Source organism: Rhopalosiphum maidis, chromosome 1 (genome assembly GCF_003676215.2).
Source record: "Rhopalosiphum maidis isolate BTI-1 chromosome 1, ASM367621v3, whole genome shotgun sequence".
NCBI classification, from domain to species: Eukaryota; Metazoa; Arthropoda; class Insecta; order Hemiptera; family Aphididae; genus Rhopalosiphum; species Rhopalosiphum maidis.
In genome coordinates this window covers 27,709,017-27,841,957 of record NC_040877.1, presented here as the reverse complement: position 1 = coordinate 27,841,957, position 132,941 = coordinate 27,709,017, and the positions used below count along the sequence as shown (strand labels likewise).

Here is a 132,941-nt window from a genome sequence, read left to right as displayed (position 1 = left end):
TAAACGATCAATTTTCCGTCAACTTAACGTACATAATTTTTTTATATGACTTTTTATTTCACTTAACCCATTTTATACCAATATACATACCCTATATCTTATATATTAGCCTATGAAATAGGCACATATAAGCTTTAATATTATAATATAATTTATAAATTTTATTTCAATAATAATTGTATATGAGTACGTATGAAAACATAAAATAGGTACCTACCTAAGAAACGGGAGTAAACAATAGGTTGATCAATTTTGTGAAATCATTTTTGATTATGCATCGTTAATTTATTAATAGTCAATCATAAATCAGATTTTATAAGATTGTATTTTTAATACGCGACTGCTCAAATCTGAAATTGTGGCATTGATATTCGTATGTAAAAAAAATAATTATAATATAATACTTTCAATGTATTAGCTAGGACTATAAATCAGTTTTCTATTACGATTGGCTGTGGATTGAACTGTGAAATATTTAACTTTTTTGTAAGATATACCAATTACGTAACAAATTATTAATTTGTAAATTACGTACCTAACGTAAATACTTGAACTCATAAGTAATCGTCTTTGTATAATGTAAAAATCATCTTCAAGAATTCATTACCCGTTTGAAACATGTAAAACTGCTTAAATATTTTATAAAACGAACAAAACTAAAAAAATCTCGGATTTGTTTAAACATTCTTTCGGAAATAGTTATTCATAATCTCTGTTTCTTCAATCACTTATGTAGACTGGTATTAGTTCTATCCTTTTGAATATAGAGTATAATTTTAGGTTGGTACGCTGTTATTATTATTTTTTATAATTTATAAATGTCGTGAGCGCTTAGACTTGAGCCTTATTAAACTGCACTCTCCGCTCTCCGGTGTTTTCACTGATCCATCGGCCTGTATCCATTAAAGTCCTACGTCAAGCACTCAAGCGTGACGAGAAAAGAGTATAAAAGTATATGAGGGAAAATCATTGAAGATTATATTATTATTATTATTTTTATTATGTCGTAAGTATTGTTTTGTTTTATACAGGCTTTCGTTTACCGTATATATAAATATCCATCACCTTCTGCCATTTCTTGCAGTCTGCTGTTCGTGACAACAAATCGAATAAGAACCTTCATTTTCCAAAGTAAAAATTTAAAAGAGCATACAATTTAAGTTTTTTAAAATGAAAAACAAAATCTAAATTCAATAATTTAGAAAGTTGAGTGTATTACTATATAAAATATATGTATATTGTATGCATAGCTCAGTCTTGTGTCACGATGAGAAATTTAATTTTCTAAATATTATGTATAATATATTACCTTAAAGTCCTTCTTTATGCTAGAGAAATACAATTTCATGTTAAAATGTTATACTTTTAGCAGGTTAATTTTGTATGCACAATTTAAAATGCGAATATTACTTATCAGAGAATTCTTTAAAAAATGTATGTAATTTTAAAAAACTGTTGCCATGAAATAAAAAAAAAATATAATTATAATTATAAATAATTACAATAATAATTTATCGACTTGGGATAAGTAAATAGATGTGGAATAATAAATTGTGTTTATAAAACTAACGAAATGTTATTATTTTAATTATTATTATCGTAGTAAATAGTAATATATATTAACTGTAATAATAATTATGTTAATTTTCATTTTAAAATCGAATTAGAATTATGTTGCAGTGTTTTATTTACCTAATTTTGCTAGCTACTTAGAACAATTAAGTAAAAATCTTAAATTGTATTTTTTAAATGATACACATCAGTTGGTATTCATTATTTTTTTTTTATTAAGTATAAATGTCGGTCAATAATAATTTATGTACATTGTACGTGATATTATAACCACAAAATTTTCTTTTTTGCACTTACTCGTGTGGATATATATTAGACTCGTAAAACTGTGACCAAACTTCTGTGGTCAAATTATTTTCCTAACAGAACGTAGGTAGATATTTTTAATATTGTATTAAATATGATACGTGAAAACACTCGTTCGTGCGCAAAATGTATCACATGAAACCGGTACCTATAATAATGATATTAAATTAATAATCAATAATAATTTCGAACACAAAATGTGTTCAAAATGAGGTAAGTCATAAAAAACTAAACGAAAAACATTTTGTTAATTAATAAATAAATAATCACTTTTACCATTGTAGAGGAACTATTATTAATTATTTACTAGTTATAATATATAGACTATATAGTTTGCAATATTTGCCATCTTTAAATAACTGTTGAAAAATAATTTATAGAACAACATTAAATATTTAAAGAAATAGCATTTCATTTTATTTCTATGAAGCGTTAATAATCAATAAGTAATATAATGATCACCAATCAGTGATTTGTGTATCATACAAAATATCAAATTGTCATAACACAGTAGACTGAAACACAGCGAAGACAGCATAATTATCTTTAAACCTATCTACTTAAAAGAGATTTCAGGAAAATATAATTCGATTATTAAAACTAAACCAAATACATTGTTGAACTAAGTACGATATTAGTATAACTTAAAAAAGTCACAGTATCGACAAAGGGTTTTCGGGCAAACAAAAATAATAATGTTTCTCAAACAACAAGATTTGGGACTAATATTGTCCATCTATCTTTAGGCACTTCATAGCAATAATTGTACATAATTCTTTGGAAATCAAACGATCACAATATATCTATTCTATATCCATAGTAAAATATGTTTATCGATTCAATGATATGATTTTAATTCCGTACGCAAGAGTACATTCTTACAAATGTACGACAGTAAATTTGTGTTCAACAGTTTAAATCTAAAATACATTAAATAATAGAGTGAATTGACCTATTATCAAACTTAAAGGTAAAACATTATCTAAGTTTTGTATATTTTTTTAATTTTTAAGCAAGTTATGAGTACTTATGTACAATATTACAATTTCAAAATTTTCGTATAATTCCCTTAAAATGTATAAATCGTATATATGCCGTATAAAAATACAGATAATCCCACCTTTAAGTTTGAATTAGTCAATCCGGTTTATTATTAGGTTACTACACAAAATTGAATCAGTTAAATTCAAATTTGTTAATTATATATTTTTAAGACGTAAAAAACACATTAAGTTGATATGACGTTCTCTTTATCATAAATATTATTTTTCACGTGATACCATGATAGTGTGATATATATACGCGTTTTATATTTAGTTATATGTGATATTATTATATATTAACAAGTATAACTGTCGTATAGCGGTGGTAATTGTCCTGTAATATAGAGGCAAATATATATTTTTTTTTTACTGTAAACACATAAGTTTTTAGAGACGAACACGTCACCAAAATTTTTAGTATTGCTTCCGTGAATATGGGTCATAACAATAATATGTAATATTTCATGTACACATTTCGAATGGCGTATACTGTTCTATTATAATAAATACCATAAAACACTGTACGTTAAATATATATAATTTTTCTATGTGTAACACGTTATACACATGTACCGTATCGCGGTATCGCGTGTCTTCACTCGTCATAGAATATCATAACGACGACATCCAGCTATGTCATTTTTCACACGAGTATTTCGGGCTGATGAACAAACATAAAAAATCTAAATACTTCAATAACTGCAGGTTTTTCGCACATCGCGTAGCGAAGCTATACGTGTATAAAGGAACACATTATGAATCTATTATGATCAAACATACCTACTGGTTTTCAGGAAACATAAAAATGGTTTAATAACGATGCTGTGAAACGTGTAAAAAACTCCTACACACCTATTATTGTATATTATGACAAATCAAAAAATGTGGCATTCTATATAATCCCTTTTACTATTTGGCAAAGTATTAAATTGTATTTTTATTTTAAATTATTATTCCTAGGGATTCTATAGTTCTATACTATTATTTAAAATGCCAATGCTATTATGTTAAGTAAAGTATAAAGATTTGAATCGTGTTTAACCCAATAAAATATTTAATTATATTACTTACATATTTATTGCAGCTAGCATACAGTTGATTCATAACATTTTTAACTGCATAAAATATTATTGTTTTCGACATTTTGTCTTGCATGTGCAATTTACAAACATTTGTCCAGTTTCCGCAAACTTTTGGGTTGCAATTGTCAGTAAAAACAAATATATTTCTTATCAATAGGTAGGAAAATTGTTACTAGATTTTCTTTGTGAATTGAGTTCTATTAAGGCTTGAATAAATAGTTTTAAAAGTCTTTCTATAGTAGGTATCTGGAAGATAATATACCCATTAACTGTTGCCTGAAATATAATATAAACCGGTCATAAATAATAAAATACGAATCACTCAATTACTATAAATGTATTATTTTATGTTTACTCCTATAACAACAGCTAAAAAATGTCGATCATCTCCGTGATTTTTCTCTAGATCGGATACTGAAAAACTCATACCGTAGCACCAACTTCTGCCATTTCAAATTTTTTATCTGACCATGTTTGTATAATGTATAATTTTATATCAATTTTATTTGAGGTTCAGCATTCTGCGGGATTCATATAATCATTATTCATTATATACCTTCGTATAACTTTCCTACTCATAAATAGTTGATGTTCTATAGAAGACCTAGGTATCTTATAAAATTCCTTTAACATATATACGAATTAATAATTATACGCAAAATCTATTAATTATTAATATGTGTCATTGGAATTGACATTAAAGAATAATCATGTATCAATATTATATAATAGTCATCCGCGGTTTTGAACGAAGCTTTGTTCTAACATTTTACACGTTATTACAATACTACTTATTTATTAGTTTTAGTCTTGTTAGTTGTTAATATTGTTAGATAAAAGAAAAAATTATTATATATAATATGTATAAATAATTATTTTTTTAGTATCATTGTACCGTAATGACTACTACAATATAATTTTTTAAATAATCAACTATACTTATAATTATTATAATGTATTGAATTAATTAATGAAGAAATCTCAAATATTTTCTTGGAAACATGAATATTTTGCTACGATTTTTTGAAATGAATTATCCATAACTTGATTATGATTGTGTAAAATATTATTTGAAGTCACTTTATCCTATAAGGATTTCCGTATGACGTTACATTATAATATATTAATAGGCAATAATATCTTTCATACATTATGCAAAATAATATATTGACTTCCATCTTTTTTTAAGTTAATATGATAATAAATTATTTAACAGTTAAAAAAATTAAATCAATTTTTAAAAATTACATATAACCTAGTTCAAACAGTGATTGTGTAAAATGTATTTGTGTAACTTGTTTATTAATGTTTTTGTATAATAATTAAATATTGTTTTAAAAATATAATTTAAACTATTTCTTCTTAATGCTTTATAGCTGTAGTGGTTCAGTCAATAACAATTTAGTTTATTAGTGTAAGATTTTTAAACATATCAAGTAATATTTATTTATTTATTTATTTAAAATCATTGTATGTACCTATATTAATATAAAAATGATAAACTGTCTAGGTAATTCATTGTAATTATAGTTACTTATAGACTATAGTTATGTATAGTTATAATCAATATAGTTTAAACTAAATATATTATTATAATGGATGGATACTTTTACTAGGAAGTTAAGTTAATAAGATTATTAGAAAATTAACTAACTATACTCAAGTCAATACGTCAAAAATATAAATAACTACAGTAAAACTTCCATATAACGAACTTCCATTTTACAAAATTTTTTGTTTAACGAAATATTTTTAAGAACTATGACCTTCATTTTTAAATAAAATGTAATTCTATTTAACGAATTACTTCATGTTTCGAATTTTTTTGTTGCTTATTCGACTTCGTTATATGGAAGTTTCACTGTATTTGATTAGTTAATGTCAACCTTTATGTGTATGATGATTATGATTACGCATACATAGAATAGGGAATTATAATCATTATAAGACCTAGAACAGCTAGAATCTACTCGTACCAATATCAAATGTTTTTCTTTTTCGAATAAAAATATTTATTTATATGTATAATATTATACATATTAAAAAAAATCACGAGTGAGAAATTTTCATGACTGATAATTCTGTATAACCATGACAAAAAGTTGTAATTTCAAAAATAATTTTGTCATAAAGAATTGATCAAGAAGCTAACAATTTTTCATTTCAAAAACTCTAAGTATTTTATCGTGAATTCCGCAAATTTGACATACTCTATTGGAGAACCACAATAACAATGTATACACCTTACAATATACCTAATAATATAACATATAGTTTGTATAATAGTATATATATATAAAATAGCCTAACGTACATCCTAATTTAAAAAAATATATTTTACGTGGAATTTTTGGAGAATGTTTATTGTCTTGAAACAATAGTTTTTACACGAGAAAGTAAAATAATATAATATAGTGAATTCGTGTACCAATATATATAAATATCTTAATATGTATAACACTATAATATATAAACGTTTATTTCGTTAACTCGATGCGTGGGAGGTGGTGAGGGTGCGAGGAGGCAAGCACGTCCCCAACGGGGCTCTGTGTCACCTACTCACCTCTCTTCCATTCGTTCGTCGAGGAAAAAATAGAACGCGTCACGCACACTTGAATTGCTATCGTAGGTATATAGTATATACTTTTTTGATATGTATTTAATATACCATCTACATGCAATATTATAAATAATGAAATTTGACCATACACGAAGACGACACCGCCATATGCCTAAGACGGTTATACGCTGTCCGCAGTAAATCTGCAAGAGACGTAGATGGTATAGAATGACGTATCATATTATTATCCGATGTTCATCAAGTCGCGTGTTTACTATATTATACGATACCGCGACGTGCTCACTGGTATAAAACACAAGTACCACGATAATGATATATATATATAATATTATAATAATAATTATTCCCCTGTCGTCCGCGGACCATTTAACCTGTCGCCTAGCGGCAACAACTAAACGCAATCGTTACAATATTATATATTATTATTTATTATTGTTATTCTATATTATTAGTCTATATATTATTGCCTGTCTAGCGTGTACAATAACGGCATAACCACCACAACTTACTGCCGTCGTTTTATATTCGTCCGGTACAATTAATTAATCGACTTGCGCGAGTGTACCATTATAATATATGAATATTAAATATATAAATGTATAGAGTTGATTGAATACATTGAACCGGAGTCGGATGAACCAGTATACGAGTATATGATATATAGTCTAAATCTCTTTTGAATGATTGATATTTTTATTTTCAGTCTTACACACCCGCGTAGTTTCTCAGTATCATCGATATTCAATGCGGAAATTAAACTTCACACAGACATAGGTACTATTTTGAATTAAAATGAAACACATGGATAATCCGTATAATCACGGTAATCCGTGACCTACTCAATGACGAGGTTTATTTGAAACCTATGAAACAGTAGAGCGAATTCTCCAATTTTCTTTCTATTTGATATTCCAATGTCATTCAAACATATCTTTTTAGATTCATGGGTACAAGTCCAACAGCAAAAAAAAAAAATTTCAAGTCCATTCAATATGGCAGCTCCACTTTAAAATTGTTTAAAAAATATAAGCTTTTGAAAATGCCAAAAAAATAAGAGGTATTTTATTATTTAATCGGTAACCTCTCGCTTATTCTATACACATATTTTTATATTAGTTTTATATAGATGATATACCAATATAATGTAATAGTGTCAACTTGATGGATATGCCGATATGCACAATAAGAGGCACGTGAAATTTGAATGTTGAAGTTATAATTTATGACAATCTAATGAATTTATTGTGGTTTAAATTTTCTCAAACATAATTTATAGTTTTGTCACGATAGTAATTATTCGACAAAATTTGTTGTTAAAACTAGAGTTAAAAAACATCAAGAAAATGAATACAAATTACAACTCATATTAAACAGAAGATGAGCTGATTTTTATCTATACATGATAAGATACATATAGTAAATAGTTAATACCATCCGAACTTGGTTGACAAAAAATGTATTGCGTTGATATGAGGAACTAAACGATAATTGTAGGTATACAATTATACAAATGGTAAATGTGACATTTTCATTGTGAATAAGCAGTTTATATACGTGAAACTATTATCTTTATCACAATGTTTGATTATGCATTATCTTTTTGTGGTCGCAGACATACTAATAACCGAGTGTTAAATATATCTTAGTAACGAATTCAACTTATACTTTTTAAAAAATGTTTTAACCTTTTAAACTTTGTTGTTGAGTACAATATAACTATTTACAAGTTCCATATTATTTATGATGTTATACACATATTATAGTTATCTATTGATATCTGTGATTTTCTAAAATACTTCTTCGACATCTTATCCATGGGCCGTGGACCACGGTATACACCTTCTTCGCAATATTAAAAACAGATCAGGTTTTATATGTATGTATAATGTATAATAATATAGCCTCTGATAGTCTGACCAATATTATATTATTTATAAATAGTTATGTAAATATATTGTCGCACGCGACTGGCTGACCGGATGGACAACGATATTTAAGTAATATATTATATGATCAAGAATTATAATCATTATATTTTATGTTATGGTCCTACAGTAGAAGACCTATCAATAAACTATATTGTTCGTTCTTTTTTTTCTGTCTCTCGTTGCGGTGGCAATGATAATGATGATGATGAAGATCAATGTTTTCAGTGAAAACTCGCCAGAGCAGCAGCAGCACGTACATCACATCATCATTATTATTATTATTGTGTGGTTAAATAGGTACATAATTTTATACTATTTTAACCTACACGAGAAGAAAGTCAGCAGAACTATATTATAAACCGCGGCGCGAGGATTATAGAACTATAGGCATTATAGGTACCTAAGTGGTTAAGTATATATATCGGCACAGACGCGTACCTATAGACTGCGTTTTCCCTCTTTAACCTCTTCTGTGACGCTATTAAAATAACATTATTACTCGAGTGCTCTAAAAAATGTATGGTATAGTTATGTGTGTATGTATTTAAGACGGGAACGACGATTTCCGTCGTTAAGCTCTCGGAACAATTGTGGCAATTTTCACGGATCACCAACACTTTTGTCAACGTCACAACACATATAAACACACACACTAGTGTGTTTATAGCATTCGGATAATATGTCGTCCACCACGTGTATTATTATAATTTATTTATAATATTATTTTATAGTAAGATGTTTACGTATGATACGCAATAGAGTGTACGCACGAAAAAAAAGTTACTTAGTAGGTTAATATATCTACATTCTACATATTAAGGCATATAAATCTATCTTACTAACTATGTGTAATATGTATAATGCGTTTATTCCTGTTATTATAACATAAATTGTGATATTAAGTTATGATTATGATTTAAAACTGTTTATTTGAAATTATTCATAAGCATATCTCAGTTAGTACTTGTATCGTTTTCTCTTCGGTTTAACGTAAATTCGATTGTATCTCGTCTATCTCATATTCTCATTTATATTCACAAAAAAATCAAAATGCATTTGAGACATTGTATATTCATATATTATTCACCTGTAAATGGTTTTAATAATTATCTTTTCGATTCGGCATGTGATATATTTATAAACTTTAAATAGAAATACATTAGATTATTTCCATTGCAGTGTATAAAGTAGAAGATTTTTGTCACTTATCGATATGGCTATACAATTTTCGAGAGTTACAATCAAAGAGTAATATTATTACGTTTCTTAAATGTGAAAACTAAGGGAAATTCTTCATTGTCGATATTTCACTAATATTATAATAAAATAAGTATAGCATTAAACATAATGCGTTTTATTATTATTATTATTATATTCTGTACGTACTCTTAGAAAAATCAAGAATAATAATATTATACTCTCTCCGTCTTTTTAAACATTACTTTAATTTGTTGGCACAGTAAAAACGAAAGACAACAATAATACATTACCTTATACTACTTTGATAATAATAATAATATACTATAAGTGCTGTCTGTGGATAATATAATATAAATACGAGTAATAATAATAATCCATATTTGTAGCGAATAGCTACTATCGATGCATGCAGTATATACTGCATCATATTATACCTGTAGAGTGTAGACTGTAATAAATCCATCAACAACATATGGATCTGTAGTCAAAATGTTTTGATACGCATTTAAAAATATGTCATATACTCATATGTATGCAAATATTTTTATATTCGTTCATCCGAGTATAGTTCAATCATAATATGTATTTTCATATTATTAATCTTGTCTTAAAGACGAGTGTGAAACCTTAAGTAAATAAATAGGCATTCCATATTATGATTTATGACAGTGTTTTTTAAATGTACCTATACATAGTTATAACATTTCTCATAAAGTGGTCATCTACCGGTGTACTTAATGTTCACGGTTGTTATTGATACTTTGGGTGAGTGTACTAATTCTTTAAAGCTTTTTTTTTAATAAGAAAAAAATAATAATCTATTTAATCTATTTATGCTGATATTTAAATTCCACTCTTTTGACAAAATCTAGTCTTGATATTTTATTATTTTGAAATTGATGTACGAGGCTTGTACACGTGTATATTGTTTTCGATATATGAAATTTTCTTGCATGTACTTCTTTTTGTTTCCTTGTTTTTTAATTGTTAATTGATTTTTTTTAATATTTTCTGGATAGTGTATAAAATAGGTACCTATCTATTCAATATAATTTGTCAATAATACTGCGGACACAACCAGGCTATGAAAAATATAAAAATTAAAAACGGGACGCACTCGGAATATTCCCGCTACCTATTTGTACTTTTTATATATAAATTGTTTCAGATTATCTGTTATCTATTTTGTACAATTCCACACCTTCAGCTTATTAGAGTAAAAATTAATTTACACATTCCAAATTTCAACTTTTGCTCTTTGCTACATGCATATTCTTTTATTGTTCCATTTGTACAGCTAAAAAATAAATCATATTTTCCAAATGATACAACAAATATTCCTGATTTATCAATATTTATATTATTTTGTATCAATATTTTATTGCTATGTATAATGTATATACTAATTTAGATTAAGTTATGTAACTAAACTATTTTTTAATTCCATAGCTTACCAATTTACTTCACTATATTAATAACTATGTACTACGTTGTATGTTCAGTGAAAATATTTTTTTTTATAAATTATCTGTTATCTTCAATCGAGAATGACTAAAATCGAAAAAATTGAATAACACAAATTGATCACCTGGAAAAAAGTGAATATCGTTATCTATTACAAAACAAGTAATAGCAAATATAGGTACATAACTAGTAACTATAAACTAATACATTTTACATTATATTTAATGAATCTAATACTTGTATTAGTAGAAATAAGAGGAAAATACAAAAATATTAGTATTGTAAATTATTATAGCACAATTATACAAACGATGTATATTATTTGAAATTTCAACATTATGTTATTATACGGAGTCAGTATGTGGTCCGATCATTTACAATCACAATCGGGGGCTATAAATAAATTGATTTATAATATATTTAAATCATTTAAAAACTATTCTAAAATATTTGAGACTTATTATTATTTATTATGAATGATTTTATCATGTCAGTACTAAAAAAAATATAAAATTGAACGATTTTGGAAATGATTAATAAAATTATAATAAGTAGATATTAGAAATCGTAATGTTTTTAAAAAGATAACTAGTGTTATAACCTTCAAAATTGCACGAATAATTATGATAATTCAAGAAGAAAGAAGATATTCAACCATACACAATAATTCTTTTAAATCTTTTTTTTAAATATCTATAATTGTATACAATAGTTAACAATTAAAAATAATTTTAAACTATTAATTAGGTAAGTAATATTATAAATTTATAAATATATTACACCTACACTAGTAAATAATTCTAAGTTGATAATCAATTCAGATGTTAATTGCATGTTCAATTTGTTGGCACCATGCATTTTCATTGCCAATAAAAGTGACTTTTTAAATTGTATATCCATATGTGTTCAGTTAGTGGAGTAAAAAGCCAAGTTCATTACGTTTTTCTAAATAAAAAATATACAAATGAGAAAACCACTTAGAAACTTATAATGAACAAATAAAAAATATTATTAAATACCTACTATAGTATTTATAATTTACTATAGACTACGTTTACTGTTAAAAATGTAATTGTTCAAAAACTATTAGTATATAAATTAATATTAATTTCCTGTTTTTATTTTTCTGAGATTAGTATAGGTGCTTAAAAATTCTCTAATATGATTCTTTAACATAATCCTTTCAATCAATATCTCCCAAAAATAACCTATGCTCCATGGTATGTTAGTAAGCTAACCCCTCAAAAATTCCATTATTGATTATTCTTGAATAAGCATCTAAAAATTACACATGATTGCATTACGAAAAAGAACAACATCTTCATTCAAAACTGTTGATACCAATCTATTCTCTCTTAAACTCACAAATATAACCAGTCATCTAAAAATACAATGGTCCAAAAACCATGTAATTTAACTATAATGATAAATAAATTATATAGATATTATAAAAATATATATATATATATTAATATATTTCATATTATAAAATTATCTTAATGCAATACATAAATAAAAATAAATTGAAATCAGATCAATTTCAAGTTATTATCATTATTATAAATTTATAATTATATAATATAATCTTAGTATTTTACTTGTACCTATAATTAATTATAATCTATTTAAAAATAGTACATATATAATCAACTATCAAGAGTAAATAATTTACCTGATTATTGTGATTTCCAAACACGAGACATGTATAATATATTTGAAAGAAAAATATTGAAATACTCCATATTTTTACCGATTGTATTGACGTTAGTAACATGCCATTAAAATAAATCTAAAAAAAAAATTAAAAATAAAGGCATACGTTATGTAAATACAATAACTTATTTAGGTTCATCAAATTACCCAAGTTATCATAAAAGAAACAAATATGATTATAAATGAAGCCATAGTTAATTGAGGAACTGGACGAACAATCTTATAAAAATCATTTATTTTCCTATTAAAAAATAGTAAGACAATTATTAAGGACATAATTATTTTAATATAAGATAAGGATAATTAGTAGTTTATTGAAATATAAAATAAAGAATTTTAAATGCCAGTCATTAAAAAGTATCAGCTATATAAAATACATAGAGATGGAGAATTTGCGTAAAAAAATATTGGTATATTTACCAATTAAGAAGACACTACTCCCGCATGTGTTGTCTCTTTCTTACACATGTAAAACATACCAAAAAAGCTGTTTTGCGCGGGATAGAACCACTCAGACTGTAGCGATAGTTAAGACTCCAAATGTAGTTAATAACATTATCTGTGAATTATCGTTTTTATTTTTTTAATATCACTTTTACGAAAAAATGTCATATTGTTTCAAAATCCATTATTTCTGAACTTGAATAACATTTTTTTTTAGTTACGATATCTAAAAAACAAAAACCGATATTTTACAGCCAAAGTTCTCCTATTTTTGGGGTAAAAATTTCGTTTCTTAGTTCTTATTATGCTATAGCCTTTACGGTTCTTATCTGCGCAAAAAAGTTTTTGCTATGTTTTACATTTGTAAGACAGCTCATACGTGTGTAGCGTCCTTTAAAGTGGTAAAAATGGTAGAACAGCTAAATCTTAGAGCCTTAGATTTTATTAGTAAATACGATTTTTTATTTCTATTTGTGTATACAAATAAAATTTAGTTTTTTCTTATAATAATAACAATAAAGAATTAAACATTTTTCTGTATTAGCACAGTTTATGAATATTTAATGTTCAATAATAAAAATAAATATTATGTTTTAAAAGGTTTTATAGTTTAACTGAATACCTATTGAATTTATATATAAATAAATCATATACTATTATAAAAATGTAATAAAAAGTTGTATAACTTTTCCATACTTTTATATTTAATAACTCCAATATAACAAAAAATACAGTGAAATAAAATAAAATAATTTGATAGATGTCAATGTCAAACAATTACATTTCATTTATATTTTATTATAGGTATTGTATTAGATTAGATTATAGTATATAATGTCTAGAAACTTTTTAACCTATAAAATCTAAATAAATCACATTAATTATTAACGGAGTATTCTGCATTCACTATTTATATTTGTTATTTCGTTAAAAATACATCAGCGGGTTTTAATAAAAAAAACCATTGATTGTAACTTAAAAATTGTAAATACAATACTACCTCATGATATAGAGCTGTACATATTACCCTGCTTTGCCTATCTACGTAGGGATTTTTATTTTTAAAAATAAATATTATTTGATTTCGAATTTCGAAATGTTTGATTTAAGAGAAGTAATAATGAAACATGATAAATAATCACATTAAGAACGACAAACACGCTATATAATCATAAACCTAATAATCTATAATATTCTTATTATATAATGATTATATTATAACATCAAATATTTACGAGTATTCTCTATTATGAATGTGAGTATATAATATTATGTACAGCAATTTAGTATTTTTATCATTTTTTTTATAGTTTTATTGGTAACGAAGAACGCAGTAGTTTCTCCGAACTACGAACTATTATTTTATGTTATAATAACGGTTTTTTTTTCAACAATAAGTGAGGTATGTTCATCTACAAAATTTAACTTGGTTATTTGAAAATAATAATTGAAAAAAAAATGAATATTTCTCCAAATAAAAAAAATTAATAACTTCATATATACTGAAAAGTAAATTGGCAAAAACATATTTTTTCATGAAATAATATATTAAAATTATACCTTTAACAACTACATGTCAAACATATTATTATTAATCATTATAAGATTTATAAATGATACATATATCAACTCTAGCAGCACTTATATCTCTTAAAATACTATACTCGACCGTCAATATCTACACTACTCAGTGTTCTGTAAATTCGATTAGCCAATAAGGTATATACTTATTTACATTCACATCTTTATTATTGTGATTATGACTTTTATATGAAATACGATTTATTAGTTTAGGAACTAAATAAACTATTTTTGGTGAGACATGGTTATTTAAGTAGTTTGGATCACCCTATAATTCTATATAAGTAAATCTAAAATATCATATAATATTTTTGAAATATATTTTCTATAATTATAATATAATATATGATTTTATTATATTAACGATCAAGTACTTTTAATTATTAGTCACTATTAAGGGTGAGAAATTATAGAAATTGCATATTATGTCTTTTATTTATAGCTAGGTAAGCTAAAACTTTGTTTTATAACCTAGTGAATTCATGTTTGTAGTTTTTTTATTGCATATTTTGATATTTTTTTCAAGAATTAACATATTGATGATTTTTCATGCATATAAATGAATTTTTAATACAATTTATCCCATGGAACAATAATTGAAGACAAAACCTGTAGTTTCATATAAAAGTGAACGATTGTTTCAATGAAACAATTGACTGCATATAATTTGAAGGTATGAAAAAAAGTAATAATTAAATCTGAATGTTATAATATTTCCACAAATAAATATACTTTTAAGATTTATAGAAGTTTTTCCCGTTGTAAAAATATGTTTTCAGACAATCGTCGTCATTTAGGCGTTGATAATGTCCAAGGTCCAATAAATGCAATTAACTGAATTTATTTACATAGATGTATTCATTTTTTGATTGTAAGATAATTTAATAAATAATAATAGTACTTAAGTAAAAATAGTAAATAATTAAAAGTATAATAATACAGAACAATCTTAATGTATATTTTTGTTTTCTTTCTGCGTGTAAATTTTATCTCCTATAACTTTATCCTGAATCATTATACTTTATCTAAAAAGCGCCAAATTCCCAGATACAAAGGTTATAAATATTATGTAGATAATTCATTGGTATTCTATATTATGATTGGGAATTAATAACAGTTTATCCATGTGCAATACATTTTTTTTTATGCACTCATCAAAAATATAATTAAAGAGTACCTTTGGCCTTTTAAAAAATGTCAGCGTCAAATGCGAAAACTTGGAACAATTTTCTACTTTAAACGTTTACAACTTTTCAATTTTTAGTTAAATTTTTAAGTATTTTTTTATTATTTTTATCTGTATCCAAAGTTGTACGTAGAATCTTACAAATATTATATCATAAATATAAACCTAGTTGAAAAAAATAAATCAACTTATATCGACATAAATCCTATACTTTAGGCGGTCACGTTCAATTCCAACAACGGCGTTGAAAAAACCTAACAATTAAAATAAAAAAAACCGCATAATAGCTAAACTGCAATAATAATAACATTATATATTATAATTAACTACACTACTGTATACTGTGAGAAAAATCCTAATATAATAACCGTTTTTCTGACGATGAAACACACAAATAAAGCTATTATAAGTCATCACACATCAACCAATGGATGCAACATTATCAAATAGGTATATATATTATGTATGAATGTCGAATTGCGGTGAAGATCTTGACAATAATATAATACAATCGTTGAGTTGGTGTACGTATAACTGTTGCACCGACCGCTACCGGTGGCTGCACGAACACAGAAACAGCCGGCGATAGACATTTAACTGTGGAAAGACCGCAAAATTACGTCGTTTGTCCCAATGTGTCGACCGTGGAAAATGTTAATTGAAAAAAACACAACACTGAAAGGCTATATGGTTTCTTGACGTTAACTAAATTGAATACAGACACACACTACACACATATATAGACACTGCAGAAGAAACTGCAATGGTAAATAATGCATAACAGGATTTTTTTTTAATTTTTTGACGATGACACAGTCATCAGACCAATGCCGACTGCAACTTCATCTAACATGTATACATTATTCTCTGTATAATAATGTTAATAACAATATAATATCGATTTGGGTGTAATGAGACAAGACCTAAACACGTTCTAAGCGAGCGATTTAACTGTAAATACGATGAAAAATAACAATGAATTTATTATGAGCACGTCCTGTCTCCAGTGCAAATAATTATTCACCAAAGTATAAATTCTTCGATTCTGTACATTAAACATATCCTGGTACTTCATTTTATTAATTATATTGTTACAAACACTTCATAGATATATGCGCATAGACTATACAGCAAACAGAGAAACACGATATTTGGTATACATACATTATAGGCAATAATAATAAATATACAATAATAGGTATGATCGGCTAAACTAATATACCTACCCAGGCCGTAACTGGGGGGAGGGTTCAGGGGTCCGGACCCCCCCCCCCCGAAATTTTTTTTCAGTTACGGCCTTGTACCTATCTACAAATATAGGTAAGTAATGTACAAGGTATATCAATAACTAATAAACAAAATTTGACCTGATGAGATTTTTAAAAAATTTTATTACGTAATCTACATGTTTAAAGTTGTACATTTTAATGAATGATGATTATATCTTTAATGTTTAACCCACAGTAATAGTGTCTGTTTAGACAAGAAAAAATATAAAAATTAATTGCAATAAATAATTATTTGAAACCTTTATAAAATCAAATAAATGCGTCAAAAACCCCATAATACACTTTTTTTCTGTAAAATATATTTATATATTCTGTTTTGTTCATTGTAAATATATTTCATAATATGCAGCAAATCAAATATTTTATATTAAGCGAAAGTGATATGTTAAATAGGTGATTATTTGGACTTACGTAAAAATTCCATTCATTAATAGAACTTTATGGCATTATGTGTGTGTATTTATTCAACTTTAAAATCATCGATCCATTTTTTATCTAATTGTCTTCCTGGATCACCTAGAATGACGAGAGTAAATAGTTCAGAGAAGAAATAATTGCAATAGTAATGGAAATTGGATTGAAGTTATCTATAGAACATTTTAGTTACATTATGTAGAATTTGAATTAAGAAGTCTTTGTGCAGAGTGTGATTCGAAACATAAAAGGGTACTTTAGCAATTTGACAAAGACATTGGGTTGAAACGTTTGGATTTTATTTATATTCGAGGGTTGGGCTGAACAACAGAGAATTATATTCCGTAAGTCTATATCGGTTCTAAAAGAAGAGTTATATTTTTCAAGATTCTAGACTTAAGACTCTTGAATACTAAATATCTATTAGAATTCGGAACTTTGGCTTATTGTAAAATAATTATTATTTAGAGATAGTATACATACATAAATAAAAATATAAGGAAATTAATTGTCTATTGTGCGTATGTATACATTATACACAAATCAATAAGTATACATTAATTAGTATTTACACCTACATAAAAAAATCACATCGTCATAAAATCACTATAGGTTCTTCTCAGAACACTGTAATTACTTATTTATCTTATCAAAATTATGTTCAACAAACGTTATTTAAAATTAAAACATTTATAAAAAAATTTTCAAATGTATACCTATATAATAACTATATATTGTAATCGGTATTCTAGTTAATCGGTGAGTCGGAAAAATGTTTTAACCACTAATACATTCTTATATACCGTGTGGGTTTTTGAATACGGCGAAATAAATTAACCGTTACTGTGAAGGCGACATTATCATCGTTTTTATTTATTTCTTTGACTAACCCGTTAGTCACTAGTATAACTATACACTAATTGCATACAAAATGTTTACAAAATTTACATGAAAATAGTGTCCCATGGTGTACTGATGTACCTACATAGACTAGGTACATATATTATGTACTGTGGATATAAGACGCACAATAAAAACATCGTATTTTGAGTGAGAACAATTTAAATGGTAACCATTTTGGTTCAAGACTATAGTTTATAATGTACACTTTTGTGTACTTTCATACATATTATGATGTTATATAGTGACATACACAAGTAGTCTCACTAGTCACTACACGCTTCTCAATATGCGTATTTTTATTTGATGTATTTAAATTAAAAATGAATATGTTTATTCTTTCGTATTAATTCATAAAATAATTTAATAGTAGCCAATTTCAGGTGAGTTACATATTTCTAAAATTAATATAATTTAAATAAATATTTTATAATAGTAAATCCTCGTATGTAGTTATAATAATTGTTATTATACACATGAATTTCAAAGTTCAAACAACATTTTATAGTAAGGTGATAAAACATGTTCTGCTGAATGCATCAAGCTTTTAAAAGTTAACGATGTGGAAATTCGCTGCTTATGCAGTATAAAATACTATTTTATCTGATGTAACCCTTTAGGAGCAGTAAAATGAATGTTTTAATCATCAACTTTGAAGTTCGTTTACTGACATTTGGGAGAGGGGGTAATTTGCGTTTGGACAAATTTATCATAGTGCGTCTGGGTGAGTAGTTGTAAAACATTGTAATGTGTTTGGAGACGTTTTTTAATATCTTATTATACGTTTGGGCAGTATTTTATCAATCTATTTTTCCTTTCATTCTGACATACTCCATATGAATGTCATGGATATAATTAAAAATGTATGTTTTTCTTGAAATAGTTATTAGTTATTTAATTAGTTTATTTTTTGCATTATTTAATATTAAGTTTTAAAAATATATTTTTTTTTATTGTTTTCTTAATATTTTACATTTTTACCCCTATTCGCTTTGTGTATTTTAAAATTTTAATTTCACCTGACATATCTGACTTGTCTCAACTTTTTTTCAAAAATTCTTATTTACCTAATTTAAAATTTCATTAAATTATGTAAATATTTTTTTTCTGGTTTTCTGACCATAGTACCAACCAAGCGTTTCATAACAGGTGGACATAGAAAGGGACAGGTCGATAAAAAAGTCATCTAAAACGCTTAAAACCATGCCACCACGACAGTCGATATATTTTTTTTGAACACGTCTCGTCTGTACTATACTCTTTCAAACACAGTATAAGGAGCTCACTAGTCACTCAAGCACATTATTTATGTATTATTTTATTAAAAAAAAAATAGTTCATCTAAACTCATTACACTCAGTTTCTGATAATACGTTGAAACCGATAAATATTTTAGTGAAGGAAAGGAGGAGGGGATACCCTCTAAAAGTAGATTTTAGTCATTTTCAAAATATTTACGAAAAACAAAATGTCTAAAACCTAAAAAAATAAGTTATAGACAATAATAATATTTATTTATTTATATTTTATTTAATGTTTATCTAATTTTATTAATACTTAATAGTATTATTATTCATCCTTCTCTTTGATTTCAATAATCTCGACTACAAATTTGAATATGACGCCAACGTATTTGCTGTAAGTATAGATTTTAAATTTATTCATTCGATCAAACTTTTAATATACCAAAGTAAAAGACAATCTTAATTTTAAATGCATTTGGACTATCGAATACTATTTGTCAATAAGATTGTGAACGCATTCAGACTATGAAAAAAGTAAAAATTAAAAACGGGACACATTCGGGATATTCTCATAAATCCAAATTCATTAAAAACATTTAGATTACAGAACATAAGGTTAATTTAACGTAATTATGAAAATAATTAAAATCAAATACACCCTTTAGTAAGAAACCAGATAGAAAGTTAGAAATATTAGACATTAGTAGGAAAAACTATAGGTACAGACAATAAATAATAAACGGCGCAAAAAAGTTGTTTTTTTATACTTCATTAATAAAATCGTTGTATTTTCATCGCGCTTATTTTAGGACTCCAATTATTTAACTAAAATTATTCACTGACCTAAATACACTGTCGAGATCATCCATCAAACGTCTATCAAACGTTTTTTGTTGTATAAGACATGGGAAAAATAAAACGTGATGGCGCTTCTGACACGCCACGCAAGCAGTATTATGGAAACCATAATATTTCTTCCTCGTGTATTATCTCCACTGGCTCCACTTCAACTTGTCGTCTACTACATTAAACTTACAACAATATAATTTATTATTGTATTTGAAGTTCGACAACTCCGTTCATAAGCGATACCTAAAATTCGTGTACGAATAAATTATTGCTGCCGATGAATACATATTAATGTATATATATATTATATGTATATGCATATTACGTATACTATACGTTTAGTTATTAAAAAAAAAAAAAAAAAAATATGATAACAAAATGAACAGTATATGTATACTTATATCTTTTTGCTTCTGAATTCAATAGGAATTCGTCACACGCATCCGTCTAAAAACGGTACACAATTTGATTAGTTAGAACCGTGCCCGTACATGTATATTAAAGCAAAAAATAAAGTAACAAGTGTAGTGGGCAGTATTGATGGACGTCCATTAAAAATGTTTACGAATTCACAGTCGTAAAATCTCTTATTCTTATTACTATTGAATGTAAAAACTTAAAACATACGTCTATCGTGAATCTATATATGCACATTGTACAGCTATAACTGTGTCTATTTTATATTTGTGTCTAGTTGAAACTATTACCAATGTGAAATGTACACATATTTTCGTAGGAGATCATCGTCCTTAAAGGATGTTTTTGTATTAAAAATATTAAAATTATATAATATTATATATTGTGTAGGTAAATATTAGTATATTACATGTTGAACAGTCTAGTAAGTTTTCTTTTATTCGGTAGGACTGTTCAAATCCAATAATACCTATTTCATTATTTCATTTAGGTATTTGTATAGATATTTTGATATTTATTAACCAATTCATTATTCTGCCATATATAATAATATACAATAATATAATTAATTATTTTCTGAAATAAATCGAAGGCTATTTTAATATATAATGAAAGTTTGAAACGTTTAAACTAAAATAGTAAAATAAATAATATTAACTATTATTATTCATGTAAAAAGTTTCAAATAGACTATAACTACATAATTTGCTTTAAATTTTATCATGGAAATATTTAATAACATATAATATTTTCTGTGTAATTGATAGTTGAGGTACGAGAGAAAAAAATAAATCAGAATTCTACTATTCGTTAAACACTAAGAATAATGCAAATCAACGAAATTATATACATTTTTAGTTACATTACTTGAAAACTGGCTTAAACTTTTTATATTCCGTTTTACTTTTCTTAGAGTAAGAACATCTTAAACGATTCATCACGAATGTATACACAATAGTTGCATGTCCATTAAATATATGTTTATTATTGTCGTCTGCGGCAATATTCGTCAGCCGTAGTATTTTGGCGCGAGTCCCATATTATAACAATCGACTCGTCCACGATCTGTGAAAATCTGATAAACGCAATCGCCGGTTAATCAATTATTATTATTTCGTTTCGGGGTGACAACCGTCCTCCGTCTGCATGATGTATGGTCGTCTAGCTATTATATTGTTTAAGATATTATATTGGCAATGCGCATCCAGGTCATGGTAAAGCCAATTCTTTTCACGCGTTACAATACAAAATTCCATCATACGTCCGTGCATAGATGACCCGGAAACTTTACATTGATTTTGTTCTCTATATTTAAACGCGTACTACAATACACTATATAAAAATATTATACGAGTAATATCGCAAACAAATGTCCGAAATCAATAATAATATAATACAAAATATTATAACGAGCTTCGTTGAAAACGCCTCTCTGTCCTCTTTACCATCAATGTAAAAAAACGGCTTCATAGAATGATTTTTTTCTATTTAATCTTTATGTAAATTATGGGTACCCCTGTAGTGGTAATAACAAAGCACGAGCCGATAAACTGAGCACTATTGCCAACAAACTGAAACTAATTATTATTACCTTTAAGGCTACAATTACAGCGAATTATTAAATGTTTCTATGTATAAACACACAATCTTTTGCGACATTGAACGCAATAACACTATTAAATAAGTACCTATATACCTACTATTGATGACTTTGATTTAATTTTTCAACTACCTTCCAAGTTAAAATAGACTTAAGTACCTATACCACTACTAAGTATAGTACGAGTACACACACTCATCACGCGCTGAATAAATTGATCTTCGTAAACGGGTAAAAGTTTGTTATTATCGAAAATAACATTTTATAATTTATATAGATATAATATACCTACTTATTTCATATTATGCGACAGCATTATTACATGCTTGTTTTTATCCACATTGTTATAAAAAAAATTATACCTATTTGAGTGATCGTAAAATTCAATAAACCACATTTAGTACCTATATACATTCAATTTATATGATGGCATTTTACTGGTTAAAAAATTAATTCAAACTATCAATAAAAAGTTAGTAGGTATATATCCACGAATTTCAAACCATTTTAACGCCAATATATAAATTTAGGTATTTGTCTACTATTTGATAACTGATTGAACAAGCTTTTTCCTTATAAATAAAAGAACAATATATAATATAATAATAGGTTTTTCTCAAGATACAATCAAATCAACTTTCAAAACAATTTAGTTATTAATTATTATTATTTATAAACGTCAATTTTTATTGTAGAATAATGTAGATGATGTATATTTAATACAAAAATTATATTTTATAATATACTGTATTAATATATATTATGTCTTAAAAAATGTATTATTTTTTAATTTTAAATGTGTAAGACTATTTGCCTCCATCCCACGTATATATATATTTTTTTTTTGAAGAAATACAACATAAATTACTATAACCTCAACCTACTAAGACTCTCAGGTGTAGTTATCCGTCTACGATTTAATAAAACGTCGAGTGGCAATGTAGTACACAAAACACCAAATATAAAATACACGACTAAAGTAAAATTGCATTTAAAATTGTTTATCTCATTTCAATATGATCCAGTCAAGCTTATTTGAACACAATAATGTTTTTTTTTTCTATAGCAATTTTATATGTTTTACATAAATCATATATAAATGGGTGCATGTATTTTCAGCTAAGCAAGGATGTATAATAACATGTATGTTAAGTTTTTGTTTAAGTTTGATTAATATGGTCTTAACTATTACTAATTTTACTATATACCAATATTATAACTGTTTAATTTTTTTAATGCTAAATAATTATTAGGAAAAAATTTCAATAAAAAGAAATAAACACTTTTAAACCATATTGCTTTAAATTTGTACACAGAACTGTAGAAGCTTATAATAAGTACTTAAAGTACTCGTATAATATAATATACTGAAGTCAATAGGTGATTGTATATCATCAACCTAATAACAATAGCATAATATTTCCAGAAATAAATCAATCAATTGTCCTAATATGTAATACAAAATCCATTTTATCTATATTCTACTTACATGGGGCTAATATTGGTAGAGCAAGATGGCATGTGCTGCAACTGCAGTGTTTTCATATACGATGCAACATATCTTTCCCCGTGACTATTCGGCACTGATGCTCGTTCAAGTTATTCGCACCAATTGTTTGTAAATCTGTATTATGAATAATTGCGATCACACACTATTGACCTATGATATTTTTTATTGTTTAATATCAATGCATAATAAACATTTAATTTTCAATTTAAATTTTGTTCGCTGATCGCAGATCAAACAGAAGAGATCGCCTTAATTATGTTTGTAATAATAATAATAATAATTAAAGGCCTAATAGCTAAATGTAGTCAATTTTCTAACACTTTGTCTCTATAGGTCATTTACCTCCGGTCCTGGTTTCCCACATAAAATATAGTTTATCGATGGTTATCTCGTTACACACGTACGAACAACGTGCCATTTCTGCCGTCGATATCCTTACATGGGTCTTGCTCGATTCGTAAATAATAGCGTGCGGGATCAGATGCGGGCGGCAGAGCGTGGACATGATTATAATATAGACGCATGTAAGGAATGAGTGTATGGTACCCTGAAGCCGGTATTTGGTTAGGTTATTTTAATGGGTTTTAAGTAGAAAAAAATATTCAACATTTAACAAACATCATTAAATTATAAAAAATTTTCCTACTAGTCGAAAAAAAATATTAGTTAAATTACCCACAAAATTTCATTATGGAGCCTTTACCAAAACTCCATTTCATAAAATTCAACTAATTGATTTTACCTTAATTATATAACCCTAAATTATTTTTGATTTTTTAAAAAGCATTATTTACAGATTTTACAAATACGTACTAAATTATAAACAAAAACAAATTAAGTTTATTTAATGAACGATCACGTGATTGGCAACAGATAATAGTAAATTGTGAAGAATGTGTAAATGTAATATTATATGTCATATATTGTTTTATGTTGGTTGCTAGTGCAAGCATTAATATAATTATTATATCATTTATATGGTATAGCGGATATATGGTGCGTACCTACAATGTATTATATATTGACGATCGAGTAAACCGCGGGAGCGAATACTAAACAGTTTTCGCGAATCGAAGAATATATTATCATACAAATATGTAGACCGAAAACAACATATTGTGGTGGCGTTCCACGAGAGTTTCGCCCGATCTTCTCATTTTCTACTATTCACCAGGACACCAGCACAACCTGCCACCGCGGTTGTGGTATATACCTACAAACAAAATAATATACATAATATATATAATAAATAATAGCGAAATCATATCGTCTAGTCGATGTTTATGTATATTGTATATAGATATATAGTTATAAACTTATAAACCTATAATATACACATCGCGCGCGTCCAATAATCCAATTAATCGCGCGCCGCGGTGACCGCTGCCGCCACCGAAAAATATTATTATCAACAGCCGGAACGGATACGCGTCATCATTTCTGAAGAATTCACATACACGCAGGAACGTGGTACGGAAACGTTGGAGGCTGGGGATCGACAAGAAATGAAAAAAAAATCAGAGAGGTAACAAAATTTGATCGATTTCAGTTTTTATATTTATATTATATGCGAAATATTATTATATTATGCGTATTACGATGTATAACATGCGTATAAAAATGCGGAGAAAGTATAACGCGCGGGTAAATCAATGTAGACCGCGATACTGCATTGTGTGCCGCGTATATATGTTTATAGTAGGTGGATGTGGGCGGTGTGGTCGCAAAGAACGTGCTAATGTGGTCCTCATGCATTTTTCATCTAAATTTTTTATTTCCTTTGTCGGTTGACCGGTTGTTTCTTTCGCGTTTAACATAATTTATTTTCGTTTTTTTTTCTCGACACCCGTCAGTATTCTTTTAATCGATGATTGTTTATTTATCAGTCTTGAGTCTTGAGAGTACACTAGAGTAGATTTAATAATAAATTAAAAAACATTGTATAAATTTAGCAAATCATTATAATTATCGTTATTATAATATTATTATATAGTAATTCTCAGTTATACTTAGACAGCGAGCTCATAATACACGCATCTCTTTTGCTACACATATGCAAATGTACTAACTACTATAACATATAAGTATTAACTCTGAAAATTCACGATATTGTGAGGTAACTTTACCTATATAACTATATATATATAGTTAAACGATATTCAAGTAAGCAAGAACAAATTATTTCACAAATATAATAATAACATTGATCTTTTTATTTTATTTAAATAAACGTATTTTTATGTTTGTGTGATAGTTTGTTTATATAGAAAAAAAATGTGTTCTGCAGTTAAAAAAAAAAAATTTAAGAGGATGTCAGCGCACTGTTTGTCTAGCCCACGCGCAACATAGACAAAACGCATTTACGCAGTTTAAGTAGAACTCACTTAATTTTGATTTTAGAGTAAATATAACTATTATAAAATTAAATTTTAATAATATTTCTGAGTACAAGACGATGGGTTTTTAAAAAAAAAATTAAAATGTTGAAAATTTAAAGGTTATAAAAAATGTTGTAATTTATAGCTATTTTTAACGACATAATTAACGTTGTTTTGGGAATAATGGAAAAAACTTATCGATTTGTACTCAGAAATTGTATCAAAATTTAATTTTATAATAGGTATATTTATTTTAGAACCAAAATTGAGCGAGTTCTACTCAGACTGCGTAAATGCGTTTTGTCTATATTGTGCGTGGGTTAGAGAGAGAAAACAAACAGTGTGTGACATCTTCTTAAGATTCTGTTCGTCTCACCTTTTGGTGTGAGAAAGACAAAATTAATGCAGTTTATTTTTATCTATTATTTTAGAGTTTTATATATTTTATTTAAGTATTATTACAATAATACAATTTAATTTTTAAGTACTTTGAAGTAAAAATTTTAACATCTAAGTAAAGAGTTTTCATTTCACCGTAGTAATTAAGTACAGGAAGTGAATTATAAGGTGTTCCGTTTTTTCGTCTTGCCCCACAATCCCCTCTTATAACCGAGTTATAAATTATAATATTATATACATATTATAACTACACGATCTACCTATACTTTCTGCAGCATGGTAAACTGCCATGGTAAGACGAGATCAAGCACTGTGATAATATATTGAACCGACTAGACGTTTCCAATTATCGCATCGACAACTCTATCGAACGACTATGTATAAGCGTTACACCTACACGCCCCTTTGGCAATTTTCAACGCGAATTTCGTCGTGTAACTGACAATAAATAACAGTCGTTAAATTTGAGCATGATATTTTGGTTGAGGTGTCGTGATTGACGACCGATATGTGCGATTATTTATTATGGTGCATGATGAGAACCAAATTTATACACTATATTTTAAATTCGAGAAAGTGTCGATTATATTGTATACAACTGTTCAACGTACCTATTTGATCCATATAAAAATATTATCAAAATAAATATTGAGCAAATATAGATAATATAACATACTTACTTAAAAGCTAAAAGCTAAAAATGTAAAAAGCAACTTAATTTTATATTTTTATCATGTAAAAATATACAAAATATGCAATTTAAATATAACGGAATGAAATGTATCAAGCAGTTGGTGTAAGTACCTATACTAAAACATTATGGATAATACTGGATATGTTCTGCTTCAGTAACTTTTTTCCACATGTATAATCTCTAAAATATAAACGATAAGACATTATTATACAAATATTTATTCTTAAATGTCTATTTGAATTTAATGATCCAATTTTAAGATGGATAATACAGAATATAATCAATAAGATACCTACATGTTGTAAAAAGTGTTAAATCGAAATAAAAAAGGAAAAATAAAACACGATATTTTGTATGGTTTATATAAAGTGAAAAATTTGCGAGTTTAAAATATTCACAATATGTTAAATTATATAAAAAATAATACTCATAAATATAATAATACATTTAATAATAATTATTTTGAAAAATTAGTTGAAAATATAGCAAACACATATAGAAAGATAGAATATCAATTAATAGAACTATTATAAATACTAATAATAATAATGACGGTGAAAACTACGACAATGGACATAAAATGTCATAAATTAGAGTATAAATATTTCTCTATGGCATTTCATCAAATTTTTTATAAATTATTCCAAATTTCAGATTGCATTTTAAAACAATAATTATGTATCTATTTAGTAAACTTGAGTTTTAAAAAAAGGATATTTCTATAAATATCCAAAAAATCGTTAGTTTCTCCAGTGCACAATACAGGAGATTTAAGAGTCAAAATATTGTTATATTTCGTTAGTTCCAGGAATAATTAAAATAATAAAAAATTATCAAAAATTCAATTAAATAAATGTATTATAAATAATAATGACACAAATGAAAAAACATTTTGATTTTAATAGATATCGATAATCAAGATGCTATATTGCTTATATTTGCTAATTTAATCTACAATTATCTTGATAAAATGTAAAAGAAAATATTTAGATATTACAATAGCATTCTACTCAGTTTCATATAAAATATTTTTGAGTAAATTAAAAAAAAAAAATAGTTTAGAGAACTTTCTGGTTTTGGTTTAAATTTTATCTCTGTAATATAAGCTATAGGTTATTAAATTAAAATATTAGTGAATTCAAAAGAACAAGTGTTAGCAATGTTAGCATTGATAATATTATTAGATAGATAATAGAAACTGATAACTAAGCTGGTCAAATGATAGTGGTTAAATATACTAGAATATTCACTTCATACCCGTGTAATAATTCTGCTCAACATTTAAATTTTTCAGATGAATAATTTTTGTTTCATTTTATTAGTTAGAATATTGAATATACTACAATAAATAATACATATTTATTTTAGAATTTCACAACATAAGCTTAAGCTATCCAAGTACCTATTACTATTGTCTATTTTGTCATTAACATTACGTTATATTAATCAAGTGGAAACAAACTAAAAACATATTATGCATAACTATAATGAATGAAATAAATTTAAATATTTACGAAGTTCCATGAATACACAAAAAGTGTCTTTCAATTGAACAAAAAGGTATTTCTTTCTAGTTACATTTGATCTGTGTTTGGCTGATGAGTGATGATGTCATTGAATCGAGTATTTAGTGGCTATATGTTATTGAAACGTTGGTCAAGTCTGCCCATTGTCACTGTGTCAATTTTTTCGTTATTTTATTATCATGTAATTTTTTGTCTAAAAAAGACGATTTTTAATTATATTGTGTACAGGAACAATCGAACATGGTCCTCTGAAACAAACGTCGTCCTAGTTTTGCAATTCCACTATGACTACTATGTCCATTCACAACGGTAATAAAAATTATTGTCCTTTTTTACTTACTAAATATGAAGTTGTTATTATTTTTATGGACACGTTACACTTAACGCCTCAGTAATTTTAGGTTTTTTTTTTGTTTTTTAACATTATTTTTAAGTTAAATCCGATGTACATGTTATTATTTTTTAAATATGAAATGATATGATATTTCAGAATATGGTCCATGAATTGCAACAAATAAAAAAACGTATCATCTTGGTCTAGACTTTTTTACGATGAATACAGACCGCGTAGGCGGTAATGTGTACGTGTCGATAAAAACGGCGTTATAAATACTATATCTATATGCATAATATATAATAAACGCTAGTAAAGTTCCGTATTTTATCCAATTTTTTCTGTTGTCAGTGATAAAATATATTTTACATTTTATGTGCATTCCGTTAAATCGAACAAACCGTTATTAGGATAAAAACAAATATACTTCAGCATTGGAATGGACTCATCGGGGCATCTAATGGAGCACGCATAGGCCGTCTCGTCGCAGCCATAACTAGTCAACCTCGCTTATTGAAAAATTAACGGAGCTAATTATAATAAAAACTAATAAGTTCGTTAAACTCGCTGGTTTACGGTTTCAAATGTGGTGATTGATGACATAACAGAATAAAATATTCACGAGAATAAAATATAATTGCGATCGAAGCGATCGATGACGAGTTTCAATCACCGTTCACTCGGTTATAGGCCAGATGACAAGTAGCACGCACACATCGCAAATTACAATAATGGACTCGCGACTCAAGTTCACACGTTTTACTCCCAATACATCATTTTTCAAATATTAAAATGCGAAAACCCCACATGTTGTATATTACAAGAGATCTGTAATATATATTTTAATATTTATATGCATGGAGATACGAACTATACATAGACGAAAAGTCAAAACGAATTCATCGTCTATATGGACTATAAAATGAATAACAAGGATAGGTATTTACAGAAAAATTACGAACCATGGTGAAAGTGAACATATTGAAGATGTTGAAGCCTCTTATATTTTCAATTAATCCACAAATGGCATAAATTATGAGGGTTGTATAATAGATTGCACCCCATGAAATATAGCGATAATATTTGTTTGCGCACAGTACACAGCTTCACAATTTTTACACGTAAAAGCAACTCGTTTGCGAACAACGAAAAACGTAAAAACCCGTGAATACAAATTTTGATCTAAAAATTTGCGTATAACTCATCCACAATTTAAATTAGTATTGAAACTTGCAGCACCTAACGCAATATAATATAATACGATTTATCTAAAATATCTCGGTAAGATATATTATTGTGACGTATTAATTAAATCGAGTATAATCAAGTTGCTTACAATTTTTTCGGGTAATAAATTACTACATTTTGTGTTATTATACATAGTTTAGTTAAACGTGTGACGTTAATGATACACAAGTTGCTTGAAAAAGTGAAAATGAAAATATTTGGAAAAATCTTGTAAAGCATTTAAACACGATAATTCTCTTTGTAAGTTTTTTTTTGTTGAGTTTTTGTAGACTTTTGCTATAGCTAATATATTCAAACAAGTTCACATTTAGACCATTTAAATACAAGTATTAAAAATTCATATGCATAATCAAGTTGTATATTAGCACGTAAATAGGAATCGCCAAATATCGGTGTTGGTCTTTTAAACAATTTATTAAGTGGACCATTAACTTGCTAATATTTTACAGAGTGTAGTGGTACGATGAATGATGATACTTCGCAAAACTTTGAATACTTATAAATTATACGCTAAACGTCTATATTTTGATAAAAATATGAAATTAAAATTGATGTAAAAAAGTAAAATTCAAAAAAATATAAACATAAAAAATTATTTTTTAAATGTTTTTTATTTCAATTGAAAACTATGTAAAAAAAATATTTTAAAAAATGTTAATAGATTTTTAAATAATGAGTGTTATTCGATAAAAGAACCGCCCTTTATCAAAAATAATATTTGGCCCAAATCACCTCTAAAATACTGCAATCTCGTATTGGTGAAATTTAAGTCTAATCAATTCTTTAATTACTTGTTATTTAAACAAACGCAGAATCAATTGGGAAGAAAAAACTGTATAAATATATAAGATAAGGATAAAAAAATAGTACACATTACAAATATTTAAGATTTTATGCTGTAAAAGCCAGGAGGGTAAAAGTCATTATAAAAGATAAAGTTAATAATTTGATTTACAAAATTAAAGAATCAAAATAAAGGGTAAAATGACATTTCGTGTTGCGAATTTATTATTTTGATTTGATGTTAATATTTTATATGATTATAATTTAAAATTTTGAGCGAAATATTATTTAAAATATTTACTCCTACTTTATCAAAATATCTATTGGATTTAGTGTTTCGATTGTTGGGATAATTAAAATATTATATGAAAAACTATACAAGTACGTATAGCTTACATGAAATATTCGATTATTGTATTATAGCTTATAGGATTATCGGTTTTTAAAATTGTATGTATTTATTTTATACATATTGGGAAACCCTAATGTTTATTTTGAAATCTATCAATAATTTTAAATAGTGTAATGAAAAAGTATTAAAAGGCAAACACTATTTCATGGAGAGCAATCGAGTTACATTTTTTTCGTGTAAAAAGGTAAAACGAACGCAATTGTGTTATAGCCTAATTTAAAACTAGTAATGCTAATTAACTCCTTCTAGTTGTGCCTACGCTTACAAATTTAAAATAAATAATATTATAAACAGTATTTTTGTTTACACAGTGGTAACAGCATTTATAATTATGTATACTATATATGACTGGTTAATTAAATTATATAACTATAAATACATTTTGTTTAAGACATTTTTATGATTTTTCTGGAATATTCTTTTACAACTAATTCCTCCATAAATACCTACTATAATCGGTGAAGAATACAAATTAAGAGGAACTAGGTCTAAATTAAAATCTAATATTTCCAAGTATTTAGATTAAATGTTTTATTTTTAAATACTAATTATACGTACTCTATGTCTTTATACTAATTAAGAACTCCTTTTTTTTTAATTGAGTCATTTTAACTTAAATAAAATAATGAAAATATAATTTTATAATATATATTTTTTTTTTTTATTGTAAATTATATGCTGTTTTTACTTGTTTCATTTTTTCTCTTATAAAATAACTATAATTTAAGACTTTTATGCAAAAATTTAAATATTCTTGACAAATTTATAAAACTAGATACCTATAAATAATTGGGTACCTATGTATTACCTTATTTTACCCAAATACTAAGACTACTTGAACAATAAATTTCCTATAACTTGTTCAATTATAAAACATTATACTATGGGTGGTCGTTCGCGTTATTGCGAATGTTTACAATAATTCAAATTTATCATTATTAAATTACTAAATTTTAAATCATAAAATAAACTGTAGGTACTAGGAATAATCATTTAATCATAGATTATTTAAAAACCCATCCATTACAACTTGCAAATGTTTAAATGTATTTAATTATAACAAAATTTACTTAAATGTTCATATTATTAGTGTTTTATAATTTAAAGCAATATGAGAATATTACATTTATAAACTACATTAAAATATTTTATGGAGATTTATATTTAGTTAATAAATTATTGACATAAAAATAATGTAGTCATTAATTAAAATAATTAATAGTATTCTAATTCAACGAATAATAATGAAATGTAGACTACTAGTTATATAAAAAAAAAATATTAGAAAATTGGTGCTCTCTCAAACTTTTTAAATATTAAAAAAATTATTTTCATACAAGTACGTAAAACAGTATTTGTATACTTGACTTCTAATTTCTATAGTTGGTTAATGTTTTTATTACTCTTATACTTCAGCAATTAGCTATTACGAACTGTATTTAACTAAGTAAATATTGAATTTGATAAGTTTTTTAAAGTAATCATAGTTACATAGTTACAATTTTACAAAATAATTTTTTTAATAAGAATATTGAATTTACGTAAAAATTCCCGTTTTTCCTAAATTTTTTGTTAGTCTTTTTCGATTCAAAATAAAGTACTAGGAATTTATAACTTTGAACTCTCTTAAGTACAAACTGGTCCAATTTTCTATTCAAAGCCACTGTCAACGTGAAAATTGAAGGATTTTATCGACTACTATTATAGTGTATACAAACACATAATTGTAAAATCAATACATTCATCACTCCGTTAAGAATTTGAAAAATAAAATAATGATATTATCTTTTTAAAATCCATTTTATTTCTTAACAGTCGGTTACACTTTTATTTCTCAATTCCGTATCGGAAAATGAATTAAAAATGATGTATCTTTCGACAAACAACTTTTTTATAAAGTTTATAACGAATAATATTTATCATTATGAAGTTCAAAAAAAGATTTACTGTAAAGAAATTAAAAAGAAAATATGATATTACACACTGTACTATATGACTAAACCACTTTAAGTATATAATATACATAAACAGCGACGATAATAATGTTAAGAATTTTGATTTCCAATAACCATCCGACCATCGTATCGATTTGAAATCGTGTGACACGATTCTTTACCACATACTCGAATTCGGTTCAATTAATTCCTCCAATATATACATATATATAATATGTATATACATAAATATACACGCATACGTTAAAATTATATTATTTGACCCAAATAACATATTATATTATATTCAAATTTAAAGGTACCTATATATTATCCACATAGTAATATTATTATTGTCATCGTCGGCGGTGAAGATATGAAAAAAAAAATTTCTCCGTCCGTCCATAGCCATGGCGGTACACATCGTTAAATTAATATTTATAAAAAGTACTGTAAAAAAAGGTTTGCGGCGCTCACCGCTGATATCATTATACACTTGGAAAACTACAGTGTGTCGATGCGTATGCGCGGGTGGGGAGGGTCCATGCGACGACGTTGTTGTAGTGCTTGCCTGAACGATTGTACATTGGCACAGTCGTCCGGTAACGATATCACGTGGAACAATTGCGCGGGAGTTCCGATATACTTGGCCGTAGTTGCTATTACTATTAGTACCTACCTGTTAATATACAGTCCTTCGTCGTCGTCGTCTATACAGTGTATACGCGGTTTTTATTTTTCGTCTTTTGTTCTACGTACTCTGTTAATACAAGCAAGTAAAACAAATCATAATATAAAATTCAATTTTGTTTTTAAATATAATACATATACGTAAAAAACATCAGAGGCAGCCAACAATCGGATCGTTTAAATTCAGTTGTATACTAATTAATACATTACTGATTACATCGGGCACTTGAATTGCTTCGGTATATATACACCGTGCACGAACAGTAAGTACATACGAATTATTGATAATATTGCGCTGTGGTGTATTATTATATGTTTAACTTCATCGCCCACCATTCAAGTCTAATTCACGTCAATACTTCCCGTTATAATAAGTCATGCTGAAATTACACTACACCATAATAATATTTAAAATAACTAACATACCCATTATAAAAACTTATAATAATATATATCAATAAATAATTTTTCTTCCTTCGGTATGTGATTAGGTAAGATAATTAATTAATTATAAATCAAAAACATAAATAATTTTTTTTTCAATGACTAAGTATTAGTTTCTGTATTTAATACATATTTAATATTATTTTTATTCTAGTATCTCCTATTCACTTATTTATAATGTATCATCTTATTCAATACTATCAGTCGTTATTATTCCGTTTTTCGTGTTAATATATACATCATATTATTAGAGAAACCTTTACTCAAGATTACAGTTCTTACATTCTATTCATTAATAATTAAGAAACGCATTTATAATTGGTTTTAAAAACTATATAAGAGTACACTTTTTATGATTTTTAATAGTTTGAATATCATCAGTATCTACTTATCTAAATAATTTTAAATAGTTGCACATATATTTTTTTGACCATTAAAATTACGAGGTGTATTATTTTATTATTTTACAATAATAATAATTAATAATACGTTCCACATAGTAATATGTATTATGTATAAATCCTTATGCTGAGTAAAAATCATTTTAGTTTATGATATAAATATATTTACAAGAAGTCCGTTTTTTATGATTATATTAAGTACTCGAAAACTTTCTGTTGTTAAATTGTACATAAAATTCGTGAAAGCAGATGCTTGATTATTTTTCTCCCACATAGAACATAAATCTTAAAATAATCTTTTTTCAATCTTTGTATAACAAATGTATCATTTCGAATTAGAAATTCAATTACACATTTATACAATATAATGCTATAGTCGAGTATTGGGTTAACTACCTCAAGGGCACTACATTATATACAAATGAGCATCATATTTAACTGTGAGTAGTAAATCGTATTTAGTTTTTATTGTCAAGCATAAGTCGTAAAATTGCCCCTAAGCCCATTAACAGTTTTCAACTATACACTTGCAATATATATTTTCATAATAGGTGCCTAATAATCAAATGTTAACAATACTTTAGTATACAATATTATTAAGTAGAAGTATAATTTAATTTACCGTTAAAAATTACAAAATCTATTTATAAATATTTTTTACGACTACTATGTACTTATTCAATAATATGTACTAATTAAGTGTATGTATATTATTGTATACTTTTTTATTTAAATTTTAAACACCTAAAACACCCATGTAATGAATATACTGTAATAATACTAATACTAATACAATATAATTTAAATATTATATATATTTATATATATTATACAAATATACAACTGTACACGCTGCAGGAAATTGGTAAAACGGCAGAAAAGCAAAAGCATATTAGCGTGAAAATATATACAAAAAATGTAATCTAATTATTATGCTCGTTGTCCACACGTAAAAAGAATGAAAATTATATAGTTTATCGTTTTAAAAACTAGCGTGTTTTAAATACAAGCCACCGACATTGAATTCCTGAAAACACAACGAGCTATGTTGTTACTATATATATACACAGGCACACAGTACACACACTAAGTAGGTTAAACGAAAAACACAATGTTTTTACTCGCTGAATTGGAATCGTTACGAAGTAGGTTGTCCGCGGCATTGCGGCAGTAGTAAAATACACACAATAATATTAATTTAATTAAATCGTTTGCTGATCGTTGTCATTTTACACTATAGTTTTTTTGGTAGAAACATCGATTGTCTTGTCTAGAGCAATGGTCCCTTATTTCAATGTGTTTCACAGCCGTACAGTTTAATGATAAGATATCTATATGGTTATACATAATATGATATTGTGACAGTACCATACTACCATTGTACCAATATATATTATGTACCTTTTGCATGTTATAGTACGTTAGTTATTATATTATATGTATCCGATAAGCGGTTAGTATTTCTTGAGGTTAGACGTAAAATTTTGAATGCAAAAAAAAACAAAATTATTATGCATATAATATCGCAGACCAAATGAAGCTGAACGACATAGGTATCGCACAATCTGTGCCAGCAACGGTTTTGGCTTTCGAAAATTCTATCGATGTAGATATCTCAACGTCGATTTACAATAAAATGGGATACTATATAGTTTTTTGATTTTACTGACCTAAGCAAACGCTGTAGGGTTAGATATTCTACATACATTATATTTTGCGTGTACGTGAACGTTTCATACAGATAATAATTCTAAAGCCTTTAACTGATAGCCGGAAGTATTCATAACTTGGTTTAAAGCTTATGACAACGACGCGTCATTTTATGGCAAATAGGTTAATAAACCGTTCGCAAACCCGAAATGTTAGTCTCTTTACACAACAAATAATAGTCAAACGACGACGACGAAGACGGTGGTGTAGGAAGCGGTCACGGCAAATCGCGTGTAAACGTAGCGTTCGTCCGCCACCAGAATAATTGTTACGCAGTTAATACGATAATACTTACCTAACAAGAATGTTTTCGTTTCGTCCTTTATAGTGTCAAAATTTACCAGGTAGGAATATGAATATTTTTCAAGTAACTACGAGAGAGTTCCAAATTTTTAGATATCTATGCGTTTATTGTGTTTGTGTAAAATAGATGTTATTATTATTATTATTTAGTGATCGTCCGACGAATAAAAAACGTTCCATCCGTGTAGTGTATGTGCCGCTTCGACCGACCGACATTCAAATTCGAGAAAATCCTGAGCACGTACGACCGATTTTATAATTAATTCCTAGCAAGTGTATATTCCTACTGTATATATATATATATATATATATATACCTTGGTTTGTATTTTGTTTTGGCGACCGCGATGACGGTAGTGGTGGTGATGGTGGTCGGAAATAACAGGGAAATTTCTCGAAAAAAAAATATGATCCTCGCACTGGGTCAATGTCGTAAAATGTAGTTGGTTCATATTGTGTTTATATATATATTAATACTAGCTGAATTACCCGGCTTCGTCCGTGTGCAATTTTTGTTTTCTCAAAATGAAATTCTTAAATCAACATACATTGTTGTGTTTTAAAGACGAAAAACATTTATTTTATAATTAATATAATTGAGCTAATCGGTGACCGGTATTTTACGCATCGGAACAATTCATATCCACACGCCGATAAAATACACATACAAAAAAAGGTCAGGTGGCAGCTAGCTGGAAACCCTCGGGACGCCGTGCCGTTCGTATTCCCGTTATCGGCCGACTGCTATTGTTATTATTATATGAATTTAGATATACAAATTACACGTAAAAATTTATTTTCACAGATTTCAACCCTTTAAAATCAAAATTTTGAAAATCGGACGACGTGGCTACACTTAGACAGGTATTTGGAACAACTCTGTGAAAAAAAATTGGAAAAAATTTAAATAGCGTCGTCACAAAATTGGTACATAAAAATGGCCTGTTCTTTTATATATATAAGGATTACGTATTTTATTGATATACCTACTTAACTATTTGTTACTTTTAGATTTTTTTTTCATAAGTAGTTATATAGGTACAGTAAAAATAGAATGTTTTTTATCCATATTATTGAAATCTGTTTGAGATAATAAATAATAAAATCATAGTCAGTTGTATGTATTATATACATTATTTTTATGTTTAAACATATTACTGTTAGCCGAACACGGAATAGATATTTATCAAGATTCATACATTTGTAATACTAAGTATAATTGATGTACGCGTGTATATTATAGTGTTTTGTACATACGTTCCGCTTTAAATCCTCTTACAATAATGACCGATGGGCGACAAATGATATAAAAGAAAAGTACCGTTCAATAAGTCTTATACGAAAGATTTAATTCTTCGTATTTTCCTAGTATAAAAATATTTCGAACCCTATATTAAAATTTGAATTCTTGGAAGCAATCGTGTAATACAAATATTATATTAGATATGTATTTATACGTCGACGTTATACACACGCATTACAAAAGTTATACAATTAATTTCAACTGCCGGACATTCAAATTATAATCGTCGTTCAAGATATAACGAAATAAACGAATTTATTTAAATTTAGTTATACAAAAAAATAAAAAATTTTTTTTTAGAAATCAAAACGTACATCTAGTATCAAGTTTATTTTTCAAAGATATTATACTTGTGTCTCTTACACAGTTACACGTCATCATTAAAAAGTACGAGTGCGAAATAAATAATAAATTTGCATAGAAAAACAAATCGAACAGAATACGTAGTATCATTACGTATATAATGATATTGTATATTGTACCTCAAATAATATATATTCTATAAGAAAGCTGCATATCTTAGAGTATATTTGCGTGAAAATAAATGTTGACTAATAGGTATGCCACGTTTCAATCCTGTGCGAATAAAGGTGTACCCTACATATATTTATAAATATTTATTTTTGCGGTGAAAAAAACCGTGCCCGATAATGCGTTTGACAAACAAAGTAAAAAAACCACATATAAAAAAAATTAACCAACAATGATATTTTAATTGACATGTGTAATAGCGTATTGTATACGATCGAGAATCTTACTATAACACTATTACACTCAAATTGTTTAATAAAAATAATAGGGTACTCAAGAACTTAATGAAATATTTAAAGTCCGGTATTCATTTCCAGGTCATCATATTGACACTATCAAAATTACATTGAAATAAATAAATAATATTAATTAGTTATTTGATAACTGTAAATATAAATTCTTAATGGCTTAATTAGACATATATTTTAATAAGTTTAGACTTGCCTATTTACTAATTTTAGATATTTTAATTTTCTTATTAATCTTCTTTTTCTGAAAAACCATATTTATATATATATTACATATGCAATGCATATTATGCATACAAAGCAGTTATTATTATGAACTTATAAATTATATAAAAAAAAAAAAAAAAAAAAACGTTGACATTTACAACAAAATAAATGACTGCAATTGTTTTTAACTCTTTAATTATACGCGTATATTGTAAACACCTATATACTGATTTTAATATTAACACAATAGATCGATGAAAATTTGAACATTTAGGTGTTCCATTCAAAGTTCATAATATCATCATGTCGACAATTTCAGAAAAATAATTTGATAATTTAATATTTGTTAATTTAAGTGTTTAACTATATTTTTAGTAGTCCTACTACTTCAATAAGAAAAAAAATATTTATCGATTTAAGGCTGCGGTAATTGTGCTTATATTAACCCTAAGCTTCTCGAGCTTCAGTGTTCAGTATATAAACCTCACGGTGCAGCTTAAAAATGATGATCGTACCTAATATCAATAAAATATATATAATAAAAAAAATACATACCCATTATTATTGCGAGTAATCGATGTTTGAAAAACAAAAAAAAAATCGAGAAAAAAAAAGAACTTATTGGGTTTACAGTTACGCGATTCGCCGAAACAGCGTAAATACGCGCGCGTGCAATCAATTAACGTCACGCGTGCGATGAGAGGGGAAATTTGATCGGACGCATCACGGGCGCGCGCGCAGTCTAATAATTACTATATTATAGACGGCGGATCTAACCCGACATAACCGGGAGGGCGGCGTTTGTCTATAGATACAAATAAGAGAATTAGGGCCATGATATTTGCTTTAGGCTTACATATGTATACAACTTTTTTTTAAGAATGGGGGAACAATCGTCTTCCCCCTGGATCCGCCATATTACGGTGTAATGTCATCATCATAACGATGGTCTCAGGCGTGACACATATATTATAAATTATAATATAATAATTTCATCTTGTTGTGCAAATCGACAAAAACGATACGCACGTCAAAAACGATCCTTATCACTGCCCCGGTCGCTCGTCATCGCACTGCAATACATAATATTATGATAATATACATCGCCATAATATTATCGTCGTCATCACTACTACTAAGACGTATAAAAATAATGCGCGAAGCACGACATTATATCGTCACAGTCCGTTGGGTAGCCACCGGTTGTTTTTCGCACACGTGGTATATACGTATATATTTAGGTATCTATGTTTAACACCGTGGTTTGTTTGTTTTTGTACTTGGCAAACCCAGTTACGAGTAAACAAGAACAAAAATATCTTACCGTTACGGACACGAGTTTTTTCAAACCATCTTCCACTGTTACAATAATATATGCAAGGAATCGATCCTCCCAATTCAATCTCAAATAAATAAAGACAATATTTTATAATTCATCTACAGAAATCGGTAAATGGGCTCTATTTAGCCAATCAACTAACTCTCCATCTAGAATCTAGATTAAAAAACAAAAAGATTATTCAGTTGTTAAAATATAATAAAACATGCAAACCTTCAATTAGTCAATATAGAGCTCTGTCAATTGCATATTTTTTTATTTTATATTTTTGTTTTATGAGATATAATTAAATAAATTTATAATTCAATTAGAAAAAATAATTGTAATAACAAATATTTAGGTTTAATCGTTTTATACGTTAGTAAAACTAAATTTCATGAAATCCGAAGAAGGCTCTATACAGTTCACCTATACACCTTTACATCTAAACAATTTTATTGTCATTTATGCCTATAATATTATAAGTACCTATGTGTACACTAATACACTGCTGCAGATTGCAGTCGGGCTTGTTGCACCACGGCTGATATAATAAACGACGACCAGTCAGTCGGACGTGATGTTCTTATAGCAGTTAACGTGCATAAAACGTTGTGCCGTTTGGAACGGATCGCACGATACACATACGACGCTAAGCGAATACCGGTAGCATATGAACTCTGAATCTGATTCGATTTTCACACACTCGTTAACGTGGTACCTAATAATAATAATAATAATAATATTATATCATAAAGTATATATTCCTATAATTCCTTCAACTGTTATACCTGTTTTTTCAGCCACGGTTTATTATATTAAAAGTGAACATATATCTTGTATTTAAAATACTTTTAAAAAATAATGTGGTAATAGCTGATATTCTAAAATAAATCAATACTATTTTCTATTTCTACATATTACAGATACAGATAACATTTTACAGTACCCCTATATAGTAAATACATACCACATGCATATTGCATATTATTCAAACAATACCCAATTATCATTAACTCATGTCTCGTATGTATGTATGTATGTATGTATATTATTTACTAAATATAGTGTATATTGTACAATAATATTATAGAATACCATAAACACCATACTTATAGAATAAACTTAATAGAATCTTAATAATTATAAACAATTTACAGGGATAAATATTATAATATTGAAGACTTCGGAATATATTAGATATTTAGATACAAGACCATTGTTCAAGATTTTTAAATCGATCAGTGATCAATGATGACTGATGGTTATAACTTTATAAGAAAATCAAAGTTAAAAAAATAAAACTGTAAGAAAATGTATTTAGTATACACAAAATTTTAATTTCAGAAGAAGGTATATTTAAGTGATAAAATATATAATTTAAAATATAAAATAATGAAAAAAATAAGGAGTAGGTACTTAGAGTTAAAATAATAATCAATTTCCTTTTTATAATCTCATTGTGTTGGCTTAGTTCTTTTTACATTCGTTTATATTTTACATTGTGATATTTATTTAAAATGTAGTCAGTAGACGTTATTTTAATTATAACATAACCAATATGAATGAGTTTAATATGTTATGAATGTTAATTTAATGCTAAATGAAAACATAAAATAATTATTACGTGATGCTTTTTTTTAATATATTATAATTTTATATAATTTTTTTTATCCAATGATTGTTTAATTTACTGTTTAATTTAATCTTTAATAATTGACTTAAAAAGTAAAACTCAATATGTTAAGTCAATACACAAATATTGTAAATTTCATTGTATTCATTTTAGTTTATTTTTTATCATTTTTTTTATCATTTCGAAATAATGATCATAAGTATCAAGTCACGATTTAATTAAAATATAGGTAAATAATTTGTAATTAAGTAAAAGTAACTATAGCATCTATCTTCGATTTTATGAACTACATATGATCAATATATCACTCAATAATTTAAATGTACTTATAAAAAGAGTGTATTTTTGTTTAGACCCCATTAACAATCCTAAATAGAATTATATTTAAGAAGTTATAACCCAGATACCTACAAAACAAGAGTAATATATATATTATAATATATGGTGCTTTACACCTTTTTTTCGGAGTCCCCCTTCTAATCATTTTATCATTAATAATTTTTATAGCGTAAAACACAGGTTTGACAAGTAATGTAAATTTATTTTTAAATAAAAAGTGTAGACGTTTGTGTAATGAAATTTCATTTAAATCATTTATATCAAAACCATCAAATTTACTTACTATTGCATACAAAGAAGGTAACAAGCAAGATAGTAAGATTAAATTTACTGAATTTAATTTACACCTTTGATTAAAAAAGAAAGCAATTAATCATCTAAATATGTTTAAACAAAATTAAAATCCTGTAGTATGTGTAGCAATCATTAATAAAGATCATTATATTATTTGCTCTATATTTTCGAGTTCCCCTATTCTTAAAACTTTAAGTAGCACGTTTTTTCTGAAATATTTTACTGCAGGCATAATCAAAAGATGATTTGAATTCCAATTTATTTCTTTAACTTTTTAAAACAGCTGATGTAAAAATGCTATTTATAATCGTTGTTGAAATTATAATTTAACATAATTGTATGTTGTACCTGTTAATATTTTTATAATGTAATCATTATAATCTAAACAACCAATCATTTAAAAAAAAAATAGTTATGGCATTAGTGTTTCATGTTTTTATCTAATGTATGTTTATCGTTCAAGATTCAAAAATAAAATAGGCATTTAAAAACTAAAAAAAATTTTTTATTTTTATTAAAAGTAAATATTTTCACATAAATACTGAATTGTAATTGTGAAATGATTCAAAAAATATTAGCTTATTTATTATTTTTTTAAATACCTATTTGATTTGGATTTCATTCTTATTGTTATATAGGTACCTATAATGCCACTCATCGTAGTTATTTTTACATATTATAAAATAAGAAATGCAGGTATTTATCATTTATTTAATATTCTCGTGCACTTATATAGTTATATGATAACTATAATATACATTTTCTATGTCAATGGTATTCAATTTAAAAAAAAAAATAATAGTTTTATGTACATGTGTTTACATATATTTTATCATCGCGATTAACATCAGATACAACGCCCATAAACATAAAACATGTTTATTGATATGTAGTAGGAAGTAGGTATAAATAATGAATCTAAACTTAAACTATTTAAAAAATGTCGAACATAAATAGATTTTACATTTTCTCCACGATTTAAATATGCAAGTGATGTTAGTTGTTAATAAACGTGCAATGAACGACAAGTAAATTACAAATCACATAATATGTAGGACGTAGGTATATTCGCATCAATTACTTAGTATATATAAGATAGAAAAAGTGATGGACATAATATTAAATAAAGTATAATTAGTAAATAGGTTAGTGATAAAGATGAGTATTGAGTAGGTAACAATAAACATAATGTTGTATAATAAATCTAGATGTGATTGTAATATATATATAAAGTTCTAGCTATTAAATGGAAAATAATTATTTATAATTCACGTTAATGTTTAGACTTCAGATAGATTCTATATAAATTAAAGATTTAATAGACGGAAATGACACAATCATATTTGAATAATGTATATAGGTATTATGGTAATCAGCACTCACAAAAATGATTTCAATGACTATAATCAGTATAATCTGACGATTACTTAGATTTCGCCACGGTCTATGACTTTTACGACCTGACCAATATAAATTAGTGACAAAGAAACTGGCCTAAATAGTAGAAACGTAAAATTAAGAAAATAAATGGACTTAAGCTCTTAAGCTATCAAAAACAGTAATAAACAGATGTAAATATGTACTAATATTTCGTTATTAAATTGCTTGAATCGTAATAATATCTAATTTTTTTTAAAAAAATATGTACAGAAAATATGAGTGAAAAGTAGAACGACAAAATGAAAAATAGTTTTTAAAAATACTTTAGTAACAATAAACAATATTTGATGTTACTATGCTCAAACAAGATACTTTTTTATTTAAATAACTTATTTCTTCTTGATAGTGAATATATAATTGTATTTTAAATTTTTATATTTTTATTATGAATTATGATACGTTATCGTGATTCAGAAGTATGATTGTACAAGATAGATACTAGGTATAGTAGAGACATTTTTTTCTATTATTGATTCGTAAATAAATGAATTAATTTAATGATAAACCTGTAACAATAAAACTATGGATATAACTAGGGCTTGGATTTATATGTAAATGAATATTTTCACCGTGACTTGACAAATTAATTTAAACGAGTGATAAATTCGTATACACGTGATTTTCAATTAAATACATATTTTTCATATATTTATCATAAATTCATGCTTTTATATATTTCATAATAATTTTATCTTTTTATATATTTAAACAATGTTTACAATGAATATATATAGACTAATAGCTACAATGATATAAAATATAATAACAAATATCTTATAAAAGTAATAGTTAATTTGTATCATGATTATCCAGAAATTCTGCATGAAATAAACCATAGTACATATTTCGTGGTTTAAGCTACGTTTGTTCGTTATTTGTGTGTATTTAGATATTTCATATTAAATAATTATATAGGTACATTAATGTATTTTTTAATTTTTAAGACACTATAATATACCTTTTATATATTTTAGAATTTTTAATGTACTACCGTACTATATTTATTATATTTTTAACTGTTATTGCATATTTGGTTGTATAAATATATCTTTTGGTAGCAAGCATAAATACTTATACATTAACATCTGAGTCCTAAATAACTTACGAGAATGGACAGTGATAATGTCAAAGCAAAAGTTCAAAGGAATAAAAGTACTGAGATGAGAAAATCACGACAAAATTTACTAACTAAATATATGTACCGCGAACTCTAATACAATACGAGTATACGACTGTAGATGTTACGGTGAGCAACTCTGATCAAGTTAGGTATTATTCTCGTTAACCACAGTTAGTTGTTGTCTAAGATCCACGATTAAGATGAGCAATGAACCTTAAACCAAAATAAACAAAGGCTCCTGACATAAATATGTATAAAGTAATTCTTTTTCCAAGAAATCTAAAAAAAAAATACCATTGAAATACAAAATCACTATAAACATTATTGTAGTTTAGATTGATAGATATACCTACACAAATTTTAAATTGTATTTTAAATTATTAAATATTTCAAGTAGGTATATACTGAAGTATATTTTAGCAATAAACGCAAACCAATTATTCATGAGCAAACTTAAAATAATATTTTAAAATATTCATTATGTTTTATAAATTACAACATTGATTTCAATAAATTAAAATATTAAATTAAGAGCTAAGAATTAACATATACCTAAAAACATATAACTGTTGTAAAATATAAATTAACAATGCAATTAAGTATGAATTATACAACAAGTTCTGTCATACAAATAACTTAACATATTTAAAACTCTAAAGGAAAAATAAGTAATGACAAGTATACTTTACATTAAAATTGTAGATTTTTTAATGTTGAATGTTGATGTATTGTTTAACTGAACATCGAAAGATGTAAAGTGGGACAAGTATTATAGTAATACGATTATTATTAATAACTAATTTTTTAAATATGTTCAATAGACATAGACCGTCGTTTTTATTTTTTAAAACTTTAAGAAGGGATCCACAAATTATATGCAGAATTAAATTACATTTTTATTTAACATTCGAAAATTCATGAAAATAGTACGTCCAATGAAACAAAAAAAGGAGACATCATTTTAGATAATTTAATCACAATACATATTAAATACAATAGTTTTCTTTTAGAATTAATTGGTCTAATAATAATCAAAAAATTAAAATAGTGTGTATTTTATATTGTATTACATAATAAACTATTAAATATATACCTATAATTTAAATGTAAAGACTAATTGAAATAACACGTAGACCTGAAGCTTTGTCATATAGATACCAGGTCCGGTATAAGTGGAAATATTATTACATAGGTATTTAATTACATTGAGCTAGCTACGCAATTATATCTATCTAAATTATGTACCCTGTATATTTCTAGTTGATTTAAAATATATTCAAAAAGTATTTATTTCATACTTAATTTTATAAATTATTTATTGTTGATATTTTTTTACGAAAAATTATCTCATTAAATTGTAAAATTATAATAACTAGATGCTATTTTTTTCTTAAATACATTTAATATTTAAACCACAGACCATCATTAAAAATTACAAACGATGCATTATTTTAAAAATACAAGCATTTCCTTTCTGTTATTTGATATTTTTTTATCAAAGTAACTGAAAATGTGAAAGTTTAAATATTAACACACAAAATAAGAACACGCGCCACTACGTTTCGCAAAAAAAAAATTAGCTTATAGTGGCCATACATATAAGTGGTAAATATTATTCACGTGAGATACGACATTTGTCATAAATTCGCTAAGTATTTACCATGTTCACTTGGTCGATAAGCATCGCAAAGAAACAGTTTACTAGTAAACGGTAAATAATCAGTTGATGCCGGATGCTGATCCAAATCAAGGAAAATATACTACATGCAGATCTCATCACGAATAAACACTATATTTACAAAATGAATTTAATATTGTATTACATGCGTTTTTATTAGCTAATGTAACTACATAGGTATTAAACTACATATTGTGTTGTTGCATTTATTTTTCAGAAACCAGATAACGGAAAAGACCGTCGGATGTCTGTGGAACGATCGTAAAGCAACGTCGGTGGTTTTGTCGTGATGAGCGTGCGGGCGCTATTGCGCGCCATACTTTTGGCCGTCTTGGTCACCGCGACATGTCAAGCTGACGAAACAACGAGCGATTATTCCACCGTTGACTCTACAGACCGACCGGAGTCGACTGAAGAAGAGGTAAGATCCAATGAAAATATATAATGATATTAAAATAGTTTTTATAAATTAGACACTATCCGAAAACATTTGTAATTAAATTCAATAGTACACATTAAAAAGATGCAATGTACTTTTTAAAAACCACACTAAAACTTTTAAACTATACCTAGTCACTACTCACAATCTATAACCATTAATCATACACTTAGTCAAGTTATAAATATTTATATTACAAATTATTAACACAAAATAAAATGGATATACTGATATCAATATAATAGTTATGTAATACGTATTAAAATATAATATATTTAGTATATTTTAAAAACATATACATTCATCGTTCTAATTTAAATCTAAAATTATTAAACAATTAATGTAATATCCATAAATGTATTATAGCTGTTTTATTAAGAGGACACTACACCCTCGTGTGTTGTCTCCGTCTTAAACATATAAAACATTGCAAAAGCTGTTTTTACGCAGGATAGAACCATTCTGACTGTAGTGATAGTTAAGACTCCAAATTGGTATATAATATAGTTAAGAATATTATCTGTGAACTATCGTTTTTATTTTTTGAAAAAAAAAATTTCTTATTGTTTCAAAATTCATTATTTTTGAACTTAAATAACTTTTTTTTAGTTACGATATTTAAAAAATAAATACGATCTTTCACAGCCAAAGTTCTACTTTTTACGTGGTGAAAATTTCGTTTCTTAGTTATTAAATCAGGAAATTAATGAAATTAAAATATTGAAACGTCAATATTTTCAGAAAAATGAACTCTACAAAATGGCTATCTTCAATTTTTTTGAAAATAATAAAATAAAAATAATATATTTTTTAATTTTTTTATTAAAACATTAAAATAAATTAAAGCATGAAATATTTGTAGTTCTTATCCTTATGTAACTTATTGAAAAACCAAAATCTTGATATCTCCATTATTTCGGAAGATATCGCAATGGGTAAATCCTCATGGGACACTCTGTATATGCCATATACAGATCGTACAACAGTTATTAAATGGAACACACCTAAATATGATCAAATTTTAAATTAGTATTTAATATAAAAGTAATACAATATTATAATACGTATATTTAATTAATACAATTACTGTTAAATAATCACCATTGACTGTTAGTTAAATATTATAATTTAAAAATGTTCATACAATGTAATTATTTTAATCATAAATCATAATTATATTATAAAATATCTTAAAATAATCATCTATTATTTAAGTCATAGCGTATCTATTTGTTTTATTTGCCTAACTGTTTTTTTAGCATGCAATATAACATTGAATATACTTATTACAAATACACTATAGTGATAATAAAATATATAAATTGAATTTCAACATTATTGTGTGATGGCAACGACTCAGCAGGTGACTGACGTGCAATTATACTAGAATATTTTTTTATTTTTTTTATATATTAATAAGACATTTGTAATTCTTACAAATAATAAAAAACATTAATTATCAATCTAAATTGTAACATCATATTATTTCAATAAAATATTATATTGACAAATCACAAATATATAAAAAATAACATTGAGGTTAAAATATTTTCCAGAGAGCTTTATGCATGCTTAGAACATTCGTTTTATTTTTACTAGACAAGATCACGTATTTTCATACGTAAAAAAGTGACAAACTAGTTGAAATCTATCCTTAAGAACGTGTCACGACTAGCCAGTGTCATTGAGGGAAATTGAATGGCAAATGGGTCAAAAATATAAAAATGAACAATGTAAAAAAACCTCAATAACCGAACAACTATAATAAATTGCAACAAACAACAACCGATCGAAATCTTTTAATTTTTTAGTTATTAATGAATAATTTTTTTAGCAGCTACTCATATTTATGTTTTATTCATTAAACAAGGAATTTTAACTGATTTTGTGTAATTAAATATACTACAATGAGATAGAAATATTTTTATTATGCTGACTTAAATAATTTGATTTCATAAAATTGATAGTATTACAGTTCTAAAAATTGTTTTAACTAAAAACTTGTTTAATAACGATAATTGAAATAATTAATAATGTAACCTAAATATTTATTATATTTTCATCAATGCCCAATAGTTGTAATTTCCAATGGCTCTAACCTAACTTTGTACTCATATGATGTAGAATATTAGATATGTCTAAGTAATAAGTACCATCGTGTTGTAAACCTTAGCTTTTTAACTAAAACAAATGCATACACATTATTTCTAATAATCTTCTCTTAGAAAATGACTTGGATAATTATTTGTAGGTATATAACCTACGTGGTATAGTTTTTTCACTAGCTATGATATAATTGGCCTTATGAGTGACAAATAACTAATAAGTTAAGCGAAACGTTGTTAGTTTTTCTAAATAAATTTATAATGGATAATAGGTATACTGTTGTAAGACAATTTACTCTCCTTGCGCGAACATTACGCCCACTCTGAAAATACGTTCACAAACAATGAATCGATAAAAATTGTCAATTTAAAGAGTACAACAAAAATGTTAATACGCCCAATCTATTTAACCGATCAATACACGCACATACACGTCCGCTTGCTCGCCTTTCGTTTAATTTTCTTTTAACGCGGACGCAATTGGGTCACTTGTGGTTTGAATACATTGAACAAAACAGCGATTGTGATTTTACAATCCTTTTACTTGCACATATGTATATCCTCCTGTATATGCCCATAAACTTAAATTATTTATCGTAGCCGGCAAAGAACTATGCGTGTACGCATTATTATAAACACAATAATATCGATCGTGGGCGTGAGTCCCTATTTATATATTGCGAATCGCAATTTCGCTTTTTTTCTATCGACCGGGTCCAGCGCGTGTGTTTACGTGCAACATTTATAATAATAATACAAAAATATTAAACTCCTCCATTCCGTCCATTACAACAAACTCGCATTTCCGGCCCCTGACCCCGCTTCCGTTTATGTTCGATCGCCTTGTATCGATTTTATTTTTATAATTTGATTTGGCCGATCGCCCGAGTTAATGGTCCATCGTGAATTTATTGGTGCAGTTGATCCACTACGCGTTTTCGTGTAAACACTTCATAATAAAACATTAATACCGAACAATACGAAACGCGTATGCGCACATTTATTACATAATGTGCACGATAATAATCCCGGAACAAATGCAATTGATCTGCTTCGGATAGCGATAGGTAATCCGCAAACAGTCGTGTGCAATGTCCCATGACACACACAGTCACCACTGTCACGGCGTATATTAAATACAGTGGCGGGTGTGACATTCCCCTAGAACAACGGGTTTTGCACTGCCACCGTGACGATGCCCCTGATAAGGCTGTGGCACTTATTTGTTTGTGTACGTGGATGTGTGTAGTGATGACAAATATCATTATAGGGCTGCAAATACTGTTTCCGAAACGATTTGGAATTTTTTATAGTGCTGCAGGTGAACAATTTCAAGGTCACAAATAGTCAAATGTTTTAATATTTGGTAGTAACTTTGTTATCTTATTAAGTTATGACTAATTCAAATCTTACATTAAAATAAATAGTTATTACTCAGTGTAACTGTGTACTCGAATCACCAATAAGACTGAAAATACTTTTGTATTTAATGTTTGTTTCAATTAATTTGATGTTTATTTTTTCTTTCTACGTATTAAAGTGTATATTTATATTTTATATTAAAATATACACGTATATCATGAATCATGATTAAGATTTCGAACAAAAATATTATAAATCGTTTCTCGTTTGTATTATAATTTAAAGTGAAAAGTGATTCATGAATGCAACAGTACTTACATAATACGCTGTTGAAAGTAATCCAATAACAAGTATCTTTTTATTTTATATTGCTAATATCAACAGATTTCTAGTATTGTATTTCAATCCGATAACTTAGAAATAGTTTGACATTATGAATGTCTGCCATGTACATTTTAACAAAATCGTATTCTATATAATTATAGTCATGTTGAAATGAAAACAGATCAATTGGATTGGTATATGAACTCCTGAAAAGAAGTCCTATATATTATATATAAATTATTAATATTATACGATTCAGAACATACGACAAAAGAAATTTTGAATTTTATAATAATTACTTACTGGTTTTTTAACAATGTATTTTTAATGAATTCGACTAAAATATGTTCTATTCTGATTGAAAAAGTTTTACAAGTTAATTTTAAATTAAAAGTAAGTATTAGAGACTAAAATATTTTATTATATTTAAATTAATAAATACTTTAAACAATATACATTATACTAGTAATAACATTGTATTAATTATAGCTTTGTCATAATACTTGAATTATGACTTAATAATTTTTATTTTATAAAATTATAACTCTAATTTATTTAACCAACCCTATCGAGGTCTTACTAGTCACAGTATGTTAGTATAATATTTCGTTTATAGCTACTTTTACTTTGTAATACATAACGCCAACTATAACTAAGTTTTATAATAGCTAATGATGTGCACTATTGTTCACTGACGTATTCGATTTTATGAAGCATATACATGTTTATCTATACCTTCGTGAAAATGACTACCTATTGACACGTTTAGTCATGTTCTAAATAATTTTTGTTTAGAGAACTTTAATTTACTGAATTAAACGGTGTACGAATTGTTAACAAATCGAAAGTCCTTTTACTACTATTGCTTATATTTTTCTTATTATAAATCATAAACGATTAATTAAAATATTTATCAAAACCAGTTTAATATCTGAATTAACATTTTAGTTAAAAAAAAATCAGTAATAATTTAATAATCAATTATTAAAAAATAATTATATTCACATTACTTACATTTTTAGAATAATAACTATAAATAATATAACACTGATCAAAATATCCTGCATTTTAATATTCATCTCGAAATCCATATTTCTCATCAGCTTCATACAATAAGTACAGCTAATTATTTAAATTAATAAATAAACCATTACATTCAAAACATATAATATTTATAGTTAAAACTCATTGTTTTGAACGTTTTTAAAGGAATCTAAAGTATGTATGTAGGTAATAAGCTTATATACTGTTTATAGTATATACTATAAGAGTATAGTGCGTATGTCTTATTTGCTTTCATGAAATATATTATATTTTGAAGTTTGAAATGTCGAATACGGTATTTATATAATAGTTAACAATAGTCAATAGTACAATATGTAATAATAATAATAATATACATTGATGCTTGTTTTATCATTTGCAGCGAAATGACGTTAATTTATAGAATACCTATGAGAAATTACATAAACGTTCCGTTACAATTCATAATAACAACCGTAAAATATAAAAACATCTTGCTAGATTCTATTTACAGTTTTATTTTCATTTCATTTAGTTTAGAGTTTTTTTCATATTATATTTTTACTACTTAAAATAGTTTATATGGTTGCCGCTACATCGCCAATACTAAATGCATACACGTGCGTATATTTGTATAAATACTTTATGTTAGAGAATAACCTATAACAAATGAAATGGCATGCGAGAGATCTCTGATTCCATGAAATCCATTAACCCCTGTGTAACGGTCGCGTACGCCTTCAAATAATCAATGCAATTTCTATTTGGTCGAAAACAATGCGAGGAACAGAAAAATGAAGTGGTAATTTTAAAAAAACAACAAACTAAATTAGCAATCGGTTTCTTCAATTAGGTTTTGTGCGCCAAACTACGTCTATCTATATAGTTGCTGCATCGTGCGAAAGCGAAAACCATCTGATTTAATTACTTAACCGACCTAATTAAACGGTCCAGCAGTTATGAGGATTCTGGAAAGTTTTCGTACGTGTGAGCATCTATGAGTAAGGTACTTACTAGTCGATAAAATTCCAACACAGAGAAATCGGTTTTTGGAGTTTACGGTGATGTAAAACATATCATCCTATATCTGGGACATTATTTTGAATCTCCTATGATTAAAAGACATCAATTTGAGTTCACAGAAATCCAAAAACACTATAATAATATGTTAATAATATATAGTGTAATTTAATGTTTTGTGTGAAAAAACCTCAAAAAATTAAAACTTACAGTGAAATAAAAAAGTTTCAATATACTTAAACTTATTATTTAACTCGAAAGCATGGCAAATGATAATTTCTGAAGCGATTTCAATCTAAGATTTTATTTAAATATGGGATTGGGTGGTGGTCGGTAGATCCTTTAATTATAAATACAATACGATACGTATGATACTCAATCACCTATAACCTAGTAAATACTGATCTTAAATATAATAAATTGTATTATATTATTAATTATTATACGTTTTTATATCAATTTATGTTAGCCACCCTCCCCCTCCCTGAAATTGCCTGCATCTATAAAGGTGGTCGGATTTTAAAACCAATTATAAGCAATATGCCTATATTTTATTATATTCAATATTCATATACTATTGACATGGGCATATAAAATGTAAAGAATATAATTAATAATTATTTAATACATAGGTATGCTTATGTATTAAATAAGTATTATGTTTTAAAAAAATATTTTCATTATTTGTTAGTTGAAGTTTTTTAGAAAATATTAAATATACACGATATTCATATAAAAATTAAGAAATATATATTTTTTACTTTAAAATCAACAAAATATGCATTTCTAATTTCATATTTTTAATCTCGTCATTGTTTAACTAAGATTTTTAACTTGGTCTATTATAAATTGAGAGCATAGAGAACAATATGCAACTCCTATAGCTACCGAACCTTAGTTATTAAATACAGTAGATTGTAAATATATATGTAACATACAAAATATAATAATAGTGAATGTGATAAAATTCGAAAACTCGATTTAAATCAAGAAAGGGTCAGTCACCTATTAGTGGATCCCCAAGAATATGATATGTAATATGTGTCACATATTACATTAGTTTAAAAATCAAGATACTAATATTTTTATCTAAAGTTTAATCACTAATAACAAATTAAAATAACATAAAAATATAACGAGAAGTATTACAGCAGTTTTTTAAAATTTAGAACATGAAAGTGTAAAATGTAAACTAAATTTTTATTTTTTTTATAAAAAATTATATATTTTTATCATTGATAAATATCAGAATAATATACAAGTATACATAGTATACTTTATAGTTTATATATTATTTAGGCACTTGTTGGTAAATATTTGATCAAAAATATGCTGGGAGATTCACACTCTCTATCCCCCCTCTATATGGAAAATATTTTATGTAGGTTTTTTTATAATACTATAAAATTTACCAAAGTTAATTGTAATAATCGTAATATAAATATTTGTATAACAATTTGATTTTCAAAACATCAAGCGCCAACCATGTGTGTACGTACTCGTACATACGTCTTATTACTTCAACATTAACACATATCGACTAGCGGACGGCTTACGAGCAATTTATTACCCATACATTAGTAAATGAGAAATTAGTAGCTGACAAAAAATAAACAAGTGTATTATTATATTATAAAATGTATATAGGTTTAGTTAAAAATTTATAAAAAAAAAAATTCTTGGTTATAATAATAAAATAAAATTAATGTTATATTCTATTAAAAAAAAAAAAAAAAAAAACAGTAGTCTAGAACTACCACAAAATTTAAAAATAATTCCTCATCAAAAGATTATTATAATGTTAATTGATGTATAGCCTCATTAACTACATGGCACAAACTACTATTTTCTATTATAACCCGAGGTTAATTATTTTTATTTCAAATAATCATCACCAACTATAATACTAAAAGTAAAATAAATTAATTTAATAGCTATATCAAAAAAACATTTTATGAAATATACTTGTTAAATGGTAATATAGGCTAATAGACCGTTTCCGCTCAGAATAGTTTTTTGTATACAATGATATATCATTGAATTCAAATTTAACATACCCATAATAGTGACCAACTCAACACCCAATGTACAATAGAGCAGTACCCACTAGCCTACCTTTTTTTTGTATCATTATTGCAATACCAAAACATAACATAATCAACACCTATCTCTTAAATTTTTACTTAAATAATTAAATACTTCATTATTTGTGTATAAAAGAATGTCACTAAATTCTAAATCACGTTAATCACTTTATTAATTAAAATGATTAAATTTAGTAAAAAAAAACATATGATTAGATTAAAATAAAAATCTGCCAATTGATTCGGTCAATGGAATGTGAATTGCAAAATACAGGCGCTGAAATACAGTATTAAATTACCGTTTAATAGTATTAGTTTTTATACTATAGTCGTTTTATAACAATTCACAAATCTTACACGCCCACTGGATTTAAACATGGAATTTCACACGATGGCATGGTAATTTCACGTGAATTAGATGTGCAATAGGATCTTACGTCGCTGTAGAAGAATTGTTAAAAATTCATTTAATGTGATAAATTCCACAAGTTAGCGGAATTTAACAAATAAAAAAGTAACACTATTCAAACGCTAGTACAATACTCAATGTACCTACGTGATTCTATATATTAAATAAAAATATATATCTTTATTTACATCAGTCAAGTAAAAATTAAGAAATCTAAAGTTCAAAGATAAATTAATATATTATAGAATGCTAAAATAGCAAACATACATATAATAATTTAGTATTAGCATTAATGTATTTATCGTAATTATATTGGCCATTTTGATGATAATAGAGAAAATGCAATGGAATTTTAAAAAAATCAGAACAAAAATGTCAATTTTTCACACATACATAATAAGCTTTAATTATTATTAACATAATATCATAATATATTACTGCAACTTAAATAAAAAAATCTACATAAATATATTCACAATAACAACAACAATTCAATGAATATGCGTACAATGAGAAAATTACTTTGGTCATTGAGCCATTTAAATATAATGCCAAAAATCAAAATACCTGTCAATCAATCCATCATTATAAAATTACCATTGACCGCAACTAATTTTGTACCTAATGAAGAAGTTCAAGTGTGTCACAGTGATGTTTTAATACTAATATAATACTATAGTATACCAATACTACTATTTGTGTAAGAAAATAAAAATAAAACGTCATTAAAAATAGTATTCAAGAAAACTATGTACGCCTGTTCAAGTCATGTGAGTATTTGTTTATAATCCTATATAACAATATGATTGCATACAAATAAACACAAATTTGTCACATCGTTACGGAATAGAAATTACTATATCATATTTCTAGCATATCAGGCGAGTTTCTATGTACACTGACAATGACACCATACGTTTAAGCTTCAGGTGCCGCCCACATAACTGGGCCATAGCGGTATACTCCAGGGGCAATATTGTTTGTTAGTGTTAAAAAGTCGAATGAATAGCCGAATCAGAAAACGAATCTAATAAAGACAGGTGTAATTGAGTATTGGCATTATAATTGGTAGGATTTTCAAAATATTGTCCTAGATTATCAGGAGGCGTGAGTCAAGTGTCCATTTGGTTGTACAGTATTAGGTTCCAAAATCTATCAATAGCGAAAGTGGTTTTATTATAAATACAAAGAACGTATGATTTACTTGTTCGTTCTAATTATCAAAATTATACGATAAGAGTATAAGACTCCCCGAAGACACAATCGATCATATACTTATTAGTTATTATAATATTATAATGAATAAGAATGATAAAAATGTACTTTTTACGTAGTATAAAATGTAATAAAAAAATAAAATGAGCTTAAAAATGTAAAATATTAAAAAAAAAAATATATTGATTGAATCTCAAATAAGTATCACGATGATGTAAACATACTCGTGATGAGAAATTTAAATTATTACATTTATAAAAAATGAGTATGCTCTTTTAATATTTTAGTAGCTAACTAATAAATATTAATTAATCATGTTAATTATTAATATATTGAAAATAAAATATTGCATTGAACAAAAATATGTACGTAAAGTATGTATGTATTATACATAATATATATGTTTAATACAATCTTTTAGATTTTTGTATACGAAGCTTTTTTACTCTAAAAATAATTATAGACTATAATATTACATAAACGTTATTTTGTTGTAACAGGAAACGAATAAATCTGCAACGCCTAACCAAGGATTAAAACCTACAAAATACCACTATTATCCACACAATCAACACATATATCTACTACCCGAGTGTGCAGTTCAACAGGTATAGTATTAGTTATTTTTTATTTTTCTTATGAAAAATGATTTAGTTTAATTACAATTTTTTTATAATAATTATTTAGGCACTTGCAGTATTGTAATCAATCTAACAAAATCGGGGGTCTATCTACCGTCTAAATTATTTTGGTATTTTATGCGAACTACTGCAACACATTATTATTTAATGTTTAATATCTAATTTAATGTCAATATATTTGATAATTTCTAAAAAGACACTAAGACTGTCTAAGACAACTTTTTTATAATATTATTTAAATATATTAAAAGTATATATAAATGTAATAATAGTCTTAAAATCGACGAGAAATGGTGTTGAATAAAAATATATTTAAATAAAACATTAATTATTAGAGTTAAATATATAGCTTAATGGTAGTATATCGCATACAAAATCACTAGCTAATTATATTTATTATATTTCTGTACAAATTAAATCGACATTATAACTAATATTTTTATTCGCACAATTATTTAAAAATTAATTCAAAGATGTAATAACTACAACCTACCTATGTTTGCAATGTTCTTATTAATTTTAACTAAAGAATAAAAGACTAATTTAAGCACTAATTTTAACAAAAAAATTTAATATATGTAAATTATTAAATTAGTGCTGTAAAAATCCATATTTAACCGTAAAATATTTATATATGGTCAACAAGTGTTTAATTAATACATTTTATTATAGGTGTGTAATGCGGTATATGTTAGACTCAACTACACGCAACCGTTATGCGCCTGTCCGTCCAGATACAAAGAGCCATGCTCTGCATCTTTGAATGCTGACGACCTACACACTACGGAACTGTCTACGGACACAACCGGCAAAGTGAGTAAAAATAAACTGCATTTTACCGGTATTATACATACCTATCTAAAATTTACCAATATATTAGACACAATAATTTAAATTACTAGACTTCACTATATAGATCAGTGATAAAGTAATAGTTTGGCTAAGTATACTATTAAGAATTTGTCATCAATAATTCACTTAATTAGAAACCTGGAACAATTATTATCATTATTCATAAGAATTTTGGAATAAATTAAAATATCCGTATTCCTTACATAATTTCGTCCCAGCTGTTAACTATATTATGTATCCAAGACGCAATACAATAAGTATATTATAATATAATGGATGGAGTAAAAATTAAATTGTTTTAAAAACAATAAATAATGAAAATAATTATTATATGTATATGTACGTACTGTTGCTTCATAGATATTTAATTATAAATCAAATAAATGCATTATAATGGATAATACCTATGTAATTAATTTAATTGATTATTTTCTAAGTATCTAAATTTTAGATTTTAAAGTTATTAATAAAACAATTTTGTAAACGTATAATATCAATGTTATAATTTATTATATATATATAAATAGATACTTATACAAAAGAGACAAAAGCTGAGCTAAACAAAGAAAAATTTCATTTAATTAATGAAAAAGGTTATTGATTTCATTAAATTAATGAAGCTGATAATTCTTGAAAAATAATAAATTTTCCATTAAATGAATTATGACTATAAGCAATTTAAAGAAATTATTTCTTTCATAGTAAGAAATCATATAATAGAAATAAATATGAATTGTAATAAGATTAATACTACTACCTTTAAATTATAACCTTAATATCATTAAACTAAAGATTTAATGTACTAGATAAAAGTAAATTTTCCTTCAATATAATGATTTTTTTTTTTTTAAAAAATGCAAAAAATTCGAGCACCGTATTAATCAAGGCGTCGTCCAAATCCGCCGAAGCAAGATTCGTTCTTGTTACTATTGTACCTACCTCTGCTTGGAAACCTAATGCTAACACCTATCGCCTACAGTTTGAATTGATAATTGATGCCAAATCTTGAGCAATTAAGCCATTATTTCTGAGCTGCTTTTTTTATTTTACGTTAAATATTGTTTAGCTATGCGATTAGTATAATTTATGTGTAATTAAACTTGGATATTCTTATTAATTATCTTTTTAATTTATTTACTATTTATCAACAATATCTGTTTATATTTTCATGTTTTTTTATGTATTATATATTACCATTAGCATAGAAAAATACAGAATATACAATATTTTAATATACCAAATTTATTTAAAGAATTAAATATTAATGCTTATGCCTGTTCTATATAATTTCAATAAATACATCATAGCACCGTATAAACGCTATAGTTTGATAAAAAAAAATTGGAGGGGAGGAATTATAGAGTACTATAATAATAGAGTCTAGGTACTCTTTTTAAAAATAGAACATAAGATTTAAATAACTGCTTTCCATTTGTTTCAGTCCTAAAAGAATATAGAATAAATAAATTTACTAAACAGATTTAGTTTAAAATGTTTTAATATTAGACATTTCTTATACAAATAAAAGCTATAATAGTTTGCGCAGTAGTAAGTACGCGTTTGCTGCAATCTTACATAATATACCTATGCTATAAAGCGACGCCAAAACTTTTCTACTAATTGACTGATATTTTTTTTATTTTAAACTATAAAAATATATTTTTGTCAATATAGCGAAAAATGCTATTAATTCAATACCATTTTACAGTTGTTAAATTGAGAAAAAACAAAATATTGATAATATTCCATTAACATTAAGATGTTTTCCTTAAAACTAATACTATTTTAGAAAACTTGAATTATGATATCCGATAACATTGATTATAGGAAAATTAATATTGATGTAAAGATTGATTGAAATTTATATAATGTAATAAGCTATTGATTTTAAACTATTTTGTTAACAAATTAAGTATTATTTTTCATTAATACAACATCATAATTATGCATAAAAATGAAGATATCTTTCATTGTTTCTAAGTCAGTTGAACATAAAATAAAATATTTTTTTTCTTTATTTTAAAGAAAACTGAATAATATAATCATTGGAAATTTAAGAAAATATCTTTGAATTGGTTATGTTATCTTTGAAATGATGAAATTTGTCATACATTTTAAGAAAACAATAAAATAGTAAATCAATGGAATGAAATCATAGAAATTAAAACTCTATTTTCTAATAGTGTTAATTGTTGTAAACATGCGTTAAATTCTCTTACATTCGTGCCTCGTGGTTTTACTATAGAGTATAGACGTATTTTTAAACGCATATTGTATAAGTGTACCACATTAACCCCGTCTTGAACTGATTTTTTTAAAATCTTCTATTGGAGTATTGGAATATAATATGCATTATGCCTACTACTTAAATTTAATTTTTTTATAATAATAATAATTTATTATTTATTGTTGTAATTTGTAATACGTTTATAGTTATATATGTAGTTTAAATAGTAATGTACAAATCAAAACACACATGTTCTCAAAATCTTACGACTGTGCTTGAATATTTTTAAAACATATGTTTTTTGTAAAAATCGATGTATAAATTCTAAAGTATGTAATATACATAATATTGATTGTATGTATCTAAATATATCATTTATATTTAAAAAATATATATAATATATACATCTACGAGCTACGACCTAGAAAAATACTATATTTCATGTACAATATACGACTTATAAAATATGCATATCAGCAAAGAAGCAAAAGGCACAAAAATAAATTATATGATGAGATGATGAGAACAAAAATAAATAAAATAAAAGAATACTTCGCTTTTCTATTATGAGCCTATAATGTACCGCATTACCATACCATGTATCATGTCAATAATGATATTATATAGGTATTAGGTAGTGAAAAAAATGGTTATGACTTTATATTCTTTCAATTACCTATGATACGCTGGCAGGCATATCATTAAATTTGCTGAGTCTTGACCAACTTATCATCTAACGTTTTGAATGTAGTGTAAAAAAAACAATGAAGTAAATATTATTCAATAATTTGTTAAATTTCCAAATAAGAAGACGTATGGCAACAAAACAAATCTGAATAATTAATTTTTTTTTAGTGTACTCATCGTATGCGCAATGAATAATAAGTGTATGTGTCTAGTGCTTACTGTCTAGTCAAACTGTCAAGAGAAAACAAGTTAAATATGCAGTTGTTTTTTAAGTATTCGCACTTTGGAATCACTGTACACTCTTCGGGAAAATCATTGTTTTACATAGATACACATGAAAAAATTCATAATTCAATATTCGCATTTCACATAATATGTGGCACGTACACAGTAAAAAAAGTTTATTATACTCGCACAGTTCTCATTTAAAACAATGTAAATAACTTAAAGATTGGTACTTTTTGATATAATATGAACGAGCATTTTTATGGTGAAATTAGTTTCTTTTATATTATAAGTAACCAACATTTGGCATTAAACTTATTTGCAAAAATACAAAAAAAAATATTGAATATTTTGGTTTATTTTTTTTTTAAGTTCCTTTATAATAAAGATGAAAAACTCAATATTCCAAAAAATACTCTCAACACATTATAACTACGGTTATTATGATTATATCTATAATTGTTTAATTTTTCATTCATATGTTTGATGTTTATTTAAAAACTATATTTATTTACTGTAGGTTATTATAAAATATTATATTATTAATGTATAATTTATATTAGACTAGGTCATAGAATAAAAAAATTACAGATAATATAATATGATTAATATAGCTAAATTTATAATTTTAACACAAATACGTTATATTAAATAATATTGGAGCATGTTCGTTTAGCTCATCTTTGTAGGTAGGTACCTACCTTCTAACTTCTAACTATATATTATCTATTCCGTATTTATATTAATAATGTTTTCAATATACTGAGTTGTATAATAATTATACAAAAAATACATGTACATAGAAAATAGAAACTCTTTGTTTATGCTCACCGCGATAAGCTACAGGTACATAATAAAATACATATATTTATTATTATATACTTTAAAAATAATTCTACGTAATATACGATATACGCGTGCGCATATAGGTAACCCGCTGCTACTTTACCATATATATTACTATACGTATATGCATTAGGTGTAGATAGTGCGGAAAATGTCGTGAAATCGTGCAATTTTGATCTCGTGTATATAGTAAACTAAAAAAAAAAATACACAAAAAAAAGCCGCGAGAGTACCGTTTTTTTCTATCGCGCCAGGCTACGACCCACTTATTTCACACACTCCCTCCACCCCCGCGACCATTTGAATTGCTAATACGACAGGCGCGACCACATGTGATACCAACGTTTCCCTGAGTACAGGCCGTTTTTATCGCGTCGGCCAAACCTAAACGCGTGCCGAGTAATACCTCCTAACCTTAACCCGGTATAATATTATTATATTTATACTATTATTTAGTCCACTGTATTATACATATTATAGTCTTTCAGTGGCGATCGAAGGAATAGAAGACCACTCTAGATACGTACTATATATATATATATATATATATATATATATATATATAAGCACACACAATAATACACGCAAACGCTCGCTGCCGCTGCTAGGATCGTCACGAATAGTCGTGTACACGTTATTATTTATTTATTTATTATTATTATTACCATATGTACATATATAGGTACATTAAACGTAGTAGACTCACACGCTAGCGTTATTCAAGACCATAAATCTTGTTATATTGCCGCCAAAAAGGTGAAAATGGTATAACATCCGCAACGGTGGCGTCGCCGCTGCCTCGACCCAGACACGTCGGTCGTTATTAACACGACCATTCGACTAGAACTCTTACTCACCCGCAACAAACAGTTACACGCTTAAGTACACGAAATTCCTTTTGTTCTTAGTTCTACGGAAAACATACATTTATACACACGCATAATACACCATACTATATTTTTGTATTTGATTCTAATCTAGTCATGAAAAATCACCGAGAAAACGTAAATACACTGTTAAAACATTTCGTTATACCTATATACTACTAAAAACAAACACGAATTACCTATTTAATTGTTATAAATTGTTTATTTAATCGTTTTAGTGATAGTTTACTAATCTCTATACATTTATACATTTTTTTTTCTATAATTTCTATAAGACTACAACGTAGATCATGATAAATTATTATGACCATATTTATTTTTTTATAAAAAATTATAAAAATATTTTGGCTCAACTTTAAAAAAAAAAACTAATAATATAATAATAAAATAAAAATAAAATTTGTATAGTGATTATTACATTTTCTATGATACATTGGAGATAATGTTTTCCTGTTATGTGTAATTAAGACTTGAAGGTTTAATAATATTACACAATACAATACGCCTGTATAAGACATTTGAGACATTTTTTATACATTTTTACATAATATATATACATAAATACAGTTTTATTAATTCATTTTTAATGAAATTATGTAAATAATGTCAATTATTATATTTTTATACAAATAACTGTAAATTAGATGGACAATTTATCTTCCTATAATACAAACACAATGTATTTTGTAATATTATATCATTGTTTCCCAGCTACTTTTAAAATGTAATTATTAAAAAAATTGTTAAGTTTCATAAAATATAATTTAATTTGTTCTAAATTTATTAGTTCAATTTTGAATATTTTGATCTTATATTTTTTTAAAGAGATGACTATAATCAATTTATACTTTAAAAATACATTTTTACGAGACTACATTTGCATATTATCTTTTAATATTATTATTAGAATATATATAAAATAAAAAAAATTAATTCTGTATAGACATATACACTATGATTTTTTACAACAATTTCTTGTTTTTTCTACTTATTCGATGTATGATATTATCATAAATCATAATTTAACCTTATACATATAAATAAGTATACCTACCTACCTACTTAAATATAGATAATCAGATAATTTAAATTCCAACAATCTGATAAGGTATCAGTGATAATATTGATAATAATCATGGTTTGGTTCAAGGTTTATAGATAATAGTATAATTTTTAATCTTGGGTTTGATAGTGTTGTTGCATTTGATAGTAAATAACTTATCATTTATCATTATATACAGTTAATTTAATAACGTCACCTTAAATACATTATACTTTAATTATGTGATATGTCTATAAACAAACTTACACTTGAATAAAAATATATATTAGCTTGATAAAAAAAACAACTTAGTACAACCGTTTTAGGATTGAAAAAAAAATTAATAACATAAAGTTGTCAGCAAGATATTAAGATGAATAAAAAAAAAACCATTATAATAATGCTTTTAATGATACAAATGTTTGTAGATATTGTGAATAAGTTAGAAAAATTAAAATTGTTTAATTCCAACTTCCAATACACAATTATGAGTATAGATTCTATTATATTCAATGCTATTAGTAATAATCAAATAATAAACACTTCCATATGAAACAGTATATAGAATTTTCCGCTATTATCATAATATTTGAATTCAATAATTGGGTTTTAATATTCAAAAATGTTTACGTTTGTTTAAATATTTATCTATTTGATCAATAATAATAATTGATAAAATAATTTAAACTTTTTAAACAAATAATAATACGCATATTATTAAGCTTATTCACACTTAAAATTTTCACTGTTTTGAGATTTTATAGATGACAAATTAAAAATAATAAAATAATAATATAAATAAATAAATAGTTATGTCGAGAAAAACTTGGTGTAAAATGTACCTTAAACTAAAATAGTTTATTCAGCGATAAGAGAACCGTAACAAATTCAATTTAAAAATCGAACATGAAATAATCGTTTACTATGATTGTGGCAATTTAAATAATATTTCATAACTGGGCTCAATAATATAATTCACATTTCCTAATTCAGCATCGAAAAAATATACCATTATTGTATTATATACCTATAATAAACAGGCTATACGAAACTTTGTTTTTCCACATTTATCGTATACTTAAAAGAAAAAAATCAATATACGTTAGTAATATATACTGAAAATTATGTATGCTGTTTAACAGTAATAATTTGGATAATCTCTATAATAACATCAAAAATACACTCCTAAACATTATATCTTATTTTCTGGTAGTTAAGTTCATTCATACATGTCGAATTACATCGGAGTTTTTGTTTTTTTCCCCTAAATTATCTATACGAATTATTTTCTAAGAACATTAAAAACAAAAACATATAGCAGTATTTTTGAAATATACAGTTTAAATTGGAATACAATATCAAAAACAAAATTAGTTGAAATAATGAAAATTAAATAATGAGCCACTAAACCTTAATGTTTTCAAACCAAATACGAAAATGCAGAAAAAATAACTTCAATTATCGGCGTACATTATATTTATATAATATGTATAGATACTTCAGATTTTCGGTATGTTTCTAAGTATAAATAAAATTTTATGAAAACTAAAAATATACGTCTCAGAATAAGTTGGCCATTGGACATTTCACACACTGTCAGCTGAATATTATTAAACATTGATACCTAATTATTATTATAATATTATTTATATCATCACATGGACATGATTTTTAAGCATAATATCCAAAATACGAGTATACACAGATAGCATAAATAATGCATCAGTAAAAAAGAATGTACCGTGAATAAGAGACTTAGGGGAGGAGCTCAGCCCCCTCTTCCCCAAATATTTCAATAGACCTACACAAATTGAAGGTAATATTATGTTATATTTGTGTATTGAAAGGGGTTACGGGGTCACTTTACATTGGATTATTATAGCCTCCCTAAAAATTCAACCAAATTTCCGCTTATGGTACTATATACCTGCATATTATTTTAATATGGAGATTAAATAGTCTATACGCGACGTACCATATAAGGATAGGGTTGAATTGCACTCATTTTAATTCAATTGCACTTAGATTAAAAAAAAATACCTAATGGTCGAACTGCATTATATTATAATTATTATATATTTATATAGTGTCCGTTAAAAGAACCAGCTGCACTGCTGTTATTAAAAAAAATATTATTTAGCCGATATAGGTGACTGGTGGTGGATCTTACTCCCTTACCTTGACACGTTGATCGTCCAAAAACAATTTTGTTCGATAAGACTCATAGTTTCACTGGAATGTTATCGCTCTGTACTTAATTGTACTATTACTATAAGACATATTATGCACACTCGTAGAATGAAAATAATTTTGAATCCGACAGGATAACTAATGTTTTCCCGAGACTGAGTAATGTCTGGATGAAAATATAACGGATGCCCGCTCCCAAATGACATAATATATAACACGTCGACCTGAAGCCAGGTTACCACGGTCGTGCGTCTCTGTCGAAGTTCCCACGAGTACCCTTAAAGATGGCGCCAAAACAAAAATAAAAATTTATTAGATAATCATAGGTAGTAGTACATTTTGTATATACATTTACATTTATATATATTGGAAATAAAAGTATATTGAGTTCATTATCCCCCCCCATCTATATAAATTGTTTAAAGAACGCCACTGGATAGGTTTAAGTGCCTGCAGGAGTGCAGGGCGATATACTATACACATCATAATATTATCACCAACAATTATTATTAATTAATAATAGTATGATGATAAATTAACAGTGATAATATCTATTGAATAATATAGCACAACAAAATATATTATTAACTAATTAACGTGTGTTTTTTACGCGTACACCATATAGATCCTCACGCTGGTCAAGACCTGCGAACCAGTGGCCGAAATGAGGACGTGCCGTTCGCCGAGAGACTGGTCCTTATTGGCTCTACAAAATGTCCGCACCGGCAAGTCGCATTACCTGGTCATCTGCAGATGTCCGCACACCAGTCTGTTGGGTATGATATACAACACAATTAATAAATATTAACCAACGTGATTTATGCAAATCATTCAGTGTTCACTCCATTTTTTTCATCAAGTAATGAATTTATTCAAATTCTGAGTATTATAAATTATAAATACCGTACTTATATGAAATATGAATCATATTTTATACATACTTATATTTTTACTCAACTTTTAAGGAATAACAATGTCCAGTGACGGTATCAACTTATTTTTTCAAATAATATTCACCCTTTTTATGAGGCCTATGGTGATTTGAATATTGTATTAGATAGGTATAGGTGCCTGTTAGTACCTAATTAATATATTGATCTATCTACATTTTAGAATTTGTAAACAATTTTGAATATAATAAATACTAGATTCAATATCTCATTTTTAAGGATTTTATATTATAGGTATGTAGTACTATGGCACCTTTATATAAACTTTAAAAACTATCAGAAACTTTTCTTTCGAATTTTGATTTAGATAGGTAGATAGGTACATCAAGATTTTTAAAAAAATCATTTGATTTACGATTTACAGTAATTGATGGTCATTTTTTCATTTAAAAAAGGAATATAGGTATTTATCGGTCACCGCGGGACTCTTCTTAAATGGTATGAAATTGAAAATATAATCTTTAAATATTATATTAAAAAATTCCAAAAATCAGAATTTTAGTAAATTCAGCAAGTATGGAAAGAAAAATATGTATGAGCATGCTTGTTAAGTCATCTCGTACGTACGTGTATGCACGAAATACAAAAGATGAAAATAATTTCATTCTAATTTGGCACGTAGACTTTTCATATTATTAAATATTTCTAATTCACCGTAAGCGCTTAGTTTGATATCCATCGTAAAATTCAAAAAAAAAATTTTATCTAGTTATCTTTTCTATACGTTTTCTAATCTTTATTTTCCGAACTGGAAATGTTTCTCGATCGAATGTTCTAAATATATATATTGGATAGTACCACAGTGGGTTCCAACAAGCAACAATTGAAGAACGTGTTAATTTACCGGTTTGTGTTGTACTATACCGTGATTTTTTTTTTCTTCGTTCATCAACCTATTATTATTGTTTACGATTTTTATAATTAACTTATTATTTACATATAGTCGTCTTTTTTTACAGAAGGTCCAATGAGTCACGACCAACCGACGTACGCCAGCGTCCCCGGCATTAGAGTGTACGGTATGATGTGCGTGACAAAGAATGGTGGAGGAGGTGGTCACCAAACTACGTTGGCGCCACCTCTCCATTCTAGTCCAGCGCCGATAACCAAGCGACGGGCTAGGCCTCTGAGGACCCCCCGATCATTAGACTCCTACTACAGGAGGTCTTCAGAAAGTAAGTTATCTATTCTGCTACTCAATCGAACTTCAATAGTTTTAATGTGTGTAGAACATCGCTACCACACTTTAGCCTTTACGTATGAAGTACACTTGTCACTTTGGTAAACTTCCCATTCTACACAGTCCGTCAGACTATCAATATAAAACATTCAAGTCCACTAAATTTTATAAGTATTCCCTTGCTATTTTTTAGTTTTTCGTTATCTATTCAAGCCCCTTAATTATATCAGGATAGGCATCATATAAACAGCTTTCGTGCTCTACTGACCCATTCGCAACAACGCATCTCCATTTTATTATTTTAAGCGTACAATATTATTTTTAATGTACCTCAAACTTTATGCGCCCTATTACGTTTTTATAACAAGAGAATACAAATTTATATTAATATTAATAATGAATATTAAAATGTCAAGTTAGCAATCATTAAAAGTTTTTATAATATTATGGTGTTTTCATAGTTTTTAATTTTCTTATAGGCCAATTGTCACCACCATTTCCTTGGCACAGAGCCATGCAGTTTATCAAATCAGTGCAAATAGAAGAATCGCTGAAAAGTAAACAGTCTTAGACTATTCGTCGTCGATACTGAAAACGGTTGAACAAAATTAAAATTTGATTAGCAAAAACATTATATTATTTATTATTATTCAATATTGAAATAATAAAATGTAATGAAGCCGCTCAACTCTTTTCTTTTACCTAAAAATGATATATAAATTACTTTTTTTTATAATAGATACAAATATACAAGTAGATAATATAATTATAATTATAATTTTTTTTTTTTGTACAACAAGGTGCTTTGTGCGTTTAAAATGTTCTATTGTACATAGCACACAGGCTACAATTAATTTTATTTATTTATTTACTTTTATTCATTAGATTATTATTTATGTAAATTCATGAAAACATAATATTATTTATTTAAGTATATTTTTTTTTTTTTAATAAATACAATACAAAATAAACTTTAATGTGATTTTGAATATATTAGTAATGTTATTACAAAAATCAAAAATAATTTACAGCAACATCTTCAAGTCATTGTGTTACTATATTGTGGTATATCACATCATTATAAATAGGCCAAACATTTTACATATGCCTAAAAAATAGGACATATAATATCCGATTACACCTCTTTTGATAAATACCTAATGGAAGTATGGAAGTACTTGTAGGAAATATAAAATAAAAATGTAATTATGTTTACTTTAAAACCAGAAGTATGATCAAATGGTTTTTAAATAAAACATCTAAAATTATAAAGACAAGTGTTTTCCTTTTGATATTACTTTACCCAAATATTATTTCTTAGATTTCTTTAGCTTTTTATTCTTCTTATTTTTGCTCTTTTTCTTATGTTTATGTTTAGAACTACTTTCTATTGTTTTCTCTGAACTTTTATTTATACTTCTACTTTGACTCTCACTTTTTGAATGACTTTTGAGGGTTTTTTTAGGACTCTTACTTTTTGAACGACTTTTACTTCTAGAATAGCTAGTTTTTGTACGACTCCTACTTCTTGACCTAGTATAACTTTTATTTCGACTTCGGCTACGACTATAACTCCTAGAGCTTCTACTGGAAAAAGAACGCTTTCGTTTTCGGCTTCGACTACGGCTGTGACTCCGGTCATTATCTGCATTTTTATTAAGTTTTTGAATATACTTATGATACTTGTGTCCATAATTAATCAACTGCATTGGATCAAACATCGGTGGCATTAGGTATGCTCCACGACCTAAGTATTGATGTGTACTTTTGCCACGAATACTTCTCCAATTTCCTCGTCCTCGGCCACGATTGTTTTGGTCATTGTTATGAATACGATTTTCAGAATCATTATTGTTATTTGTAAAGTCTGAAAAAAAACATTTTAACAAATTAAGTATAGTAAAATAAAATAACAACTGAAATAGATATTACATCAATTATATCCAAATAATTTGGTGTATGCATTGCAATGTACAAAAATGTCAAATTGTAATTTGAACATTCAATAACAACACAATGTGTTATAAGTTACAACAAATTATTATGTACACAAGTATGTTTTATCAGTATAATAAATTGTTTATAGATTTTCTTTCAACTTGAAATAATATTAATCACACTAAGTATGGATTTGTTGAAGAGGTGTCAACAAATTAAAATAATATGTCATTTTACACTTAATTTTTAAATACAAGTACAATTAAGGAAATACTAATATAACAAAATAGATTTTAAGGATAAGTTACTTTACTCGTCAACCAAATAAAAATGTAATGAAATTACTTTACTTTTCAATAAAAAAAGTTCCCATGTTATTTTTACGTTGAAAAAAAATCAGTAAACTTCTTAGTAGATAAACATATTATAAATAAAATTTACTTTTTAATATTTTATTCTGAAATGGTTTCCATTTTTCAATCATTCTTTGTCTGAAAGTAGACTCGATATCTCTACATTGAACATTCTAAAAATTAATTACATTTATATTAAAAATGTACCAATAATATTATATTTCATAACTTACATTTGAATTGGAATTATTTTTTTCAGATTCTTCTTCCTCATTACTTTTTGAATTAATTTTCAACTAAAATACAAAACTAAATTATAAATCTATTAATAAAAAATTATTTTAAAGGTTATAAATTTACTTTGATCCTTGTAAACAATTCTCCTAATAAATGAATAGCTTCTAATTTTCTTTGAGTTTTTAACAGAAGTCTTTCTTCAGTTGCAATTTTTTGATTCATTACATCTGCTTCCCGATCAATCAAACGCTTTATACGTTTAGCTTTACGTTTTTCTTCTCGTAATTTACGCCTTTCGTTTTTTTTTTCCAGTTCAAAAAGTTTTTTTTTACTAGAAGATAAATTTAAAAATAAATACTTTTCATTTAACCTTTAGTGAGTTATAGCTGCTCAAAGTTGGGTGGTTTGTTATTTTTAGGTGTTCATCCTACAGGTTATTACAACTGTGAGACGTTGGTATAACTAAAAATAAAAAGTTCATCAATGCGTCAATAGCCAATAACGAGATTATTACATATGAAAATATGTACCTTTTATTATCTATTATCCATGTGACTACTGGAAATAAGTACTAGAAACAAGAAGTATTATAAAAACCAAAAATCGCCCAACTATGAAAAGCTATATCTTGCTAAGAAATTAACAAAAAAATAATAATTTGAATGTTAAAATTCATTAAAAAAATAGCCCCGTTAATTTATTACATTTTAAATGTAGGTTGCCAGTTGAAAATCAAAAGTTGATAGTGATTTCACTATTAAATAAAAAGTTGAAAAAAATAAAATTAAAAAAATTCAATAATTTATGAAATAACGAGTGTATAATGATAAAAGAATCACCCTGTATATAATATAATATATAACATCATTAATTTATAAGCTTAAATTAATTACAATTTAATATAATTAGGTATTTTTATCTTACTTTTCTTCTTCTCGTTTTTTTAACTCCTTTACTTTTTCTAGTCTTTCTGTTTCTTCCATTACTTTTTTCCTCATCAGAAAACGATCACGGCGCTCATGTCTTTTGGTTATCGCATTTAAAGTCATATGTTTTGTTTTATCAAAGTCCACTTTGATATTAGCTGTTAGTGCTTTTGTATCTGTGATAAAAGCTAATTTATTACCTCTTAATGTATCCATTGCTTTTGCAAAAGCTGAATAATCTCTGAATTGTATGTATGCATCACAGATTCCTACTCCATGAATTACTCTTGATGGATCAGCAGCAGGTAAATCAACCCGAGCTACTTCCCCAAATCCACTGAATATTTTTTTTAGAATATTTTCACTTGGATATTTTTCCCCAGGTTCAGTTAACCATTCTACAGGTAAATTTTCAATATGTAATGTATCAGGACGCTCACCCGGTTTTAGTTCATTCATATCTTTGCTATCGCGAAAATATGAATCCCAATTATGACGAGTAGGAAAATCTGGTTTAGATTCAATAGCTCGCACAGTCAATAAATGAGAAAATCCAGGAAATTTTATTCGTCTATCACACAAACGGGATAATACTGTTGATAATCTTGAACGGTCAGCTAGTTCTGCGTCAAACCTAAAATCAAATCAATAAATATGGTTTATGAAGATACCAACTTTAAAAATATCTTCTAACCTTATCAATTCCGAAGATGTTTTTGCTACACAAAGATGAGAAAACTTGTCTGGATCTATCCATTCTTTTAAACGCTCCATGATTTGCCAATTGGAAATTGTTGTTTTGCTCTTGCCATCCAGTTGAACAGTGATCAAAATCCTTGCAAAAGGTTTTAGAAATAAATTCAAACGAGGACATAATGGAATTGTGTCTGATTGATCAGCTACCGTTTCAAATATAGCCTGTAATAAAATATATCCTTGAGCTATAAGAAATACTTGATAGTTTAGAACTATAAAATTACAATTTAAGAGCACTGTTTACTAATATTTATTATAACAGTACAGTCAATGAACAAAGTAATAACTAAAATTAAAATTCTAGTTTAGTATATTAGTAATAAATAATAATAGTTAGTATGGTAATTATGTTGATTTTTTTTCAATATTTTTATGGTAAAAATCGTCAGAAAAATAACGGTTCATAATTATTATAAATTTACAAAACTTACTTTAAAATTAAAATATTGAGACAAGAAGTAAGTACTTAACTAGATACTTGATCTACTAATATCACTACCTGACACAAATTTTAACTCAAACTCAAAAAAAAGAAAATAAAACAAGATTCTTTTATATTATTTATTGGGTGAACTAATGTTAAAAATGAGTATCCTGATGAAACTCTTATACATTTCAAACCAGTCACCAAAAAATGTACTACCAATTCAAAACAATATTTTGGTAAACTAAAAATATAGAAAATTATGTAAATATAATAATTTATAATAGGTACAGTATAAACAGATGCGGATCTAGAAATTAAATAAGGTTGGGGGCTAAATGAAAAAATTTACATCAAGTGCATAAAAGCATAGGCATTAAGTTTAATTTTTGAAATATTTTAAGTAGGTACCTAATGCCTAAGGAAAAGGCTTCAGCTCCCATAACCCTTCCCCTTGTCTACCTAAACAATTTAAGATATTCTTAAAATTTGCATAAATAAATTGCAAACAAATAATTACAGCAAAATCTTTATTTACAGATGTTTATCAACATCAAAAAATCTCTTAATCTAATCAGTCCACCAATGTTTGCAATTCAAAGATTAGAATGTATATTGTTTATTAGTTTTTATAAATATATTGTAATATTAAAAATGTAATTAACCTGTTTTGAGTTCATTTTAACGACTATTACACAGCCAAATTAGGTAGTTGAAATTCTGGTCCTAGTTAATGCAAAACTTACAATTATTTTATTACACACATTTCATTAAATAATTCTTACTCTTTAATGACCCTTGATTATAAAAATACACACAAGTACTAATACGTATAAAAACGAAAAGAATTAAGAATAAACGGAAAATTAAAGAAACAGTAAAACTAAAAAATAGTTCTGTAAATGAAAAGTATGATGTGTAAATAGTAATAGTCAAACAAACTACTACTATTTACACATAGGTACTTTTCAGTTTTCATGTACCTACTACTTAGTCAATTAATGGTATATTTATAAAATAAAAATAAATATTATATTTTTAAGTTGTTTAGTACCTATTTACTATTTGATTAAAATATGCCGAAGTATTTTTTTTGATAAGTTATCATTTATCAATGTTACCAACTTAAGATTTACAGTACTCTATTTACGGCTATAGAAAATACTATATAGGCACAGATATATATAAATAATAGGTACATTTTACAATATAAATAATATATACACGGCGTTTTCCGTTTTCCAAGTACAAGATCCGGTTTAATTCGTCTCGTAAGTATTGATACCTACAATATAGATGCCCTACGATTATTATTTAAAATTATGTTATAAACGCGCATTTCCGTCTCCAGTTGTATGCATACCATCCGAATTTGAAGACACGTAATCAAGACTTAATTACATATTTTATTACTTCAGCGTTCATAAATCCACCCGATCACAATAATCACGTAAATTTAATCTGACGGAAAACTTTCCGGAATACGCTGTAAATAATATAGAAGACAACCTCGTCGGTGGCTTTTGTTAAATTATAGTAGTAAACAGTAGTATTAAAAAACCTTTACGGTTAATAAAAAAAAGGAAAATTAGATTTTTATGACTTGTACATCATAACGAGCTTTTTTATTCAGAACAATGCATTATAATATCTTGAATCTTGGTGACGTTTTTTCAAATATTGCTTATTATAAATTTCATATATTATTATAAATTTGTTTTAATGTATTTCGTTTGTTTTGATCAAACATATTTGCATATTTACGTCGTCAGAATTAATTTTTTATTGCTGTCATGTCCGCGTGCCCAGCACACGATGATAGTTATATGAGTATATGACGCGATAATTGCATCCGTGACAGTCAATATCATGAATTCATGATAGTACGCAGTAGCGTAACTATGGTATGGCAAGGTACGGCAATGCCCCGGGGCCCTGGACTTGGAGGGCCTCGGGGGGCCCTCGACTCTTGTAAATACAATTTGTATTATAAAATAGCGTGGGCAAGTGGGTATTGCTCTGCTGTATAGTGTATAGTAGTGATGGGGAGTAGGTCACTATTTGAATGCAATGACAGGTATCATTGTATACGAAAAACGATTCTGAACAGAGATGATTTGTCAGTCTAGGATAATTAGTAGGATATAATATTATATTATTACCTATATTTAAATTGTAATATATTGTTATTTTACGTGATTTCGTAAAAAACTAAATTTCATACGCTCACAAAATGTTTTCTATATTGATAGCTGGAGTTCTTTTTTACAGTTATTTGAAGGAAAACTTATGGAAAACCATCTATTGAATTTTTTAACCTTAGGTATAAATCACAAAAATGTTATAAATTTTCAGTTTCAAAATTTCTTGCTAATTTTTGCGATTTTGACATATTTCGTAAACATTTGAACTTTAAATGCTTAGAAACAAAAATTGTGACTAACGATTTTTGATTTTTTTTTTACTACGATAAATACAACTTATAATAAACCTTGTATTAAATTTTTTTTGGAAAGCCAAATTTTATTTATCTTCATTTCAAAAAAAAAATTTAGAAAAATCGAAAATTTCAATTGTCTGCAAAAAGCTTTAAAAGTCAAAATATTTTGAAAATTTAATTGTAAATTTATAACCATAATATAAACATTTTGTAAAATTTCAAGTATTTACAATGATTCATTTTTAAGTTACAGCGAAATAAATAAATCGATTTTGTCGAAAACTGATTATGCGAAAAATTCCCGTTTTTTTGTTATTTTTTTAAGGTTTTGCCTAACGCTTTTGAAAACTACTGTACATTTTTTTGACTCCCCCCCCCAAATACCAACTGGATTAATTTTGTTTTTTAAAGAGGGACTGAAGTAAAAATTCAAAGCATTATTTCTACTCCAAAACGTGATGACAGACACAACAATAAAAAAAACATACATCATTATAAAATCAATACATACCTCACTCCGTTCAGAATCTAAAATGATATACAAACATTTGAATTTCATTTTAAAATTTACAAGACAGGTTAGGTTAGTAGTACTTAGAAAAAAGTTCAAAACAGCCAAAACATACCTATCATATTATTAGAAAATAGACAAATGGACACTAAAGAACTGATAAAACATTTTCTGAGACGGAAACTAGAAAAAAAAACTTTGTATAGCTACTTTGTAGTTTTGTACATATAAGTTAAATAAACTATATTTATAATAAGTAATGACTGTTTTTTTTTTAAATTTTGGTATTATAAATATATGGGGGGGGGGGGGCCAACACTTGATGCTACTCCGGGGACCCAAATTTATAGTTATGCCACTGAGTATATATATAACAATAAATGAATAACTGTATAAATATAATATGAATTTATGATGCATTGATACTTATCCTATAAAACATTAAAATATAAATATTTTACCTCCTAATTTTTAGTTATCATTTAAGTAAAATATAGTTGTAATTTTTTATTGCGTGACTAAAGTTTGACTACCTTAAATTCATAATTTCCACTATATACCTATTTATTTAAAGATAAAAAATTTTCTTTTTACTTATGCTTCTAAAAATAACTTATATAACAAGCGTTTTCAAATTACTATTTAACAATTAAATAATATGAAGATCAAAATATAATTTACGAAAAATATATTTAGGAATTTGTAACAAATTTGTAATTTTTTTTTACTTTTGATCATTGGCAACAGCTTGCAAATGTATACCATTTTTTAAGTGAAAATTTCCCACTCCATCCATAGGTTTTATCCATCATGTTTCATGTACCTATAATAGGTACATCGATAAAAATATAAAATAATCAAGGTATTAAAAATATTCAACATCAAAGAAAAAATACTAGATTTAAATACAAAAATATTTTAATCCGGACATCGGGACATGTCCCGGTGGCAGTAGTTTTATTCACATTTATAATGCATTAGTAATATTATTAATGATCAACTGTTTAGTATTCGGGTCAGGAATCATGATTCATTCTTATAATATATAGATATGTATTAAAATACTGTGTTCCAAATTCCTATGCTAAATATATATTACAATTATATTATAATTTTTAAAGACGTCTAAACTTTATTCTATTGTATACGAAAGTAGTATTATTTGCACGCTGTACGTAAGTACGCCGTGGTCGCCATGATGGATATTGTACGCAAGACATTATGTAACAAAAATATATATTTAAACGTGCTTTCTTCCAGAACTGGTTCAGTAAACACAACGTAAACAAAATTGTGCAGCTTACACTTCGTTGGGGAGCCAAATCGACACGAGTTACGGCGGCTTGTCGCTAGTGTGATGTCTACTCCGCAATGAACCGGTCAGGTTAAATCGGTATTAAACAACTCAACACGAGATTTATTATTATTATATGTTGACACAGTTTATGGTCGTAATCGAAACAAAAAGCCAAAAGGAAAAAAAATATTTAATAACGCATAATGGTAGTGATTTACACTATGGTGATTGAATGCTCCTCTAGCGACAGACCTGCAGGAGCGGTCAGCCAGGCATTCTCGGAAAGCTTTTCCGAGTCCGTATCCTGGTATTCCTGGCTGGTGAACGGATCCAGCTCCTCGGGCGTTATAGCCTTGGTTGTTGATAGGTCCACCTCCGTCGCCACTGGTAGTGTCAGTTGAGGAGAAGGTTTTCCAGCGGCTTCCGGCCTTTCGGGTTTGAAGTTAGCTGAGGGTGCTTAGCTAGCTTATAGTGTTGGCTTGCTGTAAGCTCCCTAGCTTTCTTCTTCTCCTTCAGCTGTTGGAACAGGAAGTTCCTCGCCAGCTGTGTCTCCGTCCTCTCCTTCTCTATTGGCACGAGAGGTGCCCCTAAAAGGCCAAAAAGCCAGGCTCCCTAGGCGTCACGGTGCTACATACCTTTTTGGCCGCGATTTGCTGTTGCGGCGGCTTTGGTGGCGAGTAACTAGCTGGCTTCAACGAGTCAAAGTCCTGGTTGATGGCTAGAGCTGCAATGTCCGCTGCATGCCGGCGGTGCAAACTACCCAGCCACAGTAATAGATCACCACTCTTACCGGGTCCTCAGTCCTGTAAGTGTAACAAGTGACGCGTCGAAATCCTAGCAACCTGGACGGCTGTCCATGGTGTGTCAGATTCTTCGGACACCAACCCAAGTTCATAGAATACCATTGACTTCATTAATAATAAATTATAGTAGTTACCTAATTATAATTATTGTAGTGTGTTACCACTGTTACTTATACACTAGTCAAGGAATACATGTATTTATAATATTTTGTATTTAGACCATAGAGTAATATTACTCAGTATTCTACACTATAAATCAAATTTTCCATAATACACACACTTTATTATCAATGGCGTTTGACACAAAAAATGCCCGTTGTCAGTGTAGCGATGTTATAAAAATAATGCTATTCAGAGGGTGATCAGTGATCATTTTTTTCTTTTTTTAGTGGAGAGCTATAGTCTCACTATACATTTTTAATATGCATATCTTAATTATCTATGGTTATATACAAACTAGCCAGATCGCACAATTTCACCTGAACAATAAATTATCTACCCATCGATAAACAAAGGTATCAACACGTCATTATTATTATTATTATTATGTAAATAAAAAGTCTACAATTCTGGAGGAAGCGTTTGTTCAAACGAAGAAACATTATAAAAATAGTGTTGTTTCCATTGGGTAAATAGTATTACATACTTAAAACAAAAATATATGTGAATTCGCTAATTTATAACGACTAAAAAGTATGGCTTAAACAGACTTACATCATGTTACGTAATACGCACAGAATCAAATTTGTATAAAATTAAATCTATTATAGTAATTAGCACTTAGGTTTGTCTATAATAAAAAAATTATTTCAACGATATAGAATACACGTCAGGTTAGTTTGACCGGCCCGGTAAATATACTTAATATAAAACTGGCCCACTGAGCAGATGCACGCAGTAGCACAGCGGCCCAATCCTCCCTTTACATATATATAGAGACAGCGGAGTTATTATCATTTGATGAAAAACAATAAGCTAATTTATAAGATGTCATTGAAAGATAACAAAATGCGCTATGGTGGTCGTCATCAATCAGAGTGGTCAACTATACGTCTATATATATTATGTTAATAACATATTACGCGTATTCAGTACTTCAGTGTAAAAATAATTGTATGGGTAATTATTTTAATTTCGTATAGTAACTTCTGACGTCAGAACTATTATCGACTGTACCGCGTATGAACTGTTTGACCACGGAGTCCGGTATATATTGTAATATAGCTAGTTGACATGACATTATGAAATAAAAGTATGACCGAAAGTAATTTTATGTTTATGCGTCTATATGTCGCGCGTGTAGAACAAATTGTTGGGGGAATTTAAAACACAATTAATTTATTTCATTAAATTATTATACTTCTTTCTAATCATGAATCCTATATAATATATAATATGCTTATTATAATAAACACGCGATAAAGTCGCGATCGTAATTTATAATAATGCCATTGGATATCTTAATATGACTGTTTCGATTACTTGGTAACGATGTAATCATACACTTATGAAAAAACTATATTCCAGATATTATGAATACAAATGTAGTATACTATTGTATAGATTAATCAGTTGGACAAACAATGTGTGTGAAATATGACGGATGATTTGTACATTGATTGTTTTGTTAGTTTTCATAAGCAATAAAGTATGTTTGTACACAATAATTTATATATGAATTTTACATGCTCTTACACACAGCAATTATAATTGCTTATAGTGATAGAATTATATAATTTTTTTAATTATTTCAAAAAAAAAAATAATATTTTAATAAGTAGTGTTCATTTTATAATTTAATATTATACAGAATTTTAATTTAAAAATAATTAGTTCCTACCTATTCAGAGTATTTTCTTACCATTAGTATAGTAATGGTAACGGAGCTTATCTCAAAAGGATAAACATAAAAAATAAAAATATATATTATAGACAATTATTCCGGAATTACACCAGGTGAGTTTAAAATAAAATTGTATTTTAAATTTAAAAAAAAAATCCTAATTTATAAGGTCTTTTATAATATATTTTATTATATTACACTTTATTTTTAAACCTAGTTATATATTTTTGTAAAATTTATCATGATTGTAATTCATAATAATAATATTATGTTGAACTGTTTAAGTAGTAAGTACCTTCTTATTGAATGTATAATAAATCAAACGGTTATAATATAATATAAATTATGTATTGCAAAACTATTTGGCAATTAGCTAACTAATATTTTAAAGGGGTTGCCAATGTTGCTAACGCTATATAATAGCACCCATTCATCGGAAAAATGATTTTATTGACATAGCAGTTGTATCATGATTGCAAAATTAAAATATGTGATTACAAATGGTGACAAATAACATTACAACCAATGGGCAAGGGTACAATTTTTTTTTATGGGCTTGAATTTGCTGAGGTCTAACTCTAAAGGTTCGGTTTCCCTGTAGTGTCTGGACATGGCATCTGGAACGGACATAATAGGCGTTCAGACGCGCCGTGCTGTTGCAATTTCAAGCTGTTGGAAACTGCGGGAGAAACTGTAATATGATCGTTTGCATAGCATAAACGATATTTTTTTCGGTTGTAAAATCACGATCATAAGTCGCGAAATAATATGGACTACCAATTATTACTATAGAAACACCATCTTTCCGACAACTGTTTTCCGGTAGACACGCGGCAGTCAGTTATTAATAAGGAGTGCATGATGACGAAGTGCATAGCTCGCACGTCGCACGCATATACCATAAGATACGAAATTTAAACATTATTATATGAATGTCGTATCATAAAAAAAATACCCATATTACAATAATACTGACAATACGGTCAATACGGTACGTAATTTTAATTTAATATGTTTCCCTCTCCCACCAATTGAAAAATCTTGGGTATGCCAGTTGCTTGGTGGCTTCAAGCATTTAAAAATTAAAATCAAAATTGAGGACCACGGGCCATAATAATATAATATAACTATTAAGACACCTAATGGGGAAACGACACAGTGTTATATATATATATATATATATATATATATAGAGAAAGAGAGATATAGATATACCTAATTTATGGCTATAGATGAATTATATAATAATTTTAAGATTGGAATTTTTTTTTCATTTATATAATAATTGTCACAATCGTTAAACAAAAATGGGAAAACTTCGTCGAAAACGTGCACCGAGAACATCTAACCGTCCTAACCATACTGGTCGCTATGGATATACGTATGGTTTATTATTTTTGAGCATATAATAATACATAAATACACGTTTTCGTGGCCTAGTGACTGTATTGTTGTTGACTACACAACGTGCCCATAGGGCGTTTCCTTCCTCTGGAATCGGTTATTCGACGTTTATCCTAATGTCTAGTGATTTATGTAATGTATAATAATATTATCCTATTCACTATTTTGCGCACACTGTGATTTTAAATTTTTATCGATTGCTATAATGATTTGTATGTAGTAAGACTACTTTTATTTTTTTTTAAATAAATGTCGAGACGAGTGTGACTCTTAACATTTTAAAACTATAACTGTAAATCGTTATTTAGTCGTTTTAGATTTAGATAATAATAATATAACAATTTACCTACAAGTAGTTGTACAAAAATTTAATACAATTCCTGCATATGATATTATCAATATTGATATATAATATATGTAATGTATTTATATTTAAATCATAAATATAAAATGTAAGCTGATTGTACTGTTTATAAAATACGGGAACACTTGCACCTATATTATATAATATATCCTACACGCCACCTTTATTTCGATCGTCGAGTGAGTGCCTATATATTATATACTCATATCATGATATGTTAATACCGAAAGCTCGATAAATTCTGTACAAACATTAAATGCTTAAACGAATCGAGCGTGTACTAAACGAACGTGTACTTACACGAATCGTAAATACACGCGCGTGCACACACGCACAAACATATATACATTTGGAAATAATTACGCTAGATTATACATAGTTACACGGTAACACACATCAGATCTGCAGTACACGTATAAACGTATTATTTTAGTTTGACACGTGGATTTTGTGAATCGTACACACACTTAACAGGTTTAGCCGTAGGTACCTCCTACTTATATGGTAGTGTACCGTTTATGTCATCTTATACAGAGCAGTGAATACCTATAATGTTTTTCAACTGTTAGCGTTACCACATTTGTTAAAGTGAAAAATATATTTTAAAAGAACAACTAATTTATACTTTATGTCTATATACACTTATTAATCGGTACATCGTTAGACATTCGATACTTTTATATATTTTATTTTTATTCAAACAATCATCGGGAAAAAATTGTATTTTTCTTTTTCGTTCAAATCAGAATCACATATTAAATACCTACTAAATGGGTGCTTATATATAATATAGGTATAAGGTCATAGGTGTTATAGGTATAGTGCATATCGTAAACATTTTACATTTGATACATAAATGCGTGATTAAACAACCACGCAATCGGTAATTTTTTGGGCGTATAAATCCTATTCCTAAACTACTATAGTAATGTTGTAGGCGCTTGTACCAAAGCCACTACGATTTTCGGGTTTTCACCTGAACTGCAAAGTCACACGCACTGGCGCGTGAAACGTCCCGGGCGACACCCTGTAAAAAGCTCTCAAATATTAACCATGACCCATCGGCTTTATTAGCAGGCCCGAGCCCCCCTGGTCGCGTGACTTTTATTTTAATAGGAATCCGCAATTTAAATAGGTACAAAAACAACCCAGCATTGTACACCACGACTAGACGACCACGACATAATAATATATAGGTATATGAGCGCCATGTTGTCCGTAGTATATCATATAGGTATTACATAAGTACCTACGAGGACACATAGTTATTAATTTATTACTACACAAAAACAACACTATACACGACGTCACCAAAAGCAGTTAGATATATATTCATTATTACCATAATAATATATAATGTACGCGTCATCGGGGCAATTTAAATATTTGAATCGATCGATTTCTAAACAATCAAAGGTTTTCGAAATTTATGTTATTATGGAAGCTACTGCTATAAGTAGTATTTGTAATAAGCATAAAGCGATATTATATTTATTAATTTTATATTATTACAACAATGTATTATGTGTAATATTTTATAAACAATACAATTACATTATACATTATTATTTTATAAGAGTATAGGTATATTACCTTTATTAACTTATTATTACTCCGACACCGTAATAATACAATTAAACGATGTTTCGAATTTACAATTCCGGATTCGTATCAACAGTGTAAAACTGATCACAATTATTTTTATAAGCATTAAGAGTTTAAATATTTCCGAACAAAATCATGATAACGAAATTCACATACCTGTTATTTTTTAGCTAAGATATATTTAATATTATTAATTTATAATGCTTATAGGCATGGAAATTTGATACAAGGTTTTTCGTAAATTTTTCTAACAGAAATCTAAAAATTTTAAAACTTTAAGTAGTGTAAGAGCATAATTTATTTGTTTAGTCATTTTAAGTTCAAATTTCAACGAAATATTATTTAAATGATATTTTGTCGTAATTCCAAGTATATTATTAATAGAGACTTGAAATTTTTTACACATGTATATTATTATTTATTTCAGTAGGTACTTTGCGCAATGCTATTATCAAAATATTTAGATTAATTTTTATCTTTTTACCTAACTATAAATGCACAAAACATCCACACCACTGACACCAGTCTACTTGGTTTACAACACACACGGTAAAACGGTATTATAAGTTAATATCACTTATTAGTTATTAATAATATATTTTTATATGCAATAATTTTATAATTATAACCATATAATAATACCTGCAATGTAAAATATTACAATATTATATTTTAATTATTTAATTTATATTAATACTAAAAATGTACAAAAAAAGTACGAATAAAAAATTTTAAAATAAAAAAAATAATATACAGTTGGTTTTCTACATGGCTTTTGACTAGCAAAATTATTTACAATATTTTCAAAATCTATGTTGTGTACAAGTTCTGATTCAATTGCTAATAAACTTAATGTATTTAATTTTTTTTCCGCCATACTTCCTCTCAAATAATTTTTTATTCGTTTTAAGATAGAAAACCGATCGTTCAATAGAACAATTGGTATTATTACCATACATAAAAGCATACGTAGGGTGATATCGATGTTTAAAATATAATTTTTAAATGTTGATGACGAAAAAGTAGCGATATCTCTACAATTCCAAGATTATTTTCATTATTTTCAATAATACCCTAAATATATGACCGAAAATAAGAAATATTTATAAGAAAACGAGATCTCTAAATCATTACTAAAAAATGATTGGAGTTTATTTATTTTTTGAATAATTTCTTTCATCGAAAGTTTACTTAATTTAGTAATAAAATCATATTTTTGAAACATGTTATTATAAACTGTAGCTATATCTTTTTATCCATTTCATTTTTTACGCCATCTAAAATGGCAAAATATATTTCTACTTTTAATTTTTATCTTCCATTCATATGAAATTCGTTTTCTCTTCTTTCGTCAATTTGAAGTTTACGTTTTTTAGTTCTTATCTTATCAAATTTATATTCTTCATTATTTATGATATTTTTGCTAAATCTATATATACCATAAGAAGTCTTCATTTCGAATTGATGCTAAAAAGTTAATTAATGATTGATTAAGTTAAACTACTTTTCCCAAGTCAATATTTACTTTTTAAAGCTCTTTTAGATGTGTTTTTTTAACTAGTTTGAGTCGTTTGAGATACGTTTAAACTATAACTTATCAGTTATATAAAATAATAAATATATATTTAATACAAATAGTAATAATACTTTACTAATATAATACAATTGAGAGAGAAAATTCAACGATAATAATAAAACCTCAAACCCGTATAATATAATGAATTTACTGTTTGACGTTTCATGCTAAATTATGTTGTTGTCGCGGGCAGATAGTAATATTTTAATATTATTTTCCTTATTAATTGTTGTACATAAACAGTAATTTCGTTGTTTAAAAATGTTTTTAAAAATTTAATAATAAGTATAAATAAAAATCACCAACAAAATTTAGTTTGTGAATAAAGGAAATTGTAAATATTCAAAATTTGCCGCCTCAAAAAATGTGTTACTGTAAGCAGCACGTGCTTATAGTGTTTACTAGGAAATACGGCACTGACCTACACATTATGATTTGATTTTCAAAAATTAGCCTAACCTTCTGTTTTTAATAATTACTAATAGGGCAATGACAAAATAAATATATAATAAAATATCCTTAAAAATCAAGATGTAAGACCGTCTCTGATCAAAATCGTTTCTTGTACAGTATGATTTATCATTGAATTCAAATTTAACGCATTTATTATTTTACTCGATGACGAGATTTACACGATATTTAAAATTATTAAACAGAGCAGTTTTCCCATTTTTTTTTGATTGCAAATTGTATTTATAATTATTGTAGGCATAGTGACATACATTCTGTATAACGTCATAACTATAGTAACTATATTAAGGAACAATAGAAAAAAACAAAAATTTTACAATATAAATTGATAAAGTTCATTTATTACCTTTATTGCGTGTCGTAAATGTCTGATTTTATACTTGCTAAAATATAACAAATATATTATATACCTACTGGAAAGTCAATAATCCAGTGTTCAAAAGTATGTCATTATTTATTGACTAGGAACGATTTACTATACTATTATATATTATATAATATGTATATATATGTAATGCGTGGTATACCTATATATTATACCTCAACTATACAAACCACAGACATGTTATCACGGACGAGACATATTTTCATGATCTAAAAATATACTAAAAACAAATACGTCAAATTCATATTGTGTTAAATTAATGTGAATTTTTTTTTTTTGTTTTATTATTGAATAAAATAAATAAATATTTCACAAGTCCTATCTCCATGCTCTATACTTAAGTTATGTAATTCTTGTAGTGATAAAATAACAGCATTAGTCTAAATTTTAGAATAAAATAATTATGCCAACGTATGACTTCTTTCTATACGTTCATACTTAACCTATTTTTGATTCATTATTAAACGAAAAACTAACGACAAACTAAGTATTTAGTAAATTCCTATGATAAAAAAAGTCTGCGTAATACAAAATTTTGAATTTACTGCTACTTTCTTGTCCATAACATGAGTTCTAAAATAGTTTTTAAATTTTTAATATGCCATTTTGCTAGACCACCTCATTAGCTAAATTTATGTTTAAGTCATTTGGATAATTTTCACAATCATTTAGCTTTTGCACATTAAAAATTAAATTAAATTGAATATTTTTTATATGTAATATAGCTATAGACTGTATTAAATTGAATACATCAAGTCTAAGTTAAATAACTATATCTCAGACAATCAAAGCAAAAAAAAATGTTAATATATTTTGATTGATTTTTTAAATAAAGCTATCGAAAAGTGGATCTAGAATAAAATATTTATTAAATAGTGAGTTAAAGACTATTTTGTTACATATACCCCAAATATTTTGTATATCAATATCACACATACAAGGTTCACGAGTTATACGACAAGAAGTTATTGTAGGGTGTCTATTACTACGATATCTATTAATTAAACAAGTTCTAAATATATATTTACAGTAAAATATTATTACAAATGTATACATTGTAATATTTTAGAGTTATAATATCTTTTTTTTTGTATCTATTACACAAAACTAAATATTAAAATCTTTACATAAATCCACTTCACTCGAAAAGGTAAGGTTCACATTTTGTTTTTAATGAAACATCATAGAGACTTGGTATGTATTCACGTTTGTAATTTAGTTCTTATGTTTTTTTTATTATATGTATTAATATTTCATACATGTTTTAAGTAGGTTGAACGTTTCTTTAAAATTTGGCTATTCATATGAAAAGAATGCAATGGTGATTTTATATTATGTTCTTAGACAATTACCAACATTATTATTCACTATTAAAATTAATCTATATTTAATTTACATAAAATAACTGATATCTAAAACTATATTAAATAAATATATAATAACCATCAATAAAATGTTATCACTAAAACTAGTCACAAACATAACTATTACTACTATAGTTATTTCACGAGAATCTGTGGCTTGAAAAAATATGTATCATAAAATACATATTACTTATATAAATTACGAATGGTATTTAACACGAACTTCAATTAATATTACGTGATGAATAAATAATATTTATCAAACGATAGTTAATGATGATCCTACTAAGATGTTTATAGTTTACTATATCTTTATTCATTTTAAATATTGTTTGTATTGATATTGATATTTGAGACAACTATTTTGCCGGTAATATTATAATGATAATTTATTTTCTTTATATTATAGTATTATACGCACAATTTATTCTGGTATTAAGTAGTTTATAAATTGATATTTTAATATTAATAATTGAGAAGATACTTCAAATTCTATCAATGTATGAATTTAAAGCATTCATTAGATAATATAATAACTATTGACTATACAAGTATAGAACATAATAATATACTTTAACATACTAACACATTTGCCATGATAGTGCCTACTCTAGTGTTCAAAATAAGAAAAGAACGATGTGATTGAAAATTATCAAATTGAAAACTAAATTCATAAAGTCACATGTATTCTCAGCTAAGAGAAAGGCATCACACTGGATAACTGAATAAAATTAAAAAACCTTATTTGAAGCAATGGTAGACATATAAATTATTATACATTATATATATCAGATCTTCCTTTAATAGCAGTAATAGTATTTCAGAAGAAAAAAAGAAAAATAACCATAATTAGGTAATTTGCTAACAACATTACCTACACTACTTATCAATTGAAAGCTATTCTCAAAAGCTACTAATACGAAGTTGTACAATGCCCTTATTAAACCCATATTTTGTTATGAAGCAGAAACAATGGCATATTAAAATCATATTTTTAAAAACTATATTTGAAAGAAAGCGCTAAGAAAATGTATATATTAGTAAACGAAGAAAGAATATGAAGGAGCTAATGCAAAAATGAAATAAAGCAGATCTTATAAAATTAAGGTACTGTGAGATACTAATCCTACAAAATCAAATAAATGGATCAAGTTGGATGAATGGAGGGGAAAGATTGCTCAACTGTAAAATATATGCAAAAATAGAAGGGATCAAAACTCAAAAGATTGGGAAGTCCATGCCAAAAAAAGTACAGAAAGATATTGAGCAGATAGTATAGTTATAAGTATACGTATCTAACTGAAGAAATTTAGCAATAGATAGGAGAAAATTTGTATTCGTTTATTGGACGTCAAGGGTCACTATGACTTATAGCACAAAGAAGTAGTTGTATATTAACATATCATGTTTCATTGTTTTATAATTAATAGTATAAATAAGTATAGTACATAAAAGTGTTACATAAGAACTTTGATATATAAATATATAATTATGAACTGTATAAAAACTTAATACAAAACATTTTGGTATGTTACAATACATCAATATAGTATTAAAATCTTAATTTAATATATTAAAATAATTATAGATTACCAAGTAAAAATTAACATAAATTATATAATAAACATTTTATGATTAGTACCGAATAAGATTATAGTTTCTAATCTCTAAACTCTATTATACAAGCATATATATATATATATTTATATTATACAGCATTATATAACAGATATTTTTCAATTTCCATAATATACGTTATATATATAATTATATTAACTAAATGTTTTGAGCGTTTTTACCAATTTTATTTATTTAGCATCAATTTTTTACATTAATCTTTTTTTAATTAAAGGTTTAAAATAAAAGTTTTTCTTTAAATACTGTTTAATTTACTGAATTTCTTTCCTAAAAATATTATTTGAACATATGCTAATTTAAAAATATTTAAATACCAGTATCTATCTATTATTTTAATATTTTATTAAACTAAAAATAATTAAAAAATTAATTTTTATTATTTTAACTGTCTTTTAACATGGAAATATCATGTATATAAAATATATAATATATACATACACACATATTCTTACTTATATACATACATACATATATACATACATATGTTATAAACACATTATACAAATATATAGTTAATATTTATCATACAAAATATAGAGAAATATAAGAAATTTTACAAAGTACCTATTTTAAAAGGCTAATATTTTGTTTCTCACGGTAAACGTGAGTACCTATGACATACATATATTGACATTTCCCTCAATATTTTAACATTATTATTATGTCTTTCCATGCCATTTTACGTACCTAACTAATAAGTGATAACTGATACTTATGTGAATATGGTTTCTTTTTATGATTACAATCATAATACGATACCTTATTTATTTTACCGTTAACGTTTATATGATAATTATCTCCGATCAAACGTATCCTCATTATCGAATAATATGTATATTATGCAAATTCTTCAAGTTTTTTTTCTGATACTTCGATTTATTTTATTGACTTAGTTATAAAAATATAAAATACAATTAATAAGACATTATTTTATACATTGATATAATAATATTTAAATTTAATTTGTAAATTTATTTTAATCTATACCATATATTTAAGTATATTGGATAAATATTTATGAGTATAATCAAGTAAGATTATTATTGTTTTTTGTTAAATTAAAAGTATTTTGGCATTTACATAAATAATAGCTCAATTGATCAATATTATCATAAAATAGATAGACTGTAGGTATAAGCGTTTTGATTTCGAAATACATACTGGCATGTGTACTTGAGAAGAGAGGGGATATTATGTCGGATTGAAACAAACTTTCAGTCACATTCAAATTCCTATTGATATTTCGTTACACTATATGCATGTGACGAATGTCAATGTTTTGATTTAAACTTTAAAGATACCATAGATTGGTAAAATAGAATTAAATTAATTTAAAAATATATATTATTTATTATGACGGCTCGAGACGAAACGAAAGGAGGACACGTCACGTAAAGGTAAAAAGTAATCATTTTTTGTTTTCTCTCTCACTCCTCTCTGTTGCGCCAGTATTTTTTACGATTATTTATTGTTGTTAAAGGTAGCGCTCTATCGTTTTAAGGTCTCGCTGTTCGCGGTTCGCCCTTTGTTGGGTCAGTCAAAAGTTCGACACGACATCGTCGACAACGCCGTCACCCGTGCATGTATAATAATAGTTACATGCATCTGTAAGACAGTTTTTCCTTTTTTTTGTTAGATATTATTTTTTAATTTCATTAAATTTTATTATTACGTTATATACGATTTTTAATTAAAATATCCATGCACTGTTAAACCGTGAAGCTTATTATTTACCTATTTTAATTAAATTACAATTTTTTTTTTGGCCAATTCTTCCAACACCTCAATGTCTGGCTGTCATTTTAGAAATTGCGTTCGAATCGCCAGCAATGGAAGATGATAAAGGAGAAGGCCATAGACGGTTGTTCTTCCATCGGGACCATCGATAGCGAAGTGTTTACGATTGGGAGGACATTTTAAGAGACACGTAATTATAAACGCACTTTAAACCACGTCTAAAAATATTATTTCTTTTTCTTGGCAAAGATAATATCATTCACGCTGCCGACTCTAGATTCACGTGGCAACCATTCAAATCAAATTTTTCATAACGTAATCTAAAAACTTATTTAAAATTCTCATTTGTGTAATAAAAAAAAATAATAATTTAAGTCAAACACATATAAGTGAAATAATTTTTTTAATACTCATATTTATGTATAGTATTAGTTTTTAAGTTTTATGTATCCCCATAAAACTATACTACATAGATTTTAAAAAAAAATTAAAATGTCATCAAATAGTGAATATCGAGTTATTTGGATTGTGGAACACAACCTAAAAATAACCAATCGCCAAAAATAGTAGGTGCGCCTCCCTACCCCTGAAAATCATACACCCTAGATAACGTACACGTTATAGAATGTATTACTCAAAACATTTCTATCGATCATTCCTAAGTCACGGCAAGGTAAATTATAAACAATTCCATATAAAGATAAGAATTTATATTTTAAAATTATTCAGAGTTCAGACAACAATCAATCCCCATAATGCATCGTGAATTGTGATGTCATTTTTCTAATTTTTCAGTTTTAAAATGCATTTATAACTTTCAAGTTCAAACGCGTTGAGTGGTTAAATGTTTTGCAAAAAAGTTTCAAAACTTTTTCCAAAGCTTACCATGCTAAACATTTATATGTGTATATAAAATATAATGCAGTTAAATAACAACCAAGGTCGCCAAATATGAAACTACAAGGCTCTTAGAAAAGTTTCTATATACTGTGTAGGTTTTCTAATTATTACATCAAGAAATTTTAATTAATATAATATATTTATATATATATATAATATTATATAAATGCACGATAAACATTTTAAAAGTCAGTGATAGCTTTGGACGCAGTATGAACAATACTGGCATGCAGACGGAAATATGTGTATTAGGAATTGGGTCTTTAGGTTACGAACTGGAGTCTTTCTTTTCAATTACGTCATCAGTACGCATTTTGGACGAAATTTACTATTGTTCATTTACTATAATTATTATATTAATATGCTGATTATTGATGATATTGTTATGTTGTTGCAGTCGAGATGATGGACTATGACGGAAGCGAATATTCTATACTGTTCGGTATCCGTCAGGTACCGTGTGATGAATAACTCGAGCAAAAGTTTCTTCAGATGGATTATTTCAGAAATATTCTGCTGCTGGAAACAACAGAACGAACTTTCCGAAAACTTGGGTAAGACCTGTCGTGGCAACACATTCTAAGGAAATTAGGCAAAAACTCTTAATGACCGTGAAATAATATACACTTTTAAACATAATTTCGAACATAGCTTTGACCCACATTCCTAAATGCCGTGCGATCATAGTGGTTATTTAATATTTCGCATGTGTTTGGCGAGTTGAACGATCGATTGGTGGCGAGTCCATTCCCAAGGTCACCCACTGTCTCCCCTCTTTGAAGGTCACTATATTTTTCATTTTACGATTTATTCAACTTAACCCTACGAACATGTGATCGATCACCTTTTTGAATAATTGAATAAGAATCAAACATTATAACTATAAATAACCATAAAAAAAATATATCAATTTCAATCACTTTTATAATTGTAATCGGATAATCACATTTTTCGTCCTTCTCACAATTATCGGATACATCATATACGAGTACGTACATACAGAGAGTTATAGATATATTTTATATATACATTACATTGTTATGTTTAGAGTAAAACCTGGGAATCGGTCTGTTACATTGAAAGGAAAGGAAAACAGTGAGAAACCATAAAACTGCCACGAACCAAATTATGAAGGCGACAAAACTGTGTGTGTGTGTGTGTGTGTGTGTGTGTGTGTGTGTGTGTGTGTGTGTGTGTGTGTGTGTGTGTTTGTTTGTGTATGCGCGCGCGTGTGTCTGTGTCTGTGTCTGTCTGTGTCTGTCTGTGTGTGTCTGTGTGTGTCTATGTGTGTGTCTGTGTGAATGTACATCGTCTTAATCAATATACGAGTATTTTTTAGGGTTATGCACACATTACCATTTTTCTTCTTGTCCAACAAGGGTATAAATGTCATTGACCTTGTTTACCTCCAGTACCGTAACGTATAAAATGGTTGTAAACTTATAAATAATGATAAACAAATAATCGAGGACATACCATACAACAACAATACGCACATCCAATAGCCGTAACGATTAAACGTTGAATGACCGTTATCCATAAAAATAAAAATCAATGCAGACGCATACGTTTTTCAATAAAGGATCGAGATAGACATAGATAATTTCCGTCTCTAAATTATACTTAATCAAATTTATCAATTATTTTCAAAAATTATTCGTAATTATTTATAACAATTTACCAGTCAAAATTAAAGTTGTAGCTTTTTCATTTTGATATCATACAAGTAAACAAATTAATTATTACAAAATCACACAAATCAATTCAGTTTGGCAATGACAATAATGAATTACTTAGGATTTATTATTTTTATATATCTATATAACTATTATACGTTTTGTATAATTTATTTTAAGACAAAAGCTGTTTATAATTATTAAAAATGTTATTATTTTATAAAGTGGTTTGTAAACATCAATTGGCAGTAAAATATGTTGCATCTACTGCAAAATAATTCAAGTTTCTCCTCATTATTTTTTATAATAATTATTTATAAAACAATCAAATAGTTTGAATAAACTAAAAAGGAAACGAGGAAAGAATATGCAGGTACCTATTTTTTTCGTATAACACTTTTTAAACTTTCAAACTACAAAATATCAAACCCTCTGTGGCTTTAGTCGTTTTATTATATTATATAGATATAATTTTTAATTACTCAGCAATCTTCTATAAATGATGGAATCTTGAATAAAAACTATGGAATTTAAATAAACAAAACAAAACTTTAAATAATAAATCACTATTCGAGTAATGCGAACGAAATGAAAACTATGTCAATATACTTAGGTAGGTACATAGACATATGGTATGGATATACAATATACATATATAAATATAAGAATCACAGTCCATTTTCTTAAATTGGCAAATATTTGTGATTATACGTAATAAATAATTATCAATAAGTTTCATCACCTTGTCACTTAAAACAATATGTCAAAGTACTACATAAATATATACATTTTCCGCATATATATATATTGTAACAATGAATATAAAAACGTAATCTCACTTGCTTCAATTCATGTAAAAAATATGTTATAGTGTGGAAAGAATAAAATCTGAATCATGAAATTTTATTTTGTCTACAGGTTCTATAAAAACGGTTTGTTTCATTATTTATTTCTATCAAAGGAGATGGTCATCCCCGAGCGTGCAGCTCACAATTCTCTGGTACTGACAGTCGATGACGACTTCCCCTCTTCTCACAAACTGTTATTTTATTGTTTTACCTGATAGTAACTCTATTATTCCGATATCGACATTGTTTTCTTCCTTACCGTATACGACATGTTGTTGATTAGTGATTACCAATATATTACAGATACTACTATTGTTATTATAACTTTAATATTATACACTATATATATTATAAATATGACATGTATTGTGTATCATACATTTACGTACTGCAGTTAATATTATATTAGACGTACCAACATGTTTGTATTCGTATGTATGTTTCCGGTGTCAACTATATAGCCGTGAGTTACACGGAGATAACGCACTCAAACACAGCAGACGTACTGGAACTGCAACCACTTACACTGCGGAACTACGTGAACTCGCTGGAGCCGTACAATCCGGAAGTGCACGGCTGGAGAGACACCACGCCACCCGTTATGCGATCTGTCAAGCACAGCGAGCGGGCTACGCAGTTGGTGACAGCCATCCGTATGTCAGGACTACAGGACATCGAAATTCTAGGCGTGCCCGATGGACACAGCTAACGACGGTCAGTATACTATATATTAATATTTTAATTATGCCTACATTATTTTTACTATTATTGTGGCTATAAAATTCGTCCTTAATTATGTAACCTATCGATGTGAATTTGTGATTGAATTCAAAAAACTACTTAGGTCTATGAAAAATCAATATTAGTAGGAGTTATGGTGAAACGGTTGCTATTATAAGTGTTTTAGTACTTGTATATAAATATAAACATGGAAAGAAGTTTGATTATCCTCCACTAATCACTTTACATCATTACAAGATATTCAGAAAATTCAGTGATCAGCTTTTATATAAACCTTAACAAAAGTTATCATAGGAGAGAAATACTTTAACATTATTATTTAGTATATGGGTAGGAACAGGGCCGGATTTAAGAGAAGACTGAGTGAACTGCAGTCCAATAGCCCCTACAAACCTAACCTAACCGGGGCCCCCACAATTGTATGATATTAAAATTATGATACAGGAAAAATATTTTATTTATATTTACATATATATATATATATATATATATAATTAAATAATATTGAACTTTATTTGAACATTAAAAAATTTTAATGTTACTGACTAATAATAGATGTATAAAATATTATAATATAAGGAAGTAAAAGATTGTTTTCCTAATGTTAAAATAGTTTTTCGAATTTCTTTTGTTTTTATGATAACAAACAGCAGTAGTAAAAAATCATTCTCTAATTTAAAGCACATAAAAAATAGATTGCGTACTTCTATTGACACAGACAAGCTCAATCAACTAGCGATAATGAACTCTGAGTCTGATATTTTAAGAAAACTTGATTTTCAAAACGTTATTGATAATTTTTTACAAATTATATTAAAAAAAGTTCCAGGCATTTAATTTTAATTACTTGACATTATTATTTTTATTATTCTTTATTGAATTACTTACATTAATATTATGAATTATGATGATATTATTTATACTCGATTTGATTGTTTTTATAATTATTTATTAGTAATAAGTATAATTAATTGTTACTAGGTACTACTAAATATGATAATAAATGTTATTTAATAAGTCAAAAAATATATTTCCTTGTTTATGTATAAGAGGTCCCACAATGCATTCCGCCCAGGGGCCACCACAGACCTTAATCCGCTATTGGGTAGGAAAATAAAACAAAAAATTAAAATAAGAGTACTCAGCTAGTACAACAATAATAACCATGTATTGTTATAATTATATTAAATCACGATCTCATGAAATACGATAAATATTAAAATATAAATGTACCGTGTACCTATAGTTATTGAACGGCTTATTTTGATATTTAAATATCTGTAGATAAGATAGAAGAATTATATGGATTGAATATAAAATGGTTAAAATCAACAGAACAATAAAAAATAATACATATGCATAGGTGTAGGCATACGTATTTAATAAAGTAAGAAAAATTTTTGGAAATGGACAGTGAAAAAATTTAAAGAAAAAGAAGACTTAAAAATAGGTAATTAAAAAGGATATAAAAATGTTCATGGACTATTTTAAAAATAGCAACATTCGAAGGTCAAGTAAAAAAATTAAATTTGTTTTATTAAATATCTTTCATTTTGTAAGACTTTTATTAAAAAGTGTGTAATTGAAATGATTATTATTAATCAATTCTATAATAACATTTCTTTATATGAAGTCATATAATATATGTTATTTAAATAATTAAATGACATTATTTGCTGCCCATCCTCCACTCCTAATAATTTAAAATACTCTAGTCTTTAACTCTAAAATTTGAGTTATTTATGATAACTCCAAAACACATTCTCAATAAATTGTGTGGTTTTATTGAAAATGGTTTTAACACTTCTAAGATTATATCACATTAATTTAATTTTGAAAGAAAAATTAAATTGGATTTATTCTTTATACGACCACGGTCAATTAAAGTATTTCTATTGAACAAATCAAATCAATTTAACATTCGTACACAGACCACAAACTATGTAAATATTAAATGAAAAGCGAAGAAAACCTTAGATTGAAATTCAAAAGTATTATTTATAAATAAAATACACTATTTTGGTTTGCATATCAACAATGTTCTTCGTTAATAAAGTTATATCTGAAATCAAAGACATATAATTAACTACAATATATAAAATAAAGCACAATAAAATTGTCCAGTTGTCGATCCTATAATGAGCACATGTTTTGCTTTACTTATAACTTATAAGTAAACAGTTATCAACACAAAATAGTGATACCTATATTATTATTTTTAACGTGACAATTATCGCGTTAAAACGTTAAAAAAAATAATTTTGTGTAGTGGAACCAATTTATCATTTTATTTAAAATTGATTTTTTTTTTTTTAATAATCACAGAGCTTTTATAATTTATATGCTATACACGTCTTATAAAATATGTTAGTATGATTTTTATATTTTTAACCATTTTTTTTTAATGAAAACTTAATCATAGTAAATTTAATTTACTAACAAAAATAAAATTTCTTTGCATTTTCCTCAATTTTTACACTTTTTAAGTGCCCACCAAAATTATAACCAAAAAATACAAATTACTAATTGTATAAAACTAAAATAATATACATTTACTATATTTGGAAAGGCCAATAAACGAAAAGTATACACTTATTATTTAAATCACCTCGATACAAAAATATAAAAATAATAACCTATTTGTCAATGTAATATTAAAACCGAAAAACAACATATCCAACAATATTTTTTAAATACAATTATTTAATATCATATATAAATACCTATATTAGGTACCTATCTATTATATTAAATAACATCAAATTACTAAATGTGTATTATATATATTTACTATACATAATATAAATATATTATCTACATCTATTTACTGTAATGCTAAAGGAAACATAAATTTAACACATATAATATTATACTTATGTATTTGAACTATGTCAATTTTGATTTCTCTAAATGCTAACAAATATACAGTACAATATTATAACACAGTATAAAAGTTTGCTATTATACATAAACAATATTATTCATTCACCCTTTCTCTTTCACCTATTCGCCCCCTTCTATATCGCTTACCAGTTTCCCCAGAGAATTATAATAATTTTGCGAGTAGCACGCTGAAAGGTAGGCATTTTATGCACATTTAACATGCAATAAAAACACATTGCAAAGTATTGAACACACACCATCAAGAGTGGTAAATCCGTTTTAGGTTAAATCATGTACACCTAAATGTATACAAAAATTGAACTTTAAAAATAAAAACAAAAATATTCATATTCAACTCAATAATATAGAGTTATTTGTCATGCTTAGTGTATTAAAATCATTCAAAAAACATGGACTAAAACATATGTAGGTATGTGGGGGGGACTCAGCATTAATTTTAAGTTAGCGCTTATATTACCTATCAGTCCGTTTGGTCGTTTCATGTTTCTATGGAAAATAAAAAATAAATCAATAGATATTACGATTTATTCCTTAAAAACTTTCAAACTAATTTCTTTGTAAGCGATTACAAGCTTACAGTCAATATATACTATGTATCCTTGATACTATACAAATTCTAGGTACAATACATAAATTTTAGAGCATGATGTATCATAGTCTTATTTGGTTTGGATTGAAATAAAATTGTATTATAAAATGTATAAGCTATTAAAGTGTTGCTTAATCTAATAAAAGTATGATGTAAAAAATGAGAATAATAAAATTATCTGTAATTTGTATTATAAATCGTATAGTCGTTTATATTAATCGTTTACAGAGGAAAAATTGTATGAAAAAAATCATACGTTTATTATATTATATTGACACCTATTGTGTTAACATTATATAACAATTTTATGACATTTTACTATTTTAGTACTTAATTAGCCAATATAGCCAATTTTAAATTATCAAAAAATGCTTCACAGACGTTTTTGTTAACCTAATCAGTATATTGCACACGTCTAATGCTTAATGATAGTTAACCAATGATTTTCTAATCATTCATTATGTCTATAATAACTTGATAGTTATCGTTTAGAATTTAAAATATAAATCTAATAAAATAATTCCAAATAATATATTTCAATTATTGATTTTAATGAACTACTTTATTCTCAAATCATAATTAAAAATTGATGTTTACCATTCAGAGAAATGTTATGTTGTAAAGATTAAATTAAGTTTTTAATAAAAAAATAAGATAAAAATTATTATTTTAATAATAATTACCTTATAAAGTAAATGAGTTCTTAATTAGAATATTATGGGCATCGTGCTTATTGCAGATAGGTAGTTGATAAATAAAATAGCTGACCTAAATTAAAATGACATAAAAATGTCAAACATCCGGTAATTTATCGTTTTTAAAATGGTAAATATAATTAAAATGACATTTTTTCAAGCGATCAGCACGTTATTTTTTGGCGTACATAATTAATTATAAAAATATTAGCAATAAAAATATTGACAATTAAAACTATTTTGTAGTTTTAATCATCTAATGACCTAAATATTTAAATTAATTTAAACAATATTTCTTTAACATATTGCCATCTTATTATAAACAAATTTATTAATTATTTTGTTCAAAACATAAATATACAATATTTTATTTATTATCACTTATTAATAAAATAAATGAATAATAATTTACTTTATAATTACATATTCAATAAATTAAATTAACATTACACTTATCATAAGATACCAGTTTATAACCTTACACAATATAATACTTGTATGTGTATAAACATAATTACTCGTATGAGACATAAATACTCTGTATTTTGTAATATATATATACTCAGTTTTCTAGTGATATAAATTATGATATGTATATTTTTAATAGCTAAATATTAATATTTAAATACTAATTAAACAAATTTACAAATATTTTTATCTTGATTGTGAAGTATCTATAAAAACTTTGGTTATTCTTGATACAAAAATATTTTTAAATTCTAACACTAAATAATTATATACCTATATATCCATTTTTTTATATTATTTATTTTGAGTAGTAAAATATATTTTTCTTTTGTATAGATACTAAATTCTAAAAAAATCCGTATTCTTTTAATGAAATTTTAAATTTAATCTTTTAATTCTAATTTGTAAATTCAATAAAAATTTGGTATAGATATAAGATATGAAGTTGCCATGTTTCTTAGAATCTCAGGTGAACACCTCACCGTAATCAAACAACAATAAAGGTACATATTAATATACCAGTAACGAATAAAAAATTATGTATCCACTAAGCCACTTATGTTCCAAAATTTCAAATTAAAAACAATATTTTGATTTTGATTTTTTGGTTGCCAAAGAATTAAAATAATTTTATTTAAAATATAAAATAAACACGAATTTTACTCTCAGTTACTTCCTTATAATTTATACATAATTAATAAACAGTGCATAAAATTACATAAAGAAAATTTTTTATGCATAACCTTGAGAAACAGTTACATAGAAGATTGCCTATTATTTAATTTTAAAAAATAGATTCTTGGCAACCAGAATTTTAGCCATATGGAAAATATGGGTAACATACTAACATACCACTAGATTACCAAAGAATTTAAGGGAGATAACTAGATAAATAAAAAAACAACATATTATAAAAAGGTAGATTGAGAGGTGAAAAAAGAAGGGTTGACTAGCGTGGTGAAAACATTCATAAAAACCTCATAAACTACTTAGTAAACCGAAACAACCCTTAAGCGCGGGAGGACTTGTGGCAAAAAGCGGCTGTCGGCGGTCGGTCATTGGCCGTTATGACGACGGCGGCAAGTACTGAAGTACGGCAACACTCAAAATTACTATCAATATAATCCCTAGGGATGGGCAATACGTATTATATAGTTTAATGGTTGTCGACGTCATCATCGACATTATAGGTATCAGGGTACAGGGTGTTTGTTGGCAACGTAATATATTATAGGTGTTACATAGGTCACAAAAGACGCACAAATATACGCTGCTGTGATGTATATTTACAAATTACAATGTAAGGACACGGGGGTAAAATATTAACCGAATATATGTATATAAATAAAACAATCAATAAGCGTAATTTCGTGTAATGGACACTGAAAACGACCACACCCTTTAGGTATATTGGCCGTGTTACTTACATTTCGAAGCAATCAAAAGGCTGTAGTACGCATACCGAAAATAAAACTCATGGACTGCACTCACCCCGACGGTCGTTGTGTGATAAGTAACTGATGTTGCCTTTTAGGTTACGTCTTCCGGATATAACGCGTATATATAATATTATAATAATTTAAAAGTTGTCTTAGAATTTGCAATATCAATATAATAAAAATGTAATAGCTGAAACGCCTGAAACACGCAGTAATGTTCCTACTACTTTCACACTCGATGGCTGTATAACCCATTGCAGACGCATTCGGATATACAATATGATTCCTACTTATAAGTAATAACACTTAATAATAACACCTATTCATTATATTTTATAATGTAGAATTATGAATTCAGAGAGTTAAGACATGTCCAAACATTTTCAACCTGAACGGTTTCTAACACGTTTTAACTCCTCAAATTTGTATGATACGAAATGAATAGATCTATATACCTAAATATTATATAGTAAGAATATATAACTATATAAATGTATTTACTATGATAAAAATTGTGATAGAATACTAAAGAGTAAACTTTTGAGCTATTCCTATTGTTTTAATAGTAATTGGTAAACACTATTATCTCGAAAAGAATCATCCCTGAACCTATTATATATTTTACACAACAATATTATCATTTAGATTGTTAATAAATGTCAAAGCTAAAAAGTATAAAGTATAAGGATTCTATTTAGACAATTGTCAATATGTTTTATAAAGACAGTTATAAATATAATATTTTTCCTTTCACTATATCGTCGAGAATCGAGATGTATTTTACACGATGCGAATATTTTGGCATGACTTTGCACCTTTATGGTTTATACAAAATATATAGTTAGTTTTTGAGCTCTGCCCCAAAAAATATTCTGGGCACTCCTATAACTATTACTACATACGATTTACATCATTATTATGGCTGTCATATCGTGTGTTTCATGTCTTATAGACCATAATATATAAGAAGTATCTAGCATTAGTAGCGTTTATCTTAGTTGTCCTTTCACGTCGAACTATTATGAATATAAACATATATTAAGCTATATACTTATTAAACAATTTGGCCAGGCATTGAGGTAATTGTTTACTGGACTCTTAAAGACGCGGATTTTTTTTATAGTCACGTTTGCCAAAAAAAAAAAAAAAAAACCATAGAATCTTGTGAGGTTAACTTGAGCACAGTTAAGTTAACGTTATAATACATTTTTTATTGTATACTTGACCACCTTATATTATGACGGCCAAAACCCGTCAATAATGTTAATAGATTTCACAATTCAAGATGTTCGCCAAATGCTAAAATATATTACTACGAATATATAACTATTAACCATCACACGTCATGTACAATTAAATCATTAACTTTCTTTAAAAGGGAGATAAATGATTCCAATAAATTTACAAAAAAAAAAAATGCAATAATCATAAGATTATAAATTATAAAATATAGATTTTAATTATTTTGAATGAAAAAAAGTGAAAAAAAAAACATAAACGTTAATGGCATCTAATGATAACGCCTTTATTTTATGTATACATTTACAATGTAATTTATAATTATAATATATCAATATATCATATAATGAATAATAACAACAATCGAAAAATGTATTGCTTTTTGACAAAATGTTCACATTGTTATTAATTTATATTACCTAATAGTAATACTTATTAAACTTTTACAAAAATTAAATTTACAAAGCAGATTGCTTTGATGTATTCAATAAAATATCACTTTCTACGACCAGCAAAATACAGGAATAGTGGCTGACTCCGATTTATATGTATAAAAATAATAAAACTTTAGACAATAAATATAAAACTGTCTCGCCGCCAATTATAGTTGTATAGTAGTCGCATCATTATAATATAATGACTTTGATATATATAGGCTCATCTACACTCTATATCGCCACCTCCGCACAGACGGGGTGTCATTTATAGAACAGAACAATGATACACATTTTATAAAACTAAGCCCATTTTTGTATACATACACATACGATAAAATATATATAATATGCATTCTATGTTATACAAATTATGAAAGTATTTATAGCTGAATAAATATTGGTTCAATTTTTTCAAAAAAATCATTTTAACTTCGCCCCACAACCCCACATAAGTTTGATTAATGCGCATAGAAAGTATGCAATTTCTTTTTTTGAAACAAGATACTGCTTAACCCGACTCTCGAATTTGTTTGCGACGCCAAAACGACCCTTCTTAAATAAAACATAATAATAACAATTGTAGGGTTACAAATAGATTTGATTCGAAACTTTTTATTGGGTTGTAGCCACGAAATGACATGGTTGTATAGATACCATGTTATATACAGTTTTATAAAAATTATTTCATGCATATTGAACATTTTTAAAAATATAGATTTATATTTCGATTCATATCCGATATTTCTGGTGACAATCAGGTTATACTCCAATGTTGTACTATACGCACCTAGATATGTTTATTCTATTTTTTTCATTATTTTTGTCATGTCCCGCTCATGCGTCACGCAGTATATTAACTCCAATATTATACTATCATAATAATAATTATTATTATGTTTAATAGAACAACGCGTGCGAGCATGTATGCCACGACAATCATCTAATTTTAAAATACTTATGATCACTTAATTCAGCGGTGCGACCTTCTCACTCACTTTTGCGTTGCACACGATTAAAACGCTACATCGCGCGCAGCAATGTATGAGAATGTGAAATAGGAAATATTTCTCAACGAGTTGATACATACAATCATAATACTGGTAAGTGGTAATATATCTATAAATCTATTATCTGACGCCTTTGTGTGTTAATATTATACAAAAATTTCCATGAAATTTTTTATAATTAGATCCCTCGCCTGCACAAGAACATATACAAATATGTATCTAAGTATCTAACCGGATTTTGAAGTTTTAAAAATTCAAATATTGACTTTACAGGCTTACAATAAAAATCAAGCTCGCTAAAAAAATGCGTATAATATTTTTTTTAGTCGTTTTCTGTCCAAAACCGTTACGCACTGCATCCGGCCACGTACCCTACACGGGCTACACGGTCATTTATTACTCAAAATGTTAAAATAACAGATTGCATAAGTGTATTACAGAATAATTTTATTTATAACATGGTACATATTATAAAAATTTATAATACCTTACGTAAAGCACGTATTGATTGTTTTATTCTATGTTGATACTCTCATAGATCATACACCATACATAAACCCTACATCCCCAACTATTTTCTGTATTTTTATTTTCTTGTATTATAAACTAATGTTAAACTATGAGGCGAGAGCCGAAAATACTCCAACGACGGATATTGTTTTCATAAATTACATTCAATAATTTCTAAAATAAAAATATTCATAAAGCGCACATTATGTCGGAAAAGAATCGTTATAAATACACCACATATAAGATCGTCCACTATTTAAACTAATAAAACTTATATAATTTCGTGGAAATAATAAACATTAATAAGACATCCGAGACTCAAGTGTATTATATACAGCATTCTAACGCCCTTCGTTTAACCATTAATTATTAAGTATTTATTTATAATTAAAATTATATTTTTAAATATTTAACTTGCTTATTTTTAAAATACATTTTTTTAGTGTTGATTATTAACATATGTATAAAATAAAAATACATGAAAAATCTGAAAAACTTTAAAAATAATATTATCTTAAAAAACGAGAAAAATAGAAAACACGGTGACCTACCATTTATACTTAGTTTACAGTTATATACCTATGTATAATGTATATAAACTATTATTTTAAATTTCCCTGTTATAACATAATTATGAAACTAATGTAACACTCTAATGAACCAAAATCTAATAAAAAGTCGCCAATAAAATGACAAATATTTTTTACACCAGTAACACAATTTAATAACTATTGCAATATAATTCTAAAAACAACTAGATACATGTCTACTAATCTAGTATCTACTATTAGTTCTAAGTTGTAAGAAAATAATATATATACTTGTATTATACACTTTGACCGTCTTTAACCAAAAATCCAATATCATCTTATATATTCAATAATTACTTATAAATATCAAATGCCTACTACAAGTCTACTATCAATAACGACCAGTCACGTCCGGTGTTTTAATTAATTACGTTTAAACTTTAAATGATCCATTTTACTCATAAAATGTTATTATACATTTAACATAGTTATAATCAAAACGCGTGGTACTCTACAAACAATGGCCCTAATGAGAGACAAAAATAAATACATAAAATTAGTTTAAAATACGTAGTCTGCAATAGAGTATGAATCATATATTCTACAGAGACAATTTTCATAACAAAAAAATACATACTTTCGTTTTGAATATGAAACCATAATACGGTGACTAACTTCATATTTTATTAACATATATACGTCATGTATAATATATACCCGTGTGTGTAATATACAAACAAGGCGATTATGACATGATCTACACGAGTGTATGACTATATTATACACAGTGAAGAAAGGGTAGTCGTATTTATGATTTCACTTCCCAAATGACCGTGGACCGTCTCTGAGCATAAAATTTACGGCTACTCGACGATTAGAGTATTATTATTACTATTGTACAGCCTCTGATTGCATAGCTAACGGTCCGCCTATGGCCGAGATAGATAAAAAGTCCGACAACACAATATATATTTATGCGTGCATAATATCATACATAGACCGTTCAAAAAGGCTTCGTATAGAAGTCGCGAGCAAAGAAAATTTAAAAGGTGTTCTGCGAGAGAAGTGGTGTTGTGGTATATACTGCTGTCGTAGGTAACGTGGATAAAAAAACGTCGCAATAGCCACTCGTACATCGTCCACGTCCAATGTATTTTATTATAATATAATATGCACCACAACACTACTGTGTATACACCTAATACCTTTATGTACATGACGAGTATAATATGTGTCTACTACATGTGTCGGTAATTGATCGCGTGATGTATATACCTAAATATTTTTATATATAACCGCATGTGTATTATATACTATCTACCGTCGTATTAATACCCAAACGTGGCGCGGTTGATGAGCTTTATGAATATTTTAACAGAGATGTATAATACACCTGCGCATAAGGTCATCGTATAGCAGTATAGGTGGATTGCCCGAGCGGGAATCTCAGAACCCCTGTCCACCGCGATATACCGTCACATATATTGTCGCACTACAGTATAATATGTTATATACTAATATACTCGACCCACTTTTTCGGCCTCAGTGTAATAGGTTTTATGCACACGTAAATAATATATACTTTTTTTTTAATTCATTAATCATTAATTTTCCTCCGTTTTTCATCTAGACCGAGAATGTAGCTATCACCGACAAACACGAGTAACACAAATCGTGACATCGAAATTTACACGGACCGCAAATATATACAGTATATAGCCTGATAAGGCGGCTGTACTAAGAAAGGGGGAGACGCCAATACTCTAAGGGGTGCCAAATTAAAAGATATATTTAAATTTGTTTTGTTACTAATTTATTAAAAAATATATTTTACTATTATATCAATCTTAAATATTTCATGACAAAAAAGTTGGATAAAAATATAAAATATCCCCAATACTACTTAATTTGTAAAAAACATCCATTACAACGATAAATTCCACATTTAATACCTGCGACTTACCTATAAGTATATGTAAATCGATAATATTGGATTATGGATATGTAAGTATGTTGCAGACTTGGAGTTCTTGTAGTTTTAAATTCTAAGCAGAGCAATGAATGTATTGATTTTATAATGATGTATGTTCTTTTTTGTTCGTGTACACGATAAGTAAATAAGTAATCGATAAAATGCTTTAATTTTCACTTTAAGAGTGATTTTAGATAGAAAAGTAGATCTAATTTATAAATTAAAAGGGTCAAAATTAAAAATTCCCAGTACTTTTTTTTATAATCGAGGAAAACAAACAAAATTTTATGAAAAGCTAGAATTTTACGCAAATCTGATATTATTAAAATAATTATTTTGTAACCAAAACTATCAAAATGTAGACAATCTTCGCTCAGAATTGATTTGATCGTATACAATGGGTTATCATTTAGGTACTTCAAATTTAAAAAAAACCATTATTAGTGATTTTCTAAACAACAAGTTCCATTTGATACTTAATATACAGCAGAACAGTTACCATTTACCTTATAAAGTTATAATCTACTAATTTGATTCAAAGAGAATAATACTATTAAATACGAAAAAGTAATTACCAATAAAATGAAGCCACTTAAATCTGTATTTTTTTAAACTTTTTAAACGCCTATCATATTAGAAAAAATTTTAAAAAGCCTTCAACTTATTAAATAGCTATTGGTTTTCCATAAAATTTAGAAATATTGTTTCATGAAAAACTTGTTGATGGCATATTTTCTAATAAGAAAAAAATTAAATACAATAGATTTATTTTTATAATATGGTTTCAATTGCCGGATTTGATATAACATAGAAGTTTAAGTGTTATATGTAAAATCTCAGCTTCCCCAGAAATGACACGAAATGTCATGTTGTACAGGTTACAAGTGCTCCAAATATATGGTTGTTCTGGGGTGCTAACGATATTATCAGCACTGCACGCACCGTACACACGGCATTTTTAGTGAATACCTACATAAATACATTAAAGATTAAAATACACATTAAACGCGCGGTTATAGAGTACTTAATACTTATAGATACATATAACAGCGGGTAAAAAAAAACTGTTTTCATTTCTTCGCGGCACCTAATAATAATATAATACAATCATGATATTATTTAGCATAATAATATATCTACCCAACTTGCGTCCCACAACGTACTTTACATATACCTATTACCTATCTACGCTGCAAGTGCGTGTTGCGCGTCGGCGGATTACGTCACTGCTGACGGATACGGACGGACCAAGTGGTCTGAATGACAATACCGAAGTTGTCTTAATTTTATCGTCCGCCATACACGTAGTGAATACATATACATATACATGCATAGTATATATATATATAACGCGAGCGAATATGCAACCGTTGTGCTGCGATCCTATACCTCGCGCGGACGTAATATTGCGAGAAAAAATGCCACCTACTTACACAATACACATACTACCTACCTATCATTAACGTCTTCGTTATTGTCCATTTGTACATCATAAATTCATACGGCATGTATAAATATATTCTATAGAAATAATAATGTAGGTATCTACTTACTTATATACACATATATATATATATATATATATATATACATATTGACACTTATTTCTAACAACGTTACATAGGTATTATACGTTTACCGTTTCTGTCTCGTCGAATTTCCGCGCATTCGCGATAGTGATCGACCAGGGATCCCGAAATCTGCACGTTTTTCCAAACGAAAAAAACGTCGAACTTGTCGTCGTAAAACAGTTCAACGACCGCACGAAACCGAATACGTACACAAAAAAGTGAAAAAACATTATTAAACAATAATAATTATTTAGGTAACTAGAAAGTATTATAAATAGGTACCTCTTAAATAGCCATATATTATAAGCTGCAATAGTACAAATGACCGAACGAAATAACGCGCCAAATGACGGCCAAGAACTCAAGACTAATGGTTTTCTTCTTATATTGTTTTAATACGTTTCCAGACACTTTTCGCAGAAACGCAAGCCGGTGATTGCGAAAAATAAATTTAATTGCTGCATTTTTTTTTTCCAGGCGTTTGCCGACACCGTCCCGTACGTCCAGACGCCGTCGTGAATCTTGTACATACGACAACACCGTACCACGAAGTGTAATATTGTTTATTGATAATAAAAAAATCGTTTTATCTGTTTTTCTGAGTGTACTTTATTGTAGAACAAAATAAATAAAAATTTAACACTTCCATGCATAAGTGGACATTTGGTTGAATTTTTAGTGGGGGCTGGGGGCTATAATAATCCAATGTAAAGTGACCTCGTACCCCCTTTCTATACACAAATATAACATACTACCTTCGATTTTTGGGGAATATATTGAAATACTTAGGAGGGTTAAGCCCCCCCCCCCATATGATGGTAAATAGGTAAATTTCTATATACGTAGCTAGTATCGGCTTGTGATGTCTCCATCTTACGCACGTACGACACCAAATTTTCGTTCACCAGTTTCAATTTCAATCGGGTGCTGTTAGTTTTGATATTGGAGTGAATTGACCAACTTACTCGTATTATACAATTTAAAGGTAAGATACAAAGATTTTATTATCTATTTATCTAGGGCCCCACGTAGCCTTTTATTGATATTATTATTTTTAAGTAAGTTATATGATCATTTTAAACTATTCATTACTAAAAAATAAAAATACTATAGAATATAGATTCTATAGTATTTAGTTACAGGTACCTGGTAAATGGTAACATATTATACACATAGACCATAGACATTATATATCTATGATATAGACTAGTAAGTAGTGACTACTATAATAATATATAGGTAAGTGATAATAATTCATTTTTTAATTTATATAATAAATAATAATACCTACTACGAATGAATAACACTCAAACTATATTAAAAATAAAAAAATGGTGTATTGTGGGCAATTTTAAAACGGTTACTTTTAGTAGGTAATCCGGAGTCCGTTAGAGTGAAATATATATATGCTATAGCTATACATTCAAAATCGAAATATTAATAAAACAATAAGCCATTAGATAGTATTAGTTAAATTGAATATAAATTTCAATTTAATTTTTATAATAATATAAAATCCTTACATACAAGTTTAAAAAAAGTGTAGTATATGTATAAAATTGCACTGTTGTAATAGACTACCTACGAGGCTACGACGGCTATAACCTTGAACTTCTAACATTGTGATCAATTTTGAATAAGTGCCTATTTCTGATAAACTTATAACGTCGATTTTGGAAAATTTTCATCTCTTTCAGCTTCAGTTTTCAGAAAATTTACTACCATCCTGTAGATTTTGCGTTAAGGTATCTACAAGCTACAAAAGATACCATTACTAACATAAAAGTTTAATTTTTTAAATGTAAAACATAAATATTAAACAAAAATAAATGTTTTATAAAAATTATGTATTATACTTAAAGTAGTTAAAGATCAAAGTACCTATACTTAAAATAATCAAGAAAAACTAAAAACATTATTATGAATAATTAAAATATTTACGCAATACCAGTTTTCGACAATACTTCACATTTTCAAAAAATATTTATATATAAAAATGATTTTCATGTATTCATGATTGATTTAATCAATAACAATAATATATATTATAAAATTATAATAGGGTACCTATATAATTAATAATTATTACTGAATACGGCATACGCCTATGATAAGTACTACTGCCTATACGGCTATACACGTACGTCGTACACAGTACAATCGAAACCTAGTATCAGTAGTATCATCGATTATAAATACCATTATATAGCAAAACAACTTCCCGGTTTTTTTTTTAATTTTTCTAAAAATCAGAAATAAAAAGTTCAAGATGGAATAAAACTTTTTTAAAACTACCAAGTTATTTAACATTATTTAAACACTTTTTTACAACGTGAACCAGGTATCCAATACGTTGGCAATTTTATTTTGTTCATTTTGAATTATTCAACTGTAAATTTATTTAAATCAATATAATATTATGTCTGATTTGAAATATTAACATACAATTGAACACAGTATACATTTTTTTAATCATTCTATCTTTATTTTAAAATAAAATTTAGGGACCATAAAAATTAAACAAATCAAATAATTATCTAGCTAGGAATCATTGAAACATTACATATCTAAGTATATACCAGGAATCATCTATATATTTTTTGAAGGCCACTTTAAGTTAGATTTAGAATTCAGAAAATATTAAGAGGCCATCAAAACGTAATGTTTATGTTATCCAAATGAAGTGAACAAGAAAAATATTTTTAAAAAAATTTCTAGTTTAGAGGCTAGATAAAATTTATCTAAGCCATTTGGTGACCCCTGGTATACAAAATAGCAAATGACAGTTGATACTAAAATATTAAGTATATATTTAATAATTAAAATAGAACGTATGAATTTAACATCAGAACATTTATAATCAATATATTATTATCTATTATAATTTTAATAAATTTATATTAAATTTCAATAAAAACAAACTATTTAATATCATATAAAATATAATTAATTAACTATATTTAACTACTTATGAATCATCTGAAACTATTTTAAATAAAAATAAACTAAAATTAAAATACAGATTCAAGTTGAATCTGGTTATTAAATTATAAATCATACATACATTATCGTAGATTTTACTATTCAAATGTTTTTAAATTTTAATCAATTTTATGTTATGGCAATAAGTAGTTAAATCCTGTTTAATACATATATTTTAAATTTCAATAAAATAATTAATTATTGATTTTAGATTTATATAAATTAATGAATGTAAACAAATTAGGAGCAAAATCAATTATTTCAAACATTTAAATTTAATATACCTAATACAAATTCAATAAAAATGTCTTCTTTTTTCTAATCTGACTAAAAGACAATAAAATAAAATAGAAGACAGATTAACTTGAAAATATTATAATAATATCTAAAACTTGAGATATAAACATATTATGTAAATTCTACATAATATTACATTCTTACTTAGTACAAGATCTGAAATCATTAAAAATTAAAGTAATTTTCCATTGAATTTAAATATCTGTTAATTAGAATTTAATATATAAAAAAAGTGTTTTACGTAAACAATAAACAATGACTATAGATTAAATAAATAGATAAATGAATAAAATAAATAGTTTACATTAATAAGAACAAAATATTATGAATCCGAATGATATTACTAAAACATTTATGCAGTGGTGTAAATAAGAGAACCCATTGTAATAATATATTAATATATTGTAATGATAAAAGGTTACATTATAAACATCTATAATTCTTTAAAATATTGAGGCTATGTATGTATATATGGTATACACATTTAAAAGCTCGACAAGTAGGTACTAAAAAAAAACAATAGTTTTGACAATAATAAAAATTTTTTAGTAAAAGCTGGAAGTAAAATTAGTAAAAACAAAATTAAATCAAATGAATATGAAATGAATCTAATGTTTTGAATAATTCAAGTTACAGAAATTATTCTATCATCTATATTGATAATATAATGGTTAAAAATGTGATAAAATTCAATAATAATAAGTTAATGTTTATATAAATGCGGAATGTCCGTTAAAAGAAATAATTACGTCTAGAACATACATGATGTATATTTTTAATTGTTTTTAAACTATAATAAGTAAAATATAATAATTATAACAATAATGATGAAAGTTATTCAAATGACTAACTTATTAACAAATACAATTTTAAATTATTAATTTAAATAAATAACAAATAATAACTTATACTATAAAATAGATATAATACGTTATGGTGATAATAAAACTGAATTAATTGCATTAAAAAGCTAGTTTAAAAATGTTTAGGAAAAAAGATTTTTAAACAATGAAAATACTGATAAGTTCTTACAAACCCATAAGTACTAGATTTTTTTTTTTTATTAGTATTTAACTCTAGGCTAAATTTAAAAAATCACGATTTATAAGGCTACATTAAGTAATACTTTGGAAAAACATAACAGTATGATGCTCGGAAGAATTGGACAGATTTATTGACTTAAGGCAGACAAGTTGTTAAGGAAGTCTTCTGGAGTTAGAACATGAGATGAGCCTTCAAAAAAAATAAAAATGAATAAATACACAAATATATGATTATAAGAACAAACAATAAATTTTAGTCACACAAAATCTTACCTATTATAACCTCCCAGTTTTTGAAATTATTAGTAACTTCATAGGCACATCTGATTTCAGAAAAACTTACTCCTCCAATCACAAACACTATTACTCTGGGCACGTTCTTTATTAACTGTTGGCCTTTATCTTTATGCCAGTGTCCATATCGTGCACTAAAAATAAAACATATTTGTTTGAGAAGTGTATAAAGCTAGATTACAAAATAATTTTTTGAATCATCACAGTGAAATTTATTAATTCAAAAAAGTATACACTTTTTTGAAAAATCTAAATTTAATTATTAACTTATTAAGATAATCAAACCATTGTAAACAAAAATAAATACCTAATTACAAATTAGTTCTTGAAATTATTGTGAATTAAACTTTCACTTAAAAGAAAGCCAACACAAGACATATATTGTAAAAAAATGTACTACACTTTTAACAAATATTTAACACATACCTTGTTGGTGCATGATATCCAGATGAAGCAGCTCTTCCCGCAAGAAAAGGGAAATGTTTAGCATCCAATTTATCTTCAATACAGTCTTCCATTAAATCTTTAATCACAGGTGTCCAGCGAGACATTTGGTATGTCTGTTCAGTAATACGCTCCTTACGTGGTATTTGATATTGCTTCTTTCTGTTACCCTAAAGTAGTATTTTTGATTATAAATTTTAATTAAATATAACATAAAATTAGTAAGTACCAAATAATAATACTTACATCCACAATAGTATTTATACCCAGCAAGTTCAAATTTACAATAGCTTGTTTATCAGCTGGTGATAATTGAGCATGTTGTACCAGTTTGTTAAGATTTTCTTCAGATATTCCATTTTTAGATAAAACATACAATATAATTATCCTCATCTTATCATTGCTGGATGTATTTTGATCCAATAATATAGGCACAATGCATCTCATATGATCTTTGATCTTCTCGCCTTCAGCATCTGTACCCATGGCCAAGTCTTGTTCTACTTTACAAAGTCTGTCCACATTACCTTGATAGCATTTCATGCAATCTTCAGCCAAATGCAAATGAGTGGAATACTTGCTTAACTCTTTTTGGTATTGGGGCATTTTCTTAATCATTGTCGACAAATCACGCATAGAAGATTTACTCTCGCCAACAGCTGACATACGCTTAGAATCTATGAATTTTTTTAAATTCTTTGTCACATTCCTAAAGCAAAAAAAACCAAATTACTGAAGACCAATACTTATCAAATAAGTAAGTTAAATTTTTAAACTTACGTAGATACAACAGCAATATGTTGATGTCTTAACTCTACCCAAAGTTCATCATTTTCATCCAACAATACTTCTTTAAGAGCAGCTCCTGCAGTGGCTTCATATCTTATAAAACAAAATGGATAAAAAATATGAATTATGATTTTATTATTATAATAATCTAAGGATTATCTTACTTATAAACATCATTTTCTATAGGCAGAAGATCATAAGCCATAGCTTGGAATGTGAGTTCATGTAAGACAGGAGATACACAATCAAATCCCCTGTCAAGTATAATTAATTGTGAACGAGCTTTTTCAGGACCTTCTCCCATTGTTGGTTCATCAGCTTTGTAAGCATCTAATTTTTGCTGAACAATCTGTGCTAATTCAGCATTACGTTCAAAGTCACTTCTATATCGTACAGATGGATATTCTCCTAATGTAGCACAAACAGTAGCAATCTGTTCTGCTATGCGTTCCATATTAGGCACACGACTACTCACTAGTAATGGATTATAATAACATTGAAATGTTTCACGAGAATCTAAAGAAAACACCTAAGAATTTATACAGAAAAATATTATTAACTATTAATCAAAAAATAGTAATATACAAGCTTAGTGACACCAAAAGAGAAGAACTAAGCAAAAATACTTAAAACGTTAAGCAAACACACACCTGACGCTCATAAGGTAGAAAAGCGATGTTAATTTCTCTGAGTGTTTTAATTTTTTTGGCAGCAATTGATTTGCACAGTTCATTAAACAGTTCTTCTTGACACACTTGTCAAATTAAGCAATAAAACAATACCAGATTAGTATGTTAAAGCAAAACATTAATAGTTTATTAATGGCAAATAAAGATTAAATTTTAGTGTACCCGTGTTTATACAAGTCATTCAACATATTTTAGTTCACAGCCAACCAACAATATATTCATATATATATGTATATATATCACCAAAAATATACTTAATTTGAATTTAATATAACACCAAAACCAAAAACATAAAAAAATTTAAGATAGCCAATACCTCCACAAAAAAATAAAAATTAAATAGGTTTGATAAGTAAATAGATGAATAAGAATATTTACTAGTGGCCATAATTTTGTTAATATAGTATAGCTTATAAGTAATAACCAAAGATTAACTTCCACCAATAATTTAGCAGTTAACAGTCTACATAAAATGTTACCTGTTGTTCATATGCTATGAAGGCTATGTTAACTTCCACTAAAGTTTTAATGAATTTTGCGGCTGGGGACAAACTTAACTTGTTGAATAACTCATCGGGACACGCTATAATTACAATAGTGAAGAAAAATGTAACAATTAGGATAAAGTTGATTATAAAATCTTAAAACATTTTCTTTGAATAACTATAAGTTGTATAAAAAGATGAAAATGTAATTAACAAAATAACTTTATAAAAAATACAAATGGTCAAATCAGAATGCCTTAAAAATATATTACCCTCAGTAAAGTAAACATGAGCAGCTTTGTACATAGATTTTCCTGGACTGGAGAAATCTCTTATAAGAGCAGCAACTGACTTTTCACTAGGAGTAATCAAGTAAACGGCTTCCAATGTAGCCAAAGGCTCTCGTTTTTTTTGCAAATCTTCAACAACTTTAAAACCATAGCAAAGATGTATACATATTTGTGATTTGAATATATATAGATAAAAATGAAAAATTAACACTTACTGGTAATTCCTTCAGCCGATATTTCATGCATCTTACAACAGGCGGATATCATTCTCATTGCCAATTGGTCAACCACCATTACACGCCATTCTATACCTTTGTCAACCCCTTTTTTAACACCCTTCTGTTTGATGACCTCATTCATGATCTCTATAAAAAAAATGTATTATTTAATTAATATTGTATCAGAAAAGCCATGTACAAATATGTAATATAATATATAATTAAAAATAATGTCTTACTTTGTCCAACAACAGCTTTCAGTGCCATGTTTGATTCGAGTCTATCAAATTGTAAACACTAAACAAACAGCCTTTACGCAAGGCAAACAAAACAATAATCTACAAAAGTCAATGAAAATTTAATAACATTACGTCATTAAGAGGGCCGAGAGGATTCAAATAACTTAGTCTGAGATAAGAGTAGAAAAATGGTGGAAAATCAATTGGAAAATTGGTCAGATATCAGTGTAGCCAACATAATAACAAGAAAATTACCTAACAATACGTTTTTCTATATTGAAAAAATAATTATAACTTGAATAATAAATATTATAATTCATAAAAAAATATTTAATAATTATCTAACTATTTAAATTTTATTAAAATCCTAAAAACTAAGTTTTCATTTAAATAAATATATTTAAGATGAACTAAATAAGAATGGAAACGTATGATGTATGGATAGTGTTTATGAATAATTAATTAATAAAATTAAATATTATATAATTTGTTAAAAAGATATTGAAGAATAAACTATCATAAGTTTATAATGTATGACAAAAGTCTTACACAATTATTTAACGGTTTTGAAATTATTGAAGAAAATATTTTATAATGTATTCAACAACACCCTTTTTATATTACTATATTAGTGTCGCTTATTAGATGTGATAATGAATACTCAATAATTTACAAGCTCATAAAAAGTAGCATTAGATTAGGTGTTTCATGATTAATTACTGAAATATTTGTTGATTAAAGTAATTATGTTTTGACAAATTTAATTACAAACTTAAACTTATTACTAATGATTATATTATATTATAACAATATTGTTAGTATTATTTATTTATAGATATTCCTAACTCGTGTATATTATTAGTTTTATTTTAAAATTATAGCCAATTTAAATTTAATTTAAAAAAATGTATTAATATTATTTTTTTCAACATTGTGAATTAAAAGGTTAAGAACAAACATATTCAATTTAAAAATAATACTAATTGTAATATTATATATTCAATAATTTTTTTTTTTGTGATTGAACAATCTGTAAATGTTGGTGTTTACAATAAGATCAAGTAATGTAATTAACATAAAAAAATATATAACATAAAATAATAAACGTATTAAGTTAAAATTTTATAGACAATGAACTTAGTAAAGAAGTCATCCATTGATGAGACTTCCTGATATGAATATAAAGGGGGCTAATTATTTATTAGGTGGGAACAGATAACCCTGATAGCAAGGGAACACGGTGATTTAGTAGATTCAAATGAAAGCGCTTGTAGAAGATTTTTGCAATATTTTTAACAGGTTGAATTAAGAGATTTTGGTGGAGGGTATCATTTGAAACAAAATATGGGGCATTGATTATTTGACGGAAGCATTTGGACTGGAATATTTGGATTTTATGGATTTTAGGTTTAACGGATCTCCATAATTGGATACCATAAGTCCATATTGGTTTGAGGAGCAATTTTTACAAGAAAAGTATATTTATTCAATAAATTTAAATATATATATATTTCAACAGAGTATGAATAATAAAGGTTAGGTTAGGTTGTGTACCACAAACATAATTACAGTAGTATAGACAATAAATTAACAACTTTTTCTCTTCTTTGCAATAGGTTTACCATCAGATTTATCATTATGTTTTTCAACTTTTTTAAAATTTTTCAAATCGTCCAAGAATAATACCTAAAAATTAAAGTATTTAATTGTATATAACAAAACAGAAAATGTTATATGATTTTATAATGTCATTGCCATTATTGTATAAGAATATTATTTATAATACTAAAAACAAATTTTAAAAATCTCACAACATAAAAAAAAAATTATATCCTGTCTATTATAGAGTAGTGATCAGGAAATATTATGTTACAAGAGCTATAAATATATATATAAAAAAAATTCTTACTGTATGTGCCCAACCAGCATTCTTTTTAAATAACTTCCTAAAACAATCTCCTATTTCATTATAAACTAGCTGAGTAACTGTTTTGTATTTTTTCAAATGAGGTAAATAATTTTCACAAGCAATTTGGAACACATGTGTATCTACTGGAACAGCTTCTAAGTGATCAAGTGACATTAAACAAATACAGTCTGCTACCTATAAATTTAATGTATTATTAAAATGAATATATAATATAATAAATATGGTGAAAAAACCAAGTGATATAAAAATTAAGTGAAATTTTTTCAAGAGGACTAAAAGTTTGGTAATTTTGTATGACTTACGGGAAGGTTATAAATGTTATGATTCTTAATTACAAAATGTTTATTTATTAGATATTAATTGTGAATAGTTTAAATATCAGTTTTATCAGTGGTATGAGTTATATTGCTTAGCCTTACCATCATCAATTATAAAACATATGACAAATTTTTACCTTTGGACCAACTCCAGGCAATAGCATCAATTCTTTTTTAGCACTATCATAATTCATATTTCTTAGCTTATCAATCCATGTATTACTACCTAATTCAAACATTTTTTCAGCAGTTTGTCGTATGAATTTTGCTCTGTACCCAAATTTAGCAACCTTCAAATCTTCTTCAACTTGTGGGCCAATTAATTGATCAATATTAGGAAAAGCATAATAAGTTGTTCCATCAATTTTTTTACCATATAAAGTACACATTTTTTCAACCATAGATGAAATCCTGTAATGGTATTTTTTTAATTAATAAAGACAACAAATGTATGGAACTTAATTTACCTTGTTATATTATTATTTGATGAACAGATAAATGATAATATGTTTTCAACTGGTTCTTGTTTTAACATTCTAATTCCTTTAAACCGTTCTGCTGATTTTTTAAAAATTGGATCACATAAACTCCATTCTTTATAGTATGTTTCTAAAGGTTCATCCAGTCTTAGATAATTACTCAACATTTTTTCATCCAAGTTTGTAGCGGGAACTCGTTTATAAGCAATGTGATCATCATTTTGTTTTAATACCCAAAAACCATTAGCAAATACTCCCGAGTATTCATCTGGATTGGTTTCTTTCCACCTTAAAATTATACGAAACAATTCAATAAAATATAAAAACTCATATTTTTTAAACAATGATGACAATAACATTTTTATAGTTGCAAATTATAAATTAATAGTATATTTAACACTTATACTAAGTATTTATCTAAATTAAATAGTAAAAACACCAACAAATACCTGAAACTTTGTCCACCAAGTAAAACACATTTTAAATTCACTTTGTCTCTTGAACACAAAATTGTTTTCATTCTTTTTTAATAATGACCAATATGGGTAAATATATATAACTAATAGAACCACAATAATGTTTTCAAAGGTATTCAATAACTTTTAATTGTTTAAAGTAGTTAAAACTTATTTAATTAATTAATTTGTCAATTTTCATGCACTGTTGTACTCACCACTCAGTATTCAAATGTTACTAAATAATAAATATTAATTCAAATTATGCTAAATTTAGAATTATTTTAAATTCTTAAAATGCCTCAAGGCTCAAATGCATGACAAATTGTTACTCAAATGGACAGATATCAAAAATAAAATATTTATGGTAAATTGGTAAATAATAATATAAAAATGATAAAAGATTTTACGCGGGTATTAAATTATCAGTATATCAGTGTCATGGAGGAAAAATACTATATCCGTTCAACCTGGAATAAATTATAAATCACGTCATTATCACTAACCGCGGAATTTAATTATTACATTTTTATTTTTGGTTTAAACAGATATAGACATATAACGATATAGATACTCTTATTACTGCTTATTAGTTACAATTGCAAAATTAAATGTAATATAATACCAATTAAATATTTAATTGCAATCATATTTGATAAATTATCCTGTGTTTATTTTAATTAATGTTAAGACACACCCATATCAGTATGGTAATTGAGTTTTACATTATGAGTCTCACGTGCATTAACGTGGTAATCTGCTGTATCTACCTGATTTTGATTATTTCTAAAACTAAGTCTATATTTCTTAACGTAGTAAAATAGTAATCACGATCAAAGATATATATTAAATCATGCTAGTAAGACAAAAAAGAATAACATTAACAAATGATTATTTATAATGAATGCATTAAGTATTAACCTAATTTATAGATCTATTAATATTTAATTTTATATTTAGATATATTATAATTTATAATGAGGGAACCGATTTAAATACCTTTAAAAAAATACTCATACCAAACATTGTTTTTAAAAAATGCATTTATAATTATTTTTAACATTGAAAAAATGTATTTAATTATATAAATTTTTATTCTTAATTATTAATTATTTGTATCATTTTCATCATTACATCATCTTCTAGTTCTCCTAATATCTTTTAGATAGATACAAGATACATTCGTTATACTTTTACCTTATGTTTCATAGTAGCATTGTATAATCATGACCATAACTTAACCTATAAAATTTTATCCAGTCATATAAAAATGTCTTAATGACTTAAAAACATAAAAAAATGCACTAAAAATACTCTAAAAAGAAAAATAATCTAAATAGTTAAAAATGCAAAATAAAAGTTACATTTTTTTATTCCTTAATACATGAAATGAACTGTGCTTGGAAAACAATGTTTTCGGACATTCAGGAAAAAATGCAATTTACATTTAAATCCGGTCTCTATATTTATCATATATAGATCAGTGGCTCACCCAAAGGTGATGTTTTGGGTGTCTGGACTCTGGACACCCCCCTTGAACAGTTCAAGTTGATCCGTAACTTTTGTCCATTGTACACTAACAAATTTGGAAATTTATTAGGGAACTACTATATACTCTACTGGTGGATCACCCCCTTGAAAAAATCCTAGTTGTGCTACTAATATAAATAATTACATAAAATATTGTAAAAATATTTACCTATATGAAACTAAATGTTGAATAGAGTAATAGGTTGTGTTAAACAGGTATGATTATTAAATTATCATTCAGTATTTTTCTAATTAATCCAACAGAATCTAAATCTAAAATTGATGAAATAGTTAGTGTCATCGTTTCAATTTGTTACGACGGCCTCTTAAAGACAAAAGATGGTAAATTGGTAATTGAATGTCTAGCTATAAGTATTTTTCATATTAATTTTAATAAATTTATCTAGCAATGATGAATAATATACAAATTACAAATGTACCTATTATATCTTAAATTTTTAATCTTATATCCATAGTCGGAGATCCTGTGAAGTATGAGGGGGGCTTAAATATTTGATGCCAAACAGACCCGTAGAGACGTTGTCCCCATGCCCCCAACAAATTAATTTTTACATTAAATCACTCATAAAAATTGTTCTCGTTATCGTGATAACTTAAATAATTACAAACATAAAAAAAAGAATAATTAATAAAATACTATAACCATTTTTAACTTAATTTATTATTATTATATTACATTTTTTGATAAAAGTATTTAAAATAGCTTCATTACTTAAAGCTTTAGTCTTATCTTTTTCAATATATTATATTGAAAATTCATTAAATTTTTTTTTTATGTATAGATGTTCTTAGCCATGTTTTTATTTTCCTCATAGAAGAAAAACTTCTTTTGCACGTAGCAGAACAAGCGAGTTGTATTATTTTATAAAGATTAGTAAATATTCTTTTTAATATCTTCAATATCGCCAAAAATAATGTCTTAATTATTCGGTATGTTACCGTAAATAATAAATTGATAAATAGTATGTATGTAATGTACTAGGTACATTTATATAATTGTGGATATCTTCTTCTTCTTCTTTTTCTTATATATAAAATTCTCGTGTCACAATGTTAGTTACCATACTCCTCCGAAACGGTTTGACCGATTTTTATGAAATTTTATATGCATATTCAGAAAGTCTGATAATCGGCTACTATCTAAGTTTGTATGCTGTGCGATAAGTGGTTCCGGAGTTATGGCCTCTGCCCTCTTATGTGCACAATATTAATCACACAATAGTGTGTCGTTGACATGTAATGGCAGTAGACAGTATTGTGCACTCGGGTGCAGTGGTGCTTCACGTTTGATAATTATAGCCCGCCGTTGGACGGTGGGAGGGAAACTAGGAAAGTCTGAAAACGTGGGTAAACGCCATCTAAGTGACTGTTATCAGTTGAGGTACGCGGCAGCGGTATACTCAACAGGCGCGGTAAGAGTTCATGACATTTATTTATTTTTGTTAGAATTATCGACTATCATTAAAATTAAATAATATTGTTATTATTGTCAGATCTGTTATCCGAAGTTCCGAAGTGAAAATATATCAATATCACGAATCCCTATTATACCTACAGATGTGCCAATTCAATTTAAACGTATTCAGTTTCCGATTAGATTGGCATTTGCAATGACTATCAATAAGTTCCAAGGCCAAACGACGTCTGTTTGTGGCTTAGATTTGAGCACACCATGTTTTTCACACAGACAATTATACAAGGCATGCTCTCGAGTGGGTAAACCATCCAGTTTGTTTGAGTTAACTAAAGATGGGCTAACAAAAAATATTGTTCACGCTATAACATTAAAAAATTGATATTGTTTGTTAGTGTTACTATCGTAATTAATTATTAATAATATATATCATTTTGAAGAATAAATTATAATAAATTAAAAAAATTAATGTTTGGTGTTTTGTTATTTTTATATTCTCTCATCGTTCACAGCGCTCCATGCTTCTTTCACTCATTTACTACATCCTTACACACTTACAATAAGTAAGTTATTTTTTTTCTACACTATAAATTTCCTAGAAATAATTTATATGATAAAACAACGTTTGCCGGGTCAACTAGTAATAATATAAAATAATGATAAAAATAAAATAAAAACTGTACAAAATTACGGTATTGTTTATTTAATATTTTTAATGGGGCTTTAACTTCAAATTATTAATTTTTTTTGGGGGGGAGGCTAAGCACCCGTAAGCCCCCCCCCCCCGATCACCGCCTATGAGTTATATCATAATATATTAATATAATATTAAACGAAAAATAAAAAATAAAAATTTAAATAATAAGCATTACGTATTACTTGGGCGACCAAATGTGTTGATTATTCCAAGTCGAAAGAATGTAATATTTTTCTTCCACGATACTGATTTACACCTTTTTTCTTGTGATAGTATCTAAAACCGTGCTTATGCTTAATAAGAAATGATAAAAATTAAAAATTATCATTTCAAGATTACAGAATTTGAATATTAACTTTCAAACTTTAAAATATTTGAATATTATTGAATAGTTTCATATTTCATTTCTTTTTATCAATATCTTGTGATCACAATTCCTGACATTTTTATTGAAAACAGGTAAATTTATAAGTATTTTTTAATAAATTATTACAAAAATAAATATATATTATTATTTAGTGTTTATTTATAACTGATGTTATACTAGTTAAAATTTAATATATTTAATCCACTAAAGATTATAAAATAGTTAAACATTATGAATAAATAAAAATTATTTGAATATCCTACTTCCCATATTCAAAACACATTTGTATAATTATACTTATGATGGATAATTTATATTTTTCAGCTCCTTAATTATTCAAGTTATTGTTTTCTCATATTTTTATTTGATTATCTTGAAATATCAATGGATAATCTGCATTTAACACTTCTATAAGTAATGAAATCAAGTGTAATAAAAGTAAGTATTTTTTTTTTTTATTTTAAGAATATTAAGAATTAATAATTGTTATTATCTTCAAACTCCCTAACTTCCAATTCATTCTTTTTCTTATATTAAAGATACTAATATTGATAAAGAACCACATATTTTTCATAATATCATATATCTGGTTGAAAAGAATAGTTTCAGGTTATTTTTTAAATTTAACCTTATTTATGTTTTTAACATCATTTAAATATATTCCATCTATCAAGAGAATATTCTTTACCCTAACTATAGATAAACATATTCTGCTCTCTTATCAATAGATTACTCTAATAGATAGGTACTAGATATTTAATCCCCCCAAAAAAAAACCACGGAAAAAAAAATCCAAAAAAAAAAAACCAAAATGATAATCAAGCATAATATAGTGAGATACATTCTATGCAATATGACGTAGAGAATTACTGTTATAGAATTATTCAAAAGTAAATTGTAAAAATATTAAATATTAAAGTTTATTTTGCAATATGTATCATAATAACAATATTTTTATCTAATAAATATTATATGGGCATGTGGCGACGGCCAGCGACATTGTGATGGTCACCGTTTAATGTTTTAGTTTTATTTTAGTAATTAAAAATGGAAAAAGAAAATGGTTATTGAGAAAAATGTATACAAATGATATGATCACTGCAAAAATATAATATAATATAATATATTTATCACTAGGTATATAAAATGCTATTTAGAGAATTTAAACTTTTAAAACTGAACCTTTGATTACAACACCTCATAAACATCTAGCTGAACCATGGCAAGTAGAAGTGACCAAAGTTATTGTTAAGATTAAAATTAAAGCTGCTCATTCGAATGTAGATTATATTATCATTTTGGTTTTTTTTCCGTGAACCTAGATATTGTTGCAGTAAAAAGATGACTAGTTTTAGTTTTTACACACATATACTCTACACTTCTACAATGTATCAATATCAATAAATTTACCTTTATATGTTTAAACTTAAAATATTAGGTAGTATTCATTAAAATAATTTTAATAATAGGTATAATGTTTCTAAAAAAATTGTTAAATATCTTGTTTATCTTAAAATAAATACTATGAAATAGTAGAATAAAATAAATATATTTTTTTTTACAGATTGATTGTTGAAATATCAACTTATCTTACTTCAAGACTCAAACAAGCTGTTAATTATTATTGAAATTAAAGTTTATAAGTACTTAAATATTTAAACAATAATAATTAAAATAATACTTAAGTATTCAAGTTTCGTTTATAGATTATATTATCATGATTTTATTTAAACGAGTACTATCTTTTAAAATCAATAAACAAAAACAGTTCTTCAGATGCTTTTGTAGCTCTGATAATACTTTAGAAACGATTAAGTCTAATTCGATTCAATGGCCCAAGGACTATAATACTACTCCATTGGAACCCAATGTCACTAATTTTTCTACTATTAGTCCAGCATTACTCCCTACATTTAATTTGGCTGCATATATTAATGAGTCCTATTCATTACAACAGTTGGTTAAACTTGGTGTAGAAATTTACAAATTTGATAATAATCCCAATTTAATGGAAATGATATTAAAATTAGATTTTGAACGTGATATGAAACCATATATAAGATTTATTCATGATTGCGGAGTACCAGTTGAAGAATTAGGAAAATTTTTCACAAAAAATCCTATGATATTTTCTGAGCATATGGATGATTTAATAACCCGAATTAATTATTTAGAATATAAAAAATTCAATAAAGAAATGATAACTACCATAATTCGAAAACACCCAAAATGGTTATCTCAAAATACAATTGATATTGATACCAGTCTTGGATTTTTTCAAACAAATTTCTATCTTTCTGGTGACAATATCCGTAGTATAGTTACTAAATTACCAAAACTTATTACTTGGCCAAAAAAATCAGTAAATTTAATAATGTTTTCAATGATTGAAGAAATGGGTTTTAATAAAAGCGAAAGGAAAAGACTATTACAAATTCATCCTAGATTATTTACTATGTCTAAAAACCATTTATTAGAACGATTCAACTACATACATCATACTATGGATATAAATCACGACCGCATCGTCCTTGAACCTCAAGTGATGACCAGTCGTTTGTTTAGAATCAAACAGAGACATGAGTATTTAAAATATTTAAACCGAGCACAATATGACCCAACAAAACCCAATTATGTACCACTTTTAAAATTAGTTTCAGGAGATGATTCAGAATTTTGTATAAATATTGCTAAGACTAGTGTTGAAATGTTTAATAGCTATCTGAAGACTGTTCAGTAATGTTAAAAGTTAATTAATAATTAATAAAAAACTGTTTATTTCATTAAAAATGTGTTTTTAATTTATATACCTATTTATTAATACCTATACAAATACAATTATGATTAAAAATTTGAATACATGTGTATATACGTATGTGTGAGTAGATATATTATATGTTAGTTAATTATTGATAATAAATTATATAAACTGTATAAAAATATCTAATATATATATATTAAATACCTATATAATATAATTTACTATTTTTAAAATGTTAAACACAACCATATTTAATTTCAAGGGCAAATAATATAAGTTAATCTTCATACAATAAAAGCTGAATAATAGAAAAGGTGCCATATTTTTTTATTAGAATATATCATATATAAACCAAGGTTAAACAAATTTAAATACTTTAGTTGTTATTATTTACAATTTTTTACCATCAGTTTTATATTTGGCTTTACCGTATAGTTAATTATTCAGATTTTAAAATGATTGATTTAACTTTTATAGTTTATATTAATACATTTGTTAAAAAGAAATAAAACCAAGTCTGTCAAGACTCAAAAAAATAAAATCAGCTAATTAATATATTCGCTATTCTTGTGAAATCAAACAAATTTTATTAGATAACTTACTTACCTATGCTAAAACTGTTTATATATTAAATGTAAACAATTGTATTAAGTGTAGAATATATAAAGCAATAAATAAAATAGGTACCAAAATGTATCAATTGGCTATTACTATTATTATAGGCAGAACCGCGGAACTATGGTTTGGGCGGCTGGGCCAACAAGACCTTGGCTCAGGCGAAACTCGCCCCCTATTCTAGCTCTCATCTTTCTGTCCATTTAGTTGGTATTATAGTTATTTAGGTCATAAAAGAAACAAGAAGAAATATACAGTAAATTACAATCAAATTAACAAATTGGAAAATGCTGATTCAATTCATATAAAATAAACTATAAAAAAATAAAGTATAAAATTCCCAAAAATATTTTAAGATTTATTTCAAAAATTAGTTATTTAAGGTACCAAGATATAAATTTAAAATTGAATACATTTGATAAAAACTTTGTCTTAATTCTTTATTGATTTTAATTATTGTATTTAAAAAATAAGTTTTTAAAATATATTACATTTATTTTAAACTAAAAAATTTAAATGTGGCAATGGTGCATGAAAAATCATACGCATATACGCAATCGTTTGAATTTTGGAATAAACGTACGTAATTCTGTTCACGAAAAGGGGCGGGCATCGTATGCAATAATTGTTTGATACCTACTTGCTGTACCAAATACTAATATTCCGTTTTATTTAGATAACATATCTAAATATTATATACCTACTGGCTAACTGACTACTACCTACCTACTTATGTAGTTATGTTTAATTCATTTTGCAGATATTTAAATTTTCAAATCATAATATGATATTAATAGGTAGATTTATCACATTATATAATATGTATATAGTAGTATAGTACATTAGTACCTGTACCGGTTATATCTGCATTGTATATTCTATTGGTATTTAAGTATATTGTAGCCAAGTAGGAAGGTACCGTATTGACTTATTACAGGCGCAGATCTAAACTAAATTTACGGAGGGTGGGGCATGGCCCCTTGCCCCCCTTGAATCCGCGCCTGACTTATTAATATTTTACTTTAAATGTTAAAATTCTGTTTTACATAATTTTGTGTTAATCTATTAAACTTTATGTAACAACTCCAGTCTGTAGCTGCAGCCATATATAATATAGCAAAATATACATCCTATAAATATGTAGGTATAAACCTACTTGGAGCCTGGAGGTATTCATATTGTATTGAGAAATAATTCAAATAAACATTAACAATTTAAATTGCATTGCTGTCTACCACTTTTATACTATTATATTTTATATAGATAGGTTTTATTACAAATCCCAGTAAAATCCCTGTATTAATATTTTATATTTTGACGAAATGAATGCTACAAATTACAATGAATTACCTACTATATACCATGCTAGATAGATTTTTGAGGCTTTCAATTGCTGGTACAACAATTTATATATTATATTGTTATATTTTATACATAATCTACCTTCACAAACTCTCTCAACAGGTGTAAGATGTTGAATGACATTGGCACGTTGCCTACTATATAATATTATACCCTTATTCGAATATTCGGTGATCCAAAATGATGGAGATTTTGCAACAACAAAAAACTGTACGAGTTATACATATAGATATTATATTATAACCTATAAGTGCAATATATATATGTGTGTGTGTGTGTTACAGATATACTTGTTTCGTATTATGGATAAAATATTATATATCCCTTACACTTCAGTCTACCGTTGCCGCCGCTGCCGTCGCCGTGATGGCCACGGCGTGTACGAGTCTTTCGGACGCCGATGGCGACAAAAGGGAAAAAAGGTATTTTCGTTCCGATTCTATTCAAATGGAATGCACGCACGCAGATCGGATTCATCACAATGGTCATGAGAACGCTTAGATTATATATATATATATATATACATATTTTTATATTCGTATTCCCCTAAGCACAATGACAAAGAATGCCTTAACATATCCTGTCGGGATCGATATGTATAAGTATTATGTATATATTTATAAATATAAAAATATACACACACAGATACACGCACATATATGTATATATATACCTATATGTATTATATAATGCACACACACGCGGCATAGTATATATTATTATTATATGTGTAGCAAAGCCGCGGCTGCAGGCGGCCGTTTCGTGCCAGCCTCAACACAATACCCCAAATTGGAATTTTGAAGACATAAAAGACATTCCCCGATGAATGAATAACGCATATTTGATGACAGTTTTCAAATACTCCGGAACAGCATCGCTTGCATGTAACTACATAATATATAGTATACATATTTCTTATGTATATAATATGTACATATTATACCTACTTGATCTCCTTGGACACACACAGTGGCAAAATTCTAATGAACTTGAACGTTCAGATTGACCCAAATATAGAACTGAAAAAAAATCACAATTTTTCATATTTTAATATAACCCATATAGTATATTACATATAGGTACGTATCCAATAACTACATTGCTATTCTGTATGTATACTTATGTATACATTAAGTTACTATTTTGTCATTTTTTATCCAGGCCATTGGCTGAAAATTATTTAACTTAGATACGTATTTCATTTTTTTTTTAATACTTATGGCATTGATTTTATATATGTATCATCTAAATAAAAAAAATATGATAACTTATGTATAAAAATGTAGTTTACGAATTTGAATACTTGTACCTATACCGGCTATACCGATTATCTACCTATATAATATAATCGACATTTAGACATATTATATGGTCCTGGTAGATGTTTGTCATTCATGTACCTATAAATACCTATAGGTTATTATAATAAGTAATATTATTCCATTACAGAACAGTTTAATGTTAAATTATGCTATACACATATATATAAAGCCTAACCATCTATAATCTTACTATATATAAATAAACCTATTGAATAACACTTGTTTTCTAATTCATAATATTTGGTAGTATTAAATAGCAATTTAAATTTACTCGTATACCGTAAGCACAGAATTTTAACTAGTACGTATACAAATATATTACCTATATTATAATATATGTGTGTTAGCTTTCAGTCGCTAGGGTACTTAGACCACATTTTTGTGGTGGTTGATGGAAAGATGAACACGATTAATGATAATAAATATTCATAATACATTATTAGTTATTTATATTATAGAATATATTGAATATACTGGAAAATAACCCTATCATATATAACTCCAATTCATTTTAATACTGGAACCAATGCAAATATTTGGATGCACGGACGTAGCTGTCTGTAGATAAATCTCAATAATAAAGTTATACATATAAGAGTAAGGACAGACTGCAAGAAAGCATAAACTCGTTCGGTCGATCATATGCTGCTGACTAATTATTCCGTGGTAATCTCCGCTGAGGCAATTGATGATCGTTCACATTACTCGTGACGGATAACCACGGTTCTCGATTTCCTTTGGTCGTTGTCGCCGAATCATATTTTCTCCACGTCCATTGTCGCTCCATCCAACTATATCGATCAAACTGTTTTCATATCGCAAGCACGTTTAAATAATTGTATGCAGTACGATGAAATTACATGAAATAAATTTACCTTTTACAGTTTTACCTACAATAATCTTGGAATCGGTACCGACTGCCGGCAAGTGAAGGCATACTATCGTATCTGAACGCACCGGGATACCGTAATATCCATGTATAATATTAATATTATGACTAAGCCCCATATAACTAATAAGGGTACTGGTTTGTTATAGCCCCGCCATGGCGAGTGAAAACTTTAGAGCCCTGCCATACATATAACAATAAATAGGTACATTGATACCTATCATTAATCGATATATTAGTCATAGTTCTACAATTTTTCTGAGAGCTGGAAAGTTAATGCTAATTTGATACAACATAGATTTCAACATAATACAATCAAGTTAACCATAGGTATAATTTCGTGGACCCTAACTCAGGAGTCCACACACAAAATGTCGAGAGAATGTGGGGTTCGGCCAAATGGGGCAACAAAAAACGTAGATGTACGACAGAAAATTTTAGCTTCTTACATGGTGGAATTTATATGGTGATCAAAACTAAACAATAGTGATCTGTTTGAAACCATCTTAAAAGATAATATAGCAGAATTTTAGAAATCACAGAAACCATAATTTTTAACATTATAAACATTTGTATACATTTTTAATTTATCATTGTTTTAAAAGTGTTATCATTCCATTTTTTAATTTTAATTATTAGATTAATATTAATAAATAAACTCATTATTTCATGTATATATACGATGTATTTATTGTTAAATGGATGGCGGGGCTATAAAGTTTACATTCGCTGTGGCGGGGTTAGAACAAACCAGTACCCTAATAAGTAATAACTAATAATAATAATATATCTTATTTAGTATTATTATAACGTTATAGATAAACAATCTTTTATATTGGTAATGTATTTAACGTATTTGAACTATCATAGTCAATAATCGGACATACCTTTAAGCCGGTTAGTTCATCATAATAAGAGGTTTTCAGCTGTAGGCTGAGAACATAATCAGAATATTCAATATAATTTACCAATAAGACTATATAAGCAAACTTGGGAAATGAAAAAGGCAAAAATTAAAAACGGAACTCACTCTAGATATCATCAGTTTTTTCTTTGGATTTTTAAATGTATTAGGTACCTATATTTTATATTATATATACTTAATTATGTATACCTTTTAGTTGTTACTAATTACTGAACATTTATTATCACCATTTGAATTATTTATATGGATCATCAGTACTACGTCATATCCTATCTGTACAATATAAATGAATACTATAAATATAATATATTTATATGTTCTATAATAGTCTATAAACGCAATCTACGCCAGGCGGATGGCTATCGTTTTTTATTTGATGCTAGATTAGCTACAAGTTGTTTTTGTTTCAATAAATTAGTCTTTACAAGAAATGAAACATTTTCAATCTAATTTCAATTTAAATCATAATTATTAGATTTCGATCTTTAAATTATTATAATTACGTCACTTTAAAAAAATAGCAGTTTTAAAGCTAACTATAAACTGTATTTACTACATTACTATCACTATTGACTATTACTAGAGCATATTTTATTAACATAGTAGGTACGTATAAATTGTATATACTTATAAGGTATATTTATTATTTATATATCCTATTACTATATTCGGGAATGTATAATACATACTAATTATTACATAATATATTATAGGTATATTTCTACGTATATTTATTTTTATAAAAATCAATTTAAAAACGGTAACGGTTGTTTATATAATTTTTTTAAACATGTCATCCAGCACGTATATATGTACTTCTTAGGTAGTTACATTTATAAAGACGCCCAAATGTCTACCGTTTCAGTCTTAAAAGGATCATTTTTTACATAACAATAAATCGCATTCTAAAAAGGTAAGGTCTCCTAAAAAAAATTCTACCATCTTTATTTTTTACTCTCATTTGTTCTCTGAATTTGGTTTTACTGTACTGTACCTATTTTTCACGGCACGTATTACACATCGTGCACATAATATATTACATACAAATGTCCGTTATTTGCCTTCATGTATTATTATAATAATGAGTAG

The 132,941-nt window shown here is 26.7% G+C and overlaps 8 protein-coding genes and 1 pseudogene across 15 annotated transcripts; 4 read left to right on the top strand and 5 right to left on the bottom strand.

Moving 5' to 3' along the window:
* Positions 1–11,249: 11,249 nt before the first annotated feature.
* Positions 11,250–14,338, bottom strand: LOC113560578 (annotated as a pseudogene).
* A 20,300-nt stretch (positions 14,339–34,638) lies between these two features.
* LOC113549014 lies at positions 34,639–70,221 on the top strand. Of its 3 annotated transcripts, none has more exons than XM_026950150.1 (8): positions 34,639–34,984; positions 38,384–38,442; positions 47,910–48,113; positions 58,174–58,281; positions 58,987–59,127; positions 67,896–68,046; positions 69,180–69,395; positions 69,880–70,221. In XM_026950150.1, exons 3-8 carry the CDS (start codon positions 47,982–47,984, stop codon positions 69,969–69,971), a joined length of 840 nt encoding a protein of 279 aa, XP_026805951.1. In that variant the 5' UTR covers positions 34,639–34,984; positions 38,384–38,442; positions 47,910–47,981; the 3' UTR covers positions 69,972–70,221. The 3 variants fall into 3 exon arrangements, with proteins under 3 accessions (XP_026805951.1, XP_026805953.1, XP_026805950.1); XM_026950152.1 differs by having other exon boundaries at positions 38,384–38,505; XM_026950149.1 differs by lacking the exon at positions 38,384–38,442 and having other exon boundaries at positions 69,880–70,220.
* Positions 70,222–70,327: 106 nt separating this feature from the next.
* On the bottom strand, positions 70,328–74,714 carry LOC113561109 (A-kinase anchor protein 17A-like). The gene is made up of 7 exons (XM_026967332.1): positions 74,700–74,714; positions 73,549–73,772; positions 72,853–73,488; positions 72,052–72,259; positions 71,925–71,987; positions 71,780–71,864; positions 70,328–71,267 (listed from the first exon to the last, which is right to left on the bottom strand). The coding sequence occupies exons 1-7, from the start codon at positions 74,712–74,714 to the stop codon at positions 70,711–70,713; spliced, it is 1,788 nt and encodes a 595-aa protein (XP_026823133.1). The 3' UTR covers positions 70,328–70,710.
* A 3,961-nt stretch (positions 74,715–78,675) lies between these two features.
* Positions 78,676–79,187, bottom strand: LOC113560573. Its single transcript, XM_026966533.1, has 3 exons — positions 79,099–79,187; positions 78,918–79,038; positions 78,676–78,843 (listed from the first exon to the last, which is right to left on the bottom strand). The coding sequence occupies exons 1-3, from the start codon at positions 79,185–79,187 to the stop codon at positions 78,676–78,678; spliced, it is 378 nt and encodes a 125-aa protein (XP_026822334.1).
* Positions 79,188–80,930: 1,743 nt separating this feature from the next.
* On the top strand, positions 80,931–109,594 carry LOC113549673. Of its 4 annotated transcripts, none has more exons than XM_026951077.1 (4): positions 80,931–81,041; positions 92,770–92,926; positions 95,358–95,610; positions 109,476–109,594. In XM_026951077.1, exons 2-3 carry the CDS (start codon positions 92,785–92,787, stop codon positions 95,603–95,605), a joined length of 390 nt encoding a protein of 129 aa, XP_026806878.1. In that variant the 5' UTR covers positions 80,931–81,041; positions 92,770–92,784; the 3' UTR covers positions 95,606–95,610; positions 109,476–109,594. The 4 variants fall into 4 exon arrangements, with proteins under 4 accessions (XP_026806878.1, XP_026806880.1, XP_026806881.1 ...); XM_026951079.1 differs by lacking the exon at positions 109,476–109,594 and adding an exon at positions 104,313–104,479; XM_026951080.1 differs by lacking the exon at positions 80,931–81,041 and adding an exon at positions 90,774–91,662.
* A 3,746-nt stretch (positions 109,595–113,340) lies between these two features.
* On the bottom strand, positions 113,341–116,971 carry LOC113558911 (protein ROP-like). 2 transcript variants are annotated; one of them, XM_026964496.1, is made up of 10 exons: positions 116,769–116,971; positions 116,527–116,676; positions 116,294–116,449; positions 116,016–116,119; positions 115,012–115,376; positions 114,839–114,940; positions 114,305–114,767; positions 114,041–114,228; positions 113,594–113,748; positions 113,341–113,510 (listed from the first exon to the last, which is right to left on the bottom strand). In XM_026964496.1, the coding sequence occupies exons 1-10, from the start codon at positions 116,794–116,796 to the stop codon at positions 113,449–113,451; spliced, it is 1,773 nt and encodes a 590-aa protein (XP_026820297.1). In that variant the 5' UTR covers positions 116,797–116,971; the 3' UTR covers positions 113,341–113,448. The 2 variants fall into 2 exon arrangements, with proteins under 2 accessions (XP_026820297.1, XP_026820304.1); XM_026964503.1 differs by lacking the exon at positions 116,016–116,119 and adding an exon at positions 115,498–115,601.
* Positions 116,972–118,258: 1,287 nt separating this feature from the next.
* On the bottom strand, positions 118,259–120,301 carry LOC113548316 (N-glycosylase/DNA lyase). 2 transcript variants are annotated; one of them, XM_026949127.1, is made up of 6 exons: positions 120,168–120,274; positions 119,944–120,053; positions 119,483–119,782; positions 119,153–119,426; positions 118,678–118,872; positions 118,259–118,454 (listed from the first exon to the last, which is right to left on the bottom strand). In XM_026949127.1, the coding sequence occupies exons 2-6, from the start codon at positions 120,012–120,014 to the stop codon at positions 118,356–118,358; spliced, it is 939 nt and encodes a 312-aa protein (XP_026804928.1). In that variant the 5' UTR covers positions 120,015–120,053; positions 120,168–120,274; the 3' UTR covers positions 118,259–118,355. The 2 variants fall into 2 exon arrangements, with proteins under 2 accessions (XP_026804928.1, XP_026804927.1); XM_026949126.1 differs by having other exon boundaries at positions 119,944–120,301.
* A 2,249-nt stretch (positions 120,302–122,550) lies between these two features.
* Positions 122,551–123,311, top strand: LOC113560566. Its single transcript, XM_026966519.1, has 3 exons — positions 122,551–122,648; positions 122,723–122,912; positions 122,994–123,311. Exons 1-3 carry the CDS (start codon positions 122,551–122,553, stop codon positions 123,294–123,296), a joined length of 591 nt encoding a protein of 196 aa, XP_026822320.1. The 3' UTR covers positions 123,297–123,311.
* Positions 123,312–124,053: 742 nt separating this feature from the next.
* LOC113548689 (transcription termination factor 3, mitochondrial) lies at positions 124,054–126,757 on the top strand. The gene is made up of 3 exons (XM_026949701.1): positions 124,054–124,070; positions 124,303–124,416; positions 125,543–126,757. The coding sequence occupies exon 3, from the start codon at positions 125,696–125,698 to the stop codon at positions 126,716–126,718; it is 1,023 nt and encodes a 340-aa protein (XP_026805502.1). The 5' UTR covers positions 124,054–124,070; positions 124,303–124,416; positions 125,543–125,695; the 3' UTR covers positions 126,719–126,757.
* The last annotated feature ends 6,184 nt before the right edge of the window (positions 126,758–132,941 follow it).

Bases quoted from the DNA above. Each gene is read 5' to 3' on its own strand.
- LOC113549014 (XM_026950150.1), top strand. From the start codon at position 47,982: ATGAGCGTGCGGGCGCTATTGCGCGCCATACTTTTGGCCGTCTTGGTC. The intron at 59,128-67,895 runs GTGAGTAAAAAT...TACACCATATAG, and splicing joins CTACGGACACAACCGGCAAA to ATCCTCACGCTGGTCAAGAC. The intron at 69,396-69,879 runs GTAAGTTATCTA...ATTTTCTTATAG, and splicing joins CTACAGGAGGTCTTCAGAAA to GCCAATTGTCACCACCATTT.
- LOC113561109 (XM_026967332.1), bottom strand. The intron at 73,489-73,548 runs GTTAGAAGATAT...ATTTGATTTTAG, and splicing joins ACATCTTCGGAATTGATAAG to GTTTGACGCAGAACTAGCTG. The intron at 71,865-71,924 runs GTAAGTTATGAA...ATTAATTTTTAG, and splicing joins AAAATAATTCCAATTCAAAT to AATGTTCAATGTAGAGATAT.
- LOC113560573 (XM_026966533.1), bottom strand. From the start codon at position 79,187: ATGGTATTCTATGAACTTGGGTTGGTGTCCGAAGAATCTGACACACCA. The intron at 79,039-79,098 runs GTTACACTTACA...GTGGCTGGGTAG, and splicing joins AGGATTTCGACGCGTCACTT to TTTGCACCGCCGGCATGCAG. The intron at 78,844-78,917 runs GTATGTAGCACC...CCAATAGAGAAG, and splicing joins AGCAAATCGCGGCCAAAAAG to GAGAGGACGGAGACACAGCT.
- LOC113549673 (XM_026951077.1), top strand. From the start codon at position 92,785: ATGACGGAAGCGAATATTCTATACTGTTCGGTATCCGTCAGGTACCGT. The intron at 92,927-95,357 runs GTAAGACCTGTC...TCAACTATATAG, and splicing joins CGAACTTTCCGAAAACTTGG to CCGTGAGTTACACGGAGATA.
- LOC113558911 (XM_026964496.1), bottom strand. From the start codon at position 116,796: ATGGCACTGAAAGCTGTTGTTGGACAAA. The intron at 116,450-116,526 runs GTAAGTGTTAAT...ATGGTTTTAAAG, and splicing joins ATCGGCTGAAGGAATTACCA to TTGTTGAAGATTTGCAAAAA. The intron at 114,229-114,304 runs GTAAGTATTATT...ATACTACTTTAG, and splicing joins GTATAAATACTATTGTGGAT to GGTAACAGAAAGAAGCAATA.
- LOC113548316 (XM_026949126.1), bottom strand. From the start codon at position 120,014: ATGAAAACAATTTTGTGTTCAAGAGACAAAGTGAATTTAAAATGTGTT. The intron at 119,427-119,482 runs GTAAATTAAGTT...ATACCATTACAG, and splicing joins TCAAATAATAATATAACAAG to GATTTCATCTATGGTTGAAA. The intron at 118,455-118,677 runs GTAAGAATTTTT...TTTAATTTTTAG, and splicing joins ATGCTGGTTGGGCACATACA to GTATTATTCTTGGACGATTT.
- LOC113560566 (XM_026966519.1), top strand. From the start codon at position 122,551: ATGTTAGTTACCATACTCCTCCGAAACGGTTTGACCGATTTTTATGAA. The intron at 122,649-122,722 runs GTATGCTGTGCG...ATCACACAATAG, and splicing joins ATCGGCTACTATCTAAGTTT to TGTGTCGTTGACATGTAATG. The intron at 122,913-122,993 runs GTAAGAGTTCAT...TATTATTGTCAG, and splicing joins CGGTATACTCAACAGGCGCG to ATCTGTTATCCGAAGTTCCG.
- LOC113548689 (XM_026949701.1), top strand. From the start codon at position 125,696: ATGATTTTATTTAAACGAGTACTATCTTTTAAAATCAATAAACAAAAA.